The 131,245-nt window shown below is 39.4% G+C and overlaps 10 protein-coding genes and 1 non-coding gene across 17 annotated transcripts; 7 read left to right on the forward strand and 4 right to left on the reverse strand.

Annotated features, from left to right (window-relative positions):
- The first annotated feature begins 8,375 nt into the window (after nt 1-8,375).
- LOC103126378 (olfactory receptor 4K5) lies at nt 8,376-9,356 on the forward strand. Its single transcript, XM_007537282.2, has one exon. It carries the CDS (start codon nt 8,385-8,387, stop codon nt 9,354-9,356), a length of 972 nt encoding a protein of 323 aa, XP_007537344.1. The 5' UTR covers nt 8,376-8,384.
- Nucleotides 9,357-15,864: 6,508 nt separating this feature from the next.
- On the forward strand, nt 15,865-16,800 carry LOC103126388 (olfactory receptor 4K1). The gene has a single exon (XM_007537294.1). The coding sequence runs from the start codon at nt 15,865-15,867 to the stop codon at nt 16,798-16,800; it is 936 nt and encodes a 311-aa protein (XP_007537356.1).
- A 12,927-nt stretch (nt 16,801-29,727) lies between these two features.
- LOC103126398 (olfactory receptor 4K1-like) lies at nt 29,728-30,663 on the forward strand. Its single transcript, XM_007537304.2, has one exon. The coding sequence runs from the start codon at nt 29,728-29,730 to the stop codon at nt 30,661-30,663; it is 936 nt and encodes a 311-aa protein (XP_007537366.1).
- Nucleotides 30,664-41,439: 10,776 nt separating this feature from the next.
- On the forward strand, nt 41,440-47,268 carry LOC103127236 (olfactory receptor 4K1-like). 2 transcript variants are annotated; one of them, XM_007538135.2, is made up of 2 exons: nt 41,440-41,450; nt 46,341-47,268. In XM_007538135.2, exons 1-2 carry the CDS (start codon nt 41,440-41,442, stop codon nt 47,266-47,268), a joined length of 939 nt encoding a protein of 312 aa, XP_007538197.1. The 2 variants fall into 2 exon arrangements, with proteins under 2 accessions (XP_007538197.1, XP_060030151.1); XM_060174168.1 differs by lacking the exon at nt 41,440-41,450 and adding an exon at nt 42,162-42,172.
- A 16,701-nt stretch (nt 47,269-63,969) lies between these two features.
- On the forward strand, nt 63,970-67,317 carry LOC103127246 (olfactory receptor 4K15). Of its 3 annotated transcripts, none has more exons than XM_060175416.1 (2): nt 63,970-64,900; nt 66,921-67,317. In XM_060175416.1, exons 1-2 carry the CDS (start codon nt 63,994-63,996, stop codon nt 67,127-67,129), a joined length of 1,116 nt encoding a protein of 371 aa, XP_060031399.1. In that variant the 5' UTR covers nt 63,970-63,993; the 3' UTR covers nt 67,130-67,317. The 3 variants fall into 3 exon arrangements, with proteins under 3 accessions (XP_060031399.1, XP_007538207.2, XP_060031397.1); XM_060175414.1 differs by lacking the exon at nt 66,921-67,317 and adding an exon at nt 65,987-66,084 and having other exon boundaries at nt 63,994-64,923; XM_007538145.3 differs by lacking the exon at nt 66,921-67,317 and having other exon boundaries at nt 63,979-64,974.
- Nucleotides 67,318-71,475: 4,158 nt separating this feature from the next.
- LOC103127255 (olfactory receptor 11H6-like) lies at nt 71,476-76,748 on the forward strand. The gene is made up of 2 exons (XM_007538152.1): nt 71,476-71,524; nt 75,769-76,748. Exons 1-2 carry the CDS (start codon nt 71,476-71,478, stop codon nt 76,746-76,748), a joined length of 1,029 nt encoding a protein of 342 aa, XP_007538214.1.
- Nucleotides 76,749-79,528: 2,780 nt separating this feature from the next.
- LOC103127264 (olfactory receptor 4K15-like) lies at nt 79,529-91,450 on the reverse strand. The gene is made up of 4 exons (XM_007538164.2): nt 90,912-91,450; nt 88,849-88,942; nt 86,550-86,665; nt 79,529-80,604 (listed from the first exon to the last, which is right to left on the reverse strand). Exon 4 carries the CDS (start codon nt 80,579-80,581, stop codon nt 79,607-79,609), a length of 975 nt encoding a protein of 324 aa, XP_007538226.1. The 5' UTR covers nt 80,582-80,604; nt 86,550-86,665; nt 88,849-88,942; nt 90,912-91,450; the 3' UTR covers nt 79,529-79,606.
- A 7,000-nt stretch (nt 91,451-98,450) lies between these two features.
- Nucleotides 98,451-98,566, reverse strand: LOC132533564 (U5 spliceosomal RNA). Its single transcript, XR_009545428.1, has one exon. It is a non-coding gene; the product is annotated as a U5 spliceosomal RNA (small nuclear RNA).
- Nucleotides 98,567-102,056: 3,490 nt separating this feature from the next.
- On the forward strand, nt 102,057-102,998 carry LOC103126406 (olfactory receptor 4Q2). The gene has a single exon (XM_007537314.1). The coding sequence runs from the start codon at nt 102,057-102,059 to the stop codon at nt 102,996-102,998; it is 942 nt and encodes a 313-aa protein (XP_007537376.1).
- A 1,739-nt stretch (nt 102,999-104,737) lies between these two features.
- Nucleotides 104,738-114,350, reverse strand: LOC132533367 (olfactory receptor 4K14-like). Of its 3 annotated transcripts, none has more exons than XM_060174170.1 (2): nt 113,446-114,350; nt 104,738-104,759 (listed from the first exon to the last, which is right to left on the reverse strand). In XM_060174170.1, the coding sequence occupies exons 1-2, from the start codon at nt 114,348-114,350 to the stop codon at nt 104,738-104,740; spliced, it is 927 nt and encodes a 308-aa protein (XP_060030153.1). The 3 variants fall into 3 exon arrangements, with proteins under 3 accessions (XP_060030153.1, XP_060030154.1, XP_060030152.1); XM_060174171.1 differs by lacking the exon at nt 104,738-104,759 and adding an exon at nt 108,102-108,120 and having other exon boundaries at nt 113,449-114,350; XM_060174169.1 differs by lacking the exon at nt 104,738-104,759 and having other exon boundaries at nt 113,418-114,350.
- Nucleotides 114,351-123,013: 8,663 nt separating this feature from the next.
- LOC103127275 (olfactory receptor 4K13) lies at nt 123,014-130,464 on the reverse strand. Of its 2 annotated transcripts, XM_060174172.1 has the most exons (2): nt 130,454-130,464; nt 123,014-124,485 (listed from the first exon to the last, which is right to left on the reverse strand). In XM_060174172.1, the coding sequence occupies exons 1-2, from the start codon at nt 130,462-130,464 to the stop codon at nt 123,555-123,557; spliced, it is 942 nt and encodes a 313-aa protein (XP_060030155.1). In that variant the 3' UTR covers nt 123,014-123,554. The 2 variants fall into 2 exon arrangements, with proteins under 2 accessions (XP_060030155.1, XP_007538236.2); XM_007538174.2 differs by lacking the exon at nt 130,454-130,464 and having other exon boundaries at nt 123,014-124,493.
- Nucleotides 130,465-131,245: the final 781 nt, after the last annotated feature.

The following is a 131,245-nucleotide window of genomic DNA, read 5'->3' on the forward strand; positions in this document are numbered from 1 at the left end:
ACTAGGTTCCAGATGCTAGCATGTTGCCAAACAGACTTCCCTGGACAGACAACCCCACCAATGTGTCCTGGAGCTCTGCTTCCTCAGAACCCCACCGACTAGGGAAAGAGAGAGACAGGCTGGGAGTATGGATCGACCTGTCAACACCCATGGTCAGCAGGGAAGCAATTACAGAAGCCAGACCCCTCCCCCCACCTTCTGCATCCCACAGTGACCTTGGGTCCATACTCCCAGAAGGATAAAGAATAGGAAAGCTATCAGGGAAGGGGATGGGATACGGAGTTCTGGTGGTGGGAATTGTGTGGAGTTGTACCCCTCTTATCCTATGGCTTTTGTCAGTGTTTCCTTTTTATAAATAAAGAAAAAGAAAAAAAAGAAGGAAAGAAAGGAAACTAAGGAAAATACCACCCTAACATATATAATATTGACCTTTCACCCTATATAAAAATCCCCTTCAAGAAATAAAATATGAGTGCCAATACAAAAAAAATAAATATTAAATAAAATAAAAGAATAGTAAAGCTATCAAGAGAGGGGAGGGGATGCAGAGTTCTGGTGGTGGGAATTGTGTGGAGCTGTACCCCTCTTATCCTATGGTTTTGTTAGTGTTTCCTTTTTTATAAATAAATAAATAATTTTTTTTAAAAAGAATTAAAGAGGAATTAAAATTCCAAACAGAAAAAAAAAGAAATTGTCAAAATGTAGAATGTTATTTACCTCATTCCAGTGGGAATGTGTAATAGAAGGTATTAATAATCCCCACTGGAAGATAAACCTTGGCCATCTTAGAAATACCCAGTGCCCCAATTGGTCACTTACATAAGACCATGGCAATACTCTACTTTGCCAAAAGAAAACAGGACCTATAAATATCACAACTTAACAGATGTTAATTTTACAACAGAAAACTGAAGAATTCAATTCACATTTGATATGTATTGTATCAGGTAGGTCATATCTGACAAAGATCTACATATTCATTTGCATTAGAGGATCTTAAATGGGAAAATGTATTAGAAGTAAAGTTTGAGTCAAGATGAGAATATTTATGTGTCTTAACATGATTGTGAGAATTTGTGAGCACTAAGTAAGAAGTACTTCCAGGGGAGTCAGGAGGTAGTGCAGTGGGTTAAGTGCAGGTGGCGCAAAGCACAAAGACCAGCGTAAGGATCCTGGTTCGGAGCCCCCGGCTCCCCACCTGCAGGGGAGTCGCTTCACAGGCAGTGAAGCAGGTCTGCAGGTGTCTGTCTTTCTCTCCCCTTCTCTGTCTTCCCCTCCTCTCTCCATTTCTCTCTGTCATATCCAACAACAATGACATCAATAACAACAACAATAATGACTATAAAAAGGGCAACAAAAGGGAATAAATAAATATTTTTTAAATAAGTACTTTCAGAAGAATATTGTGATCATACTTAGAAAAAAATTCATTGTGAAAGTCTAAAGAAATTAAGTAAGGGAGCTAGCTGGGAGGGGAAAAAAAGAAAATGAATAAGCAGGAGGACTTTCAGGTCCTGGTGTTTGGTGGAGGAGGACCTAGGCTGGGGGTTAGAGTGTTTTGCAGAAAATTGAGAAATTTTACATGTGTATCAACAACTGTATTTACTGTAAACCACTAATCCCCCCCAAAAAAAGTAAACTTTTGCAGAAAGTTTTGCAGAAAATTGAGAAATTTTACATGTGTATCAACAACTGTATTTACTGTAAACCACTAATCCCCCCCAAAAAAAGTAAACTGAATCAACATGTAAATCAAAGCTACACGTTTTCTTGTAAATATATACCTGTGTAGTAATGCTATTATTAAAAATCACAGGAATGTCAAAAACATTCAGGCTACAGGTTTGTAGTCATAGTATTTTTGCATCAATGATTTATTATACTTCCTCTATGCTAAATGTAGATCAGATAGTATTTGTTTAACTCTATAGAAACAGAGTACAAATTTCTTAATTAAGAAACTCATTGTTTTTGCTTATCACCACTGTTACTGCTGTGGCTTGATGCTGACATTATGAATCCACCATTCCCAGCAGGTACCTTTTTTTTTTCTTTGTATTTTATTTGATAGAACATAGAGATATTAGGAGCAGGAGGGGAGATAGAAAATCAGAGACACCTGCACCCCTGCTTCACTACTTGAAAAGCTCCCCTCTCCCCACTCCGAGGTGGAGAGTGGGGCTTAGAACCTGAGTCCTTGAGCTTGGTAATGTGCGCACTTGAGCACTTGACTGAGTGCACAACCGCCTGGCCTCCCTCAAAAAAATTTTTTTCTTTGTTTTTCAAAAGAATTAACTTATTCCCTTTATCTTTGCTGCTTCAATTACTGGTACTAGTCTTTAAGTAGATCTAGATATGAGTTTGTACTATTAATAGGATGAGAATTTCTTCTTTTTGAGATGAAATTTATGTCGGTGGCATGTCGTCTGATAGCTTAGTCTTTCTTGTTCACTAAGAAGGAGCACAGGAAATTCAAATGGTAAAAGTAATGAGCAAATGGCAAATATAAGGTGGCACTTTAATTGGCCTGAGAGCATACACATGGAGACTCCATTCATATCTAGATCTTGCAATTGATGCAGGAAGGACATGAAAATATAAGGAACTCTCAGTGTGTGGGGAAGACCTTAAGAAGTAAACTTTGACTTCAGAGAGCAAATGTGAATGAAGCAGAGTATCATAAAACATTAGAGAAAAAAAAAGAAATTTCAACTAACGTCTCTAGGAAAACTTTTAGAAGTGATGGCACTGGACTAGAATAGATCACCTGTGAAGGACAAAAGATAACGAATAGGGGGACTGGGTGGGGTGGTGCACCTGGTCGAGTGCACATGTTATGATACGCAAAGACCTGGCTTTGATCCCACTTGCAGGAGGAAAGCTTTGCGAGTGGTGAAGCAATGCTGCACTCTCGATTTCTGGCTGTCTATATCTAATAAAAATAATTTTAAAAATCTTTTTAAAACTAAATAAATCATGAATAAATAAATAAATAAGAAAATGAATTGGAGGGGAAATGGGGAAAAGGAAGAGATGGAGCAATATTGGGGTCCTGGTGCACGGTGGTGTAAAAAGACCTAGACTGGGGGAGACAGTGTTTTGGAAACACCTATTACAGAGATATGAGAAATTGTACCCATGGGCCAATAACTGCTCTGTAAACCACTACCTCCTTCCCCACATAAAATGCTAAAGAGAAAAAGAAAATAAATTGGAAGTGTTTACCAGTTTAATAAATTCATAGTCTGGTTTAGGCTAGAGAGCGAAGTGTAGTATAACACAGATAAAAACTATACCATATATGCTTGGCTATTGTGCTGCTACTATTATTTGTACTTTGAGGAGTTAAATAGGAGATGCTGCAGGTGGGAAAAAGAAAGTAAAATGTATAGCCTGGAAGAATAATGGTGGCGTAGATAAGCAAGGTTTAAAAAGGAAAAAGTACTGAACTGAAGTAAGAAACTGTGAACTAAGGTCTGAGATGGCTACATCATCTTCACCAAACAGATGTCAGAAAAAATATGTTCAGAACAGCAGCATTTGGTGAGTAAAGCAGAGGTCATCACAGAAGGCGGTGATTGATGCAGCTGAGGTAAATAGTGTCAACAAATGCAAGATTTCTTTCCCGTGTTTGAAAGTGACTCCTCATCATTCACTAGAAATTTGCTTGTTTTAACTTCTGTGTGTTACAGTGGTACAATAAATTTTTCGTTAGGTAGAGTTCATCATTTTAGAATATAATTCCATAACCTGAACAAGAATGATTTTATTTTAGAAATGGGGAAACAAAAATGAAGTGAGTAATATTATGGATAATATAACAACTTCTTGTATATTTTAGAAGCCTCTTAACTACTGCTACTAAATATTGTTATAAGCACTGATTAATTATATTAAATTAATTTAGTTAATTGCTATGAGTCATTTTAAGTTTTTGTTCTAACTTCAAATTCCATACCAATGTATATCCAGAGGTAAAACAATGAAATGCTTCTCTAAACATTCTCCTAATAAAGAAAAATTTTTTTAATTCTCCTAATAAGGCAACAAAAAAAAAAAAATCACTGTCTATCTACCCGACAACTTCCCTGTGTGGATTGCAATTGTATGCCTCTAAACGAGAAGCTGTGTTAATCAAACGGTAAAAAGCTTCAGATGTGCAAAATGGATAAGTCCTAGAGAACTAGAGTACAGCAGGGTAGTTAGTTAGTATATTATAAACTTGGAATTTGCCAAGAGGGTAGATCTTAATTATTCTGAACCAGAAAAGGGTGATGTGAGGTAAGAGATGTGTTAACTAGCTTGACTGTGGCAATCATTTCACAATCAGTACAAATATCAAAGCACTGTCCACATTAAATATATTCAGTCTCTCTATGTCACTTAAAGCTCAAAAAAAAAAAAAAGAGAGAAGGAAGGGGGTCGGGTAGTGGCGCACCAGGTTAGGTGTACATAGTTATTAAATGCAAGGATCCAGGTTTGAACCTCCAGCTCCCCAACTGCAGTGGGGAAGCTTCACAAGGGGTGAAGCAGGTCTGCAGGTGTCTATCTTTCTCCCTCTCTACCTCCCCCTCCTCTCTCAATTTCTCTCTATCCTAACCAATAAAATGGAAAAAATGACCAGGAGTAATGGGTTGGTAGTGCTGAAAACGAGCCCCAGCGATAACCCTAGAGGCTAAATAAATAAATATAGAGGAAACTGTGATTGTATCATAGAGACACAGAAAAACTGATTTCTTAAATGAAAGAGAAACACAGTGGAAAATGTTTCTGCTCTTGCATAAGGTTAGAAACACTTGACACTCTTGGGTCCATTCTATCACTGTGATAAAACAGCTGATTTTCAGAATTAATACAGTTTCTTTTCTTTTTTTTTTTCTTTTTTATCCAAGAAAGGATTAATTAACAAAACCATAGGGTAGGAGGGGTACAACTCCACACAATTCCCACCACCCAATCTCCATATCCCACCCCCTCCCCTGATAGCTTTCCCATTCTCTATCCCTCTGGGAGCATGGACCCAGGGTCATTGTGGGTTACAGAAGGTGGAAGGTCTGGCTTCTGTAATTGCTTCCCCGCTGAACACGGGCGTTGACTGGTCGGTCCATACTCCCAGCCTGCCTCTCTCCTTCCCTAGTAGGGTGGGGCTCTGGGGAAGCTGAGCTCCAGGACACATTGGTGGGGTCTTCAGTCCAGGGTAGCCTGGCCAGCATCCTGATGACATCTGGAACCTGGTGACTGAAAAGAGAGTTAACATACAAAGCCAAACAAATTGTTGAGCAATCATGGACCCAAAGCTTGGAATAGTGGAGAGGAAGTGTTGTGGGTGGGGTACTCACTGCAAACTCTAGTGTACTTCTGCTTTCAGGTATATATTTTGCAGTAGTTTACGGATATGTGTGAACATAAGCTCTCTCTCACAGAAACTGGTGTATATCTAGGTTTTGGGACTTTGTTAGAAAGTGAACCACCTGAGATGGAATTAGAGTATACTATGAAAGGAAAGGTCTCACCTGAGTAATGAAGCTGAAGGGTTGTCATTCCACACCTGAAGTCTCTGGACACAGTCTGAAGTGAAGCATGTTGAGGTGGCAATCGTTGCGTTGGTTAGGTTGTGATCGGCAGATGCAGTATTATTTGATATGGATTGGGAGAGTCATACGGGAAAGTGGGCCCTATCCAAGGGTTCCAGGACTGGGGGAAGTAGAGGCTCTATAGTGGAGATGTGAGGTTCCTGCTGTCTTAGGGTTCAAAAAGACAATCGATAGTTAATGTTATCACATTAATTGGAAATTGGGTAAACTTTGAAAAGTCCTTTTGTTAGGGTTTGCTGTACAGTACCCAGTATCTTGTATATAGCTGTGCTATTGGTTGCTTCTGATCTACTTGGTCTAGGTTTTTGAGAGTCTACATATCAATTACACAGCCTATATATTTAAAAAATTCAGTTTGTGTCTTGAAAAAACTTTGAGACATACAATTAATTTTCCCCCTCTCATATTAATTAAGCTGTGGTATATATACACAATGGAATACTATGCAGCTATCAAGAACAATAAACCCACCTTCTCTGACCCATCTTGGACAGAGCTAGAAGGAATTATGTTAAGTGAGCTAAGTCAGAAAGATAAAGATGAGTATGGGATGATCCCACTCATCAACAGAAGGTGAGTAAGAAGATCTGAAAGGGAAACTAAAAGCAGGACCTGACCAAATTTTAAGTAGGGCACCAAAGTAAAAACCCTGTGGTGAGGGGTAGACAAGCAGCTTCCTGGGCCAGTGGGGGGTGAGAGTGGGTGGGAGGGATGGGTCACAGTCTTTTGGTGGTGGGAATGGTGTTTATGTACACTCCTAGCAAAATGTAGTCATATAAATCACTAGCTAATTAATATGAGGGGGAAAATTAATTGTATGTCTCGAAGTTTTTTCAAAATACAGTTTCTTAAAAGAGAACTTTTGGAAAGGTTTTCAGATTCAATGGAGTTAGAGTTATGTAATAGAGCTCTATATTTACTGGGGGAATGAGGAAACATTTGAACTAACAGAGTTATTCTCATTCCAAACAAAACATTTCTTTTTATTTATTTATTTATTATTGTATAGAGACGGAGAGAAATTGAGAGGGGAAGATAGAGAGGGAGAGAGACAGAGAGACACCTGCAGCCCTGCTTCACCACTCATTGAAGCTTTCCCCCTGCTGGTGGGGACCAGGGGCTTGAACCTGGATCCTTGTACACTGTAATGTGCTCGCTTAACCAAGTGCGCCACCTCCTGGCCCCAAACAAAATATTTTTAAGAGCATGGGACATTTATAATTCAATCATTTTCACCTCTATACGCCAGAATAATAATAATAAAACAACCTTTGTATTCTTTAAATAATCACTAAGACATAGAAATAAGTTCATGGAAAATATTAAGCAGGGAAACATAAATTGACCTAAATCTAATTCTGATAGGCAATGAAAATAATATATACTGCTCTTACTAATTAAACAGAAGTGAAATTGAGGTAGTTAAGGTGAAACCATAACATACATCTGAAGAAACTGAGTGGGGTAGATAGCATGATGGTCATGCAAAAAGATTCTCATGCCCGAGGCTCCAAAGTCCCAGATTCAAAACCCCATACCACCATAAGCCAGAACTAAGCAGTGCTCTGGTTTATTTTTAAAAAGAAAGAAAGAGAAATTATATAGATGGGCATTTAACAAACTGGATTGCAAACATAGACCTGGATAATATTTTTTTCAAAAGTACCTATTGAAAGGAATTGGCTAAATAGTAAATAAGGTAAATTTTTGATATGCAAATATTTACTATGTTAAAAAATGTGTATTATAATTACCTTGATAGAAGAATGTCACAAGTTAAAATATCTAAATTTAATTCTATTTATGATTGTTGTAGTTTTTGACCTAATTATGTGCAATTTCACCATTCTGGCTGACTTTCTCAGATTAAAAAAAAAGGAGGTGGGGGGGAGAAACACCATTGCCCTGAAGGTCCCCCCAATTCCATGGCATTCTCATGTGGTGGACCAGAGACTTGAATCTGAGTTGCACACATGGCAAGTCAGGTGCCCTGCCAGGTGAGCTACTTTGCTAACCCAAAATACTTACACATTAAAGCATTCTACAGAATAGTTTTTTTTTCACTTCTTACCTTTCTTTTTCAAATGTAGAACTGAAACTCAGGAAAAGATAGTGTAAAGTCAAACAATCCATCTAGTTTCACAACACACAATAAACAATAAGCTGTAAATTTAGTTCCTTGAATAATTTAGGAGAATACTGTACCTGGAAGATTATTTAAATTAATGATGGAAAATGACCACAAGACCAATAGACCTAAGTTGTTTTTGTTTATCTTCAATGCCCATAGCTTCAAACTTCTATAATATTTATAAGTTTATAGGGAAGCTTTTCACCTCTGTGCAACATATGGTTAAGACTATCCCAAAGCACAGGGGATTCTAATGAGGCTGATGAACTTATTTAAGCATTCTTCTTTATATTCTGGATACATTATCATGGTCTCTTCAAAATGTTTGTGTTTTACAAATGCACACTGTATCTAGGATCTCAGAATCTTATACATTAAAAAAAAAACATTCCTTTTCTCAAAAATGATTTATTTTATTTCCTAGGCAGTAGAAATTGCCTGGGGAGAGGGGGGGACTAGAACACTATTCCAATATATGTTACCAGATATCAAACCAAGAATCTCAAGGCATATAAATTATATACCCAGGGCCCTATGCATGCAATAGATACACTCTAAATTGCCTCCCTAGTCCCCCAAAAATGTTATTAATTTATAACGTATTCCTTCTATTTTCCCTTCACTAGGACTTATTCAGAAGAAATCTGCAGCCAGGATCCATGGACTCGGTCAATGCTTCAGTGGTGTCTGAGTTTGTGTTGTTGGGACTCTCTAGTTCTCAAGAACTACAGCTTTTCTTCTTTGTCTTCTTCTCTACATTGTATGTGATCATTGTGCTGGGAAACCTTTTCATTATCATCACAGTGACCTCTGACAACAGCCTGCACTCTCCCATGTACTTCCTCCTGGGAAATCTCTCTTTTGTGGATATCTGTCAGGCTTCTTTTGCCACCCCTAAAATGATCTCAGATTTTCTGAGTGAACAAAAGACCATCTCCTTCAATGGCTGTATAGCACAGATTTTCTTCATTCACCTTTTTACCGGAGGGGAGATGGTATTACTTGTTTCCATGGCCTATGACAGATACGTAGCCATATGCAAACCACTACACTATGTAGTCATTATGAGCCAAAGAACATGCACCATCTTGGTAATGATATCTTGGGCTGTGGGCTTGGTACACACATTAAGCCAATTATCTTTTACTGTGAACTTGCCTTTTTGTGGACCCAATGTAGTAGACAGTTTTTTTTGTGACCTTCCTCGAGTAACTAAACTTGCTTGCTTGGACTCTTACACTATTGAAATACTGATTGTTGTTAACAGTGGAATTCTCTCCTTAAGTACTTTCTTTCTGTTGGTTGCCTCTTACATCATTATTCTTGTCACTGTCTGGTTTAAATCTTCTGCTGCAATGGCCAGAGCATTTTCTACACTAGCTGCCCATATTGCTGTAGTGGTATTATTCTTTGGGCCTTGCATCTTTATTTATGTTTGGCCCTTTACCACTTACCCTGTGGATAAGGTTCTTGCCATATTTTACACTGTTTTTACCCCCATTTTAAATCCTATCATTTACACACTAAGAAACAAGGATATGAAGACTGCCATGAGGAAAATTTTGACCCATTACTTGAGGTCAAAGAAGATCTTTGAAATGCCACTTGTAGTGAGGAATTCTTTTTACTAGAACATCACTTCCTTAATAGTTAACCCATATGTGCACTGAAGGAATGGAGATACAGAACCCTGGTGGTGGGGATGGTGCAGAAAGATACCCCTGTTACCAGGTAGTTTTGTAAATCAATAGTAAATCACTAATAAGATAAAAAAGAAAAAGAAACATTCCTTCAATCAGTACTGCTTTTAAAAATGTCTAGTGTGTGCTGGTGGCATATCTCAACTGTAGCAAAAATACAGTCAAAGATGATACAAAGAGCATTTAAGGGGCATGAACAAGTGTTTCCCAAGGTATCACTTAAACAAGTGTTAAATATGGAAAAATACATCTTAATTGCTCATCTCAGCAACAAAATATGGAACTACTATGTAAGAGTAGTTTCAATGTATTCACTTATTTGGTTACATGTAAATATAAATATGATGGGAAAAAGGAAAAGTACCGGATTCTTTGTTGGTGATGATTATTATTATTTTCTATCAACATCTCTTCCGATAAAAATAAACTGAGTAAGACGTCAGATTACCTGTATCTGTACACATAGTTTCCTGACTGGTATGGGCAGGGGAGGGCAATTTCAGATGCATTTGCTTCAGCAGAGCTCACCTCACCAACAAGCTCATACGTGGAGATGCAAACTCCTGACAAACAGAAACAAAGTCTACATTTCCCAATACTTATCAGTGACAGTTATGGCAAATGTGCACCAAGAAAGACTTTACAACTCCTAATAATAACCTTTTAATGATTTATTCACTCATGAGAAAGAGAGTTTATCAGAACAGTACGCTAGAATATGTGATACTGGGGATAAAATCTGAGACGTCACTGCCAGGTTTTTTGCACTCTAACTTGCAAGTTGAGCCCTCTTGCCACCTCCAGACTCTATGATTTTTTTTTAGAGAAGCTATGTTTTATTAATATTATATTTAAGATTTTATTTATAAATGCTTATTTTAAAAAGCAATTTAATAAAAATATATGCATCACAAATTTTTCATCTTGTAGTATTTGTACGCTAATAAATTTTTCCCCAGATACTTTGGAATTTTTCCTTTGTAATGGAAACTTATCTCACTATATTTTTCTGGTAGTTTATAGTTTTTTTAATTTCTTTATTGGTTAATTAATGGTTTGCAGTCAACAGTAAAATATAATAGTTTGTACATGTGTAACATTTCTCAGTTTTCCACATTTTCATTCATCTCCCACTAGGTCCTCCTCTGCCATCTTGTTCCAGGACCTGAATCCTCCTACTCAACCCCCAACTCTAGAGTCTTTTATGTTGGTGCAATACGCCAACTCCAGTCCAAATTCTGCTTTGTGTTGTCCCTTCTGTTCTTAATTTTCAACATCTGTCTATAAGTGAGATCATCCCATATTCTTCTTTCTCTTTCTGGCTGTTCTCACTTAATATGATTCATTCAAGCTCCATCCAAGATGAGGTGAAGAAGGTGAATTCACCATTTTTAATAGCTGAATAATATGTCATTGTGTATATAGGACCATGACTTACTTGGCCACTCATTTGTTGTTGGACACCTAGGTTGCTTCCAGGTTTTGGCTATTATAAATTGTGCTGCTATGAACATAGGTATACACAAATCTTTTTGGATGGGTATATTTGGTTCCTTAGGATCTATCCCCAGGAAAGAAGTGGCAGGGCCATAAGCTAGGCCCACTTCTAGCCTTATGAGAGTTCTCTAGACTGCTCTCCACAGGGGTTGGACTAATATACCCTTCCACCAGCAGTACAGGAGGGTTTTTATAGGTTTTTTTGTTGTTCTTCTTCTGTTTGTTTCATTTTTATGTGAGGCTGTAGAGTTATCCCAAGGTCCTGCATGTGTATAATACCACCATGCCACCTTCCTGACACAAGACAGCTTTAAAGAGAGAAGAAAAGAGAGCAAAAGAAAGAGAGAAGAAAAGAGAGCAAAAGAAAGAGAGAAGAAATGGAAGCAGGAGAAGAAACTGGAGAGAAGTAAGGGGCAAAAGAGAGCCAAAAGTATTTTACTATCACTCATGCAACTCCTCTGGCTTTGCCCATGAGGTTCCCATATGGTGCTGAGGATCAAATCCAAACTCTAATGCTTAGTAAGGTATGTGCTCTAACAGCTGAGCTATAGCTTCGGTTTTGCACTTTAAAATGTGCTAATTTCTTTTTGTTGTTTTTTTTTAATATTTATTTATTTCCTTTTGTTGCCCTTGTTTTATTGTTGTAGTTATTATTGCCGTTGTTGATGTTGTCCTTGTTGGATAGGACAGAGAGAAATGGAGAAAGGAGGGGAAGACAGAGAGGGGGAGAGAAAGATAGACACCTGCAGACCTGCTTCACCACCTGTGAAGCGACTCCCCTGCAGGTGGGGAGCTGGGGGCTCGAATCGGGATCCTTCCTCCGGTCCTTGTGCTTTGTGCCACCTGTGCTTAACCCACTGCGCTACCAGTGGACTCCCTATTTCTGATTTTTTAACATAAGGTCTAAAGTTTGGTCCATGGCGTATTACATGTATCAGAGTGATTCTCAGGATCTCTTTCTCTCTTCTTAATATATAAGTGAATCTTTGAAAATAAATTTAAAAAAACTTACAGATGGAAAAAACCAGTTGAACATTCTAACAATAAACTGTCCTGTGAAGGAGTAGATACTTTGTGATTGGAGAAAATTACCCCGAGCCTTCAGTCATTTGTAACTGTATAATTGTTTTATTCACAGAGAAGGTTTGAAATAATCTTTGTTCTTATGTTCCAACAGATTGATATTTTAAAAAAAAACTTTAAAAAATCATTCCTGGAAAAAAAATCCTTTTAAACATAATTATTCCCACTGAAGGTGACTTCAGATCTCTAAAGGGTGATTTCTCATTTTCCCAATTAAACCCAGTTTCCTAGAATAAGAATGGAAGGCTTTATAGTGTCTTACCTTTGTCTAGCATAATAATTGCATGGTCTAGGGCAAGAAGAGGAGGGAGAATCTTCACTACAAAAGGGCAAAACCCAAGAGCTTACTTCCGTACATCTGACATGTATAACAATCAAGTTAAAATGCAGCAAGTCAAGAGTGTATTGCAAATATTTGCACTGTGAAGACACATTGTAGAAAGTGTGAAGCTAAGAAACAGAGGAGGATACTGTATTTGGAGAAAACTTAAAAAGAGCTCTGAGAAATTGACTAAAGAGTAGGTTCGTAATCTTTTTCTCTCCCCCACCATACACCAGGACCCCACTGTCCCTTCATCCCGCTTCTTCACTGCTAAAGGTTAAGTACTACATATGAATTTCAGTATGTTTCATGGGCTTGGCTGATAATGATAAACTTTCTACTAGATGTAAAATCCCTCACTAGAAGATGAAAAGGGGGAGACAGTGTTGCCTCAATCAAATCAGAGACTCCACCTGAAAGAGGGAAATGTTCTCTACCTCTGTCTACACAGCTGTTTTCCTTCACTAGCATAGGGCAGCCCTGAAAATAGGGTCAGTGTCTGATTAAACAAAGGGATGTGTGTCATAACCATTACTTGTCTACGCTCTGCTGTGTGTGTGTGTACACACATATGCTCTCTCCAGTGTATTTTTTCAGAGAATATTTAGCTTGTTTTTTTCTTTCTATGTTATTTGATAGGACAATGAGAACTTGAGAGGAGAGGGGGAGATAAAGAGGGAGAAAGAAAGACACCTGCAGATCTGCTTCACCACTTGTGAAGCATCCTCCATGCACGTGGGGGGGTAGAAGCTCCAACCTGGATCTTTGTCATGGTACCATGTGGCTTAACCAGGTGCATCACTGCCCAGCCCTGGGAAATTAACATTTACTGGCTATCAAAAATTGCCAAGAGTAAAGGAGTAATCTTACATAGAGTACTATTTTTAAAGAAGTAAAAGTACTGGTCAATAAGAGCACCTTTTGTTACTTTTTGCTTTTAAGCTTATAGACTATTAGCCATTAGATAGCAAAATCATGAAGAAAAGGCATACATATGTTTATGTCTTGGGAGTTCTGTTGACTCATTTTAAAGGTAGATATTAATGAAACATTAATTCTGTATCTCAGACTTAATCTTACAACAAGACTAGGGGAAACGTTTCTAAAGTGTATTTTAAAAGACATGAATGATTCATTAATAAAGAAGCCTTTGGATGGTCTGTGCTTGGCTGAAAGATTTATGAGAGACTATTATAAACTACATGTATCTTTTTCCTTTTTTTATTTGCTTTTTTTCCCCTTTTGTTGTCCTTGTTTTATTGTTGTAGTTATTTATGTCGTCGTTGTTGGATAGGACAGAGAAAAATGGAGAGAGGAGGGGAAGACAGAGAGGGGGAGAGAAAGATTGACACCTGCAGACCTGCTTCACCGCCTGTGAAGCGACTCCCCTGCGGATGGGGAGCGGAGCCAGGGCTCGAACTGGGATCCTTACTCCGGTCCTTGGCCAAGTCCTCGCGCTTCCTGCCACGTGTGCTTAACTCAGTGTGCTACCCCCAGACCTCCAAGATAAGATATTCTACCTACCCTTATACTTAGTAAAAATGAAAATTTACAAACCCTTGGCTTTTGGGAGTACAGGAGATTGAACCTGGGACTTCAGTGATGCTGGCATGAAAACCTTGTGCCATCACCATTACGCTGTCTCCTCCACCCAAATTAATAAATATGTGTTAGGAGCTTTGTGATCCCAGAATGAGAATTTCATTCCTTGCTAATGTTTGTTCATGATCATTTAAAATATGTAATTACTTTATCAAACAGATGAGAATTCATTTTTTTATTTATTTTCCCTTTTGTTGCCCTTGTTGTCTTTTTATTGTTGTAGTTATTGTTGTTGTTGTTACTGATGTCGTCGTTGTTAGGACAGAGAGAAATGGAGAGAGGAGGGGAAGACAGAGAGGGGGAGAGAAAGATAAACATCTGCAGACCTGCTTCACCGCCTGTGAAGGAGCCAGGGGCTCGAATTGGAATCCTTACGCCAGTCCTTATGCTTTGTGCCACATGCGCTTAACCCGCTGCGCTACCACACGACTCCTAACAGATGAGAATTCTATGGTACTCAGACATGCTTAGATCAGCTCACGCCCTGTTGGTTTATTTATATTCGTGAATACATTATTTTCTTCTCTCTATGATAGTTAATATAGATATTACAACTCCAATTCAGGGATAAAATACCTCAAAGGGTATAATTTAACGTTTCCCAACCCGGTCAAAGTTACACAAGGAAAACTATAAACAATTTAATGTTTAGTTTATGGTCAACCATATATTTGTTGCATTTAAATTATTATTATTTTATTTTTATTTTTATTGTTTTTGTTATTATTATTATCCTAAAGTATTTAAGTAATCTGGCCTTAAAAGGTAATTAAAAGCCATAAGGTCAAGAATTATCGTGACGATGAAGAAAATATTTATTATGTATTGTCGGGTACATAGGACTAAAGTAAAAATGTTTCTTGAACCAAACCTTAAGGACTAAGTGATCATATGGTGCCCAGTATATTGACAGAAATGTCAGAAAGCATTGAAAAGGAAACTGAAGCACTACTTCGCATGTTGCTTTTTGAGTATGCATGGTGTTCAAAATGCACCAGAACCGATAAAAAGCATGTCTCCAAAAGGACAGTCTCTGAACAGATTTTGTTAAATCTAGATATGTCAAAGAAGAAACAAATGACTGATTTAAGAGACTAAAATTTTGTTTGGCCATCATTCCAAGTCGGTTTTTGTGTTATAGAAGGTGAATTTTGATCAACTGTTGCTGATAGAAGGAAAGAAATAGTACTGATGTTTCACAGAATTCTTCATAATATCGCAATGGTCAATTCTTTCTAAGTTGTATTAATTTATTTTTTAGTAGGCTACTTAAAACAAGACCAAGTACTTTGTGAATCTCAGTTTCAAGAAGATGATCTAGTCTGTTTAGTGCTGCATTTGAAGCTAATGTCATGCTCAATTCACTCCTCGCTTGCATTTCCCCATTTCATTTTTTGCTCCTTGGCTTAACCTTCTCCTCCCAGGTCACTCAACCTCTGACTTCCTGTACCTGTTCTTTATGTATTTACTTCCTATTATCCATGAAGTAGTTCTTTCCTTAGTTTTGTCTACTAAATTCCAGTATTTTCTTAAATAAACTACGAGTCTGATAATACTCAGTGTCTCTTTATCTTGTCACTATGGTGTAATTTATTTCCTCTCTGTAATTTTTATGGTTATAATTAATTTCTCATGTCCATCGGTTTCCACTTCATTTTTTATGTTTACTACTTACTATGTGTTCATTTTGAATAAGCATGTCATATTTCCTTAAGTATGCTAGAAGCCATGCCTGTCACACCTTCAGACTTCTGCCACTTCTCAAAGCAGTCATAGTTGAGAAATATTAGCCAACTGATCACTTATACAATTTCACTAAGTTTAACTGACTTGGAATTGAAAGCTTGTCCCATCTCCTTTGTGCATATTTAGTAACCATGGTGCTGACTAACCACTGCACTATTCTCCTCATTTAGGTAACCATAGGCTGGATACATGGCTCACACAAATCAGTCAGTGGTGTCTGAGTTTGTGCTTCTGGGACTCTCAGATTCTTGGGGACTCCAGCTGTTCTTCTTTGCCATCTTCTCCATAGTGTATGTGACCTCAGTGCTGGGCAACATCATGATCATCATCATCATTTCCTCTGACTCCCGTTTGAACTCCCCCATGTACTTCCTGCTCAGTAATCTCTCTTTCATTGACATCTGTCAGTCTAACTTTGCCACCCCCAAGATGCTTGTGGACTTTTTCATCGAGCACAAGACTATCTCCTTCCATGGGTGCATGGCTCAGATATTCCTTCTCCATAGTTTTGTTGGGAGTGAGATGATGCTGCTTGTTGCTATGGCATATGACAGATTTATAGCCATCTGTAAGCCCCTTCACTACAGCACAATTATGACTCGGAGACTGTGTGTGATTTTTGTGCTGATTTCATGGACTGTGGGCATCCTGCACTCTGTGAGCCACCTGGTCTTTACAGTGGACCTGCCATTCTGTGGCCCCAATGAAGTAGACAGCTTCTTTTGTGACCTGCCCCTGGTGATCGAGCTGGCTTGCATGGATACCTATGAGATGGACATTCTGACACTGACTAACAGTGGCCTGATATCTCTGAGCTGCTTCCTGGCTTTAATCGTTTCCTACACCATCATTCTGATCACTGTTCGGAGAAGGTCCTCCAGTGGGTCATCCAAGGCACTTTCTACACTAACTGCCCACATCACAGTGGTGATTCTTTTCTTTGGGCCTTGCATTTACTTCTACATATGGCCCTTTAGCAGACTTTCTGTGGATAAGTTCCTTTCTGTCTTCTACACTGTTTGCACACCCCTGTTGAATCCCATCATCTACTCCCTAAGGAATGAAGATGTTAAATCAGCTTTTCAAAAGCTGAGAAGCCGTCACGTCAGCTCCTGGAAAAATTAGGGATCACTGTGAGGTAAAATATTCCTGAATGGAAGATAACAAACCTCTACTGGATCACAACCTCATGCCAATTACTTTTGTTAATGATATGTGTTATCAACTTAGCATATTGGATATTCATCCAGAATGCATTGAAAGGGTATTATGTAGGGTGAGGGAGAGAGTATAATGGTTATGCAAAAGAATTTCATGCCTGAGGCACCAAAGATGCTTATTCAATCCCCAGTACCAGCCTAATCCAGAACTGAGCACTGTTCAGGTAAAAACAAAAATGAAAAAAATGTACTATATCAATTCATAATTTATTATTTAAATAATATTGGCAATTTAATGATTATAATTCTAAAGTAAAAAAATCTCAGAATGCCTAGAAATATCTTAAATAGTACATGAAAAAATCCAGAGATTCTAACCTTTTTAAAATGATATTCATACTACTGAATTTTGATTTTCTTCAGTTGAACACATCATTTTTAAAATTTTTTTTATTTATTTGTTTTCCCTTTTGTTGCCCTTGTTGTCTTTTTATTGGTGCTGTAGTTGTTGTTGTTACTGATGTCGTTGTTTTTGGATAGGACAGAGAGAAATGGAGAGAGGAGGGGAAGACAGAGAGAGGAGGAAAGATAGACACCTGCAGACCTGCTTCAGCACCTGTGAAGCAACTTCCCAGCCAGGTGGGAAGCCAGGGCCTCAAACCGGGATCCTTATGCAGGTCTTTGGGCTTTGTGCCACCTGCGCTTAACCCGCTGCACTACCGCCCGACTCCCGAACACATCATTTTTTAATGTGGCTTCTAAAATAAACCTAGGGCTTTGCACATTCTAGATTCCAGTAAGAAGACTCCCTGCCTAGACAGGGCACATCAACAAAGACCCGACTGGCCACTTAGGAGCTCTACCCATTTTTCTCCTTCAGGCTCCCATTAAATGTTGGGATTGAACCCAATGCCTCACTATTAAAGGCATATGCTCTCCTACTGAGCCATCATTAGTGGCAAGTACACCACATTTTTCTGTCTTTAAACCAAAATGTAAAACTAAATTTATGTTCTGAACTCTGTATTTCTCCTTTTTATAGTTGTTTTCCACATAGTAGTGAGACATTTGAAGAATAATTCCATTTCACAGCATAGGTTTTACCTTATTAGTAAAAATCAGTGAGTTGTCATTTCTTGGTGTATCTAATATTTGAGTTATTCATGTGGTCATCTATAATTCTGTCTTCTAGTTTTTCAGCAAATTTTCCTCTGTTAAATTATTTGGTGTATATTTTTACTTACTACCAAACATTCCTGTTTTAATTTATTAAGGGGAGAGATTGAGAACATTGTTCCAGCACAGGTAGTGCTGGAGATCCAACTCAGGACTTCAAGCACGAAAGTCCAGCGCCCTACCCACTGTGCCACCTTATGTACATTTACCAAGCATGTCACCATAACTTATACTATCAGCAGAATGTATATCTAAGTCCAATTCTACTTCTTTGAGTGTAGAATAAGTTAGACATAAGGAATTCCACATTAATCACCATAAATTGCAAATATTGGGTTCACGGAAAACTCATGATGTATTTTCTATGTGAATTTTCTAATAATCCAATATATTTAAGTCATCTGTATATAAGACAAGTGATGAATATTTTAGTTCAGAATAAAAGTTGATTCCATATGTACCCAACATATACAAATAAGCAAGCCGACTGAAATTATTTGCAGCTGTGGGTTAAATCTGAAATCTGTTCATCGTAGTTCTTAGAAAATGTGACAATGAAGGTAGTATTCATGTCCATACAATATTAAATATGTAAACCTTTGTTAGTTTTTGTTTAATTTGTTAGGCAGCTTCTTTAATACAGTACTTCTCCCTGTGACTTGCATTATGATATCAAGTTTTGCAACAAAAATATTAAATGCAGTCTAACAATGAAAAGAATTATAATTTATAGAAAATATAAAAACCTAAAATTGTCTTCATTTGAATTCAGTATTTTAGTTACGCTTTAAAACTTCAGTTAGTATTTAAATGCATAGATAGTAACTGAATGCTAAGTCCTAGTGCAGGTTTGAGTTACAGATGTAGATGCATATCTTTTTTTTCTTTAACCTATAATATTATTCAGCAGGGCCTGGGTGGTGATGCATCAGATTGAGCACACATGTTACAATGTGCAAAGACCCAGGTTTGAGCCACCGGTCCCCACCTGCAAGGAGAAAGCTTTGCATGTGGTGAAGCAGGGTTGCAGGTGTCTTTTTGTCTCTTTCCCTCTCTGTCTCCTCCTTCTTCTTGATTTATGACTGTCTCTATCCAATATATAAATAAAGATAATTTTAAAAAAGAAAAAATATATTAGTTAGCAAAGGTTTCTTGGAATTTCCACATTAAATCAGTTCATTTGTAAATGCAAACTTGATAATGATCTTTTAAACATAATTTTTTTATATTTTTATAAAAAATAATGAAAGCATTCCACTTGTACAATAAATATAAAAGCAGTCATGGTACTAGTGTTGGTGTATTTTTCCCTCTAACTCTTCTATTTTGGTGGGAAAGGAGAGGCGATAGCTATATTCTTGAAATGGCAGGTTATTTCTTTTTTTTTAATTTCTTTATTGGGGAATTAATGTTTTACATTCAACAGTAAATACAATAGTTTGTACATGCATAACATTTCCCAGTTTTCCATATAACAATACAACCCCCACTAGGTCCTCTGTCATCCTTTTTGGACCTGTATTCTCCCCCACACACCTCCACCCCAGAGTCTTTTACTTTGGTGCAATACGCCAATTCCAGTTCAGGTTCTACTTGTGTTTTCTCTTCTGATCTTGTTTTTCAACTTCTGCCTGAGAGTGAGATCATCCTATATTCATCCTTCTGTTCCTGACTTATATCACTTAACATGATTTTTTCAAGCTCCATCCAAGATTGGCTGAAAATGGTGAAGTCACCATTTTTAATAGCTGAGTAGTATTCCACTGTGTATATATACCATGGCAAGTTGTTTCTTTGTCATAATTTTCAGCATTTCCAAACTGAGATACAGGAAATCTAGGAGAGACTACAGAAAAAAAGTGAAATGAAGGGAGGAGAGGAGTAGGAGAAAGAAGGAGCATTAGAAGTTAGGAATAAGGGTGCCAGGTGGTAGCACAGCAGTTCAGCGCACCTGACTCAAAGTGCAATGATCCTGGTTCAAGCCCCCGGCTCTCCACCTGCAGGAGGGGTCACTTCACAAGTGGTGAAGCAAGCCTACAGGTGTCTACATTTTCTCCCCCTCTGTCTCCTCTCCTCCCTCAGTTTCTCTCTGTCCTATCCAACAAGGGCAACTAAATGGAAAAAATGGCCTCCAGGAGCAGTGGATTCGTAGTGCAGGCACCGAGACCCAGCAATAACCCTGGAGAAAAAAAAAAGTTAGGAATAGCTGTATATTTCATCTGTATATTGAAGAACCAGAGATAATTCTACCACTTCCTAATTCTTATTTTAACATGAAGTCTTTTTGAGATATGCCTATAAACAGTCATAGCTTGTCATATTTATTTTGAAAAACTCAAGTTACTATATCTATAAACTGTCTACATAAAAAGTTGTTTTAAGCCAAGTTATTCATTCAAATAAAATTGAAATAAAATTGAATGAATAACTTGGGTTGAAAGCAATATTATTCATAAGGTTAATGTCTTTAATTTCTAACAAGCTCTTGCTAGTCAGGAAGTAAATGGCAGTCGGTAGAAAACTTCCCCAAGATTAGGAAGAAACAGTTTATTGTTCATGTACTGTGACTCTTGGACAGAAAACTCAATGATGACGCTAACATCCAAGAAAAATGCAAGTGAAAATGCAGAGAGAATCACTTGTTCTACTATGTGATCAGCAAAGACACAAACATCTATTAGCATACTATATTAAGACTTAGACGATGCCGAGGCCAGGTCAGTTCACATGAGGCCATGCCCTGTGACCCTGGTGCAAGACCCAAGTCCCCACCTAGAGCTGGAAAGTTTCAAAATCAGAGAATAAATATTTCAAGTATTTCTCTTTCTCTCTCCATTTCTGTCTTTCTCCAACTTCTTTCTGTCTTATTGAATAAAAGGAAAGAAAGAAAGAAAGAAAGAAAGAAAGAAAGAAAGAAAGAAAGAAAGAAAGAAAGCAAGCAGGGAAATGGCCAATGGGAATAATAGATTCATCATGCAGTCACCCAATCTGAGAGATAATGCTGATGGCAAAATAATAATAATAGTAGTAGTAGTAATAATAAAAACTTTGATAGCAAAGAGCTATCTCAAAGGGTACAGTGTGCACATTGCCGTGCAGCACAGACTCAAGCTCTAGCATTATATAGGAGAAGCTATGCATGGAAGGAAGCCCTGGTGTTAAGGTATCGCATATGGAGGGACCTCTCTGCAGCCCAAGGTGGTGTAATTACGCATATAGGAAGTCCTAGTTCTAAAGATTAAAATATTTAAAAAGATGTTAAGGAACAGGAAAAGTTCACAGTTTAGTATGGAGTGGAGTCAAGAGGACTACATGAAGACAACACCTAGGCTGATTCTCCTCAAGAAATCTCTTCAGAGCCCTACCATCCTAGGGAAAGACGGAAAAAGGCTGGGGGTTGGGGCCCTAGTAGTCAGGGAGTCCTGAGATTCCCAAACAGTCATGATGGGCCTAGACCTCGAGTAAATCCCTCTCTCCATTGTTATCGATCATCTGTATCAGGAACAACAAAACAGACCCCTTTGTGGGCCCCCATAGGACCTTGCCCTCAATGTGGACCAACAGTGGTAGAGAATGTTCCATCCTCTGAAAGAGGGCTGGACAACATACTTTGTGCTACACCTGAGGAAGATGGGTCCTGATATTGGGACAGCTTGGAATGTTCCTACTCACAGAATGTGAGCTCAGATCTATAGGGATGCAGAGGTCACATAGGCTCCTAAGCTGAACATGGGCCCCAGATCTGAACAAATCAGTGGGGTTTATAGTCAACAATATTTATACATATTTCCCATATTTGAGAGACACTCTCTTCCCTGATCCAGCTTTCTGGTCTTTTTTCCAGCCATGACATCATCTCCCCAGACAATAACTTGGATCCACCTGTATGTATATCAGATTTCAGACTCAGGAAAAAAAAAAAAAACTAAAAAACTAGTATAGTCATGGTCTCTTTGGAATCTAAAATAGGCCTACTAAATATCTACAAAACAGAGACACCCCAACTCTTCATCTTCACTATTCCAGTCTTTAGGTTCATGATTAGTCAACAATTTGCTTGGCTCTATATGTTAACTTTTTTTAGTCACCAGGTTCCAGATGCTAACATGATGCCAACCAGACTTCCCTGGACAGACAGCCCCACCAATATGTCCTGGAGCTCTGTTTCCCCAGAACCCCACCCCAGTAGGGAAAGAGAGAGGCAGGCTGGGAGTATGGATCAACCTGTCAATGTCCATGTTCAGCGGGGAAGCAATTGCAGAATCCAGACCTTCCACCTTCTGCAACCCATAATGACCCTGGGTCCATGCTCCCAGAGGGATAAATAATAGGAAAGCTATCAGGGGAGGGTATGGGATACGGAGTTCTGGTGGTGGGAATTGTGTGGAGTTGTACCCCTGTTATCCTATGGCTTTTGTCAGTGTTTCCTTTTATAAATAAATATTAAAAAAACAAAATAAAAGCCAGGAGGGGATAAAGTAGGGTATTCCAGTTCAAAGGTAATGTCATTAGCAGATCCTAGAAATATAAGACTGTGAAGCATACCGAACGAACTAATTCAGTGTAGATGGATGAAGAAAATGAATATGATGAAAAAATAAATAAATAAATAAAAAGTAGCAACCCTGCGGTCATTATATTTTTTATTAATTGAACCATTATTAATTGTCAACCATTTGCTAGGTTCTGTGATAGATCACGAGTATCGAATAGTAATCCCGAGAGATTAAATTCTTGCCCATAGGGCGCTTATATTCTTGAAGTAGAGAGGAAGAAAGAAGAAACAAAAGCAACAAATGAACAATGTGTTTAATTTAAAAACTTAAGAACTGGCAGCATAGCTCATTTGGATAGCACACCTGCTTTGCCATGCACATGACCCGGGTTCAAGTCCAGCCCCTCTTACATTGGAAGAAGCTTTGATGCCATGGTGTTTCCTCTTTCTCTCTTTCTTTTCTCTGAGAATAAAAATCAGCTTGGCAATGACCAAAAAGTAAATAAAAATTTAAGGTGAGCTAGATAACAGCGATAACCACTTACAAGTACCTAAGCATTTTTTTTTTCTTAGTCTGATGTATGGCTAAAGTAGAATTCCAACTATAGAATTGGTAGTAGGGTATTAATGGCATGGAGTTGGGAAAATTTTGTATTAAGTTTGTCCACATAAGTGGAGAAATAAAAGTTTAGAGAAAAATAATTTTCTTAGACCCACTCTCAAATTTACATTTCTTCTGATATGAAATCCCTCAGACTCTACTCTTGTATAGGGGTTTGATTGCTCTCTACAATGAGTCAGGACACATGGAGGAAAGAGGTCATTTGATGTGCGCAAACGTAGCTGTTGCAAGCTTCTGGGTCACTGTATTTTCCCCCATATGATAATTTCCTCTCTTGCAATTATAAGGAGACTATTTCCATCTTGTTTTGAGGAAAAGCCACCAACATTGTGTTAATTACTCCCACAGCAAGATGATTTCACTTCACACAGTTCTTTAATTGGCCTTTGCAATCTATGAAATTGGACATCTAATATATGGGTGTATGTGGTATGGTATTTATTTTGTTTGTTTTATACACCTTTGTAACTCACTCTGAGAAATAAAATAATGGGTTTTGGAGGTCCCTCTTCTTAAAGCTGTTCTTTATCTCTGATTTCTCTCAATATTGGTAAGTAGAACTTGATCACACAGAGTAAAACATTAAATATAGTTGTAATTATATAGAGAAGAGAGTTGAATTACTGCTATTACTGGAATTATCAGTTTATCTTTTTAATCTTCTATATCATATGTTGACTCTTTCTCAAGTCTTATATCTACATCATCATTACCAATACCTCTTAATTATTTTGTTCGCCAATCTGACTGAGCAACCTATAGTTTGGCCCAAAGGAGACTCTTCTACAGTGTAACTGCTTGCCTTGTAAACTTCACTTTATTCTTCTGTCTGACTGGATCACTTTTAACTTCATAACCTGCCTCAGGAAAATCAGTGGCTAGGTCAAGAAAGTACCACACACAAATTCAAATTTCTTTTGTAATAGAAGACTAGTTTCACATTCAGTTTACCATTTTTTTTAAGTAGAGACCAGAAATCGCTTACATTCTAAAACTGGTGACCAAAAAGACTCTTCCTTTTGCTCCCTGGTGCTCTAGAGAAGCACTATATAACTCTGTGCAAACTCTGAAGTAATTTTCATAATGAAACTTGTCTTTCGCAGTGATAGTGAGAACTAACTCTACTTGCTTTTATTGGTAGTACTCTAAAGACTAGGGGTAGTAGCTGCATGAAAAATAGTAAAATCTTCTTTCAGATCTTCATTTCATGAATTTAGTAAATTATGTTTGCTTTAAAAAGTTATTTCAGATTCAGAAAAATTAGGGAGCCAGGCTGATTAGGAAGACAGATTCTATGTATCCTCAGAGTTTGCAGTAGGTGTCATTCAGGAAAATTAGCCAGCCAGTATCTGAGGTAGCCAGGGCCCTCAGGTACTGTGAATCAGGCTGATTAGGCTAGCTAGCTTAATAAGAAAAAAATGAATAAAGAGAAAGAAAGAAAGAAAGAAAAAAGAAAGAAAGAAAATTACTTCATAAAAAAGGTTATTTAATTCTAATATCATTTGATTTTAAACTCATTTTTTTCTTTTTAGAGTGTCATAGCTTGCTAACCTGCTCAGAAGCAGATATTTTCCATTCAGACTGGCTTTACCTGAATGGAAGTGAAATTTTATCAATGTATGAGAAGTTTTAAATTATAATAGTAAACTCAGCACACAGTTATTTATCACTATATTTTACATAGTTCTTTCAAATATATAACAAATAAGAAATCAAAAACTTAGAGTGGGATGGTAGCACACATGATGGAGTGCACACATTAGAGTACTCAGTCCTCAGGTGCAAGCCCCAGACCTCCACCTTTATTTAACTGTCCTCAACAGCAGTGGTTATATTATTTTTTCAGTTGATATCCCATCCTATAAAATGACCTGAGTAATGCTTGAAATTCTCCATATGTGCACAATGTCCAAGAAACTAGCGAGGGACAGGAAAGGGTGTTCCAGATATATTTGCTTAAGCAAAGGCTTATCTCACCTCACTAACAAACTTATCCATGGAGATGGAGCTTCCTGGAAAATGGACACAGCCATCTAGATTTCCCCAGTACTTATCAAAGATAGCTATGATAGATGTACAGCAAGAATGATTTTACAAGTTCTAAACATGACTTTAAAGATTTATTTATGAGAGAAATACACTCTCATGTGTGATCCTGGGAATCAAATTTAAAACTTCATCGATACAGTTTTGCACTCAAGCTTTCAAGTTGGGCACCAAACCCACTGTACCACTTCCAGACCCAAAGATTTTATCTTTTGATAAATTTTATTTTATTATTTTATTTTTTTGATAAATTATATTTTATTTATATCATATGTAAATATTTGTTTTAAAATATTTATTTTAATGGCAATTTAGTAAAAACAATACTCCTCACAATATTTTTCAGTCCTCTATCATATTTTCATTATTTAAATTTTTATCATTGTGTCTATATACCACAACTTTCTCAGCCATTCATCTGTTGTTGGGCATCTGGGTTGTTTCCAGGTTTTGGCTTTTATGAATTGTGTTGCTAGGAACATAGATGTACATATATCCTTTTGGATGGGTGTGATTGAGTCCTTAAGACATAATCCCTAGGAGAGGAATTATTAGGTCATAAGGAAGGTCAATTTCTAGCCTTGTGAGAGTTCTCCAGACTGTTCTCCACAGGGACTGGACCAATTTACATTCCCATCAGAAGTGCAGGTGGGTTCCTTTGTCCCCACAACCTCTCCAGAATTTGTTGCTGCTGCCTTTTCATAGGAGTGAAAGTGGTACCTCATTGCTGTCTTTATTTGCATTTCTCTGATAATCAATGACTTGGAGCATTTTTTCATATATTTGTTGGCCTTTTAGATCTCTTCTATGGTGAATATTCTGTTCATATCCTCTCCCCATTTTTAGATGGGAACATTTGTTTTCTTGTTGCTAAATTTGGCAAGCTCTTTATATATTGTGAGTTTTTTTTCTTTTTTATTTATGAAAGGATTAATTAACAAAACCATAGGGTAGGAGGGGTAAAACTCCACACAATTCCCACCACCCAATCTCCATATCCCACCCCCTCCCCTGATAGCTTTCCCATTCTCTATCCCTCTGGGAGCATGAACCCAGGGTCATTGTGGGTTGCAGAAGGTAGAAGGTCTGGCTTCTGTAATTGCTTCCCTGCTGATCATGGGCGTTGACTGGTCGGTCCATACTCCCAGTCTGCCTCTCTCTTCCCCTAGTAGGGTGGGTCTCTGGGGAAGCTGAGCTCCAGGACACATTGGTGGGGTTTTCAGTCTGGGGAAGCCTGGCCGGCATCCTGATGACATCTGGAACCTGGTGAGTGAAAAGAGAGTTAACATACAAAGCCAAACAAATTGTTGAGCAATCATGGACCCAAAGCTTGGAATAGTGGAGAGGAAGTGTTGTGGGTGGGGTACTCACTGCAAACTCTAGTGTACTTCTGCTTTCAGGTATATATTTTGCAGTAGTTTACGGATACATGTGAACATCTGCTCTCTCTCACAGAAACTGGTGTATATCTAGGTTTTGGGACTTTGTTAGAAAGTGAACCACCTGAGATGGAATTAGAGTATACTATGAAAGGAAAGGTCTCACCTGAGTAATGAAGCTGAAGGGTTGTCATTCCACACCTGAAGTCTCTGGACACAGTCTGAAGTGAAGCATGTTGAGGAGGCAATCGTTGCGTTGGTTAGGTTGTGATCAGCAGATGCAATATTATTTGATATGGATTGGGAGAGTCATACGGGAAAGTGGGCCCTATCCAAGGGTTCCAGGACTGGGGGAAGTAGAGGCTCTATAGTGGAGATGTGAGGTTCCTGCTGTCTTAGGGTTCAAAAAGACAATCGATAGTTAATGTTATCATCACATTGTTTGGTAATTGGGTAAACTTTGAAAAGTCCTTTTGTTAGGGTTTGCTGTACAGTACCCAGTATCTTGTATATAGCTATGCTATTGGTTGCTTCTGATCTACTTGGTCTAGGCTTTTGAGAGAGTCTGCATATCAATTACACAGCCTATATATTAAAAAGATTCAGTTTGTGTTTTGAAAAACTTTGAGACATACAATTGATTTTCGCCCTCTCATATTAATTAACTAGTGATTTATATGACTACATTTTACTAGGAGTGTACATAAACACCATTCCCACCACCAAAAGACTGTGACCCATCCCTCCCACCCACTCCCACCCCCCACTGGCCCAGGAAGCTGCATGTCTACCCCTCACCACAGGGTTTTTACTTTGGTGCCCTACTTACAATTTGGTCAGGTCCTGCTTTTAGTTTCCCTTTCAGATCTTCTTACTCAACTTCTGTTGAGGAGTGGGATCATCCCATACTCATCTTTATCTTTCTGACTTAGCTCACTTAACATAATTCCTTCTAGCTCTGTCCAAGATGGGTCAGAGAAGGTGGGTTCATTGTTCTTGATAGCTGCATAGTATTCCATTGTGTATATATACCACAGCTTTCTCAGCCACTCATCTGTTGTGGTTATTAGCCTCTCGTCTGATGTATGGCATGTAAAGATTGCCGACTCTGTGGGAGTTCTCTTGTTTGGGTGGTGGTTTCTTTTGCTGTGCAGAAGCTTTTGAATTTGATGTAGTCCCATTGACTTATTTTTGTCTTAGTCTTTTTCATAATTAGAGTTGTATCATTAAAGATGCCTTTAAAATTAAGATGGAGAAGAGCTCTGCCAGTATTTTCCTCTAAGTATTTGATAGTTTCTGGTCTAACACCCAAGTTCCTTGATCCACTTGGAATTTGCTTTTGTGGTTGGTGAAATATAGTGGTTCAATTTCATTCTTCTGCATATTTCAACCCATTTTTTTTCAACACCATTTGTAGAAGAGACTCTGCTTTCCCCATTTAATAATCCGGGCACCTTTGTCAAAGATTAGATATCCCTTCCTCATTTCTTTAATGTCATCTTATTAAATTATTGTCAGACAATATTTCTCATATTTCATACAAAGTACTGTACATAGTCCCAAGTGTGTAAAATTTTATGTATTCAAAACTAATAAATATTTACTTAGGAACTTTTTAGACTCAGAATTGGGAATCTCTCTAATTTCTGATATTCATTCATTTTCATCTCCATTTATGTAATTTCTTGATCAGAAAAATAAGAATTCCATGATGCTCACTAGACTTGGGTCAAGTCATGCTTCACTAATTTATTTATATTCTTGAATTCTTCAAGTTTGTGTTTTCTTATACATAATGTATACATTGTAGCTTTTTTTAAAAAAGTGCAAAAATAGACTATTTCCAATTTTATGGTTTAAAGCTTCACAGCCAGGTTAAATATATACAAGTAAAGTTATAAATAGTTCAGATATATTTTAGTGTGTAGTTTATGGTAAACGGAATAATTGTTACTTTTAAATTATTATTACATTAATCACATTTAAATAACCTAACCTAAAAACATTATTAAAGATAAAAACAAAAAATTTTTATAAGGATGAAGAAAATACTTATTATTTACTGTTGGGTGCACATGACTAAAGAAAAAATGTTTCCAGACCAAAACATGACAGATTAAGTGACCATATATAGTGCCTAATATATTGAAAGAAATGTCAAAAAGCATTCAAAGTAAACTGAAGCATTACTTTGAATATTATTTTTGAATATCTATTACATATTTAAACTGCACCAAAATTTTTAAAAATCTCCAAAAGCACAGTTTCTGAACAGATATTGATAAGTCCAGGTATGTCAGGTATGTCTAAAAAGAACAAAAGACTGTTTAGAAAGAGGCCAAAATCACGCTTGGAAATTTATTTCTAATCTTTTCTTTGTGTTCTGGAAGGTGAATTATGATCAACTATTGTTAAAAAGAGGAAATAAATATTGAATCTTCACAGAAACACTTTGAGTATCACAGTTGTCAATTCTTTCTAAACTGCATTAACTTGTTTCTTAGTATGCTTAAAACATGACCAAGTACTTTGTGAATCTCAGTTTCAAGAAGATGATCTAGTCTGTTTAGTGCTGCACTCCAAATAAATGTCTACAATTTGCTCCTCATTTGGGATTCCCCGCTTAATTTTCTTGCTCTTTTATTTCTCTCTCCTCTTCCCAGGTGGCTCAGTCACTGACTCCTTATGAATAACCTTCATATTTTTACTTCCTATTATCCATGAAGTAGTTCTTTCCTTAGTTTTGTCTACTAAATTCCAGTATTTCCTTAAATAAACTACGAGTCTGATAATACTCAGTGTCTCTTTATCTTGTCACTATGGTGTAATTTATTTCCTCTCTGTAATTTTTATGGTTATAATTAATTTCTCATGTCCATCGGTTTCCACTTCATTTTTTATGTTTACTACTTACTATGTGTTCATTTTGAATAAGCATGTCATATTTCCTTAAGTATGCTAGAAGCCATGCCTGTCACACCTTCAGACTTCTGCCACTTCTCAAAGCAGTCATAGTTGAGAAATATTAGCCAACTGATCACTTATACAATTTCACTAAGTTTAACTGACTTGGAATTGAAAGCTTGTCCCATCTCCTTTGTGCATATTTAGTAACCATGGTGCTGACTAACCACTGCACTATTCTCCTCATTTAGGTAACCATAGGCTGGATACATGGCTCACACAAATCAGTCAGTGGTGTCTGAGTTTGTGCTTCTGGGACTCTCAGATTCTTGGGGACTCCAGCTGTTCTTCTTTGCCATCTTCTCCATAGTGTATGTGACCTCAGTGCTGGGCAACATCATGATCATCATCATCATTTCCTCTGACTCCCGTTTGAACTCCCCCATGTACTTCCTGCTCAGTAATCTCTCTTTCATTGACATCTGTCAGTCTAACTTTGCCACCCCCAAGATGCTTGTGGACTTTTTCATCGAGCACAAGACTATCTCCTTCCATGGGTGCATGGCTCAGATATTCCTTCTCCATAGTTTTGTTGGGAGTGAGATGATGCTGCTTGTTGCTATGGCATATGACAGATTTATAGCCATCTGTAAGCCCCTTCACTACAGCACAATTATGACTCGGAGACTGTGTGTGATTTTTGTGCTGATTTCATGGACTGTGGGCATCCTGCACTCTGTGAGCCACCTGGTCTTTACAGTGGACCTGCCATTCTGTGGCCCCAATGAAGTAGACAGCTTCTTTTGTGACCTGCCCCTGGTGATCGAGCTGGCTTGCATGGATACCTATGAGATGGACATTCTGACACTGACTAACAGTGGCCTGATATCTCTGAGCTGCTTCCTGGCTTTAATCGTTTCCTACACCATCATTCTGATCACTGTTCGGAGAAGGTCCTCCAGTGGGTCATCCAAGGCACTTTCTACACTAACTGCCCACATCACAGTGGTGATTCTTTTCTTTGGGCCTTGCATTTACTTCTACATATGGCCCTTTAGCAGACTTTCTGTGGATAAGTTCCTTTCTTTGTTCTATATTGTTTGCACACCCCTGTTGAATCCCATCATCTACTCTCTAAGGAATGAAGATGTTAAATCAGCTTTTCAAAAGCTGAGAAGCCGTCACATCAGCTCCTGGAAAAACTAGGGATCACTGTGAGGTAAAATATTCCTGAATGGAAGATAGCAAACCTCTACTGGATCACAACCTCATGCCAATTACTTTTGTTAATGATATGTGTTATCAGCTTAGCATATTGGATTTTCAGCCAGAATACAGGTATTATATAGGGTGTGGGAAAGAGTATAATGGTTATGCAAAAGGATTTTCATTCTGAGGTACCAAAGTTTATTGGTTTAATCCCCATCTCATTTTAAACTAAAACTGTGCACTGCTCTGGTGTGGGGAAAAAAAAAAAAACTAAGGCCAAAATTTAATGATAATAATGATGATGATGACTTCTAGAGGCATGGCTATGGAGTCAGAGCTATTTCAGATCTCTCCCCTGATAATTTAGAAAAAGCAACAACAACAAAAAAATCACCTGAAATCTCAACCACATAAGGGTGATTGCATACCTAGTTACCTGTAAACAAGGAGCTAGGTTTGAGTCCCTGCTCTCCATCTGTAACATAGGCATTTCATAAGTGGAGAGGCAGGTCTTCGGGTGTTTATCTTTATCTTTCCTGCCCTTCTCAATTTCTAGAGAGAAACTGAATAAATTAAAATTAAATGGGAGCTGGCCTGTGGTGTTGGCATGAAGCAAAAGGACCGGTATAAGAATCCTGGTTCAAGCCCCTGGCTTCCCACCTACGGGGTGGGGAGGCTGTCTCACAAGCAGTGAAGCAGGTTTGCAGATGTCTATCTTTCTCTCCCACTCTCTGTCTTCCCCTCGTCTCTCCATTTCTCTCTGTCCTATCTAACAACAATGACAATAATAATAACAACAATGATGATAAACAACAAGGGCAACAAAAGGGAAAAATTTTTTAAAGAATTAATATTAAACAATTTTTTTAAAAAAGGAAAAATGACTACAGTGAGTAAGGTGGAGTCATAGTGCTGGCACCAAGCCCCAGTGATAAGCCTGGAAGCAAAAGAAAAATTTTACAAAATACAACTGGGGTTTCTTCAGAAACTCACTAACCCACAGGTGAGTGCAGATAAATGTGGCCAGTGGGTGGGGGAAAAAAAGGAGATTCTCAGAACTCAAGAATCTATATTCAGTGATGGCTGGCTCTAACCTGGGAGTTCTGCTGCAGAGCACAATTCCAAGTGCAGGAAAGTATGTCTGGGTGCTTAACCTGTGAACTCAGGGTAAACAGAATATTGAAGTGCCCATAAAGACTCAATGATGTTTAAGCAAAAAAATACAACTGAAGTTAAAGCACTCTAAACAGTTCAGGATCCCACAGCCAGCTAGAAAATAAATCCCAGCCAACTTCTAGTAGCATAGCAAGGGATTAGCAACTGCAGTGCTTCATTCTGGGGGTTTATTTAATGTAACAAACATACATATATCACCTAGAAGCTCACCAATTTACAACTGTAACTTTTTAAGTAATTCATTTAGCTGGAAGTGGATGCAGGCAACCTTGATCAGTGGATGGAAAAGGCGTGAGGGAGGGATTCTCAAAACTTAAGAAGCCATGCTCAGCGGCAGCTGGCACCATCTTGGTACTTATAAAACAGATCATAAAATCATAGAGAGGTAGGCGGAGAATTGGAGGGGGGCGTATATTGGAATTCAACGGCATCAAGATATTGAACTACCCACAAGGACCAGCAGGACTTAATGTAAAAACCTGACTAAGAGCTGATCCTTTGTGAGCTACCTAGGCACTGGCATGCTACAGGAAATAAATCTTTCTTTCTCTCTGAACATTCAGGAGAAAGGAATTCCCTCATGCTGTTACCCACCCCCATGGTGAAACCTAGTAAGGGATGCTATATTGACATCACAGATACTAAGCCAGCCTGGTAACACATGATTAAATCTTCCCTCCCCCGCCAAGATATATTAACAGAGAAATTCAACACCTTAACCACAACACCTCCTGATGGCACACAGAAGCTACAATAAATGTGGAAATCAAGAAATACACAGACAGTGATAAGAGAAATTCCAATGATCAGATAGATACAAATAAGGGGGGGGGGATGACAAAAGTAGAGTTCAGAAAACTCTTTATAAAACTTCAAGAAACTAAATGTAACATACAGACACAGATTCATCTTACAAATTATAAGGTACAGAAAAAAACTAAATTCTGTGGAATTGTACCCCCTCTTATTTAATGGTCTTGTCAGTATTTCCAGTTTATAAATAAAAATTGAAGAAAGAAACTCTAGAGCTACAGGGTGTGAAGGACACTGTGTATGCAGTTCAGGCTGAGGTAAAAGGTCCAGAAGTAGACTGGTGGAAGAGAGAACACCAATGCTAGCAGACACAGCTATCACGTTCTGTGAATTTAAAGCTGTTGGAGAGGGTAGGTTTAGGAAAAATGAAACTCTTCTCTACAAAATAGCAGACTTCATAAGGAAGACACCATCAGATTTATTAGGACCCAAGAAGAAGAAAAACAAGATGAAGAAGAGGAAGAAGAAAGGGAGAGGGGAGCAGCGAACATATTCAAAGAAATCATAGCAGAATTTTTTCCACATCTGGACAATATTCAAAATAGAAATTCAAAAAATAAAAAAAGAAATCCAAGAAGGTTAACACTTAAATTTCTGAATCCATAACAGCACACAGCAAGATACATCATAGTAAAACTATCCAAAACCAGCAGGCTACTAAAAAAAAAATCATATCAGAATTATCAGACTTTCATAAGATTTCTCATCAAAAACCCAGGGGAAAGTGGAGAGTGGAATGGCATACTGAAGTTATTAAAATATCAGAATTAGCAAACATAAATACTATATCCTGCTAAATTATCCTTCAAGTATGAAGAAAAGTAAAGATCTTTTCAAACATTCAAACACTGAAGGAATTTGCCACTACCAACCATGCCTTGCAAGATTTTCTAAAAGGAGTCCCACATTAAAAGAAGTAGCAAGGGAATTCTAAATTTTAATGAGATGATCAGTATTATAATGGAACCAGGAACATGACAACAATAAGGAAAACCAGGCACAGGAAAGAGGAGAGCAAAATAGTCCAATGTTGGTAAACCAAGGCCAACTTAAAAATGACTCCTGTAGACATTGTAAGTTATATTCAATATCCACAATAAACACAAAATACAATGTAACACAAAGACAAATTGGAAACATACATACAGTAGGCAAGACCATTATAGAAAACCATCCACATAAAGTAAAAAGCAGAAACAAACAGGAAAAGAGTCGACATGAGCATAAATCTACCTCGAAACAAAAACAGAATGACTGCAAGCAAATCACATTTATCAATAATCACCCAAGTGTGAATGGCTTAAATTCACTAGTCAAAATATTCAGAGTGACTGGATGGATTAAAAAGCAAGACCCATCTATGCTGTGTCTTCAGGAAAAACATATCCAAAGGAAAAATAAACAGAAGCTTTGAGTGACGGGATGGAACAAGGTATTCCAAGCCAATAATTCAAACAAAAGGTCAGGAACAGCTATTCTAATGTCAGATAAATCAGACTTTCAGCCAAGATAGTGAAAAGTGACAGACATGGACACTACATATTGGTTAGAGGATCAGTCCAACAGGAAGACATAACCATCATCAATATATATGCTCCCAAGGCTCCAAAATATACAAAGTACTTACTGATCTTAAGAGGGACATCAACAGCAGCACAGTATTAGTGGGAGACCTCAACACACCACTCACAGCAAGAGACAGATCATCAGGACCAAAAAAAAAAAATCAACAAGGAAACAGAGGCCTTAAATGAAATCATAGATTAGGTGAACTTAACAGATATATTCAGAAGTTTTCATCCTTCAAAAGGACATAGTCTTTTCAGGTGCACATGGAACATTCTTAAGAATTGACCATGTGTTGAAACATAAAGACAGCCTTAATAAGAGAGTCTTTGCCGCTGTCAGGGCCCCCCTAACCCACTGGGTTGCATTCCCAATAAGTCTGGTCTCCATCTCCCCCAGGCAGCTCCAGCCCTGGCGATTCTCCTACCTTGAGACTGTTTCCAAGGACACCCAAGCTTGGTAACACCACTGTCCTCCATAGTACACCAGCCAATTCTCAGTCCCTGCCAAGAGACAACACTGTTGCTTTAAGTACAAGCCAGGACGCCTCCTGAGGCATGATACCCGAAGCACACCATTGCTGGTCTGCCAACCTGGGGAGAAGCCTGGTCCTGTGACCCTGTTTTGGGACTCTTATCTCAGGGCCAGCAGAAGCACTCTGCCCCCAACCTTTGTGCACCATACCCAAGGAGAAGTCTGGTCATTCAAGTGTTTCATTGCTGTGTGGTGGTTTCACACCCTGTCTCTAGTCCCTGTGTACAGTAGCCGGGGGGGGGGGGGGGGGATTTCCAGTCTTTGGGGTGGCCATGCCAGGGAATTCATTGTTGTGTGATCATCTCCATCATGATACTGTCAGCTTGTACCACACCCCCAGTTCCTGCCTGCAGTTCCCAGGGAGAAACTGGGACCCTAAATCTATTCCAGGGCTTCCACTGAGGTGACATTGTCTCACACCCAGCTATCAGTTCATGAGCTCTGCTATGCGTTAGCTGGATTCTCTTCAATCCACTCAGGGATCCTGCTCCTTCTTACCCTCATTAGACCACTGGTTACCCCCAGGGCAACCACTGTACCTCGTATTTTCTGCCTCAGACAACGGGCACCACTCTTGTTCCACACTGGAACCCCGAAACACTGACCACCTCAGGGAATGCTTTGCAGTCCCTCAACTCAGTACTTCTGAACATGCCCATACTGGCAGTAAGAGTGTTTTGCAGACACCCACCTATTAATTTATCTTTGTGAAAACATTGTGCTGTAAACCATAAACCTCCAATAAAATTATTGTAAAAACAATAAATAAATAGTATACAAGGAAGCATATTTTTTAATTTCTTTATTGGGGAATTAATGTTTTACATTCAACAGTAAATATAATAGTTTGGACATGAATAATATTCCCCAGTTTCCCATATAACAATACAACCCCCACTAGGTCCTCTGTCATCCTTCTTGGACCTGTATTCTCCCCACCCACCCACCCCAGAGTCTTTTACTTTGGTGCAATACGCCAATTCCAGTTCAGGTTCTACTTGTGGGTTTTTTGTTTTGTGTTTTTTTTTCTGATCTTGTTTTTCAACTTCTGCCTGAGAGTGAGATCATCCCATGTTCATCTTTACGTTTCTGACTTATTTCACTTAACATGAATTTTTCTTTTTTTTCTTAAATATTTATTTATTTATTCCCTTTTGTTGCCCATGTTGTTGTTTTTTTCCTTTAATCTCCTTTATTTTATTTTATTTAAAAATTTTACAAGTGATTTAGTAATGATGAACAAGATTGTAAGATAACATAGGTACAATTCCATGCAGTTCCCGCCACCAGAGTTCCCTGTCCCATCCCCTCCATTGGAAGCTTCCCTAATCTTTAGCCCTCTGGGAGTATGGACCCAAATTCTTTCTTTCTTTCTTTCTTTCTTTCTTTCTTTCTTTCTTTCTTTCTTTCCTTTTTAATAATTTATTTCTTTATTGGGGAATTAATGTTTTACATTCAACAGTAAATACAATAGTTTGTACATGCATAACATTCCCCAGATTCCCATTTAACAATACAACCCCCACTATGTCATTCATCATCTTTCATGGACCTGTATTCTCCCCACCCACCCACCCACCCCAGAGTCTTTTACTTTGGTGTAATACTCCAATTCCATTTCAGGTTCGACTTGTGTTTTCTAATCTTGTTTTTCAACTTCGGCCTGAGAGTGAGATCATCCCATGTTCATCTTTACGTTTCTGACTTATTTCACTTAACATGAATTTTTCTTTTTTTTCTTAAATATTCATTTATTTATTCCCTTTTGTTGCCCATGTTGTTTTATTGTTGTAGTTATTGATGTTGTCGTTGTTAGGTAGGACAGAGAGAAATGGAGAGAGGAGGAGAAAACAGAGAGGGGGAAAGAATGATAGACACCTGTAGACCTGCTTCACCGCCTGTGAAGCGACTCCCCTGCAGGTGGGGAGCCAGGGGCTCGAACCAGGATCCTTATGCTGGTCCTTGCACTTTGTGCCATGTGCACTTAACCCACTGCGCTACTGCCTGACTCCCAACATGAATTTTTCAAGGTCCATCCAAGATCAGCTGAAAACAGTGAAGTCACCATTTTTTACAGCTGAGTAGTATTCCACTGTGTATATATACCACAACTTGCTCAGCCACTCATCTGTTGTTGGACACCTGGGTTGCTTCCAGGTTTTGGCTATTACAAATTGTGCTGCCAAGAGCATATGTGTACACAGATCTTTTTGGTTGGATGTGTTGGGTTCCTTAGGATATATTCCCAGGAGAGGAATTGCAGGATCATAGGGTAGGTCCATTTCTAGCCTTCTGAGAGTTCTCCAGACTGTTCTCCACAGAGGATGGACCAATTGACATTCCCACCAGCAGTGTAGGAGGGTTCCTTTGACCCCACACCCTCTCCAGCATTTGCTGCTGTTACCTTTTCTGATGTATGACATTCTCACAGGAGTGAAATGGTATCTCACTGTTGTCTTGATTTGAATTTCTCTGACAATCTGAGACTTGGAGCATTTTTTCATATGTTTCTCAGCCCTTTGGATCTCTTCTGTGGTGAATATTATGTCCATGTTCTCCCCCCATTTTTGGATGGGGTTATTTGTTGTTTTGTTGTTGAGTCTGACAATCTCTTTATATATGTTGGTTATTAAACTCTTGTCTGATGTATGGCATGTAAAGATCTTCTCCCATTCTGTGAGGGGTCTCTTGGTTTGGGTAGTGGTTTCTTTTGCTGTGAAGAAGCTTTTTAATTTGATGTAGTCCCATAGGTTTATACTTGCCTTAGTCTTCTTTGTAATTGGATTCGTTTCATTGAAGATGTCTTTAAAATTTATACAGAAAAGAGTTCTGCCAATATTTTCTTCTAAGTATCTGATAGTTTCTGGTCTAACACCCAAGTCCTTGATCCACTTGGAATTTATATTTGTATTTGGTGAAATACAGTGGTTCAGTTTCCTTCTTCTGCATGTTTCAACCCATTGTTTCCAACACCATTTGTTGAAGAGACCCTGCTTTCCCCCATTTAATAGTCTGGGCCCCTTTGTCAAAGATTAGATGTCCATAGATGTGGGGGCTCACTTTTGGGCTCTCAATTCTATTCCACTGGTCAGTGTGTCTATTCATGTTCCAGTACCAAGCAGTTTTGATGACAACGGCCCTATAATACAATTTGAGATCTGGGAGTGTGATGCCTCCAGTTCTGTTCTTTTTTCTCAAGATAGTTTGGCAATTCTAGGTCTTTTCTGGTTCCAGATAAACATTTGTAGCATTTGTTCTATTCTCCTAAAAAATGTGCTTGGGATCTTGATGGGGATAGCATTAAATTTGTAGATGGCTCTGGGTAGTATATTTATTTTGATGATGTTAATTCTTCCAACCCATGAACATGGAATATCTTTCCACTTCTTTGCGTCTTTTTCAATTTCCTTGAGTAGTGACTCATAATTTTCAGTGTACAAGTCTTTCACTTCTTTGGTTAAGTTTACTCCTAGATATTTTATTGGAAAGCATATTTTATAATTCCTGTTTTTAAAACATTCTCAGAATGGCAGAGCTTTGTAACATATATAACAATAAAAAATAAAAACCACCTGGTCATTTATACTTTTTTTTTATTTACTATCGGATTACTATTATTTAAGTACCTACCATTTGCTAGGTTCTATGACAGAGAAGTACTGAATAGTAGTCCTCCAAAATTCTATTCTTATTCATGTGGAGCTTATAGTCTGAGAGAGAGAGAGATGGGAAGAAAAAGCAAAAAACAAATAATAAACAAATAATTTAATTCAGCCTTAAGGTTAAGCAAAATAAATCGCTTGCACTTGCACTTGCTTTCCCATGCACATGACCCAGGGTCAACCCCAGTCCCCACCATGTTGGAAGAAGCTCCATTTCTGTGGTATCTTTTCCTTTCTTTCTTTCTTTCTTTTTTTTTTTTTAGTACTGTTTGGGTTTTTTATATTTACTTATTTATTTATTCCCCTCTGTTGCCCTTTTTTATTGTTGTCATCGTTGTTGGATAGGACAGAGAGAAATGGAGAGAGGAGGGGAAGACAGAGAGGGGGAGAGAAAGACAGACACCTGCAGACCTGCTTCACCGCTTGTGAAGCGACTCCCCTGCAGGTGGGAGCTGGAGGCTCAAACCGGGATCCTTAGGCCAGTCCTTATGCTTTGCGCCACCTGCGCTTAACCTGCTGTGCTTAACCCACTGTGCTACTGCCCGACACCCCTTTCTTTCCTCCTTTCTTTCTTTCTTTCTTTCTTTCTTTCTTCCTTTCATTCCTTCCTTCCTTCTTTTCTCTTGGTGAAATGAAATCAGCCTGGGGTAGCAAAACTTGTCAATGACCAAAAAAATTTAAAATTTCAGGAGAGCTAGTTAATGCTGCCTATGTAAAGCCAGTGCCAACTGCTTATATACAACTAAGCACTCCTTCTCAATCCGATACATGGCTAAAGTGACTACCAGATTTAATGAATGACACAAAGTTGGGAAATTTTTGTGATAAATATAGAATTAGAAAAATATTAATTTTTTAGACCTACTGTCAGATTTATATTTCCTCTAATATGAAATCCTTCGGACCTCATTTGTTCTTAGGAACAGTGGGAAAGAGGACACATGGAGGGAGAGATCTTCTGACAAGAGCCGCAAGATTACAAGTCACTATACTTTCCCTCTTGCAATAATTTCCTCTCTTGCAGTTATAAGGAAACAATTTAAAATCACTTCCATCTTATTTTAGGGAAATGCAACCAACAGTGTGTTAATAACTCCCAAGGCAAGATGACTTCACAGAGTTCTTTAATTAGCTCTTGCAATCTATGAACTTGGACATCTAAGAGGGTGTGTATTTGTATTATAAGCCCTTGTAACTCATTCTGGAAAACAATGGATTTTAGAAGTCCCATTTCTTAAACCTGTACTTGATATCTTCTGGTTTCTCTCAATACTGGTAAGTAGAACTTAATCATATAAAGTAAAACATTAAACATAAATGTTACTATTTAGGGAACTAAAGGAAAATTATGTTAATGTTATGACTACGATTTAGATAACTTGGGTCCTTACACATATTAACTTGGAGCTTTCATATGATATTTTAAAATATGAAACAAAATATCAAACGATATCCAATTATTGTCATTGAAAATTCTGGTGATGAGTTGAGGCACGCAGGTAAAAGTATTTCAGCAAATTAATCAGAAACAGAGATTATGGTAGAGGATAGGATAGGGGACATAATTATCATTTAGTGACTGGAAAACTTCGTAAATGTGGGTTCTAATTGAGTAGACCCTTAATTAAACGACAAATAGTGTTTCTATTTACCTTTTTTGTTTTTTAAAGTATCTGAGCATCCATTGGGTTATCACTGTGTTTTTGTGACATTAACTGTAATGATAATATTTAGTTTCTCCTTTCACAGTTAGAACTATAACCATAGTTCTTTGTAGCATTCTCTTAAGGATAAATGAGATGATAGATTAGAGAATGCTTTATATGAAATCAGTCAAGATTGTTACAGAAGCTCCTCCTTCCTCAAAGCATTTTGTAAATAAATGCATTATTTTTGTAAAAAAAAAATTTGATCTTTTTTTCTTGCTGACAAACTTTTCTAGCTTCTATTCACTTGCCCCTCTCACATCAGAATTATATATGTCTTTATGTAATTACACATATCAATTTAAGGAAACTAAATCAAGTTCTTCATATCCAAAGATGTATCCAGTTTAATTACTTATCTACACAGAAATAAGAAGCCAGTTTCCTCATAGAAATTTGGTCATCTTGACTGCCAGTTTATATTTTTAAACTTGCATACCACTTGTTAAAGCTTCCCAAGTCTTATATCTTTATGATCATTACCAAAACCACTAAAGTTTGCTAATCTGAACTGAGTGACCTGTAGTATGATCCAAGGAGGTGCATCTACAATGTGAATGTTTGCCTTGAAGGTTTACTTTCTTATTCTGCCTGACTGGGACACTTTTAGCTGAATGACCTGCCTCAGAAAAAATCAATTTCTGAATCTGGGAAGTAGCACACACAAATTTCACATTTCTTTTGTAGTGGAAGACTAGTTTCATATTCAGTTGATTGTTAATTTTTGTATATATCAGCAGCTGTTTGCTTTCCAAAATCAGTGAGCAAGCAAAGACTGTTCCTACAAGAGCAGAGAAGCAGATCTGCAAGTGTCTCTCTCCATCTCTATCTTCCACTTCTTTCTCCATTTCTCTCTATCTCTATCCAATAAATAACTTAAATTAAAAAATCAGAGTGGTACTACGGCACACCTGGTAGAGCACACACACTTTATAGTGCTCCAGGTCTCTGGTTCAAATCCCCAATCCCCACCTGCAAGGGAAGAAGCTTCAAGAGTGGTGAAAAAGTGCTACAAGTGTCTCTTTCTCTTCCCCTTTCTCTTTTCCCCTCCTTCTCAATGGCAGTCTCTATCCAAAAGAATAAAGGAAGAAAGAAAGAAAGAGAGAGAGAGAAAGGAAAAGAGAGAGAGAGAGAGAAAAGCAAAGGAAGGAAGGAAGGGGAGGGAGGGAGGGAGGGAGAGAAAGGAACAAAGGGAGAAAGAAAGAAAAAAGGGAAGGAAGGAAGAATTAGAGCAAGAGAGAGAAAGGAAAGGTAGAGATAAAAGGAGTGTGAAGGGTAGGGAATGATGGAAATAAAAGAACTGGTCACTAGGAGCAATGGATTCAAGGTTCAGGCACCAAGCCCCAGTGATAACCATAGTAGATATATACACACATAGTAGATATATACGTGTGTGTGTGTGTGTGTGTGTGTGAGAGAGAGAGAGAGAGAGAGAGAGAGAGAGAGAGAGTGAGAGGATAGAGAGAGAGAGAGAGAAAGGGGGGTCAGAGATTTGTGTCTAGGGAAATGATTCAGTGGGTAGAGCATCAGACTTACGTATCTGACTTCCCTGGCTCACTCACCAGTGCCCCATGTACCAGAGTGGTGTCTGCCTTGTCTCCCTTTCTCTTTTTTTTCTCCTCTCTCTCTCTCTCCCTCTCTCTCTCTCTCATGTGAAACTGTCTCCCTAATATGTAATAAATAAAAGAAATCAAGACTTATATTTAGAAAACTCAAAAGAGTTCTGATGACTTGCATGAAGATAAGAATCCTGTCTGTTTGGATTGTAGTTATGTGGCCAGATCTAGAGAATGCCTAATACATAGACATAGTAATAAGTTGAAATGAATAAACAAACATTATCCCAGCAAATAGCCAGTGAAGCCATAAATTAAACTCAAGTCTTCCCCTCTCACTGCTATTTAAATTATAGCATCTGTGGAAATTGTCACTGTTTTTCTAAGACTTGCTAATGGCGGACAATGTGTAAGAATATGATGATCTCTTAATACAGAAAAATATTTTGAGAATAGTTTTCTGCCTGTTTTCGCAGAACCAAATGAAGTTAGTGTCATAAAACTCACTTTGAAAAAACATGAAAATTTTATATCAGGTGGTCCAGGAGGTGGCACGGTGGATAAAGCACTGGACTCTTAAGCATAAAATCCCAAGTTCAGTCCTCGGCGATACATGTACCAGAGTGATGACTGGTTCTTTCTCCGATCTCTCTCATTAAAAAATAAATAAAATCTTTTTTAAAAAAATTAAATCAGAAAGCTTCCAGTTTAAATCCAACATTTTACTGTCAATGTCCAAGGCGTGGTCCTACTCCCCTTGTTACTGAATTACTACCTGCCTAGTGAAGTTTTTTCCTTTCTTTCTTTCTTTCTTTCTTTCTTTCTTTCTTTTATTGGGAAGTTTACAGGTTGTTAGCATATGGGCACAATTTTCCATCTTATAGTCATAGGTGTCTGACAAGCACTCTCACTCCCAGCTTAGGTCCTTTTCCAACATTGTGTACCAGGACCTTAAAGGGCCCACTTCCCCCCACCCTGACCCTCTCCCTGTCCTCCTTCCCCAGAATCCTTTCCCTTGGTGCAATACACCCTACAAGTCCAAGTTTTGCTTTGTGTTTCCTCTCTCGGTTACTGTTTCTTAAGTTCTGCCATGATTGAGGTCTTTCTATATTCATTCGTCTCGTTTTGGCTTATCTCACTTAACATGATTTCACAAGATCCATCCAAGATGAGGTGAATAAAATTTCATAATTTTTAATGGATAAGTAGTATGTCATTGAATATGTCTACTACAACTTACTTAGCCACTCATCCGTTGGACAGATAAGTTTTGGCTATTGCAAGTTGTACTATTATTAACATAGGTTCACACAGATTTCTCTTTTTTATTTATTTATAAAATGGAAACACTGGGGGGTTGGCTGGTAGCAGCGGGTTAAGAGCACGTGGCGCAAAGCGCAAGGACCAGTGTAAGGATCCCGGTTCCAGCCCAGCTCCCCACCTGCAGGGGAGTCACTTCACAGGCGGTGAAGCAGATCTGCAGGTGTCTATCTTTCTCTCCCCTTCTCTGTCTTCCCCTCCTCTCTCCATTTCTCTCTGTCCTATCCAACAATGAACCACATCAACAATAACAATAATAACCACAACAAGGCTACAACAACAAAGGCTACAAAAGGGGCCTCCAGAAGCAGTGGATTTATGGTGCAGGCACTGAGCCCCAGCAATAACCCTGGAGGCAACAAAAAAAAAAAAAAATGGAGACACTGACAAGACCATAAGATAATAGGGGTATAGGGGTACAATTCCCACCACCAGAGCTTGGTATCCCATCCCCTCCCCTGACTTCCTATTCTTTTTTTTTTATGTTGATAATTTTCTTTTTTTTTTATTTAAGAAAGGATTAATTAACAAAACCATAGGGTAGGAGGGGTACAACTCCACACAATTCCCACCACCCAATCTTCATATCCCACCCCCTCCCCTGATAGCTTTCCCACTCTCTATCCCTCTGGGAGCATGGAGCTTTCCTATTCTCTATCCCTCTAAGAACATGAACCCAGGGTCATTATGGGGTGCGGAAGGTAGAAGGTCTGGCTTCTGTAATCGCTTCCCCACTGAACATGGGCGTTGACAGGTCGATCCATACTCCCAGTCTGCCTCTCTCTTTCCCTAGTGGGGCAGGGCTTTGCTTCCTTAGGATATATTTCCAAGAGTGGAATTGCTGGGTCATAGGGTAGGGTAAGTCCTTTTCTAACCTTCCACAGGGGTTGGAGGCCTTTTCTGAACACCTACTTAGTCCACTTTCCTTTGCTCTGCTTTACTTTCTCCACAGATAGCACTGATAACTGAGATAATCCATATTTCATTATTTACCTTTAATGAACAACTATATTTTATTTAAAATAAAAAATAAAACAAGTCTGAGAAGATAGTATAATAGCTATACAAAAAGACTTTGTGCCTGAGCTCTGAAATCCCAGGTTCAATCCCCAGTCCTACCAGAAACCAGAGGTGAGCAGTGCTCTGGTGAGAAAAAAGAAAGAGAAGAATAAAGAAAGAAGTTAAATGCTAGAACTCCACACCCCATTCCTATTAGAATTTAAGTTACATGAATTTAGGATAGATATTCTCTTTAATTTTTTTCACTGCTTTGTCTCCAGAGTTTAATAGTAGCTGGTTCAGAGAATGTAATCCATACTATTTTTTAAATTAATAAATAAATTACAATAAGTAGTCTATTCAGTGAGCTTCAAAAATATCTTATTGTTATGTTAACTCATTAAGGAAAAAAGATTATTAATTCATCAACAAAGATAAGTAGTACGAATACAAATTTAACTAGCTAGTATATAATGCTCATTAAAATTACATACAGTTCTATCCTGGAAGAACAAGTATCTGGTCAGAATAAATAGTTTTAAATCCAACTACTGTTATAAAGAAATTACATTGGGAGTCCAGTGGTAACGCAGCGGGAAAAGTGCTCGTGGCGCAAAGTGCAGGGACCAGCATAAGGATCCCGTTTGGAGCCACCCCCACCACAGGCAGTGAAGCAGGTCTGCAGGTGTCTGTCTTTCTCTACCCCTCTCTGTCTTCCCCTCCTCTCTCCATTTCTCTCTGTCCTATCCAACAACAGCAACAACAATAATAACTACAACAATGAAAAAACAAGGGCAACAAAAAGGAATAAATAAATATTTTTAAAAAGAAATATTAGAAAAAATGTCTCTGACACTAAAAATCCCTATTTCTATTTTAAATATTACATATTTTTGAGATTCTATACTTCTTTCATTGATAAAACGGAATATTATTATGAAATACAATTGTTTTAGTGTAGAAATGCAACTTTTTAAAATTTCTTTATTGGGGAATTAATGTTTTACATTCGACAGTAAATACAATAGTTTGTACATGCATAACATTTCTCAGTTTTCCATATAACAATACAACCCCCACTAAGTCGTCTGTCATTTTTTTTGGACCTGTGTTCTCCCCCCTACCCACCCTAGAGTCTTTTACTTTGGTGCAATATGCCAATTCCAGTTCAGGTTCTACTTGTGTTTTCTCTTCTTATCTTGTTTTTCAACTTCTGCCTGAGAGTGAGATCATCCCATATTCATCCTTCTGTTTCTGACTTATTTCACTCAACATGATTTTTTCAAGGTCCATCCAAGATCGGCTGAAAACGGTGAAGTCACCATTTTTTATAGCTGAGTAGTATTCCATTGTGTATATAGACCACAACTTGCTAAGCCATTCATCTGTTGTTGGACACCTGGGTTCCTTCCAGGTTTTGGCTATTACAAATTGTGCTGCCATGAACATATGTGTACACAGATCTTTTTGGTTGGATGTGTTGGGTTCCTTAGAATGTATCCCCAGGAGAGGAATTGCAGAATCATAGGGTAGGTCCATTTCTAGCCTTCTGAGAGTTCTCCAGACTGTTCTCCACAGAGGCTGGACCAACTGACATTCCTACCATCAGTACAGAAGGGTTCCTTTGACCCCACAACTTCTCCAGCATTTGCTGCTGTTACCTTTTCTGATGTATGACATTCTCACAGGAGTGAAGTGGCATCTCATTGTTGTCTTTATTGAAATGCAACCTTTTAATTGCTCTAATTTTCAGTGCGCAGACTAATGTCCCTCCCTTTCATTACTGCAGATAACTCAACTACCTGGTCACAGTGCACTCTTTTAACCAATGTCATTAGAGGAACTGATTTTCATGTCTTTGCACTTAGTCTAAAAGGACACCATACACATTTGCTGATTTTCAGCTACTCATAATCTGAATGTGTGAGTATATGTGACTTTTAAAGCCCTGTAGTGATTTTGTGTGTTTTTATGAAAATATATTAGAGTTAAATGTCAAATACTTAATTTCTTTTTCCCATATTGATTTGCCAGGTAAACTGCAACCATCTACCTGGCATCTGTCATTTCTCTGTCTACTTATCTATCATCTATTATGTCAGTAGACAAATACAGAATTTTTAAAATAACGTAATTATGTAAATAACCATAGAGAACATGTAAATTCCTAACAGTGATGCAAATAGTCATTGCCCTATAGGTATACTTCTCTGTGTTGTTTTTTCTTTATCATAGAGCTGAAACATCTATTGCATTTGTAAAATCACGAGTAATTATCCATTTCGTTTATTTTTATTCCCTCTAGATAACATCAGCAACTCCTATTTAGTGGATGGATGGAGCAATAATTCAGTCGTTACTGAATTCATTCTGCTGGGCCTGTCTAATTCTTGGGAACTCCAACTCTTCCTCTTCTTTGTTTTTTCTGTGCTTTATGGAGCTGCAGTACTAGGAAACCTCCTCATTATTCTCACCGTAATCACAGACTCGTGCTTACATACCCCCATGTACTTCCTCCTTAGTAATCTCTCCTTCATTGATATGTGTCAGGCTACATTTGCCACCCCTAAGATGATCGCAGACTTCCTCAGTAAACACAAAAGCATCACCTTCCAGGGATGCATGTCACAGATCTTTTTCTTGCATGTCTTTGGAGGTAGTGAGATGGTGCTTCTTGTTGCTATGGCCTATGACAGATATATTGCAATCTGCAAGCCTCTGCACTACATGACCATCATGAGCCGAAAGGTGTGCACTGTTCTGGTGGGGGTCTCCTGGGCCATAGGCATCCTGCACTCTGCCAGTCACCTGGCGTTCACAGTCAATCTTCCTTTTTGTGGCCCTAACAAGGTAGACAATTTCTTTTGTGACCTCCCCCTCGTGATCAAGCTTGCCTGCTTAGACACATACATTTTAGAGATCCTGGTCCTCACCAACAGTGGCCTGCTCTCACTTATCTGCTTCCTCCTTTTGCTTGTCTCCTACACTGTCATCCTTGCTACAGTCCATCGCCAAGCCTCTGGAGGGACCTCCAAGGCCCTTTCCACATTGTCCGCCCATGTAACTGTTGTAGTTCTGTTTTTCGGTCCATTAATATTCATATACATTTGGCCCTTTGAAAGCTTCCCAATTGATAAATTTATCTCTGTGTTCTTTACTGTCTTCACTCCTCTTCTCAACCCCATGATTTACACACTGAGGAATAAAGACGTGAAGGAAGCTGTGAAGAAGCTTAGGAACCGACATATAGGTTCCAAGCATGATTTTTAAACAACTGTGGGCTGTTACTAAATCCCTACATCTTATCCTTTTTGATAAACTGCACATACAACTTATTGATTGCATTCTTGTCACAATTAGTCTTTCACGATCAGAAGATCTGACTCGTACTATAAAATCACTAAAAGCAGTGCAGAAACTCAGATTAACATACCAATTCTGTAGCTCATCTTACCTTGTCAAAACAACTGCATATACAAAAATTACTACATAGTTTTTAACCTTGTTAAGAAATGTGATCTTTTTAACCTTATACAGGTTAAAATTTTTTTAATTTTTTCTTAAAAGATTTTAAAATCATCTCCATTGTAAAGCAGACTTTCTTGAGGGTAGTATAGAGAACAGTTTAGTATTCTTGAGATACAAGCTGAATCTTCTTTGGGATGCTTCTATGTGAAGATTCCTCTAGTTTTGTTATAGTTCACAGTAATTTCAGCAAAGAATGTGAAGCACAAAAAGAGTAGTATTTCTTTTGATATTTGTCAGTGTACCAAATGTTTAACATGCAAGGACATGGAGTAAGTGCCATAAATGGTATATAACATTCAAAGCGTTGATTCCAGGTAAGTTCTATTGTTTTATACAAATGAGGGATGTAAAGTATTAGTCTAAAGCAGTTTGGGTGGTGGTGCACCTGGTTGAGCGCACATGTTACTATGCGCAAGGACCCAGGTTCGAACCCCCAGTCCCCACCTGCAGGGGAAAGCTTCGCAAGTGGTGAATAGTGTTGCATATCTCTCTCACTTGCTCTCTGTCTATATCTACCTATCTATCTCTATCTCCCCCAACCTTCTCAATTTCTGACTGCCTCTATCCAATAAATAAATAAAGATAATTTTAAAAAGTTTTTAAGTGTTGAACTCTCAGGCATGACATCTTGGGTTTGATTCCTAGTATATGTGCTAGAGTAATATTCTGGTCCTCAATCTCTCTCTCCCTTTCTAATAAATAAATAAATCTTTTTAAAATAAGTTATGACATTGAAAACCACTTGTGGATTGTCCATATTTAAATTTCTAAACCTCACATGGGTCATGATATGCTGAAGCTATCTAATCTTGTTTTCATATACAAATGTCTACATGTAAGCTACTTCCCTAGATGTTACTGTAATAAACTGATGGATTAAAATCAGGCTGTGTGACTATTATTAAAATGGGATATCACCATATTTCTAAAAAGAGGCAGAAACTATGGTCTCTTGTTCTGTGAAGGCTTTTAAGCCAATAAACATAACTATAAATTAGCTCATTTACAATAAATTAGTGAAATCAAGTAAAAGATGTAGTTGATCCTATAGAAAGCAAACACTGAGTTAATATTTTAGCAGTATTCAATGTTGTTCTAGTCAAAAACAATAGAATTCATTTCAGCATTATTGTTTAATTAATTTATGCTAGCTATTATGGACACAAGATCAAGGAAGATCTCTGCCTTATAGAAATAGCTGAATGTTAAAGAAGCAAGTTTTAAATGCTAAATGACCCCATCTATATAAAGACTACAAATTGGAGATTTATCTGGTTGGTTACCAGAAAAAAAAAAATCTCACAATTTATATTGAAAAAAAAAAAAAACCTCACAATTTATATTATCTTAATGAATCATCCCAATTTAAATCTGACCCACAGACTGACAGATCTAGTAGCCTAAATTTGTTTAAAAGTATAAGAAAATTAGAGAGAGGAGTTGGGCAATAGTGCAGCAGGTTAAGTGCACACAGTGCAAAGCTCAAGGACCAGAGTAAGGATCCTGGTTCGAGCCCCTGGCTCCCCACCTGCAGGGGAGTCGCTTTACAAGCAATAAAGCAGGTCTTCAGGTGTCTATCTTTCTCTCCCCCTCTCTGTCTTCCCCTCCTCTCTCAATTTCTTTCTGTTCTATCCAACAACATCAATAACAACAACAATAATAATAGCCAGAACAATGAGAAAAAAGAAAATAACAATGAATCTTACCCCTCAAAAAATTTAAAAAAAGAAAATTAGAGAGAGTTGCCAATCATATTGAAAAATGTAACTGTTAAATCAGATCTTTACAGCATTTGATCAAAAGAGAAGCTAAATGCATAGTAAATGGCTTTGGTGAATCTGTTAAAATGTAAATCTGTGGTTTACTTGATTCACATGTGCAAAGTCACAAATAGTCTGACAGGGAAATACTCAGCTAAAGAAGAGAGGATAAGTGCTGTAACGACTTATTTCACTGATGCTCTTTCTTACTCATTCTCTTTTATGTACCTATTAATACTATATCAAGGAATAATCTGTCTTAAGCAATATATCTCCCAAAAATGAAAGGCAATTTTTTTAATTGCTTCTATGTTAGACAGTTGGACTCTCTATAAGACATAGGTTAAAAAACTGAAGGAAATCAAACTTCTAGAACTGATAAAATCCCATTTCTGAGATGTATAAATATACTAGATATAATTAATCTAGAGATTAAAGAAAACAGATTAATGAATTTGAGCATAGCAATTATCCCAAACAAAGCACAGAGATACACACACATGCACAGCTATGCATACACACTACTATTTCATAACTGTGAAGCAGTTTTAAATGACTTAATACATAATTACATAACAATTCTGAGATTTTTTCCATATTTGATGAATCTTTCATACCAATAAGAACATGAAAAACACAAGATAAAACATTGAAAAAAACAAGATACATAAAATTATCACAATAAAATTATTTAGAGCCAGAAATAAAGAGAAAATATGAAAAACGGATAGAGAAAAGAAGACAGCAAATGGGGCAAGCTGGTGGCGCACCTGTTACAATGCCCAAGGACCTGGGTTTGAGCCCCCGAACCCACCTGCAGGAAGAAATTTTTACAAGTGGTGGAGCACGGCTACAGGTGTCTCTCTGTCTCTCTCCCTCTTTATCACCCCCTTCCACTCAATTTCTGTCTGTCTCTATCCAATCAATAAATAAAGATAATAAAAAATTAGGAAAAAATGACGAGTTTTGAAGTGCAAGTTTAAGAATAACAATTAGCCCTGAGACACCAGTGTAGAATATCAACCCTTCAGCTCCATTACTCTGGTGAGAACTTTCCTAGCTCATAAGTCTCCTTAATTCCATTTTGGATGGTGCACTTCCTAACAAAGACACAGAACCTAGATACAGACCAGAGCCCATGAGCCAAGGCTCATGTGCACATGTATCCACTAGTTAGGTGAAACTGTAGACCTTAAAGTCCACAGTAGTTTGCAGTGACTTAATAAGGACAGCAAGCAAGTAGAAAGGCCAAAAAAAAGACAACATAAAGTACTTAATCAAATAGTTTCTACTTAGACCTAGATACCCTCCTCACCTACTCCCTATTTCACTTCCCTCAATCACTCCAAGGCTAACCTTTCAGATAAAATAAGGACTAAAAAATCTGGATAAGGGCAAGAGACCAGCATACTTTAATGATGACTCTTTTGGTTACTACCAGACCACCCCATAACCCAGGGCCCTAGTCAGGGGAACCTGGGAGTAACACATAGACATGATGGGCCTTGACCTCTAACGGACCCCTCTCTTCACCATCACTGCTCACCTCCATCATGAACGACATCACAAGCCCTTTCAAGGGCCTCTCCAGGACCTTGCCCTCACTATCAAGTAGCAATGGTAGGGACTGCCCCACTTTTCAAAGGGAGGCTGGGTGGGTCATCCTACTCTGCTACACGAGGAATACTCATCCTGAAATGAGTGCAGAGCAGGTCATCCCGGGGCTCTCTGCCTCCCTGGTCACTGGCAGCAGAGACCAGGCGGCCCCTGGGGGTCCTGGGGGAGGGGGGGCCTGGTGACGAAGAGGAAGGAAGGAAACACAGGACCAACCAGCTCCGAGAGAAACCTCTTAGGACAACTCGTTTATTGGGAGATACAAGCAAGTAGATGTACCCATAGTTCAGAGAGAAGGTTGAGGTAATCATTAACCCACACACAATGCATAGTTACATCTTGATCTACCAAGTATTTTATCACAACTGGAAAGTTACCATGTAAGCTCTGATCATGAGCTCACAATGCCTAGGTAGGCTTTTTTCTCTAAGGGTAGATTACAATCACCTCAAAGGGAGCAGTTTGAGCAAAGCCAGGATATTTGCGGTGGGTTTCAGGTTGGCCATACATAGTAATTCATGGCCTTTGTTCAAAAGGGATGGGGAGCATGTACAGGAAGGTGCCCCGTCTGGAAAAGCCCATCCATTATAAGTTCATGAGATCAGGAGGGACCTGCCTAACATCTTTCCTCCTTAGGAGGGAGGGAACTCTAGGCCAACCCGCTCAGATTCTCATGGAAATAATGGTTTGGACTTCCCAGACAGGGAGCCCCTTCCCCACAGTGCAGCCTAGAATGTTCTCAGCTGTGACCAGGAACTGACTGTGAGCTCAAACTGACAGTGACTTAGAAGTTACACGGGCTCCTGTGCTAATAGCCGTGGGTCAGGTTGAGATAAACAGTTCATGGTATTTATGTATTTTCCTCAGTCTGGGAGCTGCTCTCTGCACTAATCCAGCTTTCCAGTTCTATTTTCAACTCTGACTACAACTTCTTAGACCATATTTTTAGGCCACCTCCATGTTGTTCTAGCAAAAAAATCACTAAAGTTATGAGCCCTTAGGAACATACCTAAAGTAGACTTCCTAGCTTCTTACCACACTAAAATCCCTACTCTCACCTGCTCTGACCCAATTTTCTGGTTTCTGTTTATTAAACACTTTGTCCTGTCTCATAACGTACCACATTTCATACACCAAGTTGCAAATGCTATTATGATTCTGTCCTGAATTTCATGGGCAGAGAACCTCACCAACGTGTTCCGTAACCTCACCTCTCCAGAGCCCTACCCAACTAGGGAAAAATAAAAATGGACTAGGGGTATGGATAGGCCTGCCAAAATACCCATCTCTAGCAAAGAAGAAATTACCTGAGCCAGAACTCCCACCTTCTGTACCCCAGAAAGAATTTTAGTCCATATTACCAGAGGGGGAGAAATGTTAGGAAAGATGATTTAGAGGACTGTGAACCCAATTCCATCAGGCCCCTGAGAGAGAAGAGAAAAACAGGAAAGACACTCAGAAGTAGTAATAGGTGTAGATGTGACTTAAAAAGGAAAGCTTTGGGGGTCGGGTGGTGGCGCAGTGGGTTAAGCGCATGTGGCGCAAAGCGCAGGAACCGGCGTAAGGATCCCGGTTTGAGCCCCCGGCTCCCCACCTGCAGGGGAGTCACTTCACAGGCGGTGAAGCAGGTCTGCAGGTGTCTGTCTTTCTCTCTCCTTCTCTGTCTTCCCCTCCTCTCTCCATTTCTCTCTGTCCTATCCAACAACGAATTGCATCAACAAGGGCAATAATAATAACCACAACGAAGCTACAACAAGGGCAACAAAAGGGGGGAAAAAATGGCCTCCAGGAGCGGTGGATTCATGGTGCAGGCACCGAGCCCAGCAATAACCCTGGAGGAGGAAAAAAAAAAAAAAAGGAAAGCTTTATGAGTGGTGCAGCAGTGTTTCAGGTGACTTTCTGTCTCTCTCCCTCTCTGTCACCCCCTACCCTCTCAATTTCTGACTGTCTATCCAATAACTATAATTTTTAAAAAAAAACTTACCTTATGGTGACAGTGGTTAACAACATTATTCTACACTTGAGATTTGCTTAGAGTAGATTTTAAATGTTCTCAGCACACACATGTTAGCATTGTGAGGTTATGTTTAAGTAACCACTCTGATAATCATTTATACATACACATTTTGCATATCAAAGTATATATACATAGGTCACATTGTCATGTTAATATATTAGTAAATTACACTTGAATAAAACTAGTAAAAATGATTATGACTACATTTAGCAGTACTTCATTATACAGTTAAAATTCTGCTAAGATGGTAGATGCTATTGAGTGTTTTGGTCATGCAAATAAAGTAATAAATAAATAAGGCAGGAAGCAGTACTGGGAAATAATGAATCTCTTTAAGGCACAGATTATGTAAAGGATTTATGTATATTTAATTATCCTCATACTAATCAAGGGGCACAGATTACCTATAGCTTGCTAACTAAAAGCAGGCAACTTGGATTTTAGGTGTGTTTATTAAAGGATCAAAGTGAAAACTCAAACTCAGATTGTCAAGCCCATGAACAGAACTTTAAGAAGTGGTCTGAAATCTGGATCCTAATGCAGAGATTTTATATCGTATGTATATATACATATGGAGGGGATGTCCATACAAGCCTCAAACTTCTACATCCTAGTAAAAAAATCAATGCCTTAATCCTTCTGTATTGTTATTTAATGAAGAATAAGTTTAGGAGGGAGCAGGTGGTAGGTACCTAGTTGAGCACACATGTTACTGTGTGCAAGGACAGGGTTCAAGCCCCTGCTTCCCACCTGCATGGGGAAAGCTTCACAAGTGATGAAGCAGGGCTGCAGGTGATCCTCTGTCTCCCTTTTATCTCCCCCTTCCCTCACAATTTTTCTCTGTCTCTATCCAATAATAAATAAAATAAAGCGAGTCAGGCAGTAGTGCAGAAGGTTAAGCGCACGTGGCGTAAAGTGCAAGGACTGGCATAAGGAGCCCCTGGTTCCCCACCTGCAGGTGAGTCGCTTCACAGGCAGTGAAGCAGGTCTGCAGGTGTCTATCTTTCTCTCCCCCTCTCTGTTTTCCCCTCCTCTCTCCATTTCTCTGTGTCCTATCTAACAACAACGACATCAATAACAACAACAATAACTACAACAATGAAAAACAACAAGGGTAACAAAAGGGAAAATAAATAAATATAAACATATACATATAAATAATAAATAATAAATTAAATAAATTTTTAAAAAATAAACTTGGGGAGAAGAAAATCAAAGTGTCACACAACAGGAATTTTATTCTAAAAAGCTTAACTAAATTTCTCAGAGTTTTGCAAAACGTTAATCTTTTCAACAGCAGTTTCTGTGTAGGGTGAAGCATTTTTTTTTTAGTTTCTCTATTGGGGGTGTTAATGTTTTACAGTCAACAGTAAATACAATCCTTGTATATGCATAACATTTCCCAGTGAACAACAATACAACCCCACTAGGTCCTCTGCTATCCTGTTCCAGGACTTGAACTCTCTCCCCCTCTCCATCTCTTTCTTTTTATAATCCCCTTTATTGGGGGATTAATATTTTACATTTGACAGTGAATACAATAGTTTGTACATGCATAACATTGCTCAGTTTTCCACATAACAATACAACCCCACTAAGTCCTCTGTCATCCTTTTCCAGGACCTGTGCTCTCCCCCCTACCCCACCCCACACCCACCCCAGAGTCTTTTACTTTGGTGCAATACACTAACTCCAGTTCAGGTTCTACTTGGGTTTTCTCTTCTGATCTTGTTTTTCAACTTCTGCCTGAGAGTGATATCATCCCACATTCATCTTTCTGTTTCTGATTTATTTCACTTAACATGATTTCTTCAAGCTCCATTCAAGATGGGCTGAAAACAGGGAGATCAGGGGTGAAGTATTTCTATTTTAAAATAGCTCACACTGCCTGGTCCTATAATCTTTGCCCTGAAAACCAGTCCTTCTGAAGTTGATCAGACAGCAGGTCTGGATGTCTGTGTAGTGTGTAGAGACAATAATGGCTCCTGATTGGTTTCTAACATTCTATGGCCCTTTTCTAAAGTTCTCTTATAGCAGAAAGACCTGGGCAACAAAACTATTAATAATTTTATTTTTCTGGGGGCCAGGCAGTGGCACACCTGGTTAAGTGCACACATTACAGTGCATAAGGATCCAGATTCAAGGCCCTAATCTTAACCTTCACAAGTGGTGAAGTAGGGTTGCAGCTGTCTCTCTGTTTCTTTCCCTCTATATTTCCCCCTCTCAATTTTTCTCTGTCTCTCCCTTCTTCTTCTAGCGTTTGCCCTTCCGTAGCCAGTCAACAGTGTCAGGTTGAGCCTGATGTAAAGTTTCGAGACCTCCTTTGAATCTGGAGAGGTGGCAGTCATTGACTATGTGGGTCATAGTCTGTCTGGAGCCGCAGGGGCAGTTCGGGTCGTCTCTGGCTCCCCAGCGATGGAACATAGCGGCGCACCGGCCATGGCCTGTTCGATTGAGGAGGGCCCGATCATAACGTGCTAGGTCAAAGTCGGGTTGATGCTTGCAGGGGTCTGTGATGGGGGGTTTGTTCTTTACCTCAGCTGACTGCCAACTCTGTTTCCAAGAGTCTGGAACAGAGAAGTTCAGTGTAGGCGTAGGGGACCAGATTGGGTGACGAGACGTCAAACGTTGGACAGAGTGGGCGAAGATATCCGCGTATATTGGCAGGTCCAGTCGAGCATAGACGTGGGAAATGAACTTAGATGATGCCGCATCCCGACGAATACCTGGCGGGGCGATGTTGCTAAGAACTGGCAGCCATGGAACCGGGGTGGAACGGATGGTTCCAGAAATTATCCTCATGGAGGAACATAATTTGGAATTAACCAAGTGGGCCTGGGGGCTACGGAACCATACTGGGGCACAGTATTCTGCAGTGGAATAGCATAATGCCAGAGAGGATGATCGTAGTGTGGAAGCGCTCGCGCCCCATGAGGAGCTGGCCAGTCTTGCAATGATGTTATTCCTCGCGCCCACCTTTGCTGCAGTTTTTATGAGATGTTCATGAAATGACAGGGTGTGATCGAGAGTAACACCAAGATAGACTGGCTGGGCTTCATGCCGGATTCGGATTCTCGTATCGTCAAGCTGCACATTAAGCTCACGAGAGGCCGAGGCATGGTGTAAATGGAAAACAGATGATACCGTTTTTGCAGTGCTAGGGATTAGTCGCCATTTTTTACAGTAATCAGATATCAGAGACATGTCTTTCGTGAGTGTTTCCTCGAGGATGTCGAACTTGGATGCCTGAGTTGCACAGCAGATGTCATCGGCGTAGATGAACTTCCTTGAAGAAGTTTCTGGAAGGTCATTGATGTAAATATTAAGTAGCGTAGGAGCCAGAACAGAGCCCTGGGGGAGGCCACTTGAGACAAGTCTCCATCTGCTAGACTTGTCACCCAGATGCACCCGGAATCTTCTGTTTTGGAGAAGAAACGATATAGTGTTGGCCACCCATGGAGGCAGGCATCTTGAGATCTTGACTAGGAGACCACGGTGCCAGACCGTGTCATAGGCTGCTGTGAGATCAACAAAGACAGCACCCATCTTTAAATTCTTCTGGAATCCATTTTCAATGTAAGTTGAGAGGGCCAGGGAGTGAGTACCCATTCATTGGGGAAACTGACGATCCTTCCTAGCCAACTGAATCCACATGGATCCCAGTCACTTTCAAAGCCAGCAACAAGCAGCTCCTGACAGCTTTCAAGCTGTTGGTCCTGCTCTTCGAGTCCTCCAACTTAATGTTGAGGGGCTGTCCTTTGCCAAACGCGTTCTTATTGGTCAATTGGCGATACAGCATCAGGCAGATGTTATCTGCCTACAAGAAACACATATAGCAGTCGATGAAGCTGCTTAATTCATCATCAGTGGATTCGATTTAATATGCTATAATCTCCATCCTAAACACGGCTGAGCCTTCTACGCTAAATCGTATCTTGCGGATGTTTACCATACGGCCTCTTCGACCTTCTACGACTCCATTACTATTGGAACTATTCAGCTCGTCAACGTATATAAGCCTCCCACTCTTTTCACAGTGCTAGATGGAATAAAGACTCGTCACCCGACCTGTGCTGGATTAGCACAGTCAACGGCCAAGCCTCTTCCGCTACGAGACAAGTTCTCAAGATCTTCCCGCACAGTCATCACCGCCCAGCTATCATCCACATTGGTCTCCAGCTCCCACTGATTCTGTGCTCGGAGAAACTAAGATGGAACTTTCGGAAAGCAAACTGGCGTCTGTTCAGTGATCTTACCAACAAATCTATTCCTGCAATTCCAATTAACTCTATCCCCTCTGAAGATTCCTACAGGCACTTCCGCCAAGCCATCTTCAAAGCAGCTTCCCAAGCTATTCCTCGTGGGAGACGTGCTAACTATACGCCTTGTCTTGATGCTGAATGCGAGCAACTACTAAAGCAGTATGATGAGTCGGGCGACCCAGATGTGGCTGACCATCTCATTGCCTCCCTGGATGCAGCACGCCAAGCCCGCTGGCAACAACTCACGGAAAGTCTGAACTTCACCCACTCAAGTAGGAAGGCCTGGAAGCTTCTTCATAGTCTGGGTGGCGGTAGCCAACCCTCTCCCATCTCCCATCCTCCCGTATCTCCAAACTCAGTGGCCAGTCACCTAACTCAAGTTGGACGTGCTAAGATCGACCCAGTCTGGAAAAGAGAAATTTCCCATGAGTGGTCATCCCACTTCCGGTTATCTTGTCCATCTCCAAAACTCTCTCCCTTTACACTGTCTGAACTGGAAGACGCTTTGAAGAGGGTTAAACCAGGAACGGCTGCTGGCTATGATAACATCACCCCAGAACTCATTCTTAACTTGGGCCCCGCGGCAAAGAAGTGGCTCACTTCATTCCTGTCCCACATCTTGGAATCCGAATCTATGCCCAAAATTTGGCATCATGCGAAGATAATAGCAGTTTTGAAACCAAAGAAAGACCCAACACTGGCCGCCAGCTATAGACCAATTTCTCTCCTCTCCATGTGTTACAAACTCCTTGAGAGGCTGCTTCTGTCACGTATTTCTCCTCTTACAGAGAAATTCCTATCACCCGCCCAAGCTGGTTTCCGCCCAGGAAGATCTACCTGTCTCTCCCAATAATATATAAATAAAAAATATTAAATATATAAATAAATAATTTTGTTTTTCTTTCCACCATGTTATATTTTCCCCATTGGGGAAAAACATATCCATTACTCTTGCTACTTTGTCCATATCCTCAAAGTGTTGCACTCTGACTCTTGTGAATAAACCAATTTTCTCACAAAATTATCTTTAATGAAGGTAATTTCTGCTATTAAGTTCTTTTCTGAGTCTCTTGGTCACTGTAGTCAATGATGTCAAACCACCTATCAGTCTCTAACCTGAAATGACCTATTCTATGGCTATGTGCCAATAATGACATTTCCAAGTATAAATGGTGAAGACTGAATTCTGGAAAGACATTAATTTCCTATGGCTTCTCCTTCATCAAATGGACCCTGAAGAATATTGTTCCCCTGGTAAGTGAGATCTTATTTTAAAAGTAGGGGCAGGAAGTGCTGTTTTGCCTCAGACTCTTAAACCAGTTCAAACAGACAAAAGAAAGTATCCCCCACTTTGGTAGTTTTTGAATACTCTATGTTCACTGTGCCTTTAAGTTGTTAAAATATCTAATGTTGAGAAGTGATTGATTGATGATCATATTTCTTTGCTCAAACAAGGGTAGGTTTACTATTTTTAGTGAATATATTTTTATTTCAGGGAAACTTTCTGTAGATACTTTTATCATTTAATTAACTTGATTTATCTCCCTTTTATTTGATGGGACAGAGAAAAATCAAGCAGGGGAAGGAGATAGAGTGGGAGAGAAAAAAAGAGAGAAACTTGAAGACCTACTTCACCACTCACAAAGCTTTCCCCCTGCAGATAAGGGCCAATGCAAGGTAATGTGTGCACTCAGCAGTGTACTGGCTACCAGATAGACCCCCAACTTAATGGTTTTAACATGGCCTTCAAAAGTCGGGGATTATAGAATATTGTATTTCTTCCTTGTGTTTTATTAGTGCTTTAGTAGTGTTTTCCAAAATTACAAGATTTCAGGAACATATTCACACCCATATTTGGTGCATATAAATCCCACACCCTCTACCAAAGTTCTGTGCCCTTCCTCCCCATAACCACGCTAATTCTCACAAAGTCTAACAGACAGTCTGGATAAGTCCACTAACTTTAGTCATCTGTTTTCCAGATATGAGTGAAATCACTCAGTAGCTGTCTCTCACCTCTTAACTATCAAACACTAGATTTTATGAGAAAGTAATTCCCCTCTTTTGAAGAAAAACTGAGTGCACTTAAAAGTATATGTGCATGGATATATAATTTTGTGTAGAAGTATAAAAGTGTGAATTACACGTTTTACGATGGGCAAAGACCTAGGTTTGAGCCCCCGGTCCCCACCTGCATGGGGAAAGCTTTGCAAGAGGTGAAGCAGTGTTTCAGTTGTCTTTCTGTCTCTCTTCCTCTCTATCACACCCTTCCCTCTCAATTTCTCGCTGTCTCTATCTAATAAATAAATAAAGATAATAAAAAATAAACAAAAAAGCATGAATTAATGAGGGAATTCGAACAGATATTTTCTATCGTTCAAACAATTACTTCTTTTATAGCCCATGATGTCTCTGGAGATTAACTTACAATTTGGACTTCAGGCTATTTTAAAAGCTTCTGGTTACTTTGCTGCTGGATAAGAAATGTTACTTATGAAAATAATTGTGATTACTACATTTTAGATTACACTAATACTCTTTTAGAATTTTATTTACTATTTCACACAAAATGTTCGACTCAGTTATTTGATGAGTGCATGTAAGACATCTCTGAGAAGTGAGGGGGCAATGTTATCTGGACTTTGAATCAAGAGAAAGTGAGGTAGATGAAGGGGAGAAAGGAAGGGCTGGGTACTCCCTAAATATGGTTTTGACCAAATTCAATGCAATATTTTTTTAGAGTTTCATTCTTTAGTTAATTTTTATTATTATCATTTTCCCAGTATTTCATAAAATTATAAGATTTCAGAAGGATACATACACACACCTTCCTTAACTACTTCAAGTCTTCAAGTTTCTTTCTTTTTCTCTCCCTCTCTGCCTCCTTCCCCCACTAGATTTCTCTCTGTCCTATCAAACAAAAGGGGGGAAATCAAGTTAATTAAATGATAAAAGTATCTACTATCCCTGTGCCCCCATAACAACCACAGAATATGTAATAGTCTTGATAACTCATTGTCTTTACAGACTCTAAATCTTATGGCAACCTCTATCACTGGTAATATTTTCTGAAAATTTTCCTGCCTATTTTTAAAGGAAAAGATATTAGATTGTTGTACATTAAGTTTTAGAGGCATACCTTTAAGGACAGCATTTAAATCCCTGAAGAAACTGATTTATAACTTTCTAGGCCCATCAGATGAGATAAAGCTGAAAAGATGCATTTTCTAGGTATATATGGGTCTATTCTAAACTGGAATTGACAATGAACCTTAAAAAGTAATTCTCTTAGTTTCTGGAGGCCTCTGAAAATTAGCTGTGATCATCAGGGTTGTTTAGATTTCTGGTGGTTTGAAGTACTCTCTCCACTACTTAGTGCCTACAATGGTGCCTATAGTCCACTGCCATCACCTCTGAAAATAGTCCATCCTGGCTACATACACAATGAATGTAAGCAAATGGGTTTTTTGTTTGTTTTTTTCCTTTTATCATTTTATTGAGATGAGTGGTTTGCAGTGTATTTGTTGAAACATGGGCACAATTTCTCATCTCCTCTATGACAGGTGTCTGCAAAACACTCTCACCCCAGCTTAGGTCATCTTCCACCATCAAGCACCGCCACCCAAAACTCCCCCCACCACAACACACACACATACAGTCCTGCCCCTTTAGCCCTCTCCCTGCCCTCCACCTGCAGAGTCCTTTGCTTCAGTGCAAAAAAAAAAACCAACAAGTAAATGTTTTCTATGGCTTCTCTCTTCAGAGCTAGGTCTCTTTTTCTCAGTAGATGGGAAAGTAACAGCCAGATTTCCAAGCATCAGTGGCAATTAATCTTCCTATATCTGCACCTTTTCCAAATCATCGTGGGTAAGTGGAAGTACTTTGTATTTTTCTGAAGACTGTGTAAAGTCAGTAGAAACGCTGGGAAGCCTGTGAAAGATGCATTTGTAACCTCATTGAGTTTGATGACCACTTGAAACAACACTCTTACCTTACTTCAGCCACCAGCAATAACATCCAATTAGAACTATCAGGAAAGATTTGTTTGATACAATTTCAAGGAGAAGGAAACTGAAGGGTCACTTCAGTGTAACCCTGTGGCCATGTGTTGATTTACCTTCTAAGATTATCAGAACTGCTTTCATTTCATTGGTCTTTATCTGAATGCATGTGTCCCTTGGAAACTCATTCTTTTATTATTCCCATCACACTATCTTTGAGCATGTGAAAGCACCATAAAATAATTATTTGTTTTGCTCTGAGACACTATTAAGAATATTAAAGCTTAAGTTTTAAGAGTGTATACAGGAGTTGGAATATAGCTCAGCTGATAGAGTGCACACCCTACTATGCACAAGGATCTGGGTGTGAGCCTCCAGCTACTTCAAGGGAGGGCGTGTTTAAATAGCAGAAGTTTAAATAGTGGCAGAGATTTCTGTGGTGGTTTTTCCCCTCTCTCTCTCTCTCTCTCTCTCTCTCTCTCTCTCTCTGTCATTCTGCCTGAGGGGGGAAAAAGTTTACCCAGAGTGGTAGAATCATGGAAATACAGATCTCTGGCAATAATCCTGGTGGCAAAATAAATAAGTAAATGAAAGAACATTTACATTTGTTCAATCATTATAAGTGAAGATTTCCTCATTTTTATAACCACTTAAATATTTCAGTGTACCTTGAACAGCTCATAACACACAGGATATACTATTCTCACTATCTGATAGTTGAGGATAAAGAACCCTGAAAGGCTAACTGACCTGTTTATTGTCATTTTTATTGTTATCTTATTTTTTATTTAGTTAGTTCATTCACTTGTCTTGTTCTCATGTATCCCAGATGAAGTCATGTAGTGTTCATCTTGTTTTACTCAGTGTAAGAGTCTCTGAGCCCATTCAAGTTGTTACAAATATCATAATTTCATCTTTTTTATTTTTTTATATTTTTAAAAATTGAGGTGACATTGGTTTACAAGACAGTATATGCTCCTGGGGCAGTTTTGCCTTTGCTCAGATTGTGTGTTATCACAGCATACCCACAACCAAGTTGGCATTCCTCCTCCACTGCCCACTGGACTTTCTCACTCAGTGTAATGTGTTCCCTTCTTTTACTTGCCTTGGAAATTATATAACACAAAACCTTCTACAAAGTAAGGATTGTATGCTGTGTATATTTCACAAATTGAACACTCCCAATAACTATTGCTCAGAAAAGAAAAAACACCATTTCCAACCTTCCCCTATTCCTTATTCCCTTTAAGTATAACCACTCCCCAAGCCTTTCCCCCACAGCACTACAACTGTTGATCACTCAGGACCTATTAATACTTTTTTCAGAGAGAGAAAGGCACCACAGCACCAGTTTCCTCCAGTATAGTGGGGGCCAGGCTTGAAACATTATTACACATGGCAAAGCAGGAACCTTCCCAATAACTCTCTCTCTCTAGCCCTCTATTGGAGTTTTTCCAACACCATAGATTAATCTTGCTTATTCTGGAATTTCTTTTTGATGGCTTCATGCAGTATATGCTCCTCTGTGCCTAATTATTTTGTTCTACGTTAAGTTTGTGAAATTACCTTCCTGTCTGTTAGACATTAAGAGCAACTTCTTTTATCTTTTACAGTAGAAAAATTTAGATTGTACATATTACTACATGTTTTATATATATATATATATTACTAGATGGAATATCTGTAAGGAAAAAACTTTTGCTGTTGAACTTTATTTATGAATTTGTTAATTACATTCACTAAATTCATGGTAGTGGTATATTAAGTGATCAACATCTTTTTTTATATTTTATTTATATATTAATGAGAAATATAGGAGAAGAGAGAGAAAGAACCAGATATCACTCTGGTACATGTGCTGCCAGGGATTAAACTTGGGACCTCTGCTTGAGAGTCCAGTGCTTTATCCACTGTGCCACCTCCTGGACCACAAGTGATCAACATCTTAACAAGTCTCTCCACTACCCTTCCTATTAGTGCTATATTGTCAAAATAATTTTTAGTGATACATGAAAACTCAGAATAATAAACATTACTAGAAATTAGAATTCATAAGAGTTAAAATGCAGGAGTTGGACAGTAACATTCTGGCAGGGCACTCACTGCCACACTCAGACAGCCAGATTCACCAGCTGCAGGGGAGGCTACACAAGGGGTAAAGCAGGTCTGCAGGTGTTCTTCTTTTCCTCTCCATATCTCCCTTTCCCTCTCAATTTCTCTCTTTTCGATCAAATAATAATAATAATAATAATAATAATAATAATAATAATAATAATAAAGTGGTTGATGCCGACCAGAATTCCCTGGACAGACAACCCCACCAATGTGTCCTGGAGCTCCACTACCCCAGAGACCCACCCTACTAGGGAAAGAGAGAGGCAGGCTGGGAGTATGGACCAACCATTCAATGCCCATGTTCAGCGGGGAAGCAATTTGAGAAGCCAGACCTTCCACCTTCTGCAACCCACAACGACCCTGGGTCCATACTCCCAGAGGGACAGAGAATGGGAAGGCTATCGGGAGGGGATGGGATATGGAGATCGGGTGGTGGGAATTGTGTGGAACTGTACCCCCTCTTATCCTATGGTTTTGTTAATGTCTCCTTTCTTAAATAAAAAAAAAAGTGGAAAAAATTGCCTCTGGGTGTAATGGATTCATAACATAGGCACCAAGCCTCAGTGATAACCCTAGTGGCAACAACAACAACAAAACAAGTTAAAATGTTTTTGGAAATCAAGTTAATACTTAGTTCACTGATGGATCTTTGTTTCTCTTTTCTTCAGGTAACTAAAGATAACTCCTTACTTAGGTCAATGAACCTGACAAATTATTCTAGGGTGACCGAATTCGTATTGCTGGGACTTTCCAGTTCCAAGGAGATACAACCTTTACTTCTTATCATTTTTTCAACACTCTATTTAGCAATACTGCTGGGAAACTCTCTCATCATCCTCACAGTGACATCAGATTCCCGTCTTCACACCCCCATGTACTTCCTACTTGCAAATCTCTCTTTCATAGACATATGTGTCGCCTCCTTTGCTACTCCAAAAATGCTTTCAGACTTTCTGGTTGAACGCAAGACTATTTCGTTTAATGCCTGCCTGACCCAGATTTTCTTTGTTCACCTTTTCACTGGTGGTGAAATGGTGCTCCTTGTATCCATGGCTTATGACCGTTATGTTGCCATATGCAAACCTCTTCACTACATGACAATCATGAGCCGCCGTGTCTGCATTATTCTCGTCCTCATCTCTTGGTGTGTCGGCTTCATCCACACCACTAGCCAGCTGGCATTTACGGTGAACCTGCCCTTCTGTGGCCCTAACCAGGTAGACAGTTTCTTCTGTGACCTCCCTCTGGTGACCAAACTGGCCTGCATAGACACTTATGTGGTCAGCCTCCTGATAGTTGCAGACAGTGGCTTTCTTTCCTTGAGTTCCTTCCTGCTGCTGGTTGTTTCCTACACCGTGATTCTCATCACAGTGAGGAATCGTTCCTCTGCTAGCATGGCGAAGGCGAGGTCCACGCTGACTGCGCACATCACAGTGGTCACACTGTTCTTTGGGCCGTGCATCTTCATCTATGTGTGGCCCTTCAGCAGTTACTCAGTTGACAAGGTCCTTGCTGTGTTCTACACCATCTTTACTCCCATTTTAAACCCGGTTATCTATACTCTGAGGAACAAAGAAATGAAGGCAGCTATGTCAAAACTGAAGAGTCGATACCTGAAGTCTGGCCAGGTTTCTGCAGTTGTAAGAAATTTTCTTCTCCTGGAAAAGAAATAAACTTACAGGACTGTTACCACTGTAACTTGGTCTCTAGACAATTGCAAACTGAATCACTATAATGTTAAAGAAAATCATTTTGACCTGTGATAGGTGTTGATTAACTTAAAGAAAAGTGCAGTAATAAAAAGCACAAAGGATGTTAGTAATTAACCTTATCTACCCTCCATTACACTACAGTTGTCCTTTTGGCTTCCTTTTTTTTTCTTTTTAATTTTAAAACCTATTTTAAGATAAAGAATTGTTCTCTCTGAAGGTAATAACATAACGTAATTTGGGGGGTAGATAGCATAATGGTTATGCAAAGAGACTCTTATGCCTGAGGCTCCAAAGTCCCAGGTTCAATCCCCCGCACCACCGTAAGCCAGAGCTGAGCAGTGCTCTGGTATTTCTCTCTGTGTCTTTCTCTCTCTGCATCTCTCTCAAAAATAAAATAAATAAAATACTTAAAAAAAGAAAAAATATTACTACTCAGCTGTAAAAAATGGTGACTTCACCGTATTCAGCCGATCTTGGATGGACCTTGAAAAAATCATGTTGAGTGAAATAAGTCAGAAACAGAAGGATGAATATGGGATGATCTCACTCTCAGGCCGAAGTTGAAAAACAAGATTAGAAAAGAAAACACAAGTCGAACCTGAAATGGAATTGGAGTATTACACCAAAGTAAAAGACTCTGGGGTGGGTGGGTGGGTGGGGAGAATACAGGTCCATGAAAAATGATGAATGAAATAGTGGGGGTTGTATTGTTAAATGGGAATCTGGGGAATGTTATGCATGTAAAAAAAAAAAAGAAGTAGAAACGCAAAGCAGAAATTGACTGAGTTTGGAGTATGGCACCAAAGTAAGAAAGCAGAAGTATGCTAGAGTTTGCATCACCAGGTTCCAGGTGTCATCAGGATGCCGGCCAGACTTCCCTGGATTGAAGACACCACCAATGTGTCCTGGAGCTCAGCTTCCCCAGAGACCCACCCTACTAGGGAAAGAGAGAGGCAGACTGGGAGTATGGACCGACCAGTCAACGCCCATGTTCAGCGAGGAAGCAATTACAGAAGCCAGACCTTCTACCTTCTGCAACCCTCAATGACCCTGGGTACATGCTCCCAGAGGGATGGAGAATGGGAAAGCTATCGGGGGAGGGGGTGGGATATGGAGATTGGGCGGTGGGAATTGTGTGGAGTTGTACCCCTCCTACCCTATGGTTTTGTTAATTAATCCTTTCTTAAATAAAAAAAAAAAGATGACAGAGGACCTAGTGGGGCTTGTATTACTATACAGAAAACTGGGAAATGTTATTTATGCATGTCCAAACTATTGTATTTATTGTCGAATGTAAAACATTAATTCCCCAATAAAGAAATAAAAATAAAAAAAAGAAAAAAAAGAAAAAATATATATATAATGTAATTTATTTATAAGGTGTAAGTACATTTGAACTTTTGTAGAGGGAAATGTACTATTCATACTCCAAATAACAGATTGACTCCAATTAGCAGAATATATCAGATGGCTGTATATAAAAAAGTGAATAAACATGTTTTTCCACACTCATGTGTGAAATACAAATAATTTAGCATATGAATGTGAAAAAAAGAATGTCAATCTATTATCTAAGACTGTGGGAGAACAATAGGGTAACTTATGTATGGGTGTATGGAGGGGGACACGAACCTTTGGTGATAGGAGTGGGAAAAAAGCCCACCATTACTCAATAACCATTACTCAATAAAGTTCTAATGTTTAAAAAAACAAAACTGGATAAACATTTAAAATTTAATTTAAGAAATAATGTGCACTGAATGGTTTGCTCATTTTTTTAAGTATTTATTTATTCATTTTCCCTTTGTTTTTGCCCTTGTTGTTTTATTATTGTAGTTATTATTGTTGTTGTTGATGTCTTCATTGTTGGATAGGACAGAGAGAAATGGAGAGAGGAGGGGGAGACAGAGAAGGGGAGAGAAAGATAGACACCTGCAGACCTGCTTCACCCCTTGTGGAGCGACTCCCCTGCAGGTGGGGAGCCGGGGGCTTGAACCGGGATCCTCTCGCCGGTCCTTGTGCTTTGTGTGTGCCACCTGCACTTAACCGCTACGCTACCGCCCGACTCCCTGGTTTGCTCATTTTATATTCACTCTCCCAGTATCACAGGAGAATATTGTGAACACTGCTCTGACTCCATTGTTCGATGCCTCACAGGAATGCTACTTTTCAAAAAAAAAAAATCAAAAAAACAATTCCTTCATGAAGTTCATGCCTCAAAGCAAACCTCCTTTCCATTTGGATTATATAAACATGTGTTCCATATAAAGGTAGGTATTCATTACAAAAAGTGGATTACATGGATTGATTCAAAGTCAAATAAATAGTAATAAAAGTGTTAAAATAATGCAAAGAGTTAGAATTTTGGGTGAAAGGTCTACTTTTTGCAACCAGTACTACACTCTATTTGAAAAATAAACACAAGCATGTCACTGAGCCTTATTGAGAACTGAGTTTCTCACAAAGCAGAAACTGACTGAGTTTGGAGTATTGCACCAAAGTAAAAAAGCTCAGGGGGGGGGGAGGTAGATTTTCAGCTTCACAATAGGGGGTGGGGGTAGGGACATAGACCTTTGGTGGTGGGAATGGTATTAATATGCACTCCTATTAACTTACAGTCTTATAAATCACTATTTAGTCAATATGAGAGGGGAAAAATAGATTGACTGTCTCAAACTGTTTGATACATAGGCCCCAGTTCTGAGTATGTGTGCCTTCAATCTAAGCACTTAAAGTTTCAAATTGGTGACCTGATTGAATTCTAAGTGGGCTTAAATTGTTAATACATTTCTAATAATGACTTTTTCTTTGAAATATTAAATCATCTTAGACAATGGAGAACAAAAGCAGTTGGTTGTGTCACTATACAAAACACAGCTATTTGTAAATAGCATTAAATGACATTAACGTGGTCTGGGAGGTGGCACAGTGGATAAGCAATTGACTTTCAAACATGAGGTCCTGAGTTTGATCCCTGGCAGCACATGTGCCAGAGTGATGTCTGGTTCTTTCTCTCTTCCTATCCTCACTGATAAATAAAACATTTCAATGACATTAATCATGGTGAGGTCTTGTATGATACAACAAATCCTAACCATGGGATTTCCAAAGTAAACCAACTTCCCAAATAACTTGGTTATAACAATAACTATCTATTGCCTTATTTTAAAACTCTAAGAGAGCAGGAACTTTCCCCATTCTGTATAAAACCCATATTTCTCCCAGTTCTGGAACCTCTAGGCATGGCTCATTTTCCTTCAAGCTTCTCTGGGTCCATACTACTTGATACTGTCCAGGAGGTGGAGCAGTGGATAAAGCATCAGACTCTCAAACGTGAGGTCCTGAGTTCAATCCCTGGCAGCACATGTACCATACTACTTGATACTGTATCTGCTGATCTCAACCAAATCAATGCAGCCAGTAACACCTCAACCTGTTTCACTTCAGACTGTGTCCAGACATACCAGGCGTGGAATGTCAACCCTTCAGCTCCATTACTCTGCCAGCAAGTTGCAGATGCTTCCATGATACCAATCTGACTTCCCTGGGCAGACAAACTCACCAGTATGTCCTGGAACCACACCTCTTCAGAGCCCTGCCCCACTAGGGAAAGATCAGAAATTGCTCAATGCCCCCAGCATTGAACAACAGTGCTCCTGCCTCTGTGGTTTCTCTACTTGTTTCTGAATTAATATAAATAAATAAATATTTTAAAAGAAGATTGTGTACATTTTAGGCTCACAATTTCACATTTGTTTTTTGTAAGACTTCTTAAATTTCTTTATTGGGGGATTAATGGTTTACAGTCAACAGTAAAATACAATATTTTGAATATGCTTAACATTTCCACATAACAATATAACCCCCACTAGGTTCCCCACTGCCATCATGTTACAGGATCTCCCAGCCCCACCCCAGAGTCTTTTACTTTGGTGCAATACACCAACTCTAGTCCAAGTTCTGCTTAGAGTTTTGCCTTCTGGTCTTGTTTCTCAGCTTCTGCCTGTGAGTGAAATCATCCCATATTCATCCTTTGGTTTCTGATTTATCTCACTTAACATAATGTCTTTGAGCTCCATCTAATGGGGTAAAGAAGGTGAATTCACCATGAACCTGAGACTCTGAAGCTTCAGGAATAAGAATCTCTTTGCATAACCATTATGCCATCTACCTCTGTTCACATTTCTCAGTTTTCCACATAACAATTCAGTGCTGCTCTAGGTCCTTTTCTGCCATCATATTCCAGGACCTAAACACTCCCCCCACCCCACCCCAACTCTAGAGTCCTTTATTTTGGTGTAATACACCAAACCCAGTCCAAGTTCTGCTTTGTGTTTATTGTTCAACTTTTTATTATTATTATTATTATTTTTTTGTAATTGGATTCGTTTCAAGATGCCTTTAAAATTTAGATGGAAAAGAGTTCTGCCAATAGTTTCCTCTAAGTATTTGATAGTTTCTTGTCTAACATCCAAGGGGTGTTGAAATCCCCTGCTATGACTGTGGTGCTGTTAATATATTGGTGTATCCCTTTTAGTAGATGTTTGATGTATTTAGATGGCCTCTCATTGGGTGCACTTTTTAAAATTATTTTACTGAGGAAATGTTGATTTCTAAAAGTGTTGTTGCCACAAAGGTATAGTTTCATACCTCCCAAAGATAGGTGTCAGCACACTACACCCACTACCAAATTGTCATTGTCATCCTCCTCCACCATAGGATATAGGGTTCACCTTTCTTTAGATTTATATTGCCCCACCATCATCTATCACCAAGTTGCCAGTCTTAAATAATAATACTCATAGAAGATAGAGAGTGAAATCTTGATGTCATAGTGAGCTATAAAAAGGTATAATTGGGGGGCCGGGCGGTAGTGCAGTGGGTTAAGCGCACATGGCACAAAGCGCACTGACGGACTTAAGGATCCCGGTTGGAGCCCCCAGGTCCCCACCAGCAGGGGGTCGCTTCACAGGCGGTGAAGCAGGTCTACAGGTGTTTTTCTCTCCCCCTCTGTTTTCCCCTCCTCTCTCCATTTCTCTCTGTCCAGTTCAACAACAACAGCAATGGTAACAATAACAACAAGGGCAACAAAACGGGGAAAATGGCCTCCAGGAGCAGTGGGTTCACAGTGCAGGCACCGAGCCCCAGCAAAAATCATGGAGGCAAAAAAAAAAAAAAAGAAGTTAAAAAAAAAGTATAATTGATGGGTGAGAAAAATAGCATAACGGTTATACAAAGAGACTCTCATGCCTGAGGTTTTGAGGTCTCAGGTTCAGTCCCCTGCACCACCATAAGCCAGAGCAGTGCTCTGTTTAAAAAAAAAAATTATAAATTCTACAATTCTGAAAAGGCTTTATTAAAATAACATAGTCTAAAATAAGAGTCTTGGGGGCCAGGTGGTGGTGCACCTGGTTAAATGAACGTTATAGCGCTCAAAGAGCCAGGTTCAAGTCCCCAGTCCCCACCTGCAGGGGGAAAGCTTTGCAAGTGGTAAAGCAGGGCTGCAGGTGTCTCTCTGTCTCTCTCCCTCTCTATAACCCCCTTCCCTCTCAATTTCTGGCTATGTCTAGCCAATAAGTAAATAAAGATTTTTTAATTTAAAAAAAGAAAATAAGAGTCTTTAATATAGGTAAGTACACTAACTCATAATTTCTGTGTTAGCCTGTATTCCACAAACTTTTCACTAAGATCCAAGTCTCATCATCAAAGTTACAAACGTTCATCTTACCACAAGAAGAAAGATTAATTTTTAGCATAGTTAAACAGTAAACACATACCTATCCACATAGCATTGCTTTTATTTCTCTCTTTACTCCAAGTGAAAAATCTTTGAGTTAGGATACAAAATATGTAATCATATGAAACAAATCTTACATGCTAACTATCTTTACTCAAGAAAGAAAAAAAACTAGCTACAATAGTTCCACTGGGTCAGAATTCCCTCTCAAGAGGTATACTCCCCAAAGATGAACTTCTTCCTATAAAAGAAGAAATAGAGCTCTGTATTTCCCAAGTTCATCTGAATCTGTCTAGATCATGAGACATAAAAGTTCTCTTTTCAACTGTTAAGCTCCCTGTTGCTCTTTCAAGTTGTGTAGAAAACAGCTACAGAGGGCAAGAGCAAAATGTATCTATGACTAATCTCTTTTATTTTTCCTTTTTTGTATTAGTAATTTAATAATGATTGACAACACTGTGGGATAAGAGGAGTACAATTCCCACCACCAGAGTTCTGCATCCCATCCCCTCCATTGGAAGCTTCCCTATTCTTTATCCCTCTGGGAGTATGGAACAAAGATCTTATGGGGTACAGAAGGCAGAAGGTCTTGCTTCTATAATTGCTTCTCTGCTGAAAGTGGGCATTGGCAGGTTGTTCCTCCTCAATACCACATAATCCCCACAATACCACAAGGAACACGATTATGTTTGACTATTCTGAGATCTGGAACTAAGATTTTTATATAGAAGATGGCATTCAACCACACTGAACCAAATGATCTTCATACCATATCTTTAGGTAAGGTATAACATATTTGCTTCAAAGTTCTCCAATTTCTTTCCTTCACAGCTATCTGGTTTTATATCCTATCACTTAATGTGGGGGATTTAGACAATTTTTTCTCAGTGTTAAAGTCAGTGTTTTGTGTGAGAACTTATTAAATGGAATTTCAAATATTTACTAGAATGTTGGAGCCAGGTGGTGGCTTGAACCTGGTTCTATAAAGCAAGGCAGGCAGGTACCTATCCATTGAACTAATTCTCTTGTCCTCATACTTGAGTCTTGATGATATTGTTTAGAGAGAATAAGTAGAAACAATAGATCAATGGAAAAATATAAGTAAGTCAGATAAAACTTGACCAAGCCACTACAGGGTAAAGATTTAACTATTCTATAGGAGATAAGACATATCTAGAACAATAGTTCCAACATGTTGATTGCTGAGCCCCTTCAGAATCTTAAAACTTATCATGGACCAGAAAAATATTTTATATGTCCTATAGGTATTGGTATTTACTCTTTAAAATTAAGAACAAAATGGTTACATATGTATTTATTGTAGTAATAAAATGACTGCAGTAGCACAAATATAAATTAAAAATAGCTGATTTTCCATTTGTTAGTGAAATGAATAACTTCAAATGTTTTTCAAATATTTTAATGTTACCTTAAAAGGTTTATATATTTGTATCCACTTTTGTAACTAAATTGTTGTGAGATCCCTCACTTTTCACTCATCTGTAAAAGTCTCTTTGCAGGGAGTCAGGCGGTGGCACAGCGGGTTAAGCACACTTGACCCAAAGTCCAAGCACCGGCGTTAAGGATCCGGTTCCAGCCCCCGGCTCCCCACTTGCAGGGGAGTCACTTCACAGGCGGAGAAGCAGGTCTGCAGTGTCTACCTTTCTCTTTCCCCTCTCTGTCTCCCCCTCCTCTCTCCATTTCTCTCTGTCCTATCCAACAACAACAACATCAATAACCACAACGTTAAACAACAAGGGCAACAAAAGGGAAAATAAATAAATATTTTTTTAAAATCTCTTTGAAAAAAAGAAGAAGAAAAATAAATACAAATAAATACAGAAAAGAAGTGCTTGGTGTAGATTTATCCCATTATTATTAACTGGAAATGCTCCTATAAATTTCTTATAAACCAAAATGTTAAAAAGCAAAGATGCAATTATCATTAACCTATATGGATAGTACCTATGTCAAATGATCTAAATTTTACAGTACAATGTGCAAGGATCTGGGTCTGAGCCCCCAGACCCCACCTGCAGGGGAAAAGCTTTTCAAGTTGTTAAAGAGGGCTACAGGTATCTCTCTGTCTCTATCCTTACCTTCCTTCTTGATCTCTGGCTGTCTCTATCCAATAAATAAAGAAATTTTTTTAAATTTTTTAAATAATAATAATTCCTTAGACTGTTTGAAGTAGGTCCTAGGGAAGAAAAGGGAATGTGACTCTGCTCATTCTTGTCATTTGCTGCTCAATTACTTGCTGCAAAACTGATGCTGAGCTCTATTTTCCAACTATTGCTGTTAAAAACAGAAATCTTCTTTATCCCTCTGGGATTATGCACAAAAGATCTTTATAGGGTGCAGAAGGTGGGAGTTCTGGCTTCTATAATTGCTTCTCCACTGGACATGGGTGTTGACAGGTCGATCCAAACCACCAACCTGTCTCTCTTTCCCTAGTGGGGTAGAGCTCTAGGGAAGTGGGGTTCCAGGATACACAGGTGAAGTCATCTGCCCAGGGAAGTCAAGTTAGTGTCATGGAAGCATCTGCAACTTGGTGGCTGAAAAGCAGTAAGATATAAAGCAGAACAATAATAATCTGGAACCTAAAGGTAAAAGTATATCAGATGAAATTTGGGATCTCCATATTGGAAGGAGCTAGGAAGTCTATTTTAGGTATATTCCAAGGAGCCCATGACTTTACTAATTTTTGCCTGAGCCTAACAGTTAACATGCAGGTGAGCTAGGAGTATTGTCTAGGAAGATGTTGTCAGAGTTGAGGATAGGATTGGCCATTTTTTCTACTCTTCTCCTACACTTTAAGTCACACCTACACCTATTACTGCTTCCGAAATGCCCCTCCCTTTTCTCTTATCTCTTCTTTCTCCAGGTCCTGATGGAATTGGGTTTCAGAGCCCTCTAGTCGTCTTCCCCTAACATTTCTCCCCCTGCTGGGAATAAGGGCCAATTTTTTTTAATATTTATTTATTTATTCCCTATCGTTGCTCTTGTTGTTTAATTGTTGTAGTTATTGTTGTTATTATTGATGTTGTTGTTGTTGGATAGGACAAAGAGAAATGGAGAGAAGAGGGGTAGACATAAAGGGGGAGAGAAAGATAGACACCTGCAGACCTGCTTTACGGCTTCTGAAGAAACTCCCCTGCAGGTAGGGAGCCAAGAGCTAGAACCGGGATCCTTACTCTGATCCTTGCACTTTGCACCACCTGGGCCAAAAATTTTTATGGGGTGTAGAAGTAGGGAGTTCTGGCTTCTGTGATTGCTTCTCCACTGGACATGAGCATTGGCAGGTTGATTCATACCCCCAGCCTTTTACCCACAGAATAGTCAGGATAGAAAAAAAAAAGGTCAGGATAGTAGCACCAGCAACTTGGTGGCTGAAAAGCAGTAAGATATAAAGCAGAACAAAAGGTTTAATAAACAGAAAGAAGCAGAAATAGAGCAGGTGAGATTAGGGGTCTTAGGGATATTAGGGTGAAAAGAAGCTAGGAAGTCCATTTTAGGTATGTTCCTAAGGGCCCATGACTTTGATAAATTGTTTTTTAAATTGATTTAATTATGATCAATAAGTCCAACTTTGGTAAATTTTGCTTAATCTAGATAGCTAACATGAAGGTGGACTAAAAATATTGTCTGGGGAGATGGTGTCAGAGTAAAGAACAGGGCTAGAAAGCTGGATTAGGGAAGAGAGTAGCTTCCAAACATGAAGAAGAAAGTATATAAGTACAATTAACTGTTTATCCCATCAATCTGACCCAGGGCCCATATATATTCATATTTAGCACAGGAGCCTGTGTAAACTCTGAGTCCCTGTCAGTCTGAGCTCACAGTCCATGGTCACAGCTGGGAATATTCTAGGCTGCACTCATTTCAGGACTAGTCTTCCTCAAGTGGCAGAGCAGGATGACCCAGCTTCCCTTTGGAGAGTGAGGCAGCCCTGACCATTGCTACTTTATAGTGAGGGCAAGGTCCTAGAGAGGCCCACAAGAGGGTTTATATGATGTTCCTAGTGGAAGTGACTGGTGCCAGTAGAGAGAGGGATCTATTAGAGGTCTAGGCCCATTGCATCTATGGGGGAATACAAGGATTCTCTGACTAGAGCTCCAGGTGATGGTTGACCTGGCATTGACCAAAAATCCCATCTCTAAGTGAGCCTGTCTCTGGCAATGTTTTAACATCGTTGTATGTCACAAACATTGAGCTTGTTTCTCAGCTGCATTTGTGCACTCCTTATTTGTTCACTCCTTGAACTAAAATTATAGCTTCTCATATACACTAATATATTGATAATACCAACTAATTTTTATTATAAACTTCAGAATGACAGGGAAGTTTTTTTTAAACAGTCTTTTTTTTAAAAGTATTTTATTTATTTTATTTCTGAGAGAGATGCAGAAAGAGAAAGACACAGAGAGAAACACCAGAGCACTGCTCAGCTCTGGCTTATTGTGGTGCGGGGATTGAACTTGGGACTTCGGAGCCTCAGGCATGAGTCTCTTTGCATAACCATTATGCTATCTACCCCAGGCCAGGAAAGTTTTTTTTAATATTACTTATTTATTCCCTTTTGTTGCCCTTATTATAGTTATTATTGTTGTTCTTATTGATGTCATTATTGTTGGATAGGACAGAGAGAAATGGAGAGAGGAGGGGAAACAGAGGGGGAAAGAAAGATAGACACCTGCAGACCTGCTTCACCACTTGTGAATCGACTCCCCTGCAGGTGAGGAGCCAGGAGCTCAAACCGGTCCTTGCACTTTGCGCCACCTGTGCTTAACCCACTGCGCTACAGCCTGACTCCCAAAAGGAAAGTTTTAACTGTGTTTATTGTATGCTGAGTATGATGGGAAATTGCCTTAAAATCATGAAAAGTGCTCAGTGTGAGTCATGATGTTTTGTTATTTACAGACATGCAAAGTGATACTGCCCTAAACAAACTATCTGCATATTTTCTAGAGTATTTGTGAAGGACTACTCTAATGTAGAACTCTTGGTTTGTTTGTTTTTCACAGCTTTAAAAACAAGTAAATCTTCCAACATAAATAATTGCTCTAATTTTGTGAGTAAATTCATCCTTCTAGGCTTCTCTTATACCTGGGAAATACAGATGCTTCTCTTTTCAATCTTCTCTGGAACATATATTCTGACATTATTTGGAAATCTGTGCATTATCTGTGCTGTGAGTTGGGACCACCGACTACAAACGTCAATGTACATTTTGTTGGCCAGTTTTTCATTCCTGGAGATCTGGTTTATCACCTCCACTGTTCCCAGCATGCTAGCCAACTTCCTTTCTGAGACCAGCACCATCTCCTTCTCAGGCTGCTTCCTCCAGTTCTACTTCTTCTTCTCTCTGGGCACCACTGAGACCTTATTCTTGTCTGCCATGGCCTTTGACCGGTACATTGCTATCTGCAGACCCCTGCACTACCCCACCATTATGACCTTGCAACGCTGCATTAGAATGGGAGCTAGCTGTTGGGTGTGTGGCTTCCTGTACTTCCTCTTGCCTATCTACCTCATCTCTCAGCTCCCATTTTGTTGTTCCAATAAGATTGATCACTTTCTGTGTGACCCAGGACCCCTTATAAAATTGTCCTGTGTGCCAGCTCCTGCCACCGAGATCACCTGTGTCATCTTTAACTGTGTCCTCATTTTCTCCACCTTCCTGTTCATTACCAGCTCCTACACCCTGGTGATCAGAGCTGTGTTGAGGGTCCCTTCAGCAGAAGGGCGGCAGAAAGCCTTCTCCACATGCGGCTCCCATCTGGCCGTGGTGTCCCTGTTCTATGGCTCCATCATGGTTGTATATGTGAGCCCAACAGCAGGCAATCCATCAGGAATTCAGAAATATGTGACTTTGTCCTATTCTATAATAACTCCACTTTTTAACCCTTTGATCTATAGCCTCCGGAATAAAGAAATGAAGGAGGCACTCAGAAAACTATTTAGGATTGTGACTTTCAGTCAGATTTACAGAAGAAATGTTTGAAGAGCCTGGATTTATAATTACAGTAATGTACGGACAATAACTTGAAAGACTGAGATTTAGTCGTATTCACTGAACTAGGAAAATAACTTCTTGTGGGGTGGAGGTACATAGCATAATGGTTATGCAAACAGACTCTCATGCCTGAGGCTCCAACGTCCCAGGTGCAATCCCCCACCCCAACATAAGCCTGAGTGAAGCAGCGCTCTGCTAAAAACAAAAAAGAGAGAAAGAAAGAAAGAAAGAAAGACAACCCATCTTTGGGGAACATATTCAGTGTAATAAAATCAATGATTGTACATTTTCATTTTATTATTAGAGAAATTTATATTAATGATAAAAACAATTTCAAACTCAAATTTTAAAAATTTAAATTACCACTCATGTACTGGCATCCAGATAATGTTGGCTAAAACTTTACTGCTGAGGCCAGGTGGTGGTGCCCCTGGTAGAGCGCACATGTTACAATGCACAAGGACACAGGTTCAAACCCCCAGTCCCCACCTGCAGGAAAGAAGCTTGGCAAGTGGTGAAGTTGAGCTGCAGGTGTCTCTCTGTCTCTTACCCTCCTTACCTCCTCCCTCCTCTCAATTTCTAGCTGTCTCTATCCAATAAATAAATAAAGGTAATAAAAAGTTTTTTTTTTAATTTACTGCCAAGTGCAACCAGTGTCACCATGCCATGTTATGCTGCCACTTTTTTTTTTTTTTTTTTTTGCTTTGGATTGTATCCAGACAAGCCAAGCCTGAGATGTCACCTTTCCAACTCAAATAATCTGGTGAGGCCTTTCCTAACTCATGGGACTACCTAGTTCCATTTCCGATAACACACTCGCCAACAAAGTTATAAATCCAAGACATAGACTAGGGCCTAGGGGACTGGGTACATGTATACATGTATCCATAAATTAGGAGCACTGTATACCCAAAAGTGCTTGTCCCTATGACAACCTTTATTAGAATCATCAAACAAGTTATTGCAGAGGGGGGTGGGATTGCAGAGGGGGGTGGGCGGTAGCACAGTGACTTAAATGCACATGCGTGAAGCGCAAGGATCCCCACCTGCAGGGCGGTCACTTCGCAAATGGTGAAGCAGATTTAAAAAAGAAAATGTTCTGAAGACCCCACCAATGTGTCCTGGAGCTCAGCTTCCCCAGAGACCCACCCTACTAGGGAAAGAGAGAGGCAGACTGGGAGTATGGACCGACCAGTCAACGCCCATGTTCCGCGGGGAAGCAATTACAGAAGCCAGACCTTCTTACCTTCTGCACCCACAATGACCCTGGGTCCATGCTCCCAGAGGGATAGAGAATGGGAAAGCTATCAGGGGAGGGGATGGGATATGGAGATCGGGTGGTGGGAATTGTGTGGAACTGTACCCCTCTTATGCTATGGTTTTGTTAATGTCTCCTTTCTTAAATTAAAAAAAAAAAAAATGTTAATGCAGTAAAACTCAGAGTTAACTTAGACCGCACTAAAATCCTAGGTGTATCAAAGTTATGTATTCTGAATTTGCAAATAAACGTTTAGATGTTCATTCTAGAGTCAATATTAAAGCATGACCAGATGGATTCACCTGTTTATAAAGCCTCCTTATCATACCTATATTTCTTCCTAATTACTCAGGAAGATATTGTGATGGAAATGGAAAAAAACTGAACAAAATCTTTTAAAACATGACAAGTAGTTTAGACACACTAAGTTACTTTTCTACACACCTCTTCTTTATGCAGCATTTTAGAAAGAACACTTTATACTTATTACACTGTATTAACACCATCCTTCCTTTTACTTGATAGCTAGCTTACCTATTTTGTTGCTTCATTCTTTTTCTTTTTTTCAGTAGTCTGCTTTTATTTATTTATTTATTTATTTATTTATTTATTTATTTTTGCCTCCAGGGTTTTCACAGGGACTCAGTGCCTACACCACAAATCCACTGCTCCTGGAGGCTATTTTCCCCCTTTTGTTGCCCTTGTTTATTATTGTTGTTGTGACTGTCATAGTTGTTATTGCTGTCGTTGTTGGATAGGACAGAGAGAAATTGAGAGAGGACAGAAAGACAGAGAAAGAGAGACAAAGATAGACACCTGCAGACCTGCTTCACTGCTTGTGAAGTGACTCCCCTGCAGGTGAGGAGCCGGGACACTCGAACCAGGATCTTTAAGCCACTCCTTGCGCTTTACGCCATATGTGTTTAACCCGCTGCACTACTGCCCGGCCCCTTAAGTTCAGGTCTGGAATGTTTCTGAGGTATTATTTTGTAATAAATTGTGTAAATAATTTACTTTAAATGTTAGATCAAGATTTTGCTGTTTCAGGGTGGAGGTAGATAGCATAATGGTTATGCAAAGAGACTCTCATGCCTGAGACTCCAAAGTTCCAGGTTCAATCCCCCACACCACCATAAGCCAGAGCTGAACAATGCTTTGGTAAAAAAAAAAAAAAAAATGCAATTTAATGGAAGTAATTAGCTTTGTTTTGAAATCTTGTGATTTAAGACAATCTATTAAAAATACCAAAACTGAAAAACTATACAATAGTATATTTATTTATATGATGTTATGTGGTATCTTGTAAGTAAATAACATTTCTCACCATCTTTAATTCCTATACCATAAAAAGGTTTCAATAAAAATTAAAAGTAGGAAATAAAAAAGCATTAAACACAAAGTGGTGGAGGTGAACATTAAAGTCATTTCAGATTTCTTCTGAAACTTCTATCCTACTATAATCATTATTTTTAAATTCAGGTTATTTAACTGATCCTTTCTACTGGTTGAAATGATTTTCTTTAACATTATGGTGATTCCATTTGCAATTGTCTAGAGATCAAGTTACAGTGGTAACAGTCCTGTAAGTTTATTTCTTTTCCAGGAGAAGAAAATTTCTTACAACTGCAGAAACCTGGCCAGACTTCAGGTATCGACTCTTCAGTTTTGACATAGCTGCCTTCATTTCTTTGTTCCTCAGAGTATAGATAACCGGGTTTAAAATGGGAGTAAAGATGGTGTAGAACACAGCAAGGACCTTGTCAACTGAGTATCCGCTGAAGGGCCACACATAGATGAAGATGCACGGCCCAAAGAACAGTGTGACCACTGTGATGTGCGCAGTCAGCGTGGACCTCGCCTTCGCCATGCTAGCAGAGGAACGATTCCTCACTGTGATGAGAATCACGGTGTAGGAAACAACCAGCAGCAGGAAGGAACTCAAGGAAAGAAAGCCACTGTCTGCAACTATCAGGAGGCTGACCACATAAGTGTCTATGCAGGCCAGCTTGGTCACCAGAGGGAGGTCACAGAAGAAACTGTCTACCTGGTTAGGGCCACAGAAGGGCAGGTTCACTGTAAATGCCAGCTGGCTAGTGGTGTGGATGAAGCCGACACCCCAGGAGATGAGGACGAGAATAATGCAGACACGGCGGCTCATGATTGTCATGTAGTGAAGAGGTTTGCATATGGCAACATAACGATCATAAGCCATGGCTACAAGGAGCACCATTTCACCACCGGCAAATTGGTGAACACAGAAAATCTGGAACATGCAGCCAGCAAACGAAATAGTCTTGCGTTCAGCCAGGAAGTCCCAAAGCATTTTTGGAGTAGCAAAGGTGGCGACACAAATATCTATAAAAGAGAGATTTGCAAGTAGGAAGTACATGGGGGTATGAAGACGGGAATCTGATGTCACTGTGAGGATGATGAGAGAGTTTCCCAGCAGTATGGCTAAGTAGAGTGTTGAAAACACAACAAATAAGAAAGGTTGGAGTTCCTGAGAACTGGAAAGTCCCAGGAATACAAATTCAGTCACTCGAGAGTGGTTTGTCTCAATCATTGATTTGGTTTATCTTCAGTGACCTGAATAGGAGAGAAACAGAGAAATCCAAGAACTAGATTGCCTAATAATAAAAAAGAAGAAGGGATAAAAATAAAGTAAAAAAGCAAAAAGGGAAAGGGGAAAAAATAACTGAGAATGGATTTATGGCCTCACTTTTAGGAATGCCACATTTTTACAGATTTTTGTTTCTACTCAAACACATGTTGGATTTCAAAGTATTCCTAAATAGAGACACTACTCCAGCAATCAAAACAAGACAAACAGTGGCCTAGAAGATAGCACATTGGATAAAACGTGGGGCTTTCAAACATGAGATCCTGAGTTTGATTCATGTGCCAGGGTAATAGATTTCCTCCTCCTCACTCCCCTCCTCCTCCCCTTTCCTCTGTCTCTCTCTCCTTTTTCTCTTCCTCCTCTTATTCCTCTTTCTTCTCCTGCTCCTCCCTTCTCATTAATAAATGAATAAATATTTTAGAAAGGTAAACAATACCAGACTAAGACATCAAACTGAGGAGACCACCTGGGACCGCAACAAGACAAGATTAGAACGACTTCAGGAACCCACCAAATCACAGGTGAGTGCAAACATGTGTGGCTCGTGGACAGAGAGCAGCCTAGGGAGAGATTAAGTGGCTGGTAACAGTTCAGCAGTTTACCAACTGAGACACGACCTCCAGTCTGTTTCACCAACAAAGGGACGGATGAAGGGAGGAGAGGACTCCCCTGAGACTGACCAAATGCAACTGTGATTCTCCATTACTGCTGCTTGTGGGACTATGTGAAAGCCTGGTAGAGCTTAGGGGAGCTCTCCCATCCTTGTTATGGAGGTCTGGAAAGACACCCCACTTGTTAGTCTCTCCCCTCTAGGGATGGAGCTAAAAGGGAAACACTTTCTGTGACTCAGTTTCCCCTTGTTAGTCTCTCAAGGCTTCACAAAAGCCTGCATCCTCTCACACTTAGTTCACTCCCCTGCTAGCAGACCAAATGGCTGCCTGCTTGTAAGTTCACTCAAAGTTCACTATGTTCACCCAGAGTTCACCATCCTTTCATCCTTTGATCATATACATAAGCATACTCCATCACAAGCCTTGCCAGTACCCTGGCAGTTAGACCCCCACACCTATTTCCTTGTCTTTGATATATATGATTTACATCAAGCTTTGCCCTTCTCTGCTTTATCTCACCTTACTGGTTTAACCACTATGTTTTTCTTAATACCTTTGGATAATTAACATGTCTTGCATCATGGAAACTAATTGATTTGACCTTTCTGTATCTCATCAATTCTGTCATTCCTACCCCTCTTCAACATAGGGGTATCTGACTTTTAGAACCCTGTAATTTCTGACATATTTGAAAAATGTCCTTTGTTCTGTTTGCTATAAAACCCTGTGCTTATCCCAAATAAAGTGGAAGTTGATACCTGAACCTCTCCTGGCACTTCTTTTTGTTTCACATGGTCACTAGAACCAGTGACGGAAAGGCCAGTGGCTTACCTCAGTTGAGAGGCCACCACATGAGCATCGGCAACTGCCCTCAGAATCTGGAGCAGTGGCAGGGAGGCCCTGTGCTCACACCAGAGGACAGAGAACTAACAAGGAAATTCAGGGGAAGATCTATACCTTGGCGGCCTAGCAGTGGGGCTGTGAAAGTCTCTTTGCATACCACTGGATTATCTCTGCCCCACCCTGCTTTATCTCTTCATCAGGAGTGAGGATTAAGCTAAGAAGCCTTATACTTTAAAAGCCCTCAGGGTCCCATAGCCTACAGGGAAGAAAAAGAACAAAAGAGGCTTTTAGGCCACTGAGTTCCAACTCAGGGATTAAAATACTATTGAAACAACTGTCAATTTCCACAACTGTGAACCCTTTAATTATCTTACTTAGACACAAGTCAATCCAGGCAATAGTGATCAGTAATTTGAAAATAACTGAGAGAAGGACCTCATATGATATTATATAAAATGGTTAAACCAACAAGAAGAAATATTGGAGAAATGAACCAGGACAAGAGTCCAGCTAAAAGCCCCCCAAAGATTGAAGCACAAAATAATGAGGTCAACATCCAAACACTAGTTAAGGAAGTAATCACAGAGGTAAAGAGTTTGAAAACACAACAAAATATGACCATGATCTCTTCAAAAACTCACCAAGCCATAGCCACCAAGTTGCAGATGATACCATAACACTAACCCGACTTCCCTGGGCAGATAACCTCACCAAAGTGTCCTGGAACCCCACCTCCCCCAAAGCCCTGCCCCACTAATGAAAGATAGTAACATGCTAGGGGTGTGTATCAACCTGCCAACACCCATGTCCAGTAGAGAAGCAATTACAGAAGCCAAACCTTCCACCTTCTGTGCCCGGATAATGATCCGGGCTCACTTAGAGATGGGATTTTTGGTCAATACCAGGTCAACCATCACCTGGAGCTCTAGTCAGAGAATCCTTGTATTCCCCCATAGATGCAATGGGCCTAGACCTCTAATAGATCCCTCTCTCTACTGGCACCAGTCACTTCCACTAGGAACATCATATAAACCCTCTTGTAGGCCTCTCTAGGACCTTGCCCTCACTATAAAGTAGCAATGGTCAGGGCTGCCCCACTCTCCAAAGGGAAGCTGGGTCATCCTACTCTGCCACTTGAGGAAGACTAGTCCTGAAATGAGTGCAGCCTAGAATATTCCCAGCTGTGACCATGGACTGTGAGCTCAGACTGACAGGGACTCAGAGTTTACACAGGCTCCTGTGCTAAATATGAATATATATAGGCCCTGGGTCAGATTGATGGGATAAACAGTTAATTGTACTTATATACTTTCTTCTTCATGTTTGGAAGCTACTCTTTTCTCTAATCCAGCTTTCTAGCCCTGTTCTTTACTCTGACACCATCTTCCCAGACAATATTTTTAGTCCACCTTCATGTTAGCTATCTAGATTAAGCAAAATTTACCAAAGTTGGACTTATTGATCATAATTAAATCAATTTAAAAAACAATTTATCAAAGTCATGGGCCCTTAGGAACATACCTAAAATAGACTTCCTAGCTTTTTTTCACCCTAATATCCCTAAGACCCCTAATCTCACCTGCTCTATTTCTGCTTCTTTCTGTTTATTAAACTTTTTGTCCTGCTTTATATCTTACTGCCTTTCAGCCACCAAGTTGCTGATGCTACTGTGATTGTATCCTGACCTTTTTTTTTCTGTCCTGACTATTCTGTGGGTAAAAGGCTGGGGGTATGAATCAACCTGCCAATGCTCATGTCCAGTGGAGAAGCAATCACAGAAGCCAGAACTCCCTACTTCTACACCCCATAAAAAATTTTGGCCCAGGTGGTGCAAAGCGCAAGGATTAGCATAAGGATCCCAGTTCAAGATCCTGGGTCCATACTCCCAAAGGGATAAGGAATAGGGAAACTTCCAATGGAGGGGATGAGAAACTAAAGTCTGTTGGTAGGACTTGTATGGAATTGTACCCCTCTTATTCTACATGCATACCCCTCTTATACCACAATTATTAATAATTATAATTGTTATTATTATAATTATTATATTAATAATATAATTACTATAATTATATTAAATAATATAACATATACTATAATACACATAATATATTACAATAATAATTATTGTTGTTATATTAATAATGTAATTAATAATTATATTACATAATAGTATGTGTAATGATATAATATATAATATAATATGCATAATATGTATTACACATAATATAATGTGTAATAATATAGTTATTATAATTATTATATAATTATAATAATTATATAATAATTATATAATTATTATATTGATAATATAATTATTATACCCCTCTTATACCACAATCTTGTCAATCACTATTAAATCACTAATAGAAAAAACAATCACAGATTTGTTTTTAAAAAAGAATTATACTCCTATTCTTGTAAATTTGTATATCAATATTAAATCACTAATAAAAATTAAATTAAAAATAAATAAATATACCTGTTAAAAGATGATGCTGTACGATTTACAAAAAGATGGGATCCTGCTCCTAGAGAGTCAGGAATAGAGTCAATGTTTCATTTGGGGTAATATTTTGGGGTAAGTTGAAGCAATCAGATTTAATTCACTGGGGTCTTCTTAGTCATAAATGTTATTTTTAAAATAAAACAAAAATTGTAATAAATGCTATCTAGTAAATAAAACAGCATGCCTTGGTGGCTGGGCACTGGCACGCCTTGTTGAGCACACACATTACCATGCTCAGCTTCCCGGATTCTAGCAGAGGAGATGCTTCAGGACCAGTGAAGCAGGTCTGCAAGTGTCTATCTTTCAATTGCCCTCTGTACTGTCACATGAAAGAAAGAAAGGAAGGAAAGCAGGGAGGCAGGAAGGAAGGGGAGGGGAGGGGAGGGGAGGGGAGGGGAGGGGAGGAAGGAAGGAAGGAAGGAAGGAAGGAAGGAAGGAAGGAAGGAAGGAAGGAAGGAAAATAGAGGGCCAGGTGGTGGTGCACTGGTTGAGCTCATATGTTATAATGTGCAAGGACCCAGGTTTGAGTCCCTGGTCCCCACCTACAGGGGAAAAGCTTCACAAATGATGAAGCTGTGCTGTCAGTGTCTGTCTGTCTCTCTCTCTCTCTCTATGCCACCCTTCCTCAATTTCGGGCTGTCTCTATCAGTAAATAAATAAAGAGAATTTTCTTTAAATTTTTAAAAAGAAAGAAGGAATGAGGGAAGGAAACAAGGGAAGGGAAGGGAAGGGAAGGGAAGGGAAGGGAAGGGAAGGGAAGGGAAGGGAAGGGAAGGGAAGGGAAGGGAAGGGAAGGGAAGAGAAAAAATGGCCACCAGGTACAGTGGATTCATCGCGCAGGGGCTGAACTCCAGCAATAACTTTGTTGGAAAAATAAATAAATAAATAAATAAATAAATAGGCATGCCTGTGCAGTAAAATAAAGTATATATGGGGGGGCAGGTGGCGGCACACCTGGTTGAACACACATGTTACAATGCACAAGGACCCAGGTTCGAGCCCCAGTCCCCACCTGCAGAGGGAAAAGCTTTGCAAGTGGTGAAGCAGTGCTGCAGGTGTCTCTCTTTTTCTCTCCCTCTCTATCCCTATTTTCGATTTCTGGCTGTCTCTATCCAATAAATAAAGATAGTAAAAAAAAAAAACACATTTTAACAGAATAAAGTATATATGAATATGGATCACAGATGTAATCCAACGAGTTGAAGCCTTTAGAAATTTTCTTTCCCTAGTTGCTCTCTCCACTTTGCTCCCTCTCTCTTCTCTCTCTTCTTGTTCCCTCAGAGTCACTATGGATTAGACACCACAGTGTATGGTTTTCAGAAAGAGATCAGGAAAATGCTGTCACTAGTGCAAGATAAAAGTGTGTTCATTAAGATTTGGAAAGGTTTACTGGAAGCAGCAGATGAGTGGCTGAGCAAGTTGTGGTCTATATACACAATGGAATACTACTCAGCTATAAAAAGGGTGACTTCACTGTTTACAGCCGATCTTGGATGGACCTTGAAAAATTCATGTTCAGTGAAATAAGTCAGAAACAGAAGGATGAATATGGGATGATCTCACTCTCAGGCAGAAGTTGAAAAACAAGATCAGAAGAGAAAACACAAGTAGAACCTGGACTGGAACTCTGGGGTGGGTGGTAGGGGGTAGGGGGGGGGAATACAGGTCCAAAAAGGATGGCAGAGGACCTAGTGGGGGTTGTATTGTTATATGGAAAACTGGGGAATGTTCTGCATGTACAAACTATTGTATTTACTGTCGAATGTAAAACATTAATTCCCCAGTAAAGAAATTTTAAAAAATTAAAAAAGAAAGAAACGGGGAAAAAAGATTTGGAAAGGTTTAATTATCAAGTATGAGGTGCTGAGAAAATAACTGGCATAAGCCTGAAAAAAATGAGCAATAAATCAAATGTTCTTTAAAGAGGGAAATAGTCACAAGGTATCTGTACCTGAGATGGACTTTTCTTCAAGGAGATAGTAGGGGCTGGATGGAATATCCAGTGCAGTTGTCTGCTAGCTGATAGGAGTGGTGGAGAGCGGGGTAGCACTTGGACCTCTCGGAAATCTGAGAGGCAAAGAAATGGCTAAAAGTAAACTTGCAAATGTTGTGTATTGTTTAACCTAAATTATTGCAAATTTCTCTTTTTTAGCAAAGATCTATTTATTTGTTTATGTACTTAAAGAAGAGTAAGAGAAAACCAGAGCACTACTCTGTAGTGCCAGGGACTGAACTCAGGGCATCATACCTGTGAGGTCAATGCTTCATCCACTATGCTACCTCTTGGCCACACATCATTACCCTTTATGATAGCATTAAATAAGAAAATACATTTCCAGGCACATTAACCTGTGGAGATCACAGGATTGAAATAGCTAATGCATAAAGAAAATTTATTCTTGATTGTACTTCAGCCACATATATTAGGAAAGTGTTACCATCAAACTTAGCCTGCTGAAAGTTGAGTGAAATCCACTAAGTAGCTAAAGATTTAATTAAAAAAGAAAGAAAGAAAGAAAGAAAGAAAGAAAGAAAGAAAGAAAGAAAGAAAGAAAACTAAGATATTTCAGTTATGAACCAGGTAGTGGAGCACCTAGTTGAGCGCACATGTTACAATGCCAAGGACCCAGGTTTGAGTCCCCGGTCCCCACCTGTAGGGAGAAAGCTTCTCAAGTAGTGAAGCAGAGCTGCAGGTGTCTCTTTGTCTCTCTCTCTCTCTATCCCCCTTCTCTCTCAATTTCTGGCTACTTCTATCCAGTAAATAAAGATAATTTATTTAAAAGATTCATCTTTTAAAATTTTTTTTCAGTTATAACTTTCATGTAAGCCTTTTTTCAGTCAAAGAAACTTTTAGTCAGAAATGTCCATCAAGAACACTCCAAAAATTTTTATACCAAGTACAATCAATAGAAGTGACTGTTTTATTACCCAGGTACTTAAAATAATGTTTAAACAATTACAGATGCTAGACTTTCCACCTTCTGCACCTCATAAAGAATTTTGGTCCATACTCCCAGAAGGATAAAGAATAGGGAAGCTTCCAATGGAGAGGATGGGATATGGAATTCTGGTGGTGGGAGCTGTATGGAATTGTACCCCTGTTATCTTACAACCCTGTTGAGCATTATTAAATCACTAATAAAGAATAAGGAACCCTCCAGTGGAAGGGAGGGTATATGGAACTCTGGTGGTGGGAATTGTATAGAACTATACCCTTCTTATCCCGCAATCTTGTTAATCATTATTAAATCACTAATAAAAAAGTAAAATAAATAATGCTTAAATTTTTTAAGTTCTCCTTTTTTCCTCCTACTTTCCCATTATTTTAGAGTAGCTTAAATTTTTTTCTCCAGGAGACAGGTTGTGTATAATTGTTATATAATTGGGTCAGATAGTTTGTCCTATAATAACACTATAGATTTAACCATGCCTAGTGATAAAATTTTCAAAGAACATCATATAAGGAATACAGTCTTTTCAGGCTGGGAGTATGGATCAACCTGTCAAATGCCCATGTTCGGCAGGGAAGCAATTACAGAAGCCAGACCTTCTACCTTCTGCATCCCACAATGACGTTGGGTCCATACTCCCAGAGGTTTAAAGAACAGGAAAGCTATCAGGGGAGGGGAGGGGATACAGAGTTCTGGTGGTGGGAATTGTGTGAAGTTGTACCCCTCTTATCCCATGGTTTATTCAATGTTTCCTTTTTATAAATTAAAAAAAAAAGTGGGACAAATAGGTTTGCATTCAGGGTGCTCTGGACATGGGTACCAAGGTGGTGCCTCTCCACACACGTTATTGAAAGGGTGATGAACAAGTGGGTGTGTGTGCACACAGAAGACAGAAAAAAGTCTTATGAGTGATGAACACATGGATCAATTTTGAACTTTTCCAAATTAGATTAGGTGTTCTAGCTAGAAGGAGTAAGATGATCCAAAACACTAAATAGAGGTGGCCAGGCACTGGAGCATCTGGTTGAGCACACATTGCTGTTTGCCAGGACGCTGGTTCAAGTCCCTGACCTCCACTTGCAGGGGGGAAGCCTTACAAACAGTGAGGAGGTGCTATAAATGTCTTGTTTGTTCTCTCCCTCTCCCTCCCCTCTCGATTTCTGTAACTATCAACCAAAATTAAAGAAAAGAGAAAAAGTGAAAAAAAAGAATACAGTCTTTTAATTAGGTACATCAAAAGAGGTTCTCTCATTATTTTTTAGCTAGTCAAATAACTAAATATAATAATGATAACTATACCTATTTTGTATTCAGCAACTAGTCTTCTCTTGAAAAAACAGAACACTGTGAATTCCTCTGCAAAGTCAGCTACTTGACAAAATGGGTAAAGAAACTGCATTAAGGAAAAAAGAGTAAATGCCTCTTTATTTTTTCTTCTACTTATATCAAGAACCTAAGAAAGCACAGCTGCCTCCTTGTTCCATGGCTTGTTACTTACATATCTACATTTGTTAAATGAAATAAAAAAATTATTTCTAATATATAGTAAAACAGTATGGCAAATTTTCTTCTTCTTTTCAAACTAAAAACAACAGTTACTATATTCTCTCCCCATAAGGTTTCCCCACTATATATTAAGACAATTTTATAGATTAGGTCAATATAATATTTCATTTTCTTTTTGCTATTTAAGATGAGTATGGGACAGTAAGAACAAGCAATATTCTTTCACTTAGTAACCTACAAAGAAATGCTAGGTAATCTCCATCTATTTTCACTTCTAAAATTCAAAATGCAGAGTCAGTTATATAATGGGAACATATGAATTTGGAAAAATCACTCAGAATTTCTTTGACTTCCCTAAGAATATCTAATAGCTCCTGAACTAAATTACATACTTTCTTATATACAGCATCTCATCAATATGTGTAAAATATTTTTGGATCACAAAATACAGCAAAAGAGAAATTTTCTTTCTTGGATTAAAACAAAGTTTGTAACTTCCCTGGGCAGACAACCTCACCGATGTGTCCTGGAGCCTCACCTTTCCAGAGCTCTACCCCAGTAAAGAAAGACAGAAACAGGCTGGGGGTGTGAATCAACCTGCCAATGTCCATATTCAGCGGAGAAGCAATTACAGAAAACAGAGCTCCCATCTTCTCACCCCATAAAGACTGTTAGTCATACTCCCAAAAGGGAGAAATGTTACAGGAAGATGACCATAAGGCTCTAAACTACAAAGTCATCAAGATCCAAAGAGAGAAGAGGGAAAAAAAAAGATATTCAGAAGTAGCTATAGGTGTAGAAGTGACTTAGAAAGGAAGAGAAGGAAAAGAAAAAAAGAGAAGATAGGACCATAGAAAAAATGGGCAAATACATAAATTTGGATAGTCGTATAAATAATAGTCAACCTATATCTGTGACCTTGGGAGAAATACTGCCGTTTCCAATGGAGGGAATGGGAGCACAGAACTCTGGTGGTGGGAACGGTGTGGAATTATACCCGTTGTCTCATTATTTTGTAAATCAATATTGAATCACTAATAAAAAGAAGGGGAAAGGTTTAAAGGGCTAGGAAGGAATAGACTCCATGTCTTGAGTGCAAGAAGCCTTCAATCCCTGGTACTTAATAATAAGAAAAACAAAATAAAATATCATAGGATTGGAGGAGATATCATAACGATTATGCAAAAAGGCTTTCATGACTGAGACTCCAAAGTCTCAGGTTTAATCCCCACACCACCATAAGCCAAAGCTGACAGTCCTCTGGTGTGTGTGTGTGTGTGTGTGTGTGTGTGTGTGTGTGTACATATCTTTCTCTGTATCTATTTCTCAATCCCTCATTGAAAATACAAAAATTTAAATATAATTTTTAGAAACCATCATAGGGGCCAGGTGGTGGCACACCTAGTTAAGCACACACATTACACTATGCGAGGACCTGGGTTCAAGCCCCTAGTGCCCAGAAAAAATTCCATGAGTGGTGAAGCAGGGATAAAGGTGTCTGTCTCTATCCTTATCTCTTCCTCTCCTTTCAATTTCTCTCTTTTTCTATCCAATAATAAATAAATATATATTTTTTTTAAAAAAAACATCATACATGACAGTATATTGTTCTGATTTCTGTCTGTCTCTCTTCCTCAAATACACACACACACACACACTCTAAAAGAAAGATGACACTTGGCATCTTATGTTAGCATCTGTCTCTAAAATCTGTCACTAGAATCTGAATGACAAGCATGCATAATTCTCCTTGCCCACGATTTAATTCATTAAAACTGCTTTCCTATAAGACTAGAAGCAAAAAAAAAAAAAAAGCAATAGATTAACATGCTGCTTTTTAGAAAAAAAAATCCTACCTTCACTTCAGTCCAATTTTAATAGCCAATAAATATATATCTCATGAGCTTTTCAATATCCTGCAGAAAGAAAGCAGAATATGGTCAATGATAATCATAATCGTACTGCAATCTCTTCAATAGATCCTCTTCCTATTCTTGAGAGGAATGCCCCTGACAATGTGATGAGGGGATTATAAATCATGTAGACAGAAATAGGAATTACTTATTCTGGGAGGAGTTCCCAGTTTGACAGAATCAAAAAAAAAAAAAAAAACTCTCTCTTACTAAATTCTGTCAATTTTGCAGCTAGTAAACAATTTACTCATTCCCTTATCCCAGAAAACATTCAAAATGTATTTCCAATACTTACAAGTTTTGGTGATTTCCCAGCCCTTAGTTCTATAAATCTTCTAAACTTGTGTAATTCTTCACTCGTCTTTGAGTTTTCATACTGAGTACATTTTGACATGAAACATTCTCACTTCTTTACATTAAAATACATGAAGCCCTTGAGGACCTCCCACCCTAAGGTAATGGGAACTCTGATACTTTGCCCATAAACCACAAAATGACAATATACTAAAATAAAACAAAGCTATCTAAAGTGAGGAAACTGATCTCACTGGAGAAGTGAACAATCGCTCCTCAGAGATCTGTGGAATGACCTTGCAGTGGGAATAGTTATATTTTCCCACTGATTATTTTTTGAGCCCTTGTCAAAGATTAGTTCACTACATATATGGGTTCATTTCTAGGCTCTCTATTCTGCTGCATCAATTTAGATGTTTGAATTTAAGTCAGGCAAAGAAATACTATTTTTATCATTTTATTACCAATTTTTATCATTTTATTATATTTGATATATAATTTACTATTTTATTATTTTTATCATTTTACTAATGGTTTACAGCAGAGTTGTTGAGACATGGGTATATTTTCTCATCTTCCCATGACAGGTGTCTTCAAAACACTCTCTCTCCTAACTTGGGTCCCCCTTCACCATCATGCACCAGAGCCCCAAAACCTTCCCTGCCCCCAGCATGCTTTGTTCTGCAAGGCCCACACCCCACTTCTTTCCCCAGAGTCCTCTGTTTTGGTGCAATGCACCAAACCAATACAAGTTTCACTTTGTGTTTTCCCCTTATGTTCTTGTTTCTTAAATTCTACCTATGAATAAGATCATCTTATATTCATCCTTCACTTTTGGCTTATTTCACTTAACACAATTCTTTCAAATTCCATCCAAGATGAGGCAAAGGAGGAGACATCATTTTCAACAGCTGAATAGTATTCCTGGGTTGCTTCCAAATTTGGACTATTATTATGTTAAGTAAGATAAGTCAAAAAGAAAAATATAAAAACCAGATGATCTAACTTATAGATGACAGAAAAAGACAACACGAAGCAAAACTTGGACTGGGTGGATTGTACTGCTCCAAAGCAAAAGACTCTAGGAAGGGAGGGTTTGGGAGGGTGTAAAGAGTCTTGGGGTATTGATGTACCCATATGTCAACAACCATACTGTAAACCATTAACGCCCCCAGTGAAATGTACGTTAAAATTTTAAAAAGATATAGAGGCTAGGCAGTAGCCACCAGGTTAAGCACACATAGTGTGAAAAGCAAGGACCAGTGCAACTAAGCCCATTTGAGCCCCCAGCTCCCCATCTGCAGGGGGATCACTACACAAATGGTGAAGCAGGTCTGCAGGTGTCTCTCTATCCCCCTCTCTATCTTCTCCTCCTCTCTCAATTTCTATCTGTCCTATCCAGTAGCAACAACAATAACAGCAGCAGCAACAACAGCAATAGAAAAAGATGGTTGCCAGGAGCAGTGGATTCATAGTGCAGGCACCCAGCCCCATTGATAACCCTGGAGTAAAAAAAAAAAAAAATCAAAGTGGAAGGGAATATTTCTCTATCTTCAATAGTTTGGAAAAGCTTGAAGAATATGGGCATTAGCTCTTTCTTATAGGTTTTGTAGAATTAATATATAAAACTACCATCTAGGCCTAGACTTACATTGTTGGGATGACTGTTGCAATTTCTTTGGCTATAAGTGGTCTACTTATGTTTTCTAGTTCATCCTGGCTTGGCTTGGGGAGGTTATATGCTTCTAGGAATTGTTTTATCTCTCCCAGATTCTCTAGCTTGGTAGAATTTAAGTTCATAGAAACCTCACATGATACTGTTCATTTCTGTCATGTTTGTTGTGGTATCACCTCTTCCATTTACAATTCTATTTACTTAGTTTCATGTAGAGAAGATCTACACCCTGGTGGTCTAGTAGTGGGGCTAATATAGTGAGAGCCTTTCCACAATGTTCTCCTGATGAGAACATGGTGAATAATTGCCTCAGAACCTATAGACTATAAACAGGACTTGTTTAGAAATTCACAGGGCCCAGCAGTGCTGCCGGGCTTGGCAGAGAAGTGGAATTGAGCCAAGAGCTTTGGATCCTTGGGGTGTGGGAGTATCTTTGCATAACCATTGTGCTAATCTCTCCCCACCCTACTTTATCTATTGGTCAAGAATGAGTGATTAAGCTAAAAAACCTACTTACATTTAAAAAAAAAAAAACCCTCAGGCTACCATAGCTTACAGGGAAGAAAAAGAACAAAAGAGGCTTTAACAGCCATTGTCCTTCAACTCAGGAATTGAGATAACATTGAAACAACTGTTAATTTCCACAACTGTGAACTTGTTAAGTACCTTAGACACAAATCAATCCAGCCAAGAGTGATCAGTAATTTGAAAAGTACTGAGAGAGGAACTTCATAACACACTGTAATAATGGTTAAACCAAGGAAAAACACTGGAGAAATTAACCAGGACAAAAGTCCAACTAAAAGCCCCCAATGGTAGAAAACCAGAAAAATGAGATCAACATGCAAATGCTAGTTAAGGAATCAGTCACAGGAGTGAGGAAAGAGTTTGAAAGAATTGTCATAAAAAATGCAGAAACAACAAATGAGTCTCTTAAAGAAATCATTAACTATCTTGAGGTAATTGGAGAGGTGAAAGCTGAAATAACTGAGCTAAGAGCACAACTAGCTGAACAAGCTAATACAGTATCAGAACAGGGTAACAAAATAGTTGAACTCCAGAAAACAGTAGAGGGGAGAGAGAATAGAACAAATGAGGCAGAAAACAGAATTAGCAAGATTGAGGATGAATTAGAGAAAGAAGTAAGAGATCTCAAAAAGAGATTAAGAGATACTAAAAACAACAACAGAGACATATGGAATGACTTTAAAAGAAATAATATATGCATTATAGGCCTACCAGAGGAAGAAAGAGAGGGAGGGGAAGAAAGCATTCTACAGGACATAATAAATGAGAACTTCCTAGTATAGACAACATAAAAGACATAAAGGTTCAAGAAGCCCAGAGGGTCCCAAACAGAATTAACCCAGACTTAAAGACACCAAGACACATCATATTTAAAATGAAAAGGAATAAGGATAAAAAAAGAATCCTGAAAGCTGTAAGAGAAAAACAAAGAGTCATTTACAGAGGAAAACCCATAAGATTAGCAGCAGATTTCTCCACACAAACACTACAGGCCAGAAGAGAATGGTAAGATATCTATCGAGTGCTTAATGAGAAAGGCTTTCAACCAAGACTACTGTATCCCACTAGACTGTCTTTCTGACTGGATGGAGGCATAAAAACCTTCTCAGACAAGCAACCATTGTCTGAGACTATCACCAAGCCTGCCCTGAAAGAAGTTCTGAAAGGTCTCCTATAAACAGTCAGATCATCAGGAGTTGGGCAGTAGTGCAGCAGGTTAAGTGTACATGGTGGAAAGTGCAAGGACCGGTGTAAGGATCCCAGATCCAGCTCTTGGATCCCCACCTGCAGGGGAGTCACTTCACAGGCAGTGAAGTAGGTTTGCAGGTGTCTATCTTTCTCTCCTCCTCTCTGTCTTCCTCTCCTCTCTACATTTCTCTCTGTCCTATCTAACAATGATGACATCAATAACAACAACAATAATAACTACACAACAATTTTAAAAAGGGCAACACAAGGGAAAATAAACAAATAACTAAATATTTTTAAAAAACTATAAAGGGAGTGGAGCAGTAGTGCAGCGGGTTAAGCACAGGTGGTGCAAAGCACAAGTACCAGCCTAAGGATCTCTGTTCAAGCCCCCAACTCCCCACCTGCAGGGGAGTCACTTCACAGGAGGTGAAGCAGGTCTGCAGGCGTCTATCTTTCTCACACCCTCTCTGTCTCCCCTCCTCTCTCCATTTCTCTCTGTATTATCCAACAAAGACAACATCAGCAACAATAATAGCTACAACAATAAAACAACAAGGGCAACAAAAGGGAATAAATAAATATTTTTTAAAAAGCTTAAAAAATAGAGTTTACACTTTTATATATATATATCAGATCACCATGAACATGCCATATATCAGAACAGTCTAAAAATCTATAATAATGGCATTAAAATATCTTCAATTTTGGGAGTCGGGCAGTAGCACAGCAGGTTAAATGCAGGTGGTGCCAAGTGCAAGGACCAGCATAAGGATCCCAGTTCAAGCCCCCAGCTCCCCACCTGCAGGGGAGTCGCTTCACAAGCAGTGAAGCAGATCTGCAGGTGTCTACCTTTCTCTCCCACTCTCTGTCTTCCCCTCCTCTCTCCATTTCTCTCTGTCCCATCCGACAACAATGACATCGGTAACAATAATAACTACAACAACAATTAAAAATAACAGGGGCAACAAAAGGGAAAATAAATAAATATAAAAAATTATATATATATATATATATCTTCAATTTTATCATTTCAATGAATGTCAATGGCCTGAATTCACCTATTAAAAGGTGGGGGTCGGATAGTAGCACAGCAGTTTGGGCTCAGGTGGCGCAAAAAGCAAGGACCCGCATAAGGTTCCTGGTTCAAGCCCCCGGCTCCCCACCTGCAGGGGAGTCGCTTCACAGGCAGTGAAGCAGGTCTGCAAGTGTCTATCTTTCTCTCCCCCTCTGTCTTCCCCTCCTCTCTTCATTTCTCTCTGTCCTATCTGGCGGTGAACAACAATGACAGTAATAACCATAACAAGGCTACAACAACAAGGCCAACAAAAGGGGGGGGAAATGGCCTCCAGGAGCAGTGGATTCATGGTGCAGGCACTGAGCCCCAGCAATACCCTGGAGGCAAAAAAAAAAAAAAAAACATGTCGGGTTGCATCACGGGGGAGAGAGAAGAGACCAGGAATTTGTGGCGGTTCAGGAACACAAATCTTTATTCACGCAGATGCCTCAGAGTTGGGTGAGAGCACAGTGGTTCTGGCCATATGGAGCTAGCAAAATGGCCGCCTCCCACTATGTGCAGCAGCCCTTCTCCAGGTCTGCTCACAGAAGAGAGAAGATCAAAAAAAGGGGAGAACCTGGAACAGCAGCAGGCTTTATAGGGTAATAACCAGAAGTGGCAACTAGGGACAGGATTGGCTAGGAAAGGGGGTGGAGAGAGGCAAAAGGCATGCTGGGAAGGTGGAAGCAACTGTAGCAATACCCTGAGGGGATAACATGGTGGTGGAGGAGTCACTTTAATATAAGGCAGAAGATTGATATGTAACTAATAATACTTGCATGGAAATATGGTAGTTTGTGGGTCCTGCCTAACTCAACCACATCTGTACAATATCCCAACAAACACAGAGTAGGAAGATGGATCAGAAAATACAACCCAACTATATGTTGCCTGCAGGAATCCCACCTAACACAGCAAAACAAACACAGATTCAAAATGAAAGGATGGAAGACTATCATATAAGCCAATGGACCACTAAAAAGGGGCAGGAACAGCTATGCTCATATCTGACATGATAGACTTTAAAATAAATAAACTTTAAAAAGATAAGGATGGACATTACTTAGTGCTCTAAGGATCAATCAGTATAGAGGATTTAATGATTATCAACATCTATGCACCCAAGGAAAGATCATCTAAATACATCAAACATCTGCTGAAAGAGCTGCAGCAATATATTAACAGCAACACAGTCATAGCATGGCTTCAACACCCCACTCTCTCAACTTGACAGATCATCCAGGCAGAAAATCAATAAATAAATGAAGGAGCTAAATGAAGAGATAGATAAACTAGAACTATTGGACATTTTTTAGAGTAAAAATGGTGATTTCACCATTTTCAGCCCATCTTGGATGGAGCTTGAAGAAATCATATAAAGTGAAATAAGTCAGAAACAGAAGAATGAATATGGGATGACCTCATTCACAGGCAGTGTCTGGCAGCCCCCCTGCTCATCCTCCATTGTTGACACTATGGTCTATTTACATAATCATTGTTTTGCCTGAAAGATCCCCACCTTTAATCTATCTTCTTTCTACCAGGAGACCGCCCTGCCTGCCAGTTAAAACACTAGCAACCGTTGCTATGGAAGCTTTCTACCTTCTAGCTCTTTCCTTTTCTCCAACCCCTTTTCAAGCCATTTCCTTTTCTGACTTGCCACTTCCGGTTCTAAATATATAAAAGCATTGTCTCTGATCAAAAAAGACACATTGCGTTCCACTCTGCCACAAGTTCCTGGTCTCTCTCTGGCGTCGCTGAGCAAGCAGCAGCCCAGGTTGGCTCCGGTCGAATTCTCTCCAACCCAGAGAGTATGTGCCTGGGAGAAACACCCTCATGCTAACCCGGCAAGGCAGAAGTTGAAAAACAAGATCAGAAGAGAAAACACTAAAGAGAACTGGAGTTGGTATATTGCACCAAAGTAAAAGACTGTGGTGGGTGAGTGGGTAGGGGGTTCAGGTCCTGGAACAGGATGGCAAAGGACCTAGTGGAGGTTGTATTGTTGTGTGGAAAAATGAGAAATGTTATGCATATACAAACTATTGTATTTACTGTCCACTGTAAAACATTAATCCCCTAATAAAGAATTTAAAAGGGGGGAAAGAATGCTGCTGGGTTTTGCATATTAATTTAATAGCCTGTAACTTTACAATATTGATCAATGATTTGCAAAAGTTTTCCACTGGATTCTTTAGGATTTTTTTTTTCAATTTTTAATTATAAAATGGAAATACTGGCAAGACCATAGGATGAGAGAGTGCACAACTCCACACAATTCCCACCACCAGAACTCCTTATCCCATTCCCTCCCTTAATAGCTTTCCTCTTCTTTGTCCCTTTGAAAGTATGCATCCAGGATCATGATGGGGTGCAGAAGGTAGGAGATCTGGCTTCTGTAATTGCTTCCCTGCTGAACATGGGAGTTGACAGGTAGATCCATACTCCCAGCCTGTCTTTCTCTTTCCCTAGTGGGGTAGGGATCTGGGGAAGTGGGGCTCCAGGACACATTGGTGGGGTTGTCTGCCCAGAGAAGTCAGGCTGGCATCGTGATAGCATCTGGAACCTGGTGGCAGAGTAATGAAGCTAGAGAGTTGATATTCCACGCCTGACGTCTCTAGATGCAGTCCAAAGTGAAACATGCCAAGGTAGGATTTTCTATATACACAATCATATCATCTTTAAATAGTGACAGCTTAACTTCTTTTCCAATATGAATCCCTCCAATTCTTTTTTTTTAATTAGCCTTGTCTCAACAAGGCCTCAAAAATTTAGGCATAGACGCGGAGTTGCTTCTCTCCACGGAAATCTTTAGTAAAAGGTGGAAGGTTTATAGGATTTGAAGAGAAACCAGAGTGTCCAATACTTTTCTCTTACCTAATTGCTATGGCTAGGATTTCCAGTACAAGCCCTGACCAGAAAGAGAAAGCTTTCAGCTTCTGACCAATGAGTATAGCATGCTCATTTTTAATATACCTTATGAATCAGTTTTCTTTAAAGTGAGGAGAACTGCATATAGTACATGAAAGTATATGCATGAAACTGCTTTCTTTTCTCCAGTCTTCTTCCCTCCTACCTTTCCCCTCTTTTTCTGCCTCTCCCTTCCCCCTCCCAATTCTATCCATCTCTTAGCCTAGAAGGTGGTACAGTGTATGGACCATTGACTTCTCAAACATTAGTTCCCAATTCTGTCCATCTCCCCCACCCTATATCTGCCCTCTCCCTCCTCTCCTAGCCTCCTCCTCTCTCCTTCCAACCCTCAGACTTTCCTTAGTCCCAGCCCCACTAGTATGGAGATGGTAAAAGGAAAAAGATTCTTTACATATTTTTATAATTTGAAAACTAAGATATGATAAAATCTGAAGTCGAATAATCTGATTAGAGAAAGCATTTGTGTACTGATTTTAGAAAGATACCTCCCCCATATTCAGCAAGGAAGCAATTACAGAAGCCAGACCTTTCACCTTCTGCATCCCACAATGACCTTGGGTCCATACTCCCAGAGGATTAAAGAACAGGAAAGCTATCAGGGGAGGGGATGGGATATGGAGTTCTGGTGGTGGGAATTGTGTGGAGTTGTACCCCTCTTATCATATGGTTTTTGTCAGTATTTCCTTTTTATAAATAAAAATTAGAAACAAAAGGAAGGAAGGAAGGAAGGAAGGAAGGAAGGAAGAAAGAAAGAAAGAGAAACCTCCATCCCTGTTCTTCATGTTTCTTTTCCCATCCTGCCCACTGATCTATGGGCCAGGGAAATTACATGCCTTTCAATTTAACCTAAACAACATTATTGTAACTATCACATCATGTTTCTGTTTCTTTTTCCTATCTAATTTTTCTTTACTGTCACATCCCACTATCACCCAACACACACTTATTTCTGTGTTCTATAATTTCTGGCAAAAGTTTATGATTACAATTTTAATGATGCCCTTTGTGATTTGACTATGACTGCCTGAGTCCCTAACTCCCCATGCATCAAAATTTCTTAATGATGGCCAGTGGAACCAGGGAATTCCATATAGTTTATTTATCTTCTTGATTCAGTAGTGCCTCGCATGGTTCTATAATATTAATGTGCCAGGCATTTCAACTGCAGACAAAAGAATCTACACTTCATAGAGAGAACGTATGTATTTTTCCTTAAAGTCTATTATACTGAAAATTACTCTTCCAGCTTCGGTCATCTGTAATCACAAGTATATAATAATTGGGAGTAGGGCAGTAGTGCAGCAGGTTAAGCGCACATGGCATGAAGGACCAAGCATAAGGATCCCAGTTCGAGCCCCCGGTTCCCCACCTGCAGGGGAGTCACTTCATAGGTGGTGAAGCAGGTCTGCAAGTATCTATCTTTCTCTCCCCATCCTCTGTCTTCCCCTCCACTTTCCACATCTCTGTCCTGTCCAACAGCAACGACAACAATAATAACTATAATATTCAGACAACAAGGGCAACAAAAAGGAATAAACAAATAAATATTTTCAAGTATATAATAATTATTATGGTATTTCTATGTCAGGACACAATTTTGAATATATATATATTAAAGATTTATTCTATAAGAGAGAACAAGTGCACCACTCGGTTCTAGTATATAGTGGTGTTGGGCATTGGATCCGGGACCTCTCGGGCTTCAGGCATGTAAGTCATATGCTCAGTGGCTAAGAACCATCTCTACCCTAGCATAGAAATCAGCCAGTATATTTTATAAAGGGTTCAGGAATATATGACAAGCTAAAGTCAACAGTGTTTGCATCTTAATAGAGGCAGAATGATTATTTTGTTCATGTCCTTCAATTGTCCTTCAAAATGTTATGCAATAAATATTTTATTGTCATAGAGAAATGAAAAACAGGAGAGATTAAATAGTGAAATATTTCTTGTGAAACACATGCATTGTTAGAAACTTTATCTTTATAGATCTGAGTTCCTTTAATGTGTTTCTAGACAATCACTATAGCTTTCAAGACAAATAACAGGTTATAATTAAGAAAATTTTTATCTGAAATTTAGTAACTACGCATTAATAAAAAATAAACTGTAGACATGGCATAAATCCTAAATATTCATATTTTTATGTAAAAATCACTCTTGATCATTCTTAGCAAAGTAAGTAAACAGATGAAAGACAATTGCCAGGTTATTTCACTCACATGTAGAATCTAGAGAACACTTGAACTTGGAAAAAAAACAGCAAGTGAATTGTTTCTAAGACTTGTGAGAACGATGGTGGTTTTCTTTGGGACATGGGAGGGTGGGTACACAGTAAACTTACAGTCTTGGGGGCTGGGTGGTGGTGTACCCAGTTAAGCACATATATTACCAGTGTAAGGACTGGGGTTCGAGTACCGCCCCAACCTGCAAGGGATCTGCTTTACAAGCTGTGAAGCAGATTTGCAGATGTCTTTCACTCTATCTCTCAATTTTTCTCTGTACTAACAACAACAACAAAAAAAAAAAAAGGAACAAAATGGCCACCAGAAGTGGTGGATTCGTAGTGCCAGCATCAAGCCCCAGCAATAACGCTGGTGGCAATAAAATAAGTAAATAAACTTACAATCTTGTAACCTATTAGTAATCACAATTTAAAAATGAGGGGGGAAAAAGTCACTCTCAAAAGAACTTTGGAGGGTAGAGGTAGATAGCATAATGCAAAGAGACTCTCCTGAGACTCTGAAGTCCCCCGCACCACCATCAGGCAGAGCTGAGCAGTGCTCTGGGAAAAACAAAAACAAACAAAGTATCTTTGGACATGAAAGCTTAAATTCTACTTTCAAACTTAATTTTTTTCCTTTTATATTTATTTACTCTGGCTAAAGACAGAGAAAAATTAAGAAAGAAGAGGGGAAAGAAGGGGAGAGATAAAAGGGATGCCTGCAGCACTGCTTCACCACTTGTGAAACTTCCCCAGTGTTGATGAGGAGAGAGTGCTGATACTTGGTCCTTGTGCACTGGAGTGTGTGCACTCAACCAGGTTGCACCATCACCCCACCCCCAAACTTTATTTTTTACTTATGATTTTTTACTTTTTAATTATTAGTATCTTAGCAAAATGTAATGTGTCGTGAGACTGAATGAGAAAAAAAAATAAGTAAAGTACTGATAGGAGTGAGAGACGCATAAATTAAGTTAGAGACCAAGGACCAGGTCCTTCTTCCCTCTCCCTCCAAAATCTTAGTTATTCATGCTTGTCTCCAGGTTGAAACTTGGAGAATCAATCTAGATGCAGCCTAGAGGGAAAGAAATGTTTCAAAATGAGAAGTTGTGCCTTTGTGTAAAATATCACATCCATTTCTCTGTTACTTATATTCCTTGTTTAATTTCTTGGATCTAGCTGGAGTCAGTTCAAATGGATGCAAACCAGACAAGTGTGGTGAGAGAATTTGTCCTGGCAGGCTTCTCTGAAAGACCAGCTGTTGAGGCAGGGCTGTTTGTATTATTTCTTCTCTTTTATGTGTCCACTTGGGTAGGCAATGTCCTCATCATGGTCACTGTGGCCTCTGATAGCCGACTGAATGCCTCACCCATGTATTTTCTTCTTGGCAACCTCTCTTTCCTGGACTTGTGTTATTCAACAGTAACCACCCCTAAGCTTCTGGCTGACTTCCTTGATAATGCAAAGCTCATTTCCTACGACCAATGCATCGTGCAGCTCTTCTTCCTGCATTTTGTAGGGGCAGCGGAGATGTTCCTGCTCACAGTGATGGCCTATGACCGCTATGTGGCAATTTGCCGACCTCTGCACTACACCACTATCATGAGTCGACGATTATGTTGTGCTTTGATAGCTGCTTCCTGGACAGGAGGATTCGTGCACTCCACGGTCCAAACGATTCTCACTATCCGGCTGCCTTTCTGTGGCCCCAATCAAGTGGACAACTTCTTTTGTGACGTTCCTCCAGTCATCAAACTTGCCTGTGCAGACACGTTTGTCATCGAATTGCTAATGGTATCGAACAGCGGACTGATCTCTACCTGCTCCTTTGTGGTGCTGGTTTCTTCCTACACCACCATCCTGCTCAAGATTCGCTCCAAGGAGGGGAGGCGAAAGGCACTCTCTACCTGTGCCTCCCACCTCATGGTGGTCACACTGTTTTTTGGACCCTGTATTTTCATCTATGCTCGTCCCTTTTCCTCTTTCTCTGTGGACAAAGTGGTGTCTGTGCTCTACAACGTTATAACCCCCATGCTAAATCCCCTCATCTACACACTTCGGAACAAAGAAGTCAGGTCAGCCATGAGTAAACTGTGGAACAGGAGTAGACTTACTCGGAAAAAGGAAGAGACATGAGAAGTTAAAGTGAGTTTCGGAGAGCAGAGAATCGGAAATTAAAGTAACACTTTTCTCACAAAAGAATTAAGTGATGCTAGCCTGTTTTTTTTCCCCACTACATTATAATTCCTAAATTTGTACTTATAATTAGGTTAAACTCAGAAAAGCTCCTCCACACTAAACTGTTTTACCTAGTCTTCCTTTTTTCTTTAAAGCAACAATAAAAATATTAGTTTGTGTTTTTATTATGTACATGTGTGTATATATATTTGTTTGTTTGTTTTAAGCAGAGCACTCCTCAGCTCTGGTTTATGATCATGCCAGGGATTTAACCCGAGACCCTGGAGCCTCAAGCATGAAAGTCTGTTGTCTTATCACTAGTGCTGTCTTCCTGGCCCCTGATCTTTCTGTTCAAATTGCTAATGCCAACTGGTCAAACCATTCTTTGCAAACTATCACCACTTTATTATACACTTGTCATAGATTTTCTTTTCTTCTCAATTTTATCTGCACTAAATTGAATATGATATCTATGTATAGACATATGTGTATGTATATCTTACTGTGAAGAATATTCACAGAAATACCAAACAGATTAATTCAGGTGAATCAGATTTCTATAACCATAGATAACAAACTGAGATTAGTGTGTCAGGTTCATCATTTCACATGACTACTATTAAGTAGTGTAGTAGAGGCTTGCCTTATAGAATGATCTTCAAATACTCCTCTTTGTGTCACTAGACAAGTGAAACTAGAAAAATCATTGAAATTGTCAGGACCCTAAGTCCCTTACCTGTAACATGCATAAAATAGTGCTTCTCTATATAACAATAATGCTCTAGATGTGAGTCTCATTTGTTTCCTGGCTTATAACAGGGCTTCTCAATTTTCTTTGTTTTTTCAATTTTTTTATTGTTGTTGTCATCATTGGTGGATAGGACAGAGAGAAATAGAGAGAGGAGGGGAAGACAGAGAAGGGGAGAGAAAGACACCTGCAGACCTGCTTTACCGCTTGTGAAGCGACCCCCCTGCAGGTGGGGAGCCGGGGGCTCGAACCGGGATCCTTTTGTTGGTCCTTGCATTTGCACTACCTGTGCTTAACCCGCTGTGCTACCACCCAACTCCCTTCTCAATTTTCTATTCATTAAAATTATGTTTTTCAGGCTGGGGGTATGGATCAACCTGCCAACATCTATGTCCAGCAGAGAAGCCATTACAGAAGCCAGAACTCCCATCTTCTGCACCACAAAAAGAATTTTGGTCCACACTCCCAGTGGGGGAGAAATGAGAGAGAAAGATGGCCAGAAGGCTCTGAACTCCAACTCCATCAGGACCCAGAGAGAGAAGAGGAAAAAAGGAAGGACATTCAGAATTAGTAACAGGTGTAAATGTGACTTGGAAAGGACAAGAAGACAGGACCATGGGAAAAAGTGGCAAATATACACAAATATAGACAGATATTTGTAGAAATAATAGCTCATATCTGCAACCTTGGGAGAACTGTTGTAGCTTCTAATGGACGGGAATGGGGATATAGAACTCTAGTGGTGGGAATGGTGTAGAATTAATCCCTCTGTTATCTTATAATTTTGCAAATCAATATTAAGTCATTAATAAAATTAAAACTTAAAAAGTTATGTTTTTAATGACTGAATGATACATGTAGTAAAATTTTTGAGATCAAATAATATTGGCCATGTTCAAGGTGGTATGGCCATAGACAGATGGTAAGATTTTTAATTACTTGATTTGCTTTAATAAGAATAGAATGATCTGCTATGACTAGTCTGTGGAGGGGACTAAGAAATGAGTTCATGCCATCTTCAGTCTTATCAATTACTAGACATGGTTTATTTTTGGCATTTCTTTTTTATTATTCTTTTGTGATTAATGATTTACAGTGCCTACAGTTGTTGATGCATGTGTAAAAATTTCTGTTTTCAGGGCGATGGGTAGATAGCATAATGGTTATGCAAAAAGACTCTGATGCCTGAGGCTCCAGAGTACCAGGTTCAGTCCCCCGCACCACCATAAACCAGAGCTGAACAGTGCTCTGGTCAAAAAAAAAAAAAAAAAAAATTCCGTTTTCTGCAAAACACTCACCCCCAGCCTAGGTCATCCACCAGGAACTGAAAGCCCCCTGCCCACCCTCCCCCCCATAGTCCCTTACATCGGTGCAGTACACCAAACCCAATGCAAGTTCTACTCTGTGTTTTCTCTTTCTGTTCTTATTTCTTAACTTCTGTCTACGGGTGGGATCATCTCATATTCATCCTTCTCTTTCTGCCTTACCTCACTTAACATGATTCCTTCAAGCTCCATCCAAGATGGGGTGAGGAAGGTGGATTTATTATTATTAACAGCTAAGTAGTATTCCATTGTGTATATAGGCCACAATTTTCTCAGCCATTCATTCATAGTTGGACACCTGGGTTACTTTCAGGTTTTGGTTATTACAAATTATTCTGTTATGAACACAGGTATACACAGATCTTTTTGGATGTTATATGTGATTCTTTAGAATATATCCCCAGGAGAGGAATTGTATTGTTGCCTCCATTATCATAAAAAATTCATTTACGTTGTTTTATTCAGAACTATAATACTATAATAAAGACAATTCATAGGTTTTCTTACTATTTACTTTTAATATTAAAGATAAAAATGATAAATTGATAGTTTAGAACAAGATACTGATTAAAGATAAATTTAGGAGGGTGGGCAGTAGCACAGTGGGTTAAGCACACATGGTGCAAGGTGTAAGGATCCTGGTTCTTAGCCCCTGGCTCCCCACCTGCAGGGAAGTCGCTTCACAAGTGGTGAAGCAGGTCTGCAGGTATCTATCTTTCTCTCCCCGTCTCCCCTACTCTCTCGATTTCTCTCTGTCCTATCCAACAACAACAACATCACTGGCAACAGTAGTAATAATAATGACAACAACAAAGGGACAACAAAATGGGAAAAAATGGCCTCCAGGAGCAGTGGATTTGTAGTGCAGGCACTGAGCCCCAGCAATAACTCTGGAGGAAAAAGAAAAGATAAAGTTAAAATTAATTATGAACTATAAAGTATTTTCATTTAAATAGCTATTTTAATGAGTAACAATTTCAGCAAATAATGTGTTATTTGATATTATTAGTGACAATATTGATTTACAAAATTACAAGGTAATAGCGGTATAATTCCACACCGTTCCTACCACCAGACTTCTATATCCCCATTCCCTCCACTGGAAGCTACAGCAGTTCTCCCATGGTTGCAGATATAGATTGACTATTATTTCTACAACTATCTGTCTATATTTATACCTATTTTCCCATGTTTTTCTGTAGTCCTGCCTTCTCTTCCTTTCCAAGTCACACCTTTACCTATTTCCTCTTCTCTCTCTGGGTCCTGATGGAGTTGAAGTTTAGAGCCTTCTGGTCATCCTCACCTAATATTTCTCCCCAGTTGGAAATATGGACCAAAATTCATTTGGGGTGCAGAAGGTAGGAGTTTCGCTTCTTTAATTGTTTCTCTGCTGGACATGGGTGTTGGCAGGTCAATCCATATCCCCAGCCTGTTTCCATCTTTCCCTAGTAGGGTAGGACTTTGGAGAGGTGAAGCTCTGGGACACATTAGTAAGTTCATCTGCCCAGGGAAGTCAGGATAAAATCATGATAGCATCTGCAACTTGGTGACTGAAAGGCAGTAAGGTATAAAGCAGAATAAAATGATTAAAATAGGAACCAAAACGTAGGAATAGAGCAAAAGAGAGTACGGATCTTAGGGTGGAATGAAGCAAGGAAATCTATTTTAGGTATGTTCCTAGGGGTCCATGACTTTCTTAATTCTTGCTTGAGTTTGATAGCTAACACAGAGGTGGAAAAATATGGTCTGGAAAGATGGTGTCAGAGCTGAGAATAGGGCTAGGAAGTTAGATTAGGGCAGAGCCTAGCTCCTAAACTTGAAGAAAATCTATGAATAAAAATTAACTGTTTACCCCATCAACCTGACCCAGAGCCCATATATATTCATATTTAGCACAGGAGCCTGGGTAACCTCTGAGTCCCTGTCAGTCTGAGCTCACATTTTCTGCTCACTACTGGGAATACTACTCTGTAACCAAAAAAAAAAGGTATTATAGTTCAGAAAATCTCTTAAGTAAATTTTAAACTATTATGAGGATAAAAAGGGAGATGACTAGAGCACTGCTCAGTTTTTGCTTAAGGTAGTGCTGTGGGTTGAAACTGTGGCCTCTGAGGCTCAGACATACATCTGGTAGCCTAATAGGATGAGTGGTCTCCCGAGTCATAGAATCATATTTATAGTAGGCAGTAGGTAGTTGAGTCTTGTTTTTTAAAATAATCTCATTGAGGATGGGAGTGACTCGCCCATAAAATGCAAATGCTGTCATGACAAATGGCCCGGCTCTAAGTCCCCAATCCCCAGCAGCAAAGGGGAAACTATATGAGTGGTGGAGCAATGCTACAGGTATCTATCTCTTTCTATCTCTTTCTATCTCTTTCTCTCTCTTCCTATCTCTCTCTGTCTCTCAGTCTTTACCAAAAAATGGCCACCACAAATGACGGAGTCAGACAGGCATTGAATCTCAGTGATAACCTTGAAACCATCAAGCTGCAGATGCTACCATTTATGCCAACCTGACTTCCTTGGGCAGATGACCTCACTGATATGTCCAGGAAGCCCGCCTCTCCAGATTCTTACCCCAATAAGGAAAGACAGAAATACGCTGGGAGTGTAGATCAACCTGCCAAGGCCCATGTCCAGCAAAGAAGCAATTACAGAAGGCAGACCTTTCACCTTCTGTGCCCTGCAGGTGGAGAACCGGAGGCTTGAACTGTGATCCTTGTGCAGGTCCCTGAGCTTCATATTATATGAGCTCAACCTGTGTGCTACCACCCAGCCCCTTACATATGTTTTTAAAATAACATTTCAGAAAGAAAATTTACATATGTGAATTCTATAAACATATAAGAAATAATGCCATGGTTGGACTTTTCTGTAAACAAAGACAACATTCATTATTTTTATGACACAAACATATCTTTAAATCCAAAATCCAAAAATAATACTGTTATAACAAAGGAAAGCAATTTCTTTATGAATATAACTGCATCAATATTCTTTTTTTATTCTTTTATCTTTATTTATTTATTGGATAGAGACCGCCTAGGAGTTGTGTTGCTGGATCTTAATGTACTTGCATTTTTTTATATTTATTAATTTTCCCTTTTGTTGCCCTTGTTTTAGTTATTATTGTTGTTATTGATGTCGTTGTTAGATACGTTGTGACTCCCCTGCAGGTGGGGAGCTGGGGGCTCAAACCCGGATCCTTATGCTAGTCCTATGTGCATTTAACCTGCTATGTTACTGCCCGACTCCCAGTTGTGCTTACCCTTAATGAGGAGAGGCTAGAAGATGGGGTGAAGGAGCTTCTGATGTACTAGTAATGTTCTTCAGTCTGGGTGTTGGTTATATAGATATATTCACTATGTAAAATTCCACTGACCTAAATGCTAGTTGTGTATTTTGAATTCATATCATTCTTCCATAAAATGCCCTTATGTAAACCACAGAAATGATGTTATCTATGTTGGTAGTAATAAAATAAGCTACTGATATGTTATTAAGTCTAGACATCATGGAAGAGAGAAATAATTAAACTCTCTTAGAAGGGTTTTTTCCAAAAAATAAAAAATAAAAAAATAAAATAAAATAAAAAGAAGGGTTTTTTCCTGAAGCTCAAGGACTGGCATAAGGATCCTGGTGTGAGCCCCTGGCTCCCCACCTGCAGGGGAGTCGCTTCACAGGCGGTGAAGCAGGTCTGCAGGTGTCTTTCTGTCCCCCTCTCGGTCTTCCCCTCCTCTCTCCATTTCTCTCTGTCCTATCTAACAATGATGACATCAATAACAACAACAATAATAACTACAACAACAAGAGCAACAAAAGGGAAAATAAGTTTTAAAAAAATGTTAAAGTCTTTTTAAAAAAGTTTTTTTCTTCAAAAATTTTTGCAAGTTTGTAAAATGTGCTATTAGTTTATCAGTTATTTATGTATTTATTTTAAGTTTTTTAATTTTTTCCCACCCAGTACATACAAGACAATTCCACCCTTCCACCTGGTTTCCTTTTTTTTTTTTTCTTTTTCTGATAGACACAGAGAAAAATAGATGAAGAGAGAGAGAGACCTGCAGTGCTGCCCTGCCACTCTCAAAGTTTCCCTGCCCCACAGGTGAAGTCTAAGGGCTGGAACCTGGGTCCTCACAAGTGGTAACGTGTGCCCTACAGTGTGCGCCATTACCCTGCACCAAGACATGTATCTAAATGTTAATTTTACTCAGATAATTTCATTGATTTAAGCCATCATACAGTTTTACTTAAATTTACTTTGACTGTTACAGAATTGTTTGTAAGTATAATATCATCAGGAATATACCATCAACAGTATGGGGCATTTACACCCCTGTAGTAGAAACTGTAGCTACATCATCATTGTGAACTCAACCACACAGGCATTTTTAATTTTCTAGTAGATGTTAGGCAACTGAAATTGAGAACTATGTTCCTAGTTCACTTTGTGTCCTCAATAATTGAAAGAATACCTGAAACAAAGCAATTTACAATAATTATTTGCTATATAAAAAGAAAAATGGTGGGGGTCAAGCAGTGGCGCAGCTGGTTGGGTGCACGTGGCCGAAAAGCTCAAGGACTAGCATAGGGATCCCGGTTGGAGCCCCTACCCCGCTCCTCACCTGCAGGGAAGTCGCTTCACAGGCGGTGAAGCAGGTCTGCAGGTGTCTGTCTTTCTCTCCCCCTCTCTGTCTTCCCCTCTCTCCATTTCTCTCTGTCCTATCCAGCAACGAACGACAACAACAATAACAATAATTACCACAAAAAGGGGAAGGGAATGGCCTCCAGGAGCGGTGGATTCATGGTGCAGGCACTGAGCCCCAGCAATGACCCTGGAGGCAAAAAAAAAAAAAAAGACAGGGAAAAAAAGATCAAAATAAGGCCAAAGAAACCGAATTTTGATAGTAATACCCTCTCACTTAACACCCTTTACCAATATACCAGATTGTTAAATCTTGATAAATAATTTTGCTAAATTTACTAGAAAATAAATTACCTCTTCCCCTTTACTAAAGTGTATTAGGAAAAAAAATCTAGAATTTATTTTCTAGAACTAGGATAGAGTTATCCCAAAATGACACAATAAAATTAAGTTATAAAACAATCTCATGAATTTTTTTTATTTTTATTACTATTGTTTTAGATAGATACACAGTGACAGAGAACGAGAGTGAAAGAGACCACAGCATCAAAGCTTCTCCAGTGAGGTAACAGGTGGATTCAAACCTGGTTCAAGTACATGTTCTTCTAGCATTTGCCCTTCTTCCGTAGCCAGTCAACAGCGTCAGGTTGTGCCTGATGTAAAGTTTCGAGACCTCCTTTGAATCTGGAGAGGTGGCAGTCGTTGACTATGTGGGTCATAGTCTGTCTGGAGCCGCAGGGGCAGTTCGGGTCGTCTCTGGCTCCCCAGCGATGGAACATAGCGGCGCACCAGCCATGGCCTGTTGGATAGCGATTGAGGAGGGCCCAATCATAACGTGCTAGGTCAAAGCCGGGTTGGCGCTTACAGGGGGCTGTGATGAGGTGTTTGTTCTTTACCTCAGCTGACTGCCGACTCTGTTTCCAAGAGTCTGGAACAGAAAAGATCAGTGTAGGCGTAGGGGACCAGATTGGGTGACGAGACGTCAAGCGTTGGACAGGGTGGGCGAAGATCTCCGCGTAGATTGGCAGGTCCGGTCGAGCGTAGACGTGGGAAATGAACTTAGATGATGCCGCATCCCGACGAATATCTGGCGGGGCGATGTTGCGAAGAACTGGCAGCCATGGAACCGGGGTGGAACGGATGGTTCCAGAAATGATCCTCATGGAGGAATATAATTTGGAATCGACCAAGTGGACATGGGGGCTATGGAACCATACTGGGGCACTGTATTCTGCAGTGGAATAGCATAATGCCAGAGAGGATGATCGTAGTGTGGAAGCGCTCGCGCCCCATGAGGAGCTGGCCAGTCTTGCAATGATGTGATTCCTCGCGCCCACCTTTGCTGCAGTTTTTATGAGATGTTCGTAAAATGACAGAGTGCGATCAAGAGTAACGCCAAGATAGACTGGCTGGGCTTCATGCCGGATTCTCATATCGCCAAGCTGCACATTAAGCTCACACGAGGCCGAGGCATGGTGTAGATGGAAAACAGATGATACCGTTTTTGCGGTGCTAGGGATTAGTCGCCATATTTTACAGTAATCAGATATCAGAGACATGTCTTTCGTGAGTGTTTCCTCGAGGATGTCAAACTTGGATGCCTGAGTTGCACAGCAGATGTCATCAGCGTAGATGAACTTCCTTGAAGAAGTTTCTGGGAGGTCATTGATGTAAATATTAAATAGCGTAGGAGCCAGAACAGAGCCCTGGGGGAGGCCACTTGAGACAAGTCTCCATCTGCTAGACTTGTCACCCAGATGCACCCGGAATCTTCTGTTTTGGAGAAGAAACGATATAGTTTTGGCCACCCATGGAGGCAGGCATCTTGAGATCTTGACTAGGAGACCGCGGTGCCAGACCATGTCATAGGCTGCTGTGAGATCAACAAAGACAGCACCCGTCTTTAAATTCAAGTACATGACAGAGTAGCACACTGTCCCCGTGGATTCTGTTGCACGAAGTCTTACAGAAGATGCAAAAAGGAAGTAAGATGATTACAAACTCAAGTCAACGCTGCATGCATTACTTAAACAACTGGAATCTATTCTGCATGATTTACCAGATGAGCAACTTTGCATAATTTGAATCTGTGGTATTCAAATGCATCCCTCCTAATAGGAGATATCTAACAATTAACTAACACAATTAACTCAGTGTGATTCAGTATTTATTTCAATTATTGTGGGCAAAAAAAATGTGCACATTTAAAATCCAGTACGGATCAAATGAGAATCCTATCACTTAACTTACACCAGGAAATATTAGTCACAAAATATTTATCTCCTCACTGTAAAATTAGCTTCTGTAATTTAATAGTCCTAGTATGCATTCATTCCTTTGCATTAAAAGACTAGACATAATATATATTCACTAGAAAAGGTGGACTTTAAATATCAATAGAATCTTGATACAGTCTTTTCTTTCTTCTTCCATGCTTTCAAAGCCAGGGCAAAGACTGACAGAGCATTATTTACTCTCGAGCTTGCTTCAATATTTCATGTCATAATGTATAGTAAGTGGCAATTCTTACAGTGCTAAACGATTTTTAGAAAATGAAAACTCACATTTATAAGTTTAGACAAAATAAAGCAGTAAGAAGTTTGGTTAAAAAAGGGGGGGACTTTTTGGAGTCTCCAGCTTGTCTTTGGAAGACTCCTCCACGGCCATGATTGATCGTGCCCTTCTCTCCCTTTTGTCTTATTGTAACTAATAAAGGTCATTGCTACTTTAAAAGGGGGGGGAGGGGAGTCGAGCAGTAGCGCAGTGGGTTAAGTGCACATGACGCAAAGCCCAAGGACCAGCGTAAGGATCCTGGTTGGAGCCCCTGGCTCCCCACCTGCAAGGGAGTCGCTTCACAAGCTGTGAAACAGGTCTGAAGGTGTCTATGTTTCTCTCCCCCTCTCTGTGTTCCCCTCCTCTCTCCATTTCTCTCTGTCCTATCCAACAAAGAGGACATCAACAATAATAATAACTACAACAATAAAAAACAAGGGCAACAAAAAGGAATAAATATTTTTAAAAAAAGAAAGAAAAAGAAAATTGCAAAATTCATCCCAAAGTATACGCATGGTGTTGAGGACACACATAACTTTTGCTAACATCAACTATTTATCTGCAGTACAAACTAACACAATACACAGCATGACAATACCAGAATGAAATCACTAAACAGAATCATTTAAAGAAATGGCATATGGAGGGTTAAATAGCATAATGTTATGCAAAGGGACTTTCATGTCTGAGGTTCCAAACTCCCAGATTCAATCCCCCATACCACCATAAACCAAAACTGAGCAGTGCTGTGGTTAAAAAAAAAGGGGGGGGGCATCGGGCGGTAGCACAGCGGTTTTAAGCACACGTGGTGCAAAGCACTAGGACCAACATAAGGATTCAGGTTTGAGCCCCTGGATCCCCACCTGCAGGGGAGTCGCTTCTATCTTTCTCTCCTCCTCTCTGTCTTCCCCTCCTCTCTCCATTTCTCTCTGTCTTATCCAATAACAATGACATCAATAACACCAACAATAATAACTACAACAACAATAACTACAACAACAATAATAACTACAACAACAATAAAACAGCAAGGGTAACAAAAGGGGGAAAAGCAAATTAAAAGAAAAAGAAAAAACTATGAGCAAAAACTTGTAACTTCTTGGAATTTATTGGAAAGTCACATGCCTTTTCCACAACTTCCTCATAGCTGTTTTCATCTCCTTATTCCTCAAGGTATAGATAAGTGGGTTCAATAGTGGAGTGAAAATGGTATAAAACACGGAAAGGAGCTTGTCCACAGAGAATCGACTGAAAGGCCACACATAAATGAAAATGCAGGGCCCGAAGAAGAGCGTTACCACCATAATATGTGCAGAGCAAGTAGAGAGTGCCTTGGATGCACCACCAGTAGCACGCTGTCGTACATTGATGAGAATAACTGTGTAGGAGATCAGGAGAAGCAGAAAACAGCTCAGGGAAAGCAACCCACTGTCTGAGATCATAAGTATCCCTAAGATGTAGGTGTCCATGCAGGCAAGCTTGATCACAAGGGGAACGTCACAGAAGAAGCTACTGATTTCATTGGGTCCACAGTAAGGTAAATTCACAGTAAAGGCTACCTGACTGATGGAATGCACAAATCCAATGGTCCACGATAGCATCACCAGCTCAATGCACTTATTCCGGCTCATCACGGTCATATAATGCAAGGGTTTGCATATAGCTACATATCTGTCATAGGCCATGGATACCAGAAGCACCATCTCAGCCCCACCAACAAAATGTAAGAAAAAGATCTGAGACATACATCCCCCAAAAGAGATGAGTTTCCGATCACTAAGAAAATCCCTTATCATCTTCGGAGTGGCAAAAGAGGCCAACCATATGTCCAAAAAGGACAGATTCCCCAGGAGAAAGTACATAGGAGAAGAGTGGAGGCGGGAGTTAGAAACTACAGTGGCTACAATGATGGTGTTACCCATGACAATGACCACATAGAGCCCAGAGAAGAGTATAAAGAAAAACTTTTGAAGATGCCGTGAAGTGCAGAGTCCTTGCAACACGAATTCTGACACGAAGGTATAGTTCTGCAGATCCATTATTATCAGGTTTCAGATTTTATCTTGAATTTATATAAAGGAAAGAGATAGAAGTGAAAGTTCTTGATAACCCTGGAGGCAAAAAACAAAAAAGAAGTGAAAATTCTTGTCAACTCCCAGGCATAAGAAAATGATCAATTCAATCTTACCTCAGTATTGTTTATAATGTGTAAGAACTTATTTTAAATACAATATGTAGGACACTAAAACCAAGTCTATACTTATATGTATATTTACCTTTCTCAAGCTTTAATGTTTCTTTTTTTCTTTTTTTTTTTACTAGAGCACTGTTCAGCTCGGTTTATGGTGTGAGGGATTGAACCTGGGAATTCAGAGCCTCAGGCATGAGAGTCTCTTTGCATAACCATTATGCTATCTAGCCCCTCCCAAACTTTAATGTTTCCTTAGAGGCAGTTCAACATTTGGGAGACTCTGGTGGAGGTGAGAGTTGCAGGAACATTTTTTTTTTTCCTCTTCCTTCTCTACTTTTTGTACATGGAACAACGTAACATCAGTCAAGTACAGAATTTAAACCAAAAGTCTTTAGAAGGATGAAAAATATGAAGATATTCTGAACATTAGTTGGGTATATTCTAAATGGCATTATGTTCTCTCCAACTATGTCAGTACCACTGAAACAAAAATAGGTATTTGTTTTTAAGAAACAGACCTAGAAAACAATTACACAAACTTTATCACACTTGTCTCCCTTCTCTCATTTTCATTTATCCAAAGACAAAACAAAATTTAGCAAAGGCTAATGTTCAACTCAAAATACTGCTTCCTAAGGAATAATGAGTTGCAATTTCTCACACAGATAGCCTACTAGGGATTTCTTTTTTAAAACAAAGTACTTATGTTCTTTATTCTATGTGTGTGACGAGAGAACGGGGTGATGAGAGACAGGGGTGGAGAGAGACCAGGAGGGAAGGAGGGAGTGGAGGAACAGACCAGAAGACCACTCCAGTTAAGGCAGTGTCAGGGATCAGACCAGAATCTCATGCATGCAAGTCCTACAGTTCTACCTTGACCTGTCTCCTCCGATAGAGTGCATGAGGACCTAGGTTCAAGCCCCAGCCCTCCTACCTACAGAGGAAAAGCTTTATCAGTGGAACTGCAGATGTCTCTCTTTTTTCTTTTTTTTTTCACTTTTAGGATAGTTTGGGGTTTTTTTATTATTTTTTAATTTTTTATTTATAAAAAAGGAAACATTGACTAAACCATAGGATAAGAGGGGTACAACTCCACACAGTTCCCACCACCAGAACTCTGTATCCCATCCCCTCCCCTGATAGCTTTCCTATTCTTTAACCTTCTGGGAGTATGGACCCAGGATCATTGAGGGATGAAGGTGGAAGGTCTGGCTTCTGTAATTGCTTCCCTGCTGAACATGGGCGTTGGCAGGTGGATCCATACTCCCAGCCTGTCTCTCTTTCCCTAGTGGGGCAGGGCTCTGGGGAAGTGGAGCTCCAGGACACATTGGTGTGGTTGTCTGTCCAGTGAAGTCTGGTCGGCATCATGCTAGCATCTGGAACCTGGTGGTTGAAAATAGAGTTAACATACAAAGCCAAACAAATTGTTGACCAATCATGGACCTAAAGGCTGGAATAGTGCAGATGAAGAGTTGGGGGGGTCCCCATTTTGTAGATAGCTAGTAGGCATATTTTAGTTCTATTCCAAAGGGCCTGTGGCTATACTAGTGGGGGGTTTTTTGTTTGGTTTTGGTTTTGTTTTTATTCTTTTGCCTGAGCCTGAAATCTGATGTGCAGGTGGATCCTAATTATTGTCTGGGGAGGTGATGTCATGGCTGGCAGTAGGACCTGAAAACTGGATAAGGGAAGAGTAGTAGCTCCCAAATATGGAAAAGGTGTATAAATATTACTGACTATAAACCCCATCGATTTGATGTGATCTGGGGCCCATATTTAGCTTAGGAGCCTATGTGACCTCTGCATCCCTGTAGATCGAGCTCACATTCTGTGGTCATAAGTAGGAACATTCCAAGCTGCCCCAATATCAGAACCCATCTTCCTCAGGTGTAGCATAGAGTATATTGTTCAGCCTCCTTTCGGAGGATGGAACATTCTCTACCGTTGTTGATCCAAGTTGAGGGCAAGGTCCTATGGGGGCCCACAAAGGGGTCTATTGTGTTATTCCTGATAGAGACGACCAGTAACAATGGAGAGAGAGTCTAGGCCCATCGTGTCTGTTTGGGAATCTCAGGACTCCCCAATTAGGACCCCAGGTCTCTCTCTCTCTCTCTCTTTCCCTCACTCCTTCCTCCCTCACCCTCCCCCATTGCTTTCTGGCCCTGTCAGGAAGGAAGGAAGGGAGGAAGGAAGGAAGAGGAGAGACCTGGTGGAGTCATAATGCAGGCACTGAACCTAAGGATAATAATGGTGGCAATGAGTGAATAAATAAATAATAAATAAATAAACAGCATTTGCATTCCATAAAATTCACACCTTTTTGTTTGTACCATCATCTCACATATGACTGATTTCACCATTCCTGGATGAACTTTTTCATTCATTTTATTTCAGAGATAATCTACCTAGTAAATAAAATTAAAAATAAAATATTAAGAAGATATTGTATAAACCTCTTTATAAAAGCATTGACCAGAATTCCTCATGACCAGTACTGCAAAAGATGTAGAACTAGTTTTCATATACTTTTGATTATGTTTCTCTTTTTAAAATTTGAAAATGTAGGAAGTCGGGCGGTAGCGCAGCATGTTAAGCGCACGTGGCGCAAAGCCCAAGGACCGGTGCAAGGATCCTGGTTGGAGGCCCCGGCTCCCCACCTGCAGGGGAGTTGCTTCACAGGCTGTGAAGCAGGTCTGCAGGTGTCTATCTTTCTCTCACCATCTCTGTCTTCCCTTCCTCCCTCCATTTCTCTCTGTCCTATCCAACAATGACAACATCAACAACAATAATAATAACTACAATAACAATTTTAAAAAAGGGCAATAAAAAGGATAATAAATATTTTAATTTTAAAAATTTGAAAATGTAACATAAAATAATTACATATGTATTCTCTATTTATTTATCACTGGGGCTCAGTACCTGTACCATTCCACCATTCCTGATGAGCATTTTTCTTTGCTTCTTTTCTGTTTTTCTTAATTATCTTTATTTGTTGGATATAGTAGCCAGATATCGAGAGGGAAGGGGGACACTGAAGGAGAGAGAGGCAGAGAGACACCTGCAGCCCTGCTTCACCATTTGCAAAGCTTTCCCCCTGCAGGTGGGGACCGGGACTCGAACCCTGGTACTTGTACACTGTAACATGTGCATTTAACCAGGTGCACCACTACCTAGCCCCTCTTTTTTTGACTATAGCACTTCACATCTCTGGATTAGGGTGCTGCAGGAGATTGAACCTCAGACTTCAGAACCTCAGTTATGAAAGCCTTTTGCATAATCATTACACTATCTCCCCCACCAAGAACCATTTTTTTCTAATGACAGACAGGGAGAAAGCAGAGAGACAGAGAGATACCTGCATCACTGTTCCACCACTCAGAAGGTTTCTCCCCACCCCTATGGGTAGGGACTGGGAACTAGAACCTGAATCTTTGCAATTGGTAACTTGTGCACTCTGGCAGGTGACCCACCACCCTGCCCACAAATACTGTTTTTGTCAAGCTTCTACAAGGAACTAAGTAGCATAGTCCAAATCTAAAATATACAAAGATGCTCTAAAACTAAATATTGGTGACAGTCGCAGAACTCTGTAAACAAACTGAAAATCACTGAATTGTGCTCTTTAAATAAGTTAATTTGGGGCATGTAGAATATAGTACCAGGAGTCAGGCGATAGCTAGCGGGTTAAGCGCACATAGAGCAAAGCTCAAGGACCGGCATAAGGATCTGGGTTAGAGTCCCCGGCTCCCCATCTGCAGGGGAGTAACTTCATAGGCAGTGAAGCAGGTCTGCAGGTGTCTGTCTTTCTCTCCCCCTCTCTGTCTTCCCCTCCTCTCTCCATTTCTCTCTGTCCTATCCAACAACAGTGACATCAACAATAACAATAATAATAACTACAACAATAAAACAAGGGCAAAAAAAGGAATAAATAAGGTTTAAAATAATAAATAAAAGACATAAAATAAATCTAAACAAGTTTTTGCTTTGTTTTGTTTTTGTTTTGTTTTTGCCTCCAGGGTTATCGCTGGGACTCAGTGCCTGTACCACAAATCCACTGCTCTTGGAGGCTATTTTTTCCTTTTTGTTGCCCTTGCTGTTATGATTGTTGTCATTGTTGTTGGATAGGGCAGGGAGAAATTGAGAGGAGGAGAAGACGAAGAGGGGGAGAGAAAGACAGACATCTGTAGACCTTCTTCACCGCTTGTGAAGCGACTCCCCTGTAGGTGGGGAGCAGGGGGCTTGAACCAGGATCTTTAAGCCGGTCCTTGCATTTTGCACCATGTGCATTTAACCCGCTGCGGTACACCTGACCCCCCCCCCAATAGGTTTTTAATTTAAGTGAGTAAGATCATTAAATGAAAAGAAAATTTTCAAAGAAAAAAAAGTGAGGCTGATTTTTTTTTTCTTAGCTCTGGTTTATGATGGTGCGAAGGATTGAACCTGGGACCTGTAAGCCTCGGGCACAAAATTCTCTTTGTGTAACCATTATGCTATCTATCCCAGCATGAGGCTGATTTTTTTTAAAACCTATATTTATTTATTGGTTAGAGACAGCCAGAAATTGAGAGGGAGGGGGGAGATAGAGAGGGAGAGAGACAGAAAGACACCTAAAGCACTGCTTCACCGCTCCCAAAGCTTTCCCCCTGCAGGTGAGGACTGGGAGGCTCAAACCCGGGTCCTTGAGCACTGTAACATGTGCATTCAACTGGGTGCGCAACAGCAACCCCCCGCCCAGGCTGATTTTTTTTTATACCCTCAGCTGTTACATAAATAAATAAAATCATTTAAAAAATCATTGTAATTGATAAGGCAATGTGATTTAATCTGGTGGTGTAATGTGCAGTATAATAAAATAGTCTCTGTTTGACTAACACCTTCATATATGAGTCCACTATGTCTATACCAAAGGCTACTTACTAATATGAAGTTAAGGTGCTCAGCACTGGCGCTTGAAATACATCCTGCTGTTTGTATTTTGAATCACTATGAAACTTTTGAAAGCAGAGAAGTTTTCATCATCTTTTCCTCCTTCTCCTACAAAAAGGTTCAGAAGAAAATAGTAGCTAGAAAACTTCAAATCTGAGTCTTCCTTGGTCATAAGATATAAAATGACTTCTCTTGCCGAACAAAGAATCCCTTTAATATAGGTCCAAGTGAGAGCATAAAACATCTTAGATTGGACAAGTGTGGCGATGAATCAAGTTCAATTCCCCAAGTGACAATGGAGAAAAGTGAGTCAGAGTATGTAATCAGTGCTGTAAGCATTTCAATTCAAAAAGGATCATGTGTTATTATCCAATTAATTGGGTACAAAATGGCCTTGCCCTTTAAATAAGTAAGCTGACTAGTTGTAGTCTAAATATGCTCTAAATCTGTCAGCATAAGTAAATTTAGTCACACATAACCCGTGGGAGGAAGCTTACTTTTACCAGGAGGATCAGCTTTCTATGTGCCCAAGTATTTCCTCCACCAGATGCGTGTGTTCATTCATATATAATGAAATCTAGTGTCCGGATTACTTTGCACCACGTTTATAATTATCATTGCATTTAATTACCAAATCACTTGAAGTTAATTTAGTCATCTGCTAATACTTGTATTCTATTTATCAGTATCCTAGAATATGCTAATGGAAGAGAATGACAGTTACAACTATTCACGTGACAGTTAATTCTATATTAACTATCTGGGCATAAACAAACCAGCAGGGAATGTCTCTGCCATGATAGCCTCCAAGTGTAATAAAATATCTCAGATTCTACCATCGCATAATAAATTGTGTTTCACATACAAGGAATCTCGGAAAACCATTCTAAAATTCTGCTTCTCATTTAAAGCAGACAGATACTAATTTCTAAGGAAAGGTTGTGAACGTAGTCTGAATGCATCAGTGTCATTTATTTCTGAAATGCAGTTAGTATGTATATATAGAAAATTGAAACACATGAACTTACCAAATAATTGAATATATATATATATTCATAACTGTCTCTGAGACTTAAAACTATGGTGGTTTTCAGAGTGCACTTGCCCATGGCAGGGGAGACAGAACTAGGGTGGTGGGTGCAGTGTGGGATTAAATAAATATTTTTTTTAAAATGGTTAACTTTAGTACAATAAGTACTCTTCATAAAGCGAGTATGCAATGATGATCAGGTTTAAAAAATGGTGAACTATCCAGCTGAGCTATTTTGCCAGCTGCTGGCTTCAGATTTTGCAACAACAGAAGTTCTGACATTCCAGTCTGCTCTAGTTTAGATGGCAGATACTGGCTGGACTTGCCCTGTCTTTATAATCATATGAGGTATTTCTCATATGCTCATTTCTCTGTGCTCTCTAACTAAACTACTCAAGCAGATACACAAAATACAAAGTCAACAAAGAACTCAGAAAGTGAAAGGGTAGTAGTTAAATAAAACAGAGGGCGAGGGAGTCAGGCAGTAGCGCAGCAGGTTGAGCGCACATGGCACAAAGCGCAAGGACCAGCATTAAGGATCCCAGTTTGAGCCCCTGGCTCCCCACCTGCAGGGGAGTTGCTTCACAGGTGGTGAAGCAGGTCTGTAGGTGTCTGTCTTTCTCTCCCCCTCTCTGTATTCCCCTCCTCTCTCCATTTCTCTCTGTCCTATCCAACAATGATGACATCAAAAACAACAATAATAACTACAACAGTAAAAAAAAACAAGGGCAACAAAAGGGAAAATAAATAAATATTTTTTAAAAAAAAAAAAACAGAGGGCGAGGTTGGTAGTGCACACAGCTGAGCATACATGTCACAATCAGCCAGGACCAGGTTCAAGCTTCTGATCCCCACCTGCAGGGGGAAATCTTTAAAAGCAGAGAAACAGGGTTGCAGGTTTCTCTCTCTGCCTTCTTCTCTGTGTTCCCCGCCCCTCTTGATTTCTCTTGGTCTATATCCAATAAATAATAACATGTAAATAAAAGATTAAATAAATAAAATGTGAAAAATCTTTTAAATTTTATAGTTCATAGTTACCAGAATGGTAATGAGAAGACTGGGAATGATAAGGGGGTGCATATAAACCAGGACAAATTGAATGCAAATGTTGAGTTTCATTGACAAACATCTCAAACCTTCATAACTTAATAAAGCAAAATGCCTCAAGGAAGATAGAAAATTCTAGACAATATACAACAGGTAATATTACAGCAGAATTAAACTTTAATTTAAAATTAATTAGGAATTCATGTATTTCTCTTTGAAATTATCTTTGTATAGCTAAATAACAACAGAACTGAAATCCAACACAAAAAAACTAATGAACTGTATTATCAATCCTGTGATACCCAAAGTCAATATACTTTCAATTTTTTTTTCTCTCTTTTTGTCATCACCAGGACATTACTCCTAAGGGCCAACTTTTCAGACAAAGACAGAGTTACAGAGGGAAAGATACCACTTCACCAAAACTTGCCCACAGGCAGTAGTGGCCAGACCTGGGTTACATGTATGACAAAGCAGACACTCTCCCACATTAGCTAGCTGGCACAGGTCACTAATTTCTCTTTTCTACCTCACTAGTATTCCATTGCTATAGGTAGATCCTCTTCTTGACATTTTGCCACCACTGATCTAATTTAGATCCTTCCCCTCTCCACCCCACACCTTCCTGGGCACCATGTGACTTAATGCTGTTCAGTCTACAGCACTCATGAAGATTTAGTTCTTCCCTCTTAGGCTATCAGTTGTTTGAAGTCCCAGACAGAGTTTCTGGCAAGCTGTAGGCTCACAAAACTTTATGTGGGAAATAGTTGGATGTGTTGTGATTATGGCAAGTGACTAAAAACCGAATATATTAAACAGGGATCTCAGGGACTGCACTGCACTTATGTGTACTACCCAGTGTGTATTGAGTATGTGAAAATTAGTGTCTACTACTGAATATATTCAACGAGATACGTGGACTAAACAATTACGTGTGTCACCTATGTCCACTTTCTTTTTTTTGCCTCCAGGGTTATCACTGGGGCTCGAAGCCTACACTATGAATCCCGAGGCCATCTTTCCCATTTTGTTGACCTTGTTGTAGTTGTTATTGTTGTTGGATAAGACAGAGAGAAACTGAGAGAGGAGGGGAAGACAGAGAGAAGGAGAGAAATATAGACACCTGCAGATCTGCTTCACTGCTTGTGAAGCAACACCCCCCCCAGCAAGTGGGGAGCCAGAGGATCAAACCCAGATCCTTCCGCTGGTCCTTGTGCTTTGTGCTATGTGCACTTAACCCGCTGTACTACTGCCCAGCACCCCCCCCCCAGTTCACTTTCTAAATACAGACTACCACAAAAAAAGAAAAACTATAATCACAACAACAGTAATATGGTTTTAAGGATTAATATGCTAAAATGAAAAAGAATGCATAAAAAAAGCTTTTGAAGATAGAGAAGCCAACACAGAGAATTTATTTATTTGCTTATTTATTTTCCTCAAATTGTATGAAAGGAAGTGGTAGAGGTAGGAGTCTAAACCCATGCCCATTGGGAGGGTGAGGAAACAGCTTTGGTGATGGATGTGGTGTAGAACTAAACCTTGTAAACTACTATTAGTCATAAGTAGAAAATGACTTTAAATTAAATTGAATAAACACGTTTCTTACAGACCGCAGGTACCGTGTTTTTAACCCCTTAAAGGGGACAAGAAAAAAAAATTAAAAGGATTGCTTTCTTAGCAACTATACCTGCCATTTTCTTGTACAAAACTTGGAATACTTTAAAAGTCCTTTCTTTTTTCTTTTCTTTTTTTTTTTACCATCAGAGTTATCATTGGTGCTCAATTGCCTGCATGGGTCCAGTATTTCTGGCAGCTATTTTTCTTTTTTTTTTTTTTTTTTCCTGAGACAGAAAGAAATAGAGTGGGGAAGAGGGAGGTGGGAAGAGAGCAAGTTGAAGCACTGCTCCACCATTCCTGAAGCTTCCCCTGGCAGGGGGGGACCAGTGGCTTGAATCCAGGTCTTTGTACATGTAACAGGTGCAGTCTTCCAGATGCACCACATCACCCCACCGCCCCACTCCTTAATGACATCCACACTGATGCCAGCTACAAAGAGTGTGTCGAATTTATATGCCGAGTCCTTATCTTCTTAATGGCGGCTTTGACCTCTTCGTTCCTTAAGGTATAAATAATGGGATTTAAGAGAGGCGTGAAAATTGTGTAAAACACAGAAAGGATTTTATCTACAGAGTACCTGTTGAAGGGCCAGACATAGATAAAGACACAAGGGGCAAAGAATAAAGTCACAACTGTGATGTGTGCTGAGAGGGTGGAGAAGGCCTTGGAGGACCCACTAGCAGCCCGGTGTCTAACTGAGTATATGATGATTGTGTAAGAAACCAGCAAGAGGAGGAAGCAGATGAGGGACAGGAGGCCACTGTCAGCAACAACCAGGAGTTGCAACATGTAGGTATCCTTGCAGGCAAGTTTGATCACAAGGGGAAGGTCACAGAAAAAGCTGTCGACGACATTGGGGCCACAGAAGGGCAAGTTCAACATGAAAGCCATTTGACTGGATGAGTGCACAAATCCAACTGCGTAAGAGGTCAACACTAGTCCAACGAGCACTCGTGGGCTCATGATGGTCATATAGTGGAGGGGTTTACAGATGGCAACATACCTATCTATTGCCATGGATACCAACAGCATCATCTCACTGCCACCCAGAAGGTGCATGAAGAACATCTGAGAATAGCATCCCCACCAAGAGATGGTCTTCTGTTCGCGGAGGAAATCCACAATCATCTTAGGGGTAGCAAAGGAAGCCAAGATCATATCAATACAGGAGAGATTTATAAGAAGAAAATACATCGGTGTGTGAAGGCGAGAGTCAAAGGTCACCGTGACCAAGATGAGAAGGTTCCCTAACACAATCCCCACATAAACAGCAAAGAACCCCAAAAAGAATAAGATCTGAAGATTCTGAGATTTGGAGAGCCCCAACAAAATGAACTCAGATACCACTGAGTAGTTTACCCTTTCCATGTCATCCCACCATCGTCAAAAACATGAGAATAAGGGGCAAGGTATTCACATTTACAAAAGAAATGGTTTGTGTTTGTGGCCCCCTTTTATTACCAGTGCCTTCTACTTTTGTCCATTTTTGTTGTTTGGTGAGCTCTTAAATGATCCAAAGAGGTATAGCAGATAGTCAGCAGAATTCAGAATATAGTTTCTGAAAGACAAAAATAATACAGTACATGAAACCACAGTTGTATTTATGATCAGAAGACCTCAATATAGCACCTAACAGAATTTACTCATTGGACAAGAGAAGGCAAGTGACTTTCCTCAATAATTTTAATGATAATCAAAATATTAAATGAAGTCTGATGTGTTGTGTGCCATAAAGTTTTCCTAGTAAGATAATGATCACAGCGAGCAGTAGATTCACAGAATAATACTGTTTTTCAAGTTGGCAATGACAACTATAAACCATAGATCCAAGATACCCAAAAAGTATTTAAAGTTGATCCTAGTGAAAATCTATGAATTTAAAATATTAAATTCACTTTTAAATATTTTTTGAGCTCTTAAGATAGACATGTACTTCTTCTCTTTTTGTACCAGCCTCTCATAGTTCATTCTGGTAGCTATTAAAATGTTCTTTACTATGGTCCGGGAGGTGGCGCAGTGGATAAAGCATTGGATTCTCAACCATGGGTTCCTGAGTTCAATCCCCAGCAGCACATGTACCAAGAGTGATGTCTGGTTCTTTCTCTCCTCCTATCTTTCTCATGAATAAATAAATAAATTCTTTTTTAAAAATGTTCTTTGCTCCCCAAATCTCATCTGCTATGCTCTTAACTTTAGGTTCCTGATTACTAAACAATTAGTTCTGCTTTATATCTTTTTTTTTTTAATATTTTATTTTATTTATTTATTCCCTTTTGTTGCCCTTGTTGTTTTATTGTTGTAGTTATTATTGTTGTTGTCGTTGTTGGATAGGACAGAGAGAAATGGAGAGAGGAGGGGAAGACAGAGAGGAGGAGAGAAAGATAGACACCTGCAGACCTGCTTCACCGCCTGTGAAGCGACTCCCCTGCAGGTGGGGAGCCGGGGTTCTGCTTTATATCTTAATACTTCTCAGTCACTAAGTTGCAGATGCCTGTGGTGAAGCAGGTCTGCAGGTGTCTCTCTTTATCTCCCCCTCTCTGTCTTCCCCCTCCTCTCTCCATTTCTCTTTGTCCTATCCAACAACGACAACAAGAATAACTACAACAATAATAATTACAACAATAAAAAACAACTAGGGCAACAAAAGGGAATAAACAAATATTTTTTAAAAAGCACACATTGGATGGGGAGCTAGCATAATGGTTGTGTATAAAGAATCTCGTTCCTGGGGCGGGGAAGACAGCATAATGGTTATGCGAACAGATTCTCATACCTGAGGCTCCAAAGTCCCAGGTTCAATCCCCCGCACCACCATAAGCCAGAGCTGAGCAGTGCTCTGGTGTTTCTCTCTCTCTCTCCCTCTGCATCTTTCTGAAAAATAAAATAAATAAAATATTTTTTTAAAAAAGAAGAAGAAGAAGAAGAATCTCGTTTCTGGGGTCAGGCGGTGGCACAGTGGGTTAAGCGCATGTGGCGCAAAGCGCATGGACGGGCATAAGGACCCCGATTGGAGCCCCGGCTCCCCACCTGCAGGGGAGTCACTTCACAGGCGGTGAAGCAGGTCTGCAGGTGTCTGTCTTTCTCTCCCCCTCTCTGTCTTCCCCTCCTCTCTCCATTTCTCTGTGTTCTATCCAACAACTAACAACATCAACAATGGCAATAATAATAACCACAATGAGGCTACAACAACAAGGGCAACAAAAAAGGGGGGGAAATGGCCTCCAGGAGCGGTGGATTCATGGTGCAGGCACCGAGCCCAGCAATAACCCTGGAGGGAAGAAAAAAAAAAAAGAATCTCGTTCCTGAGGCTCTGAGGTATCAGTTGAGGTCTCAATATCCATCACCCTACTACCACTGCCACAAACCAGAATGCTAAGCAGTGCTGGGGTGGGAGGGGGAAGGGGGCAGCTTTTTCTCATGCAAAATTTAAAATTATTTTTAAATAAAAAGCAGCCTCATAGCTCTCTATATATCTTTCCATATTTTTCCCTGTTTTTTTATTTTTTATTTTTTTTAGTTTCTTTACTGGGGAATTACTGTTTTACATTCGACAGTAAATACAATAGTTTGTACATGCATAACATTTCTCAGTTTTCCATATAAAAATACAACCCCCGCTAGGTCCTCTGTCATCCTTCTTGGACCTTATCTTTTCATATTTTTAAAGATTTTTTTTTTTTATTTATGAGAGAGAAAGAGAAAGAACTAGAGTACCACTCTGGTGCATTTTGTGCTGAAGACTGCACTCAGGACTGCACCTTTGCAAGTACCGCACACTCACTGGGCTCCATTTCATACTTTTGTCTTTGCCTGTTTTGTTTCTTTTAGGGGATAAAGACATGAATTTTGAATTGAAATTTTTAATACAAATGCATAGGCTCGTGTATACTAAAATAAATGAACTGAGTTTTAGAAGCTGGAATTTACTTATAGAAGATTATATCTATCAAAATATGATGCGGAGGGGGCCGGGCAGTCGCACAGCGGGTTAAGGCGCACCAACTAGCCTTAAGGATCCAGGTTTGAACCCCCGGCTCCCCACCTGCAGGGGGGTCACTTTACAAGTGGTGAAGCAGGTCTGCAGGTGTCTTTCTCTCGCCCTGTCTTCCTGTCTTCTCTCGATTTCTCTCTGTCCTATCCAACAACAATGACAGCAACAACAACAACAATAATAATAACAACAAAGATAAACAACAAGGGCAACAAAAGGGAAAAAACAGTCTCAAGGAGCAGTGGATTCGTAGTGCAGGTACCGAACCCCAGCGATAACCCTGGAGACAAAAAAATACATATATGCTGAGGAAAAGACATACTTTGACTGATCATCTGGCTGTGGTCTACAAAGAATAAATGCCCAGCTGCTAGTTGACATATATATATATATGAACTCTAGTAAAATTATATTTTAATTATTGTTATTTTAATTATCTATAATATTTTTAATGTTTATTTATTATTCCCTTTTTGTTGCCCTTATTGTTTTTTATTGTTGTAGTTATTACTGTTGTTGTTATTGATGTCGTTGTTGTTGGATAGGACAGAGAGAAATGGAGAGAGGAGGGGAAGACAGAGAAGGGGAGAGAAAGACACCTGCAGACCTGCTTCATCGATTGTGAAGTGGAGGGCCGGGGGAATCAAACTGGAATCCTTTTACGGGTCCTTGAGCTTTGCTCCACCTGCTCTTAACCCACTACGTTACTGCCTGACTCCCAGTTATTTATAATCTTAATACAGAAAAATTGGAAACAATAATTACAGTTTAAGTCAGATTTACCAAAAGCATAGTCTTGTCTACACCATACTAAAGCAATTTAACTGACATTTTTTTCTTTTTTTATTTTTATTTTTTATTTATTTAATAATGATTGACAAGATTGTAGGATAAAAGGGGTATATTTCCATATACTTCCCACCACCAGCATTCCCTGGCTGACTTTTTTGAGTGGGCCAGAAAAACGGATGCGTTAGGTCTGTCAGATACTTATTTATCTATTTATTTATATTTATTTTACCAGAGCACTGTTCAGCTCTGGCTTATGGTGGTGCAGGGGATTGAACGCTCGACCGGACCTGCCAATGTACGCGGATGTCTTTGCCCACCCTGTCCAACGCTTGATGTCACGTCGCCCAGTCTGGTCCCCTACGCCTACACTGAACTTCTCTGTTCCAGTCTCTTGGAAACAGAGCTGGCAGTCAGCTGAGGTAAAGAACAAACACCTCATCACAGACCCCTGCAAGCGTCAACCCGGCTTTGACCTAGCACGTTATGATTGGGCCCTCCTCCATCGCTATCGAACAGGCCATGGCGGGTGCGCCGCTATGTTCCATCGCTGGGGAGCCAGAGACGACCCGAACTGCCCCTGCGGCTCCAGACAGACTATGACCCACATAGTCAACGACTGCCACCTCTCCAGATTCAAAGGAGGTCTCGAAACTTGACATCAGGCTCAACCTGACGCTGTTGACTGGCTACGGAAGAAAGGCAAATGCTAGAAGAAGAAGGGGATTGAACCTGGGACTTCAAAGCCTCAGGCAGGAGAGTCTGTTTGCATAACCATTATGCTATCTACCCTCTGCCCGGTCTGCTAGATTTGACAGGGTAAAGGAATAGTAAGCATCTTTGAAAACAAAAGAAAAGATTCTATTCAACCAGTTACTCTTGAGTAATTATTCTTGTTATGAACTATAAATATTATAAATTCTAAATCTTTTACTTATCCATTTATTTATTGATGAGAGAAATAGGAGGAGAGAACCAGACATCACTCTGGTTGGTGACATCATGCTGCCAGGGATGGAACTAGGTGATCTCATGCTTGAGTCCAGTGCTTTATCTACTGTACTACCTCTGAGCCCACATGAAAAAAACTATGTTTTTTTTTCTTTCTTTATTGGGGGATTAATAGTTTACAGTGGACAGTAAAATACAATAGTTTGTACATACATAACATTTCCACATAATAATACAAGCCCCACTAGGTCCTCTGCCATCCTGTTCCAGGATTTTACCCCCCACCCCCACCCCAGAGTCTTACTTTGGTGCAATATACCAACTTCAGCCCAAGTTTTGTTTAGTGTTTTCCCTTCCTGTATTGTGAAAAAAAAAAACTATAGTTTTCACCGGTAATAACAGTGGCATGATGAAGTTTAACATGAGAACTATTTAACTGAGAGAAAATAAAATTATTACCTAGACTATACTAAAGTATACCCACCTTAATTATTTTCCACTTACATTGAAAATATGTTTGTATAACAATCCAAAAACATGCCTTCTAGAATTCTATAACTTCATGACATTAACTTCTAAACTTCACACCTGAATATGCCTATGGCTAGGTATTAAAAGACTGTGTCCAGAAATGTTGCTATATTGTTTTGTTGTATATTGACTTACCAGTTCTACTGAGCATTTCAAAACATTACTTGATCCAGAACATAATGAAACCTGGAGTATTTCTGTCTCCAGAAATAATAGTATAATTCCTAAATGATGGCATATATGAATATTTTCTCAGAAAAAAAGAATCACAAATATAGTATGGGCGGTAATGAAGAGATGATGCATTTTGAGAACTAACAATACCCAGCTGATGAGCAAGCACCAATGGGAATTATTAAAGATGCTATGTTGTTTTCCTTGAACAACAGAGAAAATTCTTTTATGGACTCCATAATTGCAAACACTATTGTGTTGCTTGTGGACATCAATTAGGAGAAGCATGTTAAGCCACTGTCTGGAGTGCTCCAACAGGAAAGTTGATCTGAACAGTACTAGAAAATGTGGATTGTGAAGATATAATTAATATTTACTACATATGGTGTATTGCACCAAAGTAAAGGACTCTGGGGTAGGAGGAATTGTTCAGGTCCCGCAACATGATAGCAAAGGAGGACCTAAGTAGAGGGTTAGAGCGGTATGTAGAAAACTGAAATGGACCAGACTGTGGTGCACCTGGTTAAGTGCTCACATTACAGTGCACAAGGACCCAGGTTCAAACCCCTGGTCCCCATCTACAAGTGGAAAGCTTCACAAGTACTGAAGCAGGCTTGCAGGTGTCTCTGCCTCTTTCCCTCTCTATCTCCTCCTCCCCTCTTGACTTCTCTCTGTCTCTATCCGATAATAAATAAGTAAATAAAATATTTGAAAAAGAAACGAAAACTGAGAAATGTTACTCATGTACCAACTACTGTATTTTGCTGTTGACTATAAACCATTAATCCCCCTCCAATAAAGAACAAAAAAGATTTACTAAATAGTGACATTAGACCTAGCAGAGTTTTTTAATTGAAGTAACTTTGTTTTACAGGACTGTATGTTTCAAGACAGTAATTCCATCTCTCTTTAGATTGTGTCTTATCACAACACATAGGATGACAATATTCCTTTCTCATTTCCCTTTTGACACTCTCTACCTTCTCTTTACTCCTTTAGTCATCTCACTTCTGCAGAAGAATATTAGGATTTGCTTTTGTGTGTGTGTGTGTTTTCTCTTTTTTTTTTTTTTTGTCTTTTCTGATTTTTTTTTTAATTGGGGAATTAATGTTTTACATTCAACAGTAAGTACAATAGTTTGTACATGCAAAACATTCCCCAGTTTCCCAAATAACAACACAACCCTCACTATGTCATCTATCGTCCTTCATGGACCTGTATTCTCCCCACCTACCCACCCCAAGGGTTTGCTTTTATTTCGCTTTTTCAGCTTGTTTGCTTTGTTTATTTACATCTCACTTATGAGTGAAATTGTCCATTATTTGTCTTTCTCCTTCTCTCTTATTCTGCATAACATGACCATCTCGGGCTCCAACTATGTTGTACCAAAAGGCAAGGTCTCGTTCTTTCTTATCACTAAATCGTATTCCACTGTATGTGTATATCAGCCACATCTTCTTGTTCTCTATCTATCTAGATACCTATCTCTCGTTCTTTTCATTTGCATGGTTTCTCCGATAGAGTTCATGATATTTATGGGCTTCACATTGAATCAAACTTCACCTGGTCTCTAACTGACATCTTGAGAATTCTAGTTGAGTTGTGGAGCACTGGCTGACTCAACAGCCTAACTTGATTCTCTATCAGTGACTAAGAACATCAACATCTCTCTCTCTCTTCCCCC

Source organism: Erinaceus europaeus, chromosome 16 (genome assembly GCF_950295315.1).
Source record: "Erinaceus europaeus chromosome 16, mEriEur2.1, whole genome shotgun sequence".
Classification (NCBI taxonomy): Eukaryota; Metazoa; Chordata; class Mammalia; order Eulipotyphla; family Erinaceidae; genus Erinaceus; species Erinaceus europaeus.

What these genes read in the sequence shown, in the direction of transcription:
- LOC103126406 (XM_007537314.1), top strand. Translation starts at nt 102,057, where the DNA reads ATGGATGCAAACCAGACAAGTGTGGTGAGAGAATTTGTCCTGGCAGGC.
- LOC132533367 (XM_060174169.1), bottom strand. Translation starts at nt 114,350, where the DNA reads ATGGATCTGCAGAACTATACCTTCGTGTCAGAATTCGTGTTGCAAGGA.
- LOC103126398 (XM_007537304.2), top strand. Translation starts at nt 29,728, where the DNA reads ATGGCTCACACAAATCAGTCAGTGGTGTCTGAGTTTGTGCTTCTGGGA.
- LOC103126378 (XM_007537282.2), top strand. Translation starts at nt 8,385, where the DNA reads ATGGACTCGGTCAATGCTTCAGTGGTGTCTGAGTTTGTGTTGTTGGGA.
- LOC103127255 (XM_007538152.1), top strand. Translation starts at nt 71,476, where the DNA reads ATGGCATTCAACCACACTGAACCAAATGATCTTCATACCATATCTTTA. An exon ending in TCTTCATACCATATCTTTAG is followed by an intron (nt 71,525 to 75,768) that starts GTAAGGTATAAC and finishes TGTTTTTCACAG; the next exon opens with CTTTAAAAACAAGTAAATCT.
- LOC103127246 (XM_060175416.1), top strand. Translation starts at nt 63,994, where the DNA reads ATGAACCTGACAAATTATTCTAGGGTGACCGAATTCGTATTGCTGGGA. An exon ending in AGCTATGTCAAAACTGAAGA is followed by an intron (nt 64,901 to 66,920) that starts GTCGATACCTGA and finishes GAGACAGAGAAG; the next exon opens with GGGAGAGAAAGATAGACACC.
- LOC103126388 (XM_007537294.1), top strand. Translation starts at nt 15,865, where the DNA reads ATGGCTCACACAAATCAGTCAGTGGTGTCTGAGTTTGTGCTTCTGGGA.
- LOC103127264 (XM_007538164.2), bottom strand. Translation starts at nt 80,581, where the DNA reads ATGATTGAGACAAACCACTCTCGAGTGACTGAATTTGTATTCCTGGGA.